The 144,179-nt window shown below is 36.6% G+C and overlaps 1 protein-coding gene across 4 annotated transcripts; it reads left to right on the top strand.

Moving 5' to 3' along the window:
* Positions 1 to 55,158: 55,158 nt before the first annotated feature.
* LOC131027345 (uncharacterized) lies at positions 55,159 to 110,959 on the top strand. 4 transcript variants are annotated; one of them, XM_057957376.2, is made up of 13 exons: positions 55,162 to 56,090; positions 58,449 to 58,706; positions 58,976 to 59,218; positions 59,538 to 59,741; positions 60,097 to 61,694; positions 89,843 to 89,916; positions 90,072 to 90,147; positions 90,242 to 90,373; positions 90,477 to 90,571; positions 109,357 to 109,517; positions 109,675 to 110,227; positions 110,301 to 110,481; positions 110,703 to 110,959. In XM_057957376.2, exons 1-11 carry the CDS (start codon positions 55,650 to 55,652, stop codon positions 109,927 to 109,929), a joined length of 3,537 nt encoding a protein of 1,178 aa, XP_057813359.2. In that variant the 5' UTR covers positions 55,162 to 55,649; the 3' UTR covers positions 109,930 to 110,227; positions 110,301 to 110,481; positions 110,703 to 110,959. The 4 variants fall into 4 exon arrangements, with proteins under 4 accessions (XP_057813360.2, XP_057813359.2, XP_057813356.2 ...); XM_057957373.2 differs by lacking the exon at positions 110,301 to 110,481; XM_057957374.2 differs by having other exon boundaries at positions 109,675 to 110,481.
* Positions 110,960 to 144,179: the final 33,220 nt, after the last annotated feature.

The following is a 144,179-nucleotide window of genomic DNA, read 5'->3' as shown; positions in this document are numbered from 1 at the left end:
GTGAAAAGTGTCATCGAAGACTTAGGACAATTTTCAATGTCTACAGTAACAACACTGGGATACTCAGAAAATGGAGTAGATGCTGGAAAGAAGATCACCATTAAGGCCTATGATGATGCAGAACAATCATCCAAAGGATGTGTCACTCTACCAATTAGGGTAGGACCCATGGTGAAGGATGTGGTTTTCCAAGTCCTAGATCTACCCCTTCCATATAACCTTCTTCTAGAGAGACCCTGGATACATGCAATGCAAGCAGTACCCTCCACCTATCATCAATGCATCAAGTTTTTGCATATGTAATGGAGTGGAAATAACAATTTTGAGTGATGCTAACCCATTTGCCTTTTACAACAATATAAGGCATCAACCAGATACTACTATGCCTAGTAACAGAGAAGCTACTTCCTCATCGTCCTATGTTAACCCTACTTATCTCACTAGTAATCCAATGCCTATACCAGATAATGCCAAACTGAAGATGAAGGTAAAATATGAAGGCCTACGAGAATATAACATTAGCCAACTTTTCTATGCTAGCCAACTACCTCTCTCCCCCGAATATATGGCAAACCTCAACCTTCACAACAGACTGCATGTTAGGCATGTACCATGCTTACTTTTTTTTCTTTGAAACGATGTGATAAACTGCATCGACTCAAAGAGGGGTAAATGTAGACACCCATTTTTGTCCACTAAATTAAATAGATATTTGATATTTATTTGACTATTTAACCATAATTTAACTATTGATTAAATAAATAAGACATATTTGTTTAAATAATTAATCTTATCCCCTCTCACATTTAAATGAATTAACATTTATTTAAATCTCATCTCTCACATTTAAATCCCATCTTATCAATGGAAGCCTATGTTGTAGTACCCTCCTCGATCAAACTCTTTTTGTATTTATGTTTGACTTCAGTTGACTGTTCAGTGGAGCATTATTGTATTTTGATTCAGATTTTATGCGATGATATTTTATGCTTTATCTGGATTTGTGGTGTATGCTTTCATGCAGTATCTTAGTGCTTATTATTAATGTTATTTTTATGGATCATTATCATGGACTGACACTTTTACCTTATATGTGCGATGCGTTATTTATGTGTTGTGTGTTTGCATGTATATGGGATGCGAGGGGATGATTTTCTTTCACTCACTTCGGTGAGACAGGGAACATCATGATTCTCCTTCATCGGTATGTGTGTCGTGTATGTTTATATATTTGTTTATATGCATGTGTGGTTCTTTGGTGCAGGACACTGCATGTACTAGTACTAGGTAGGTACAGGGTATCGACTCCACCCGGTTTCACAGGTATGAGTGTGCCTTATATGTCCGATGGGAGTGGAGGAGATAGTGGTTGGACCCTTACTTGACCCACAGTTACACTCGTGTGAATGTTGTCAATCGGTTGTCTTTCCCGTCTGGCCGGTATGGGAGTCATAGTGCTTTGGTTTGGTCATTTGTGAGTCGTCATTTGATCATTCTTCATTTTGCATGCTTTCTTTTATTTGAATGGTTATTTAATTGAGTGAATGATGCTATTTTTTATGCTTTCATAATTAGTTGATTATTATGCTCTTGAGATTATTGATTTAATTAAAATAATGATTTGCTAGAATTAAATGGTTAAATTGGCTTATTTTATTGTATAAAGTTGTATTAATATATTGTGAAAGGAAATAAATAATTGCCTAGCCATTTAAATTTTAAATGCTTATGTTGAAAGAAAGTATTGTGAAAATAGAAATAAAAATTAATAAAAGCTTTTTCCTTTTTACCTATCCATTGGACTTTTGTATTTTATTTGTTGGAAAAGAATTGTTTATGGATAAAGGTAAATCTGATTGTTTTTTACTTTTAAAAATAATTTTATCTGATTGGTGGAGAAAACTTTTAACCTAGAAAGTTTAGGTTGAAATTATTTTTCCCATATATTCCTGGGAGTTCATGGGAATGGGGAGGCATAATTTTGAAGAATAAATTTGGAAAATCATTCTAGAAGAGGAGCTGGAATTGGATTTGGTTTGCAAGAACTGGGATTCTTCCATCATTTTGCTTGCTAGTTTGCCTAAAGGTTGGATAATCTCTTCTTGTTTTGAAATTTAATTTTGAATATTTTAGTTGCTTCCTGTGTGTTGGAAAAATGCAAATCTCTTTGTAGATTCTTGGTGAATGATTGGAATGGAAGAAAGAGTGCCTGTCATTGATGATTTTGTGGAATTCTTATCAAATGGGTGTATGTTGAAAAAAAAATGACTCACCTTTCCATTTGTTGTTTGTTATTTGTTCATGCAAAATCAAATTCTTGAGTTATCTCTTCTATTTGGAATAGAAAGAAATAGATTTAAATTGGTGTGTGTTTTCTAGTTTCCATTTGCCCAAGATTTGGGGCTTATGATGGCAAAAATTGCTTATTTGCCTCTTGCAAGATGCAAGGAATTCTTCCTGTGTAATGGAAGTGGAGAAATTTATCATAATCCTTCTCCTGTCTCTTAAATTCCTCTATGTTTCCAAATCTTCATTTAATTGGGGCTCTTGTTAGCTATTAATTCACCATTTTCCTTATGGAAAATAATCCTCTCTTATTGTTTTGGATTTTTGCATTATGCTTGTGTTCCTATGAAAACGGTGAACAGGGGATGAATTGATTTCTTGTTAAAATGTTTTGATATTGCAAGGAAGTAGAAATTTAATTTATTTTAATTGTTTTACCTTACCCACGTGGCGTGCTAGCCCCACCACGTGGGACAGTAGTGTCTGGCTACCCGCAGGTAGCAGCATTACCGATCGACAGTATTGCTACACTACCGGTCGGTAGGGCTACTACGCGGTAGCAGCACTACCGGTCGGTAGGACTGCTACCGGTCAATAGCAGTACTACCGGTCGGTAGTGGATGCTACTAGCGGCAGTAGCACTACCGATCGGTAGCAGTACTATTGGCAGGTAGTGCCTGCTACTCCGCCAGCAGCACTACCACGGGTAGGCTTTGGCCCCCGCGTGCCTTTGTACCCTTTGCGGTACAACTTTTTATGTGTCGTTGATTTAATTTTATAAAACACAATAAATTTTTAAGTTGGTTTTAAAGTTAAATTTAAATGGTAATTTATAAAGTGATTTTTATCTTAATTTAATAAATTTATTTATTGAAATCAAGGCTTGAATATTAACTCCAAATTGGTAATTTTGGATGTATTTTGGAAATAGATTATATGTTTATATAATTCATATTGTTATTTGGTTGAAAAATTAATATGAATTGTATTCTATATTGGTGTATTGAATTTGGAAATTAAATAGATATGAATGTCGTATAAGGGTGTTTTATTTAATTTTCAATCAATGAAGTTGCAAGTGCTTATGATGTTGATTTTCTCAAAGATTGTCCGAGTGCGGACTTAGTGAAATTAACTTTCCTTGCAAAGAGTATTATTGTGGTTGTTTCTCATATGTGGTTCAGTCGTCCTGTTGTGGTGTATTTGGTACCTTTGACCAAGTGATATATGATGACCTCTTTGTCTTAACCATGTAGTGCCTTTGCCTTATGGTTGACCAAGAGTCAGTATGTCCTTGTTTTGACTACTTTTATTTGGATAGTGATGTTATGGTTGTCTGCTTCACCATAGGGTTCCTCGTGGAGTGACCATGTTTGTTTGGTGTCCTTTGAGAGAGTGGCTTTCGAGTGGGGGTCGCGTCCAAAGTGGATGGTAGGATAAACCATCAAAAGTCAGATAATAAGTGATAATCTAATAAATTGATTAGGAGTTGGGTAGTTTATAACATTATATAAGATATTGTACCTCGCGCGTGGTTGGGTGCTCATATAGGCTCAAGGTGTAGTGGGAAGGCTTGGAATGGAAAACCGACCATATTGTCTTCACGAAAGGTTGGTAGGGTCCGCATGAGACTTAGTTGGAGCCAAAGGTTCGGGAAAGGTTACCAGGATAACCCAGGATGGGGTTCGGGACCTATGGAAGCCGACCATGGTAACCATCATAAGCTATGCGATGACACTCTCTTCAGGGTCACTTGCGTTTTGTGATGTCGAGTCACTTGAGTATTATGATGTTGAGTCACCTGGAAACTTGTGGAGTCATATTGTACTGTCATGGAGTCGTATTGTTCTGTCAACCATGCCATGCTTTTTCTTGCTTGAGGGTCCTCTTCTAGCTTCTAGCACAGTGGGGTGATTTCTAGTTTGGGATCACATGGTCGGGTGGTAGTGCCACTTCCCATCGGATGTTCTTGTTTGTACCTTCATGCAAGGATTGGCTTCATAGGTGTTCTTGTGGTTCGTGGCTCATGCTCTATCTCATGTTTGGAGATTATTATTCTTTGGAGACCTATGTGGTCATTGTATCAATGAACTTAAGTTGTAACTTTATATGTATATTGAGAGCCATGTATTGGAGGATCAATGTAATCCTAGTTTGGATGTTGTTTATTAGCTTTCTTCACGATTTGTGTAAAAGCTTTATTGAAGAGTAATTATATTGTATCCTTTAAATCTTTCAATGGTGTAACTGTTATTGCATATGGCTTATTATGTTCTATGAGTTTTGATGGATTATTGGATTAATTGTAATTGTGGAATTTAGACTGTTAGTTTAATTCTTCATTAGTAACCCTTTAAGGAATACTGGTGTAAGTCTTCTGCTTGTGTTATTTTAGTGCTATCGTAGTAGTTAATGCACTTAATATGATTTATTCTTCTAAAAAAATATTATTTTTTTCACCCTTGGTGTGGGATTTCCTTTGGGGTTCCTGACGGGGCACTACATGTGTGGTTTCTTTCCAAGGGGTCAAGGTCTACAACATGGAGATCCTTTAGCTCCCATTTTGTTTGTCATTATGGTAGATGTCTCGAGTAGGAAGATCTCTGCTCTATCAACTTTGAGGTCTTGGGTAGGGATTAATGCTATCTGCTCCCTTCCCCCCTTCTCTCACCAACTTTTTGTAGATGACATGATGTTGTATAGACAATCTTTCTTAACCGAAGTATGAAAAAGGTTTTGGAGGACCATTGCAAAGTGTCAGGACAAGAGACAAATAAGGAGGAGTCTAGAATTTATTTCTTCAACACAAGGCAAACAATGTAGAGAATAATCACAAGGACATTTGGGTTCACATTTGATAAAATTTCTTCTACATACTTGGATGTTCCACTATTTTCAGGAGTAACAAAAAATAAGATTTGGTTTGATACAGTTGAAAATGGCAAAAAAATAGAATGTTGGAATGGTAGGTGGTTAACAATGGGTAGAAGGATAACAATGATCAAATTGATGTTGGCAACAATCCCTATCTATATGTTATCCATAGTAAAAATTATGAATCGCTCAATGTGAGATATTACAAACATTCATAAAAAATTCTTGTGGGACAGAACAAGGGACATCATAAAATCCTACTAGTTGCTTGGACATAGTCAAGTGTCCAAACAATAATAGAGGGATAGGTATCTAAGATGTCTTTACTCGAAATAGAGCCTTAGGGGCAAAACCGATCTGGTGGATGTATAAGGAACTCGATGCTTTATGGTGTCAAGTTTTATAAAAGAAATACTTGGATGAAGATTACCCCACCTGCATCCTAACAATTTGCTTAAATGTGTGGCATCCTCAAGCTTGCGTGAATTAGCAGTCAAGGATCCCCAAAAACTAAAGATAAGTTCTTTCTTTAGTCTAGTTGCAAATGCTTACTGAGTGGAGGGGGTGATCAAAGATAAGGATAAGATAGATATGGTGGTTGTAACGAGGAGTTAATTAAAAAATAATAACAGGGAGACATATGAGTACTTGATTGGAGAAAATGAGGATTTGTTTCCTCTTGAGCAATTGGAGAGAGCACAAGAGGTCATAGAAGCAATCAAGACTCTGCTCTTCACGCTTTGTGTTGATTAATGTAACTTTTTTTTCTCTGTTTTTAATGGAAGGTGTTGCCCCTCAGGTAGCAATTTGCTCAAATAAATAAATAAATAAATACAATCAAGAATGAAATTAAAATAACTAAAATTATTAGGAATAAGGTAAAGCTTATGGTTAGAACTATTTCAAATTTCAAAATAAATTAAAAATAGAATTAATAAAAAAATCATCAAAATATGATTCGTAGATATAATGCTATCCTAGGTTCCAAATTTTTCATGTTTCAAATTCATTCAATATTTTATTTGAGATCTTATTCCCAATATTAATGATAGGTTTTTGTTGCAATGTCACTTTATAATTCCTTGCTAACATATCATTAGTTCATTAGTATTTAACAATTATTGACACTAATGAAGATATTTGATTTCATATCTTATTCCCAATATTAATTAATAGGTTTTTGTTGTAATGCCACTCTACAATTCCTTACTAATATATCACTAATTCATTAACATTGAACAAGTATTAATTCTAATAAAGAGATTTAGTTGCACTCGTGCTTGCTACAAATCAAACTTGAAGCCAATGTCACTTAAAAAATTATAATCTTTCAATAATCTATTTGACTCAAACAATTGTGAACTCTATCTTTGATTTACTATGCCATAGCTCATAATTGATAAGAAAACAAATATTATTATTATAGACACCTATTTCCGTCCACTTAATTAAATAGAGATTTGGTATTTATTTGATTATTTAATCATTGTTCAAATATTAATATTTAATTAATTCACCCTAGCTATGTTCTGACTATTAAATAAATAAACAAAACATATTTGTTTAATTAATTCATCTTATCCTAAAAAAACCCTCTCTCACATTTAAATAAATTAATATTTATTTAAATCCCTTTATCCTCCCTTACATAAATTTAATTAAATAATTATTTTATTTTATTTAAATCCTCTCACCCACTTGTAAAAAATGCAAGTTGCACACCAACCCTCCCCTTAATCATTTCTAACTTCCCTTTAACCCTTGCACATTCCCCCAACCCTTGGGTTAAGCCTAAACCCATCAACTTAGAAATTAATTGCTTCCTTCATGTCTTCTCAAGCATTTAAGGCTTTGTCTATTTCCTTCCAAGTATGTCCTTTCCAACACTTGTCAACATGTGGTTGCTTGAGGAAGAGCACATGGATTGAGGATCTTGAAATATGTTGAACGCACCGGACGCTGAGAGGGAGGATGAATTAACATAAACTAAATTCTGAAATGCAATAGCATAATTAACCAATTAAATCCATTTATCCACAACATGAAGAATTAACAACAACACCATAAGCACTCACACAAGAACACCAAGATTTATACCTGGAAAACCCGAACAAGGAAAAACCATGGTGGGAATCAACCCACAAGATAATCCACTATATATGAAATGATTACAAAGATAGAGCTACCTGCTCTAGACTTGCTATCCAAGGCTTACTGCTCATGGAGAAAGATACAAAAGATACTTGCAAACCTAAAGCTAATTGCACTCAAGACAAGATACAAAATTATAATGTCAGAAAAAAGAATTGTTTGAATAGAGGCATCTTGAAATGCAGATTATAGTTACTATTAAAGCACAAAAATATTCTCTTACTGAAATATTTGAACTATCGGACCTTCCAGATCACTACATCTATATCCACTACAACAAAACAATTGACTAAATACCTTACATCACACACTTATTGATCTTTGTTGCTTTACCATTCTCATAGATCAAACTCACATGCATATTTCTATACCACTATCTCATACACAACCAGTTCACATCTTATTCACATCTCTCTCTCTCTTTCACACACACCTACTCAACAAATCATCATCATCATCATCATCATCATCATCATCATCATCATCATCATCATCATCATCATCATCATCATCATCATCATATATATATATATATATATATATATATAAAGAACACAAGAACATCCTTGCCAAGTCAGCCAAAAGAAGGATTGAAACATATACACTTTTTCAACCAAGATTTACATCCAAACAAAAAATAAAAACACAAAATATAAGTTGGACCAAGAACAACACCCAACGCATGGTAGTGGACCAAAAGAACACTTGTCAGAGAATCACCGAAACACATATACAATATATCCAATTTTGATAATGAGATCTAAAGCTTGCACCAGATATATCTCTGCTCAAAGAAAAGAGTTCAGACCAAAACAAATAATACCCAACCCATCCAAACCATGCTTTTAACAAAAATTATCATTAAGAACATGTTGACACTATCCCAGTGCAACTTACCAAAACATAGAACTACCAAACACTCTCTGGTCTAAGAACCATAACAACTCAACAACTTCTCAACACTGAACTCAATCCACACCAGATGTCCAGACTAGCTCATCAAACGAATTTATGCTCTCAACACCTTTCTCCACACTTTCAGCATCAATCAACAATCTCAAATAAGAGGAAAGTTTCAATTCAACATCGGCTCTCAACTCTGCAAACATTCTGATGAACTCATCTCTCTAAATTTTCCTCAAGGCTAACTGATTATGTAATTCACATACTTGGTCACTTTCTTTACCATAAACATCTATTAACACTTTATATTATTTTCCCATATCAACCAATTGAGACTCAATCTGATCAATTTCACCTTTAAATTTATGTGTGGCAGTTGACCATTTCAAGCAGTATTTGTATAATTTTTCAACTTCATCAATCGATTTCCTGAAATTCAACAAATTAAGAATTAACACATGATGAGCCTTCTTTCACTTAACAATCATCATTTTCAACACATTTTCTTTAGTAAATTCTTCATCAACATCTTCCTTAGCCATTCTCTCAACAAGAACTTCAACAAGTTCCTATGGAAGACAATCTACACTATTAGTCTCAACCAAATTGTTCTACACTAAATACTTTACAAAAGCCTTTTCAATTACATCCCACTCATACAACACATGATCATGATAAGAATCACCAACTCACTTCATACCACCAAGCATCTCAATCATCTCCAATACCTTTCCTTCTGTCAGTTTTTCATCATTAAACATTTCTTTGGAAACTTGCTACTCCTCTTCTTTCTACTCATTCTGAACTAACTCATGCTCTAGTTTTGTCTTTTCTTCCTCAACATTGTTGTTGTTAATAACCACTGACACAATTTCCTTCTTTTCTGAAACTTCTTTCTCCCTTATCTGAAATTTAGAACTAGAGGCAAACACATCTCTAGAATATCTTCTAGACTTCTCCATCGATACCAGAATTCAAGACCTTCCAACAATCTCATCCCTTGTGCCAGATCTCTCTACATTCGGATCTTTAGGCATCAACACAAGTTTCTCAGCCAACATCATACATTCATCTTCTGAAACCTCATAAGGTAACAAAGTTACCCAAGATACTCTTGAAATGACAACTTCTAAAAAGTAGTTATCTTTATTGACTAAAAACACAATGTCATTTCCATACTAGTCTAAAACCTTAGGAGGAATCTGATTCCTCAAAACTAGAACACTTCTAAGCTTCTCAAAGAAATTCTTGCACATATTTGAACAATCATCCAAACCATCTAAATATCCTTTAATCTGGGACCCAATGGTCATATCATTTCTAAAAGCAATATTTTCAACTCCATGCAATGCATGCAGAAAGTGGAAAATAAAGCAGACAATAAGAGAACCATACTTAAATAGATACATATCACACTTCATCTTCTCCAAATTATTGAATAGTTGTCATCGTAAAATATCACACAGATCATAATCAACATTCTCTTTAACCATCTTGTATGCCACATGAACACTGGTAGATGCACAAGAACCCTCTCTATTCTTGTAATTAAATTTGTATGAAATTCCCATTGTAGCATATATAATGTCCATATCTCTGATGATGTCAATTCTCAGTGCTCTTTCATTTCAAACAACATTGGTCAAATGATTTACCTCAACATTTTTAACGAACTTTAGCATGGCACTTCATCGGTTGCACATAATCTTGTCACGGCCTGCAATGCTTCTTTTGAAACTAAGTACGGTTTATCAAGCCATAAATACTCACCATGAATTCTGCTCAAAACAATTCTGACAATCTCTTCACCTTCAATCATCAAAAAGCTATTCCATTTATCCAAACCCTTGCGACCTAGGGCATCAAATTCATTCTTCAACCTCTGTGAATTGCATGAACCAGATTGCTCTTCCTGAAATCCCTAATCTTTTTATGATCATACTCTTCCAAATAAACATGAATATATCGACAAGCATCTTCCTAACAGATAACTTGATCATCAATTCTAATATAAAGCTCCAACAAGATCTATTTCCGATGGAATAAAAGGCTTCAATTCATACACAGGTCTAGGTTCATTGTTGATACTTACAATTTTCACCATAATGCCAAATTTTTGCTCTACAGATTTCTTTTTCACACTTCTACTTGAATTCTCTCCTTCCATTCTCCTTCGTTCCTCAATTCACAAGTGCATAGATGATCATAATCGCCAAAATAAATACTCATAAATTAGGTCTTCAAAAAGTTGATACACTGTTTGTCGAACCTCTAAAAAAAACTTCTAGACCACAAGATAAACTCTAAACCTCTGGAAAATTATCATACAAATCTACTATGTTGAAAAGAATCCTAGCATCAAATCAAGAGGGGTCAAAAAGATATTTTTATTGATGCTCCCCTCAGACCCTACTATCTATGTTAAATACTGGAAGAAGGAACTACATCCATAGTGGATGTTGAACCACCTTTAATACTTCCTTCAATCTTCTCTTCTAATTTCTTTACCCATATTGTCTTTCCTTTTTCTTTAAAGTCCACTCCATTCTCTAAACAAGCATTCCTTCCTTTACCAATTTTACAAAACCTTGCAATATGCCTAACATCATTACAATTATAACATACCAAACCAATCTGCATCATATTTCCAATCACATTTCTCTTGAAATTCTTATTCTTGCACTCAACAACTTTATGCCCATATATATTTCAAACATAACAATATCCATTGAAAGATCTGACAATTTTGTTCACCTTCATTCTGCTTCTACACTCACTAGTCTTGTGTCTAAACTTGTTGCAAAAAATGACAATTTCCATTAAAAGTGATTCGTTATCTAATTTCTACACTCACTTGCTTTGTGCCCTGCCTGATTGCATGAAAAACAATTTCCTTTAAAAGATAAATACCTAGAAGAAATAGGAGGAGGTCTCTGGTCCATCATGGACTTCCAAAAATTTTGATTAGGTGTGAAAGTCTTCTTATCCTCAGTAGCATTCTTTAATCCTTTATCATTTTCTTCATTGTCCTTTGAACATTCACCAATCTTTCCATAATTTTGAAATTGCAAAATGGGTTCTCGGATTTCTTTTCCACCTTTTAGACAACCCATTACCAATCTAATCTCTAGCATCTTTAAGTTCCCTTTTTAGATTTGACACTTCCTCTTCAAGTTTCAAGCATTCCTTTGACTTCTCATCAAGCTTTGTTTCATAATCATCAATATCTCTCTTTACTTTGTTAACTAAACCCTTTAAAAAACTAATCTTCTCAACAACCTTCTTATACTTGTCTCTGCAATCATCTAGATCAGCCAACACAACTCTTAGTTCTCCTTCCACATCGACAACTCCTTCAATATCATTCCATTTGCCTTGATCTAAAGCATCCATATCATTCAACTCTTCTTCAAACATAGTGTTCAAGACTTTAGAGTTAAGATTACTCAAGAGGAAGGTCACGCTCTGATACCAGTTGTTGAACACATCAGATACTGAGAGGGGGGATGAATCAACATAAACTAAATTCTAAAAATCAATAACATATTTAAGCACTTGAATCCATTTATCCACAACATGATGAATTAAACATTTTTCAACATCATAAGAACTCACATAGGAACACCAAGATTTATATGTGGAAAACCCGAACAAGGAAAAACCACAATGGGAGTCAACCCACAACATAATCCACTATATATGAAATGATTACAAAGATAGAGCTAATTGCTTTGGACTTGCTATCCAAGGCTAAATGCTCATGGAGCAAGATACAAAAGAGACTTGCAAACCTAAAGTTAACTGCACTCAGAGCAAGATACATAATTATAATATCAAAAAAATAATTGTTTGAATAGAGGCATCTCAGAATGCAGATTATAGTTACTGTTAAAGCATAAAAATCTACTCTTACTGAAGTATTCAAACTACCGGACCTTCTAGATCACTGCATCTATATCCACTGCAGCAAAACAATTGACCAATTACCTTGCATCACACCCTTACTACTCTTTGTTGCTTTACCATTCACATATCAGACTCACTCACATCATTCTACACCAATATCTCATACACAACCGATTCACATATTATTCACACACCTCTCTTCTTCACACACATATATTCAACAAATCATCGTATATATATCAAACCAAAACAAAAGAGCACCCTTGCCAAGTTATCCAAAATAAGGATTGAAACATATACACTTTTCCAACCAAGATATACAACCAGACCAAAAAAGAAAAACACAAAATATAAGCCAAACCAAGAATAACACCCAATGTGCGGTACTGGACCAAAATAACACTTCCCACATATTTGTCGTAACACATATACAATATATCCAATTTTAATAATGTGATCTAAAGTTTGCATCAAATATATCTCTGCCTAAAGAAAAGAGTTCAAACTAAAACAAATAATACCCAAACCATCCAAAACATGCTTCTAACAAAATTCATCATTAAATACATGCTGACACTATTTCAGTGCAACTTACCAAAACATAACTACCAAACACTATCCAGTCTAAGAACCATAATAGCTCAACAACTTCTCAACATTGAACTCAATCCGCACTAGATGTCCAAACTAGAACATATCTGGACCACTCAACCACTCTGTTTGACATCAATGACAATAAAGACACATATTTGCAATAGATTCCTCAAGCAATCCTAGCCCCTCTTAAGCCAATCAATCTCAATCCTCCATTTCCTCATTTTCTCTATAAATAGAACCCTTTCCTTCATTGTTAAAAAAACACATGCAAGAGTTATCAATATGCATTGTTATTTTGTTTAGAATTTGAATGTTTTGTGGGAAGGATTGGTGTCATGTTTTAGCTCTTCCACTAGTTGGAATTGCTATTTAACATCCAATACTTCATTCACATCTTCATTCAAGACTTCACTATCATCAACCATCTCCCAATCTCTCATTTGTCATCCTTGTGTTGGTGGTCAAGATGAGAGCAACATTCATAGTAGCAGGATCTCAGAGAGGAGGAGGACAAGGAAGTACAAATAGCATGGGAGCATCATGGGGAAGTATTATGTTTATTTAGTTGCTTATTTTCCTAACTAACTTCTTTGCTAATCTTCTTTGATATGTTATTGAAATGGTTTGGGTTTGTTTTTTCTATGGTTAGACTTGATTATTTAAATGAATTTACGATAGATTAACACCATGTCCATTTCCTTAGCATTAATTATTATAATGTTGATGTTACAAAGGAAAGCACTCACCAAATCTTTTTTTTTTATCCCTAAGTTAGGGATAAGGGAGTCACACCCCATATAATTAGAGAAACCAAAAAAGATAAAATGCACACCCTAAACAACAAGGGTGCCACAATGCAAGTACATTGCTCCTTACAACTTATTATCTCATGATAACTTGCAATCATAAATAGGTCTTGCACAAATGCCTTAACCTAGAGATCGAGGGCCTTAGAATTTTCCCACTCCTCCCAAACATTTTTCTTTTGTTGATGACCTTAATGTCATTTGATGCTTGGTTGAAAGAGTGCATTTTTTGCTCTTTACCTCTGTCCAACCTTGGTCTATTTGGGAAGCTTTGATACTATTAGCTTGTAGAGATATTTTATGCTCTTAGGAGTTATCCAAATTTGTTAACATTGTGATTGAGGAGGTAGAAAAAATACCCTCCTCAAGTTTGTAAGTGGAGCAGTCCCCATGAACAGAGGTCAAACAATTCAAAACTAAAGAGTCTAATGACAAAGTTTGTGATGAAGCCTTATTAATTTGAGAGTTGGGTGGAATCACATAGTGTTGAGAATCCACTTTGATCCACCAAGTGGGCTTACCACTTGCATCCAAATTATCTCACTCATGCGTTGTCATCTTTTAACATTAAGTAAAGTGGTTTGTACAAAAGCATCTTCTACATTGAAAAACCACTTTTTCATAATCAATAGGCTACAACAAGTATCGTTCTCCCACCATCAACAAAATCTTAGTAAGGATCCCTTTGGAAAGGTTAATTTCCATGTGTATTCGAGTACAAGCGGAACTTTGGTAGTTAAACAATTTTTTCAAACATTAATGAAATTTTCCTAAACCATTGCTAATAGCTTGTAAGCAATTTAATTCCCAAAACTAGATGGGAAAATAGGGTAACCGTACCCAGAAAAAAGTTGAGGAGAAGGTCTTAGTTCATGGATGAATGGAGGGATACTAGGGCTTCATGCACAAGAAGTCTCCTTGAAAAATCCAAGTGCTATTTGTAGACGCCTAAAATTGTCCTGTCTAATTAAATAAATATTTTTATTTATTTAATTATTTAAGCCTAATTCTTCTATCAATTAAATAAATCTTTATTTATTTAATTAATTCGTTTATCCTTTTCTAAGTCTTTCCTCATTTAAATAAATACTTTTAATTAATTAAATTATCCTCTTCCTAAATTAAATAAATACTTTTATTTATTTAATTGATCCCACTTCCTCTATTAATTAAATAAATATTTATTTATTTAATTAATTCATTAGCCTTTTCTACCCATGACACATGGCATTCATATCTTAATCCCTACACTATCTACCCTCTCATTATTTTCTTATTTTCTCTACCTACCCTCTAACCCTAGCCAACCATCTATCTTTTACACCTCTTAATCATATCCCTCCATTTCTAAAGTGTCTTCTATTTAAGAGGAAACTTCTCTCATTATCAATCCTCCTAGCACTCAACTACGCTTTCAAACTTTCATATGCGATCAGGAGTTTTCAATAAAAAATTCAGATTTTTTGGATCAATTTTGCATTTTCTATGATTTTTTTTATGATTTTTCATAAAAAATTAATTTTTGGAGCAAATTATAATTTTTTTTGGATTTTCTTACATTTCTGGAAATGTCTTGAAATTTTAAAGGTGGTATGTTTTTTATGATGCAAAAGATCTCGTGGAAAATAAGATCTTTGAATCTATCAAAAAACGTCTTGTCGAAGGCCCCTATTTCACAAAGTCTTTTGGATCTAAAAATTACCTAACTTGTGTGCTTGCAGGAGGGGTATTATTTCAAAACTACTAATAATCTTGGTGCAGGAACTTTGGCAAATATTTGATTTTAAAATTGCTTGCTTTGTCTTCTTAGTCTAGCAAACACTTCAATTGGTGCACTAAATTTGAACTAGTGTCTTTTGTGTCTTGAGCAATAAGCTATTTGTGTTTAATCTTTAGAGGGTCTACCTCCCCGTGTGGTCACTAGGACTATTAGTGAGGAGGGAACGACCCAAGTGGTAGTGAGGAAAACCCACCTCTTTCGAACCACTATAAATAACTGTATCCATGGTGAAAGCCATGGGTAATGTGTGTTGATTAGTTCATACCAACACTATGTCTCCCCATAAACCCGTTTGATCAAATTTATTTGATCAATAGTAGGGCGTAACTCCTACCGGTTGGGAGCCTTCTGTATTTACAGAGCTAAAAGTGTTGCATTTATGGCCACACGAGCGGATGCCCTTAATAGCACCTTTTTGTTTTAGAAAGCCAAAATCCTTCTAGTTGTTGGGCAGGAGGTCGGACCTCTGGAGCAACCCACACACATACGGTTCTTCATAGAGATACAAAGTTCACCACGAGGAATTTTCGTGGGGACTAGTGCTTGGCTACCCCGAAGAAGTGAGTGTCGAGGGTGGAGCTAGTGGGGTCAAGCACCTAAGTATTCACTTTGAATAACATAGCCTCGGGAGAAACCCCATGTGGGATCAACAACTATTGTCTTGGCCAACCATAAGAATTGTGCTTGTCTTCTTGTAAACATTCAAACATTCAAGACCAAACATCAAAACATTATGTCTTTTGTGTCTTCAAGTGTATGCAAAACATTTTTTACATCAAACAACACACTTTCTTTTGATTCATTTTGAGTCTAAAACACTTGCAAACATTGAGTCCTCTTGTCACGAAAAATAGTCAAAAATTCAGATTTGGTCACAACAAACAACTTCACAAATTGAGAAAATTGCACTCAGATTCTAGAAATGTGTCTATGTCTGACAGAAACACATCTTTGTCCTGTAACCGTGTCTGTGTATGATAGAAACGCGTTTGTATTATCATAGCAAATTGCATTCACTCAAATTCTTAGAACGACGTATGTGCAGTGTTTAGTCATGTTTGTGTTGGGTAACCACATTTGTGAAGTATACATGCATGTTTGTGTTTAGTATTAGGAAAATTTACAGTCCAGCAAACAAGAGCAATCAGTTTCAGAATTCTTGAGCTTCCTAGGTTATTTTCCAGGTTTTCATCTAGAATTCAACCTATTTCTAGGTCTCACAAAGTTCATCATTGCTTTACATCTTGCATTACATTCACATTTGTCTAAACTTGAGTCAAAGGTCACTTGCTTGTCCTCATCTTTCTTTGTCAACACAATACATACAACAACATTTTGCTAAGTGGTCCCTCATCAAGGTCTATCACCTTTGGGTCTCATTTGGTCTTACTTGGAGTCAAGGTCAACTTACCTTATCAAGAGACCTATCACCTCTTTGGAAGTCACACCTACTCTACTACATACATACTTGGTCTTTCACTTTGGATATTGCAAGTACACCTCAGATTCATTTACATTCCACCCAACTCTTGGTCTTCCATACTCTTTTCATTTTCATCTAGTCTCACACATCTTGGTCAAGCCCTAGTTCATGGTTGAAACCTATTCCAAAAAATCTAGGAGAGAAGCTAAAGAGGCTCAAGAGTCTACAAACATGAGTGGTTATGAGTATGACAATGATATCTTTTTCAATTATGATCATACCATATTACCTGACATGGACATCTATAGAAACATTCATAATGTTGAGAACCTAGATAAGACAAACAACAATGATGCCCAAAATGACAATGTTGACAACATTTCAATACATTCAGCAGAAGTGGAAGACTCTATCATGGATCCCCATTTTAATAGATTGGTTGAAGAGATCATGAGAAGAGATAGACAATATTTCTTACAAGTGATGGCACAAAGTGGAGCTAAGATACCTCGTGATTTTGACATGTCACAAATAGTGGAAAATCAACCTACTCAAGAAAGTCAACTCAACATGGATCAAAGGAGACCTAATAGTGGAGGTAATAGAGGACCACGTTTTGTGCCTGAGTCACCATCATCCTTGTTTCAAAAACCTGAGATCCCAAATACACATGGTCAAGCTTATGATACTCACAAAAGAACATCTCATGAACAACTACGTCTACACAAACCTTTATGGAAATCTTATGTAGATAAATACACTTAATTGCATACCAATGCTAAGAACCAACCTCAAAAGCAATTGGATATCCAAAGGCATGCTCAATATTTGAACACAAGAAAACCTCGTGTCAAATTTGGGGGTAATACACAAGAGAAAACTCATGATATGCCTTATGACCCTATATCAAGTGGTCCCCACACACATTATCATTCTAGACCTCCTCCATATGAGCATGTTTATGATCAATACCATCCATAAATGTAGTATTCTCCTCCTCCACCTGTTGGCTCAGGCATGGGATATGGTCCAAGAAGTCGGTCTCCACCCAAAAATTTTTTGGAACAATAGATAAAGGACTTACAAAAGAAGATGGAGGACATCAATACACCAAAACTAGCTTACACAATGAGAGATATATGTCCCTATCCATTTGATAGGAGCATTCCAATGCCTCATTTTCCTATACATTTTGTGAAACATAAGTTTGATAAATATAGAGGCAAAGGGGACCCTAAGGCACATATAAGATAGTTTTTCACCACTTGCATTGAGGTAGCAACAGAAGAAACATACTTGATGAGATTGTTTCCACAAAGCTTAGGTGAACAAGCTATGGAATGGTTCTCCCAACTTCCACCTAGAATTAAGTCATGAGGTGATCTAGTAGAAGCTTTCATACAACATTTCTCATATAACATTGAGACATACATATCATTTACCACTTTGTGCAACACCAAACAAAAAGATGGGGAGTCATTTTCATCATTCCTACAAAGATGGAGGAATTTAGCCAGCAGATGCTCTTGTGAAATTCCACAAAAACAAATGTTAGAGATGTTTACAAAAAATGTCAACAGAGAAATTGGTTATGACTTGAGGAAAGTTAGTTTGTCCACTTTCAAGGATGTCATTGAGAAAGGATTAGCAATAGAGAAGGCCTTAATTGAGCAAGGAATCATCAAGATATTCAAAGAAAATAAAGAGGATTTTAAAGGAAAGGACAAGCCACTATTTTGGAACAAGAACAAGAACACAGTAAATGATGGTGTTGTTGATGCTAACACAGTGAGACCAAAAATCATTCTTTCAGGATCAAGTTCTTCTACAAGCAACCAAATAAATAATCAAGCAACTTCAAAACCATGAAGGAAATACACCCCATTGGGAGAACCACTTGAGTCAGCTTTTAGGAAGCTAGTGGCAAACAAGATAATAACAATTCCAGACAATCCTCCATATGAGCCAAAAGTCAAACCAAATTGGTGGAATGATGATGAGTATTGCGAATATCACAAGAGCAAGAGACATAAAACAAGAAATTGCCATCACTTGAAGAACATTATACAAGATATTATTGATCGAAGGACATACATCTAATCAAGAACATGAGATATTTAAGGAACCATTCCCTAAACATGACAGGGGAAAAACCAAAGCCATAGATGAGAAAGCTAACTATACCAAAGTGTTCTATGATTATGATTCAACCGTTAATTACATTTCAATGGACAACTATGTTTCTACTATTATCATAAAGGACAAAACACCTGAAAGTTCTACCCAAAGAGCCAAAGTTGTCCTAAAAGGCATTGGACCTTCTTCTGAATCTACCTTCGAATGTAATGTCACAATTCATCGAGGTAAGGTCACCCTGCAAGGTGCTCCAGCTAAAACCACCATTTCCTCATCGGCCAAAACTGAGTACGACCTAGTAGAACAATTAGGGAAGACACCCGTGCTTATCTCAATCCTAGAACTGTTGCGTATCTCTCCTTCTCATAAAGCCATACTTGATAAAACTTTGAGAGAAACCTCTGTACCCACTAATCTGAATGTGGATCAGTTTCAAGCCATGGTGGGATATCTTTCCATTCCACATTCTCTTACACTCACCGAAGCTGTGAACGCCTCCGTAAGCCAACCGCATAATGCACCTTTACACATTGAAGCCTTCCTACACAAACACCAAATAAAACGAGTCCTGATAGATGGAGAACATGGTCTCAATATATGTACATTAAACACTCTTAAACAATTGGGATATTCTGAAAAGGTTGTGAATTCTACACATGCAATCACCATTAAGGCATATGATGATGAAGATCGCTCATCCAAAGGCAAAGTCACCTTACATCTCAAAGTAGGGCTAGTTACAAAGGATGTGGTTTGTCAAGTCCTTGATCTAGAGCTCACATACAACATATTGCTAGGATGCCCATGGATTCATGAGATGAGGGTAGTCACATCTAAATATCATCAATGTATCAAGTTCCCACACAATGGAGTTGAAGTGACTCAAAGCTGATCCAAACCCATTCATATATTGTAACAATCTATGACCTAGATCAGAAATAACAATCCCAGTCAATCAAGAGGTTGTTCCTTCATCAGCATATGTTGATCCAGAATCCTTGAAAGCTTCTACATCAAAACAAGTAGAGATCAAAGAAGAATTCAAGATTAAGGACATGGGATGTGGTGAGTATATCTTTCATGTTGATCAACTCCCACTATCTCCTAAGGTATTCTGTCAATAGGAACAATCTATAAATAATTTGCAAGGAATTGGGTGTGAACCACCTAGTGTTGTGGTTGCTAAGTCCGAATGTAAATCTCCTCTAGTGGTGCAAGAAACTCTTGATATTAATAGTCCTAAGAGTGGTTCCAACAAAGACTATATTGAGCGTATCGCCATCCCTCTTGAGAACTCACATAAATTTACCATTTCATTCACTCATTCCATTTCTATTCTACTCCTAGACTTGGATCAACAAGAATTAGAAAAGCCCTTACTCATTGGGGATGAAAAATCAAGCTTTGAAAAGAAAAATCTAAAAGTCAAAAATAAAGAAATCCTTTAGTCCAAATCAAAATCAAAAGCTATTGGACTCTACAAAAATCAAAGTCAAGAATAAAAATACTATGAAGAAAAAAGAGCAAGAGATGATCTCCCCTAATATTAAAATAACTGGGGGCAAAAGTTCTAAAATTTCGAGTCAAAAGAATACTTGTTGATCCTAAGTCTCCATCATGCCATGCTACTTTCACTTCTTTTCGCAATCATAAGACTTCATTCCTCATCCACTTGTTCCACACATCCATTCCCTTCCAGTGATACATCATGGACCTTTAATGGAGCTTCCTCGAGGGACTTTGTTATCAGGGATGCCCAAACTTCTTTCGATGACATGCATATGGGCCGGTGTAGTCCACACACTAGTAATTCTATCTCAGTTTCTTTATCAAGGAAGACAATCACTTGAGCTACCCATCATTCAGTCAAGGAACAATGTAGCTACAATAATAAGGTAAAGCCTCGTACATTTGAGGTGGGTGACTTAGTTCTCAAGGAGAATCCTAAAAATCGGCAAGACGGAGAGAAGAAGGGCAAGTTCGAACCAAATTGGTTGGGTCTTTATGTCATCACAATAGTCTATGGATCAGGTGCATATCAGCTTTTGACACCAAATAAAAAACCTTTGGAAGATCCTATCAACAACATTCACCTTTGCACGTTTTACACATAGCTCTTCGGAATATCCTAATATAAAAAATACAAAAAAAATCATAAAAAAAATTGAAAAATTGAAAAAATTGAAAAAAAGAAAAGTAAAGAGAAATAAATCCGTCCAACGGTGAAAACCACTTCATTGGCACCCTGGGCAAGTATCGTGGTGAAAACTAGGTTACCAGCGCCATGCGTAGAGACATTTCTCCTCCCTCCTTCAAGATTCAATCTCACCCCTTCACTTTGCACGCACTCACAACCTATCCATCCATAATAAACTTACTCATTCCCATCATGGCTTGTTATTGATCTACCTCAAATTGGTTAGCCATTCATAATAATCCCTCCTTTTCACCCTTTCCATCCATAAAAAATCAGCTCCTATCTGTGGCTAAGGAAAATCCTACGTCTAGTGATGGGGTGGAACTAAGAGCATCACAGATCCGCAATAAAGTTATGCCTTCTCCACAATAAAGTATCAGTTTCATGGATGTGGTCAATTTCAGATGAGATGTGAACAACAACAATGGGCTTCAACAAATCAACTCTTTCAACAGACTCAGACAACATTATGGTTCAATGTTATTTATCCTTTTGTGAACGACAACATTGTGACCACAATCAACTAGAATTATACAAGTGACAAGAGACACTAAAATTGAGGACTACATTGGATGTTGGTGTCGAGTCTTGGTTTTCTTTTGATTTTATCTTTTGGTGACATGTCTTTTAGCTTTTTCAGGATGTCTCTGACTAGAGATTTTATCTCCAAGATGTCTTTGACTAGAAAGGTGAGGATGGGGTATCGTCACCTATTTTTCTTTGTTGTCTATGAATTGTCTCTTAGTAATGCTATGACTTGTCCAAGGATATTAGGACGCTATGAGTCTAGTATGAACTGGGGCATTCTTTGTTTGCAACTGTCTGATCTCCATGCAAACGGGTACAATGACTTTCTGGGTCGAACATATATTTGGATTGTCATAACCTATTTGCCATAATAAAGCTCAATGATGATAAAGCACAATAAGTTCTTTCACTTCCATATATTCTATCTTCCATCCCCCTTTCTTGATTGACCTCCATCGTCCTTCTTGAGTCTGTGTAGCCCGCTATCACATGACTAAGTATAATGACATGCCAAAAATATCTGCATTTCATGTAGTATGCACCTGTATTACCACATATTAGCATTTCATACATATAGATATCATAATTGCATCATATCCTACACATAATACATGTTAGCATATTTTACATTTTCATCATGCATCTCATCTTTTGCATTATCATATTCATCTGCATTTCATACATCCACATTTTCATAACATATTAAAAACAGAAAAGAACAAAAATATATTGCATTTCATCATGTACATATTTGCATCCATATCATAAGCATCACATAGCTACACATGCATATAGCTACCACAGAGATGGATCATCTCATATATATATATATATATATATATATCAAAAATCATAAGTGTCATGATACAATGATGTCAAAATCACATGGCTACAAAATCACCCAAAGGTGTCTACATCATCATACAAACATGGTACAAAAAATGGATATATAGGGAGCCCTCTAAGACTATGATGAACTCCGTCCCTCGGAGCCAGCTGACCTCGATGGAGTCTAAGCTCTGGAAGTCCTTGCCCCAAGATCATCTCTCCTGCCCCCTCTATCTGGTGATGGTGGAGGACCCATGACCCCACCACTAGACGCCTGTTTCCTGTCTCTCCCTCCAGTGGTCATCATAGTCTGCAATGGTCTTTGTAAGCTCCTGGCCCACTGATCTGGTGGCAGCACTCCATAATACAGGTCTCTCCAGTAGGCTATCTCCTCCCCCGCCCATAGAACATAGGCGTATCCGACCCCTGTGTCCTCTGCTGCCTGCCTGCCTACCCTCAGTGCTACCTCAACCTCTGTGTAGTGCTAAATAGCTTGATCTCTCTCTCGCTCAGTGTCTCTCAACTATCTCCTGAGCCTAGCCCCATCCCTCTCTAGATCTTGAATCTCATCTACCTGTCCCTAGTAGATATCTCTCAAGGATAGTAGCTCATCCTCCTCCTCTCCTCCCTCCTCACCGTATCCCTGTGGCTGCTCTAGTGGTTGTCACTGTCCATGTCCTGCCCTCATCTCAAGTCCTGGATCCTGAAACACTCGTCTCAGTGCATCCATGTCTCCCTCTCGATCGTAAGGAACCAGCTCCCCAACGATCGGTATCCTCAGTATCCTGTACACATCCTCTAAGGTGACTGTCATCTCACCCATTGAAAAATGAAAAGTGCATGTCTTTGAGTGCCATCTCTCAGCTAATGCAGCCAAAAATCCCATGTTCACCTGAAACTCAGACATATACATAATGCATCGCAAGCCCATGACCTCCATTGCTTCTCTATCCTCAAATGTCATCTCTACTCGTAACCCCTGAGTCGAAGGGATCTCTCTCATGACTCTAGCATAGGTAGGTCCTCCTGCAGTCAAGCAACTCAACTATGTAAATCCTAGTGGTACTCCCTATTCATCACAAAGTGCTATTTTTTATCCTAGTGATTATATCTATCATATTGCACTCTATCCCAGTAGTACTCCTTGTTCATCACAAAGTGTTGCTTTTTTATCCTAGTGCTTATATTTATCATATGACACTCTATCCTAGTAGCATTCCTTGTTCATCACAAAGTGCTTCTTTTATCTTTTAGGACACCTACTTGAGTAGCTTATCCAATTGAAAATGTATAATCTATCACAAAATTGTCAATTTTAGCCAAATCCAATTGACAACATATGTTCTATCAAAGAACTATCAATTTCTATGGTACTCCCTGTTCATCACAAAGTGCCTTGCTTTATCCTATCCTAGGGCCTCTGCTTGAGTGTATCCTCTTGAGTAGTTTCCTAATTGGCAACGTATGTTCTATCACAAAATTGTCAATCCTAGCCCTATTTGTTATCCTAGTCTTCCCTAGAGGACCTATTTGAGTGTATCCTCTCAACAACTTATCCAATTGACAATGTATGTTTATCACATAACTGTCAATTCGACCTTGAAGACATAAACGCACATTCATGACACAAACACGCTTACATACTTCACAGGCATTTCTACATTTCATAGACGCACCTGAAACACACAGACGTGACTCTGTTCTGCACATACGTGCCTCTATTCTGCACATACGTGCCTGCCCTGCACAAATGTGCCTGCATTTCACAAACGTGCTCACATTTGACACAAATTCCTTTCAAACCATAGACACGTTTCAATTCTCCATAGATGTGCCTAACCAACCCATACGCGCCTGACACCAATGCAAACGCACCTTAACGTCTTTTGACCCGCTTGACAATTTATTAGACCTACCTAATATGCATTTATAGACCTACCTAATATGCATTTATTGACCTACCTAACATGCATTTAGGACAATAATTAATGCAACAAGATACAAGGAGGTTTTGTGGTACTCACTAGCTCTCCTGCATCTGCTGGCCTCTGATATCGACGAACGTGATCGAATCTATGCACCAATGCCATCACTGCTGACTGCTCTCTACTCTCTCTGCACTCTAATCTCTTAGGTGTGTGGATGACAATGAGGATGTTTTCCCTCGTAGTCTATCTTATAGACTACCCTAGCCCTCGTTTCCTGAGTCAATCTTCTTTATCTCGTTACTCTGTCACTCTATCCTATCTTGTTAGTCCTTTCTAGCCTTTCTTTCTTATCGAGAGATTGTTTGTGATCTTTTCAGACATTTTCATCCAATCTCTCGAAGGGGCATATCATTCCCATCTTGGGGCAACTTTGTATCATTTTATCTTATCTTCTTTGAAACAACGCGACAAGTTACATTGTCTCAAAGAGGGGCAAAATGTAGAGACCTAAAATTGTCTTGTCTAATTAAATAAATATTTTTATTTATTTAATTATTTAAGCCTAATTATTCTATTAATTAAATAAATATTTATTTATTTAATTAATTCATTTATCCTTTTCTGAGCCTTTCCTCATTTAAATAAATACTTTTATTTATTTAAATTATCCTCTTCCTAAATTAAATAAATACTTTTATTTATTTAATTGATCCCACTTCCTCTATTAATTAAATAAATATTTATTTATTTAATTAATTCATTAGCCTTTTCTACCCATGACACATGTCATTCATATCTTAATTCCTACACTACCTACCCTCTCATTATTTTCTTATTTTCTCTACCTACCCTCTAATCCTGGCCGACCATCTATCTTTTACACCTCTTAATCTTATCTCTCCATTTCTAAAGTGTGTTCTATATAAGAGGAAACTTCTCTCATTATCAATCCTCCTAGCACTCAACTACGCTTTCAAACCTTCATATGCGATCAAGCCTACTTGCAACCACATTTCTGTTCTTTGTTGAGCTCTTGTGCACACATAAAATTCGAGAGCAAATATATCAAGCAAGATCAATGGAGATAGGAAGAATGAAGATTCAAACTCTATTGGATATGTGATGGTATAATCTTTGTGATTTTGTTGATTTACATTGTCTTGGGAAATCTTCATATGTTATGGTGGATCTTTGTTGTTGCTAGGCTAGGGTTTTTGTGGATGAATCTATTTAGTCTTTCAATATTGTTATTGTAGACGTATAAAAATGACCACATTCCTAAATGAATATTTAATGTTCATTTTATTCTCATTCCTATATTTAGTTAAATCTAATTTAATTAAATCATCCACATTCTTCTATTTAATTAAATAAATTATCCAATTTATTTATTTAAATTCACTTAAATCTTTTATGTCATTTAATTGAATAAATCATTTTATTTAATTAAATCCATTCTCTCTACTTTTTAATTAAATTAACATTTAATTAAATAGTTTACCCCAATTAAATAAATCTAATTTATTTAATTTCCCAACCTGCAACCAAATTGAAATAAATAATTTTATTAAATTCTATTTTCCCCACCCACTTGCATTTTCCTACATCTCCCACTTGCCTCCTAACACTCTTCCTAATTTCTTCTAGAATCCATCTAATCCTAATCAATTAGCCTAAACCCATCCATTATCCCCTTTCCCTAAATTTGAGGAGGTCTCTTCTCAAATTTGGAGTAAAGTCTTCAAAAGGCATTAAAGCCTTTATGCCTTCAACAAACTAACTTGTTGAATACCCCCAAATTTGGAAGGACTCTTACAAATTTGTCCCCAGTCTTCAAACCATTAATGGTTAACTAACCCTTTGTGGCATGATTAGAGACTTTTTTCCTAACTCAACCCTCATCTAACCCAGAGGTCTCATCAAGCATTCATTGCTTTGACCATGGTTATCCCTTTAACCCTTGCACAAGAGTTTACCCTTTGGGTAAAAGCTTTATCCAATGGATAACCTTAACCTAACCTTAACCCTTACCTTCTAAGGTAACCATGAGGTCTTCTCAAGCATTTAATGCTTCTTACCTCTCCCCTCAAGCAGTCTCATGTTGACAATTGTCACCATTTCATTGGTGAAAATTGTAAACATGTATTGATAACTTTCAATCCTGACCCTTTATTAACTCCTCCAATCTTGACCATCCATTGCCCTATTTTCCCTATAAATAGAGCTCTCATTCCTCCATTTTAGGGGATCCAAGCTTTTAGTGTCTCATTTATGCTCAATTTTATCAATACATCTAGCCTCTCTTTATAATAGGAATTAATCTAATAAGCATTTTAGAGTATTTCTGTTATCATTAGTTTAAATCATTAACTAGTATATCATGTTAGGATAGCATTGTTACTAACCTTGTCATCTTATCATCTAGTTTAACTCATTTGTAGAATCATGCATAAATAGGATGCATTCATGTTAAAATCAATCTAAAGCATCCCTCGTTCTTGCATTCGTCATCCCTAAGTCACTTTGCTCAGTGATCTGAGAGCAAATGCATTGGCTTGAGGGACCTTGTGAGATAGAGAACCATGGAACCTACCTTTGGAAGTTGAGTCATTTGTCATGACTCCATAACTTGCACCAAGAAGTCATGTGGGTGTGTGGACAAGCCCCTTGGAACATCATTTTTCACATTTTGAGTTTCATCGACCCGCTTTTCCCACATACATTTCTAGCGCCCACCGTGGGGTTCAACCCCATTAATCAAATTGGTTTTTGAATTTAACCACTTTTGCAGGTATGTGGGAAACAAGAATCGACACATGGGGAACATCCCTTAGCGCATCTGGTTAATATTCCAACACATCTGGTTCAATGTTTGGCGCGTGGGACTCACTTCCTAGTGCCTACAAACCATCACTTAACGCATAGACTTTTTAACATTTTTCCTATAGGTCTCAGTGCGGGAACTTAATAGAGCAGCGCTTTCGGAAAACATTTCAGTGCATTGGGTCTGTCCAATAGCGCATCTCGGTTATCCTGTAGTGCGTACAGTCTTTTTTGTAGCACGTCACAGACAGAGAACCAAAAAAAAAAAATTAATCTGTAACCAAAATAAAAAATTAGACTTGTGGAAGTCCACGAAACCATCCTCTTGCTAACTAATTGACTAGTTTTATGCAGGTTACTAACAATTTGTTTGCAGGTTTGGGGTCTATTCTATGTAGGCTTAAAGTAGTTTAAATTTTACTAACTTTTTCTAAGTTAGTTAAGATTCAAATTCCTTTCATTTCTTGTTTAAATAAAATTGAACTCACACCTTATTTTGGGCAACTAAAAAGAACAACAAAGAAATCTTTCTTGCTTTCTTAGGAGAAAATTTTTCATTTTTGGGCTCTAAAAAAAACCATCAAATTTCATTTCTACAAAGGGCTTTAAAAATAACTTCACCATCCTTTGGTGCATAAAATGATCCACTTCAAATTTTTGCAAAGTAAAAGAATCACACGTCCAAATTCATTCACAATTAAAGAGGGAAGATCTTCCCTTTTTGATTGATTTCTTCTGTTGACCAAACATCGAAGTTGCTTTGTTGACCAAGCTCTTTTCCTAGATCAAAAAAATCATTGCTTTGAAGGGATAAAATAAACACCATGTTTTGTGGAGCGACATCTCCATATAGATTTTACCAAATCATTGCAATAAAAGTTAAAAAGAACACTTGTTTGCTTGCTACGAAAGTAGAAGGAATATGCTCTCCCCTTAACTAGGTGATAAAAAAAACCAGACCACTCTTACGCTTTCAGTGTTTATTGCATTAAATCCTTTAGCAGGCCTACCTTCTCGAGGAGTTGAAAAACTCTTAAAGCCATTCTTTGGCTGGTGTGAAGGGAACGAGCTAAGTGGGAAACGACTTTGACACCAAGTATTCCAACCCACTATAGTAGTGGAAAGTGACGAAAGTCCTTTTCAACGGTTGTTGCACAACGATTAGCCTTCCCTAAGTATCCTTGAGATACATAAAGCCTTTGTTTTAAAGGTTGGAAATCCTCTTGAGGGAGTTTATCACTGACGGCCGAACGAGAAGCCTGATTACGAACTTTAGCATAGAAACTTTGAGCCAAGTCAGTATCCAAACATTTATAATATCATAGTGCAAGGGTGGGGAAGAATTCGCCCGCAAGATCGCTCACCATGTATCTCCCAAGATAACTACTCAATTGTGAAGCAATTCACTTTGGGTTAATTTCTAGCAAAAGACAAAAAAAATGGGTGCCCCCTAGAGGGGACAAGGCTATTTGAGCTAACAGAGTATCGAGACTAGTGGGCTATGATATTACTTATGACCCTTGAATAAAGAGTCTGACTGAATTGTATGTTGTTGTATCTAAACCTGTTAAAACATTGGGGATTTGAACACATCCTTGCAGAACATACACTCATTGTTTAGATTAAGCAAAAATGGTTGCTTCTTTTGTGTTGTGCTTTCATTTATTACTTCAGAAAATCATCCATCATCATTGAAAACAAAGTTCCAAAAATTGCAGAAAAACAACCAAATCAAACTATCAGGGCAGTTTAGCATGTAAGAGCAACTTCTTAGCGCATGGAGACCATCCTTTAGCGCACTCAAGCTTCACTTTAGCACATTCATTCTGAACTTTAGCGCTTCTTCAAAATCCAACACTAGCAGTTTAAAATTGGCGCTTTTTGAAAACATTCTGGCGTGCTGAAGCAACAGCTTAGCGCGTGGGGATCAAGAATTAGCGCGTTGAGACCAATAGTTAGCGCATTGGCAGCCCATATTAGTGCATAACCTTTTAGACCAAGACAAATTCAAAACAAACCAGTTAGTGCGTCACAGAGGGCAGCTTATCGCGTGGAGTCTGTTCTCTAGCGCGTTGAGGAAATTCAATAGCGCATTGCATCTCTGTCTTAGCGCATAGCAAAAACTGAGAAAATAGGGGGCAAAACAGAGGCTATTTTTGAAAAATCTAAAAACAATTTAGGAAGCTTTCTTTCCTCAGCTTGAACTTCATCAAACAAAGAATCAAAACAAAGTATCGAAAACTGTTCCCAAAGCAAGTTCTTCGTTAAACAAAGTTGTCAAAATTTAAAAACTAGTCGCAAGATAAAACACATCTCTCCTATCAAAATCAGGAAACATCATCACAAATATCAACAGGTCCTTCCATCAAATAGATTTCTATCCAAAAACACACTTGTTTTAAAACTCCAAGTTGTCAAATAGAGTTTCCATATTGGGAAAGCTCTTATTCCATATCATTTGACACGTTTTGTCATGAGGGGGCATCTAAAATTTCATTTAATAGGGTAAAACTTGAGTTTCCAAACAAGATAACTAAATCCAAAACAAATCAAAGGACAACATTGATTGCTTGTGCATGACTAATCCTCATATTCTGAGAAGAAAGAGTATTTATCATAACACCAAGTTGAGGAAACAACAACCCAGTTCTCTGAAACTTGCCAAACAGAATAATTTTTTATACATCAATCGCCAACTCTTCAAATCTCATCGAACATTCATTCATCATATTCGCTTGTATCTTCAAGACAAAACAAACGAATTTGACAAAGAACCATTGAGGAGTAGAGCATTCTATCAAAAATCAACATTCAGTCAACGCCTAAATCAAGGAGGAAAGATCCATCCGACCTTATTCCCCAAAGTGTGCATCACTTACAATATACCGTGGTCTGAACCACACACCCTTGAGCAAAACATCGAAGAGGAGTTCGTTCCTTTTGTCACAGAAAGTTTCTACTAGATGCCTGTTGTTACTCGCTCTCAACGAAACAAACAAAGTGAAATGCAACAAGAGTCCAACATGGATCGAAGATTATCAAATCCGTTCAAGTGTCCAAATCTAGAAGACATGGAAATTTCTGAGGAACTCCTCCAAGAGTGCCAAGAAAGCACTTCATTTCAAAAACTTGTGGAAAGACTCATGGAAAATGACAAAGAAAAATATCTACACATGCTCACAAGCCAAGGAATTAAACTCCCTGATGACTTTGACATTGACATATTTAGAACAAGATCTCGACATTATGACTATCAAGAATGACAAAGAGAGGAGGAAGCACGCGACCCTGAACAAAACATACTTGAGCAAAATCTACCAGAATAGAATTTGCCCAAGCAAAACATCCCTGAATAAAATATACCCTACCACACACCATTTCAGCTTAGAAATAATGCAAGGGAAGAACTCTTCCCTCGGCAGGCAAATTCACCTTTGATTGCTCTCACTCAGCAAATGCAAATGTTGCAGAGACAGATGCAAGACATGCAACAAGGGACAACAGTATGGTACTCCTTGACTGAAATTTGTCCTTATCCTTTTGACAGACAGTTAAACATGGTACCTTTTCCCCCAAACTCGGATATTCTCAAATTTGACAAATATGATGGGAAAAGTGATCCTTGTGATCATGTTCGAGAATTTTGTAACATGAGTCTTGAATTTTCCCATGATGACACCTATTTGATGAGGTTATTCCCAAGAAGCTTGGGAGGACAAACAATGGAATGGTTATCCAAAATAACACCTCCTGTCAGATCATTCGATGAATTAGTCAACAAGTTCATAACTCAATATTCCTACAACATTCAACATGCTATCACTATGCTAGATGTCTGTAATACCAAACAGAAAAACAATGAAACATTCATGGTATTCCTTCAATGTTGGCGACGTATGGTTTCGAGATATCCTTGAGATGTGCCTGAAAAGGAAAAGATGGAAATTTTCATCGACAACTTGAATAGTGAGATGAGTTACATACTCAAACTTCAATGCATACCATATTTTGCCAAATTGATCGAAAATGGCATCCAAGTAGAGGAAGCATGTGTCAAGAAAGGTTCATTGAAATTATTCAAAGAAGGAACAAGTTCATCCAACTACAACAACCCAAACAACAACTTAGACAAATCCAGATTCTGGACTAGAAACAAAAACACTGGAAATGAAGGAGGAAACGAATCAAATGATGCAAAATCCAAGCAACTAGTGCTAGCGTTATCAGGTAATCCTCAAGCTACAAAGAATCCAAAAGGTGCTAACCAAGGCACTACCACTTATGCACCAAATACCAATCAAGATCATCTCAACGCAAACAACGCCAACAATACCCAAAGCAATAACACCAATCGAGGACCTAATACAAACTCACGAGGTAACACCAACAACTTTCCAAAACGCATTTACACACCACTAGGGCAATCATTGGAGTCAACATTCATAGAACTCTTGGCAAACAAAATTATCTCCTTACTAGCAATCAACAACTTTGAACCACAAATCAAACCACCCTGGTGGAATGACTCACACTTTTGTGATTTTCATCGCAACAAAGGTCATCAAACAAATGATTGCATGAGACTGAAAAACATTGTTCAAGACATGATTGATAGAGGCGATTTAACAGTCGATGGTCTCAAGACAAATGGTGACCATGGAGCCTTTAAAAATCCTCTTCCAAACTACAACAAGGATGGAGCTTCAACCTCAAATGATATACATGGAGCTCGTATCAATCACATATACAATAACACCACCAATCATATATCAGTCGAGGACACTCAAGTAAACGTCATCACAATCAAAGATAAACGTGAACATGAATCCGTTAATGTAACAACCAGAGCTCAAAAATATGTCTTGAAGGGGCATACATCAACAACAAACACCATACCCAAAATTCAATATGATCTAGTTAGTCAACTGCGCAAAACTCCTGCTCAAATATCTATACTGGAGTTGCTAAAACTTTTGCCAAAACATAAGGACATCTTAGAACAAGCACTATTGGAAACAAATGTACCTCAAGATCTGGATGCTGACAAATTCCAAGCCATGGTGGCTCATATGACAAGACCTCATAACCTTACCTTTTCTGAGCATGATAATATCTCATTGAGCCATCCACACAATACTCCACTCCACATTGAAGTCTTGGTCTACAAGCATCGAGTCAAAAGAGTATTAATAGATGGAGGAGCTAGACTCAATATTTGTACCTTGAAACTTATCTGTGCATTAGGCTTCTCTGAGGAATCTATTGATCCACACAAAAAGATCACTATCAAAGCATATGGTGATGAAGAAAGATCATCCAAAGGAACAGTAATGTTACCAATTCAAGTAGGACCAATACAAAAGGACACTATGTGCCAAGTCTTAGACATAGACCTCGCATGTAATATCTTATTGGGTCGACCTTGGATACATAAAATGCAAGGAGTACCTTCTACTTATCACCAGTGTGTTAAGTTCCCCTACATTGGGCAGGAAATTTCTATATCAGCAGATCATAACCCATTTCAACATTGCAATGCTATGGGGGCAGCCCAAGACAGCTTGGTTCCACATAATAGAGAAAAACAAAGTTCCTCAGCACCAACTATTCAGCAAGAAAAGTCTAAATCGCTATCTATGGATTTCAAGCAGAATATGAAAATCAAAGAGCAAGGCATGGGAGAATACTCTTTGGAACCTTTGTGTTTAGCCAACTTACCAGCATCGCCTAAATCTCATGGATTACCTACAACATCAATACATCCAGCAACACAACCCATCACCAAGTTTGATGGAAAATTTATCCAACTAGGCACTCTAGCACATGAATTAGAGGAAAAAGTCATCCTTAGTTGGCTATACAAGGATGAGGAAGAAGACAGGGCAGCTACTATGGAGGTAGCTATACCAACACACCTGTATGGAAAAGGCTATTTAATCATGCAACAAATGGGATACAATGGCAAAGGATCTATCGACAAGCATCAAGAAGGCATCACAAAACCATTAGATCCTCCTTCACAATTCAATAAAGACAAAACAAGATTGGGCTATGAATACACTCTACCACCCAGGAAGACACCAAGCAAATACCAAAAACCTCAGTGAAAGGCAAAGAAGAAATACAAGGAGGATTCCTGGTAGGAGGCACTATTTGAGTCAGCAAAGACAATACATAAAGAACGAGAATATCAAGAAAGAAAGCAACATCAAGGGAAGCCCATCAATCAAAAGAAGGAAGCATCTACTGCAGAAGTACATCATGTTCAAGAACCAGTGTCCGACAAAGAGGAATCACCTCCTAATAACATCATTCCTCCTCGAGGAGAGACAGTATATGAACAAATGCAAAGAGTGGAAGCAGGATCTAACATAGAATCAAAGAAAAGTATTAGACTTGTATCAATCATCAAAGACTTGTTTTCACCCTACAACATACCCGTCCACAACACTGCCAAAATTTGGGATAATACCTGTGAGACTGATTCAAATGACTATGAATGGGGTAGTTGTTCTAATGTTACTGAAGATATTGTTGCAAATGACAGTCATGCACCCATCTCTCAAGAAGAACATGACACAGAACCTAGACTCCTTGAATTTGGTCCACAGAATATCTATGACGCCAAAAAAAATGAGCAGCGACATTACGAGCAAGTCTACACAAAAGATGATAGCATCGAAGACCTCAACAAAATCCTTAACTTATTTAATATCCCAGCCAACCACGATGATACCTTCATCCTGACACTTACAACATTTGAACTTGATCCACCTAATGACTCCTTACCACTTATCTTTCCTGACCTCGTAGACTGGGACGAACCTGAAAATCATAACATACCAATTTTCGCAAATGACGAATCCATTATCCATTACTTGTACTGTTAACCCAAAAATAGACTCTACCAGTGAACAAAGTAATGACGTCTACAATCAAGGGAGTGCCAAGTCTCTCCATCGCAAAAATGAACAAAATAAAAGAGCTGCTGTTGAAAACCAGTCAATGGTAGCAATAGATCACAAAAAAGTAAAAATAAAGGATGCATCTGAGGGTGAAAACCTTTTTAAGGCACCTAAAGATGGGAGACTTGCCACTCTTCCTGAACATTATCAGGAACGATCACCCATATTGATTGAGCCCGCTCAATCAATCAACATTGGTACAACAGAAGCAACCAAAAATATACACCTTGCAGAATCTTTGACAGAGGAAGAAAAATCAGAGTTTATCCAATTTTTCAAAGAAAAGCAAATCAACTTTGTTTGGTCATATGTAGATATGCCCAGGATTGATCCATAGTTAATCATGCATCACTTGTCCATTACTCCAGGAGCTAAGCCAATGAAGCAAAAACTGAGAAAGATGAATCCACATGTAGCATTCATGGTCAAAGTTGAGTTGAAGAAACTATTAGACATCGGATTTATTCGACCTATCGACTATGCTGAATGGATTTCCAACATCGTATCGGTATCTAAACCAAATGGTAGCATCAGGATTTGCATCGATTTTAGAGATGTCAACAAAGCCTGTCCAAAGGATGACTTTTCTTTGCCCAGTATCGACATAATTGTAGACCTCACAGTAGGCCATGCAATGCTATCACTAATGGACAGTTTTTCGGGCTATAATCAAATCAAGATAGCCCCAGAGGATCAAGATAGAACAACATTCACCTGTCCTTGGGGAACGCATTGTTGGAATGTCATGCCTTTTGGCTTAAAGAATGTTGGGGCAACTTATCAACAAGCAATGACAACAATCTTTCATGACATGATGCATACCTTCATGGAGGACTATGTGGATGATCTACTAGCTAAATCATTTACCTGGGCAGAACATCTAAGCATCTTAGAAAAGATTTTTGACAGATTGGAGAAATTCCAAGTTAGGCTCAACCCTAAGAAGTGTGTCTTCGGGGTAACATTAGGCAAATTACTAGGCTACATCGTTTCAACAAAGGGCATTGAAGTGGATCCAACAAAGGTACAAGCCATAATGGAGATGCCACCACCAAAGAACTTCAGCCCGCTCAGATCTCTACAAGGACGACTCCAGTCAATCAGGCGATTCATCGCTCAACTAGCAAATAAAAATCTACCATTCAACCATTTGCTACATAAAAATGTACCATTCAGATGGGAAGCCAAATGTGCAGAATCATTCTATCAAATCAAACAATATCTAATGAACCCACCAGTTCTAGTACCACCAATACCAGGGAAGCCACTCATTCTCTACATTTCAACAATAGATATATCACTGGGGACATTATTAGCATAAGAAGATCAACAAGGCAAGGAACGAGCTATCTATTACATCAACATGACATTAAATGGATATGAACTCAACTATACATTCATTGAGAAGGCTTGTCTAACAATGGTATTTGCCTCTCAAAAGTTCCAACATTACATGCTATCTCACACAATTAAGCTAGTTGCAAAAATTGATCCTCTCAAATATTTGCTCAGCAAAGCAGCTCTTACAAGCAGATTGGCTAAATGGATCATGATTCTTAGTGAATTTGATATCTACTACACAGAGCAACGAGCTATCAAGGGACAAGCAATTGCAGATCAACTAGCTGAAGCACCGCTACCGGGAAAACAACCAATGGAGATCAAATTTTTGGATAGGGATGTTTTTACTATTTCCACCAAACAATGGACCCTATACTTTGATGGATCCTATACTCAACATGGCTCAGGGGCTGGCATTCTATTCATCACTCCTGACGGGCACACCATACCAAGATCTTATAGGCTCATGTTTCCATACACAAATAACATTGTTGAATATGAGGCACTGGTTATAGGCATCAAAATGGTCGTGGAATGGAGAATCATATAATTAAAAGTCTACAGAGATTCACAATTAGTCATCAATCAGATCAACAATGACTATTAGACAAAGGACGACAAGATGCTACCATACAAACAAATGGTGGATGATTTCAAACAATATGTTGTACACATCACCTTCAAGCAAATACCAAGGTTGGACAATAAAGTAGCCGATGCAATAGCTACTATCGTTTCACTATTGCAAATTCCAGAGCAACAGAGTCATTATGAGTTTCTAGTAGAACAACTGTTCTCCCCAGCCTATGACCATTCTGATTCCCATGTTATCTATGCCTTGACCGGTTCTGACTCTCCGTTATACGGACCGATATACGACTATCTTAAAAGAAATATCCTACCCATTGACCTATCCCGAGACCAAAAATGCAACTTTATCCGGCAAGCCACCCGTTATACTCTCACTGCTGATACTTTGTACTGTCAAGGTCTAGATGGTACTCTTCTTCGTTGCCTTGATCGTAATGAATTTGACTCCGCTTTATAAGAGCTTCATGAAGGTATCTGTGGCACACATTCAAGTGGTCCCACTCTTGCTAAAAAACTTCTGAGAATGGGATATTACTGGCCAACGATGGAAAAAGATTTTGCAAAGAAGTGTCCTAAATGCCAAATCCATGGCAATCTTATACATGCACCAGCACGGGAACTGCAGCCATTCACAACATCTTGGCCCTTTTACTAGTGGGGACTAGACTTAGTCGGGAAAATTCATCCTTCATCTTCAAATGGACACAAGTTCATCATAACTACAACAAAATATTTTACCAAATGGATTGAAGCAGTCTCCATGACCACGGTGATTGGGAAACAAATTGCCTCTTTTATCCTTAATTATCTAATCTGCCAATATGGCATTCCAAGTTCCATCATCACAGATAATGGACGACCTTTCAAGAACCAAGATGTGCGAGAACTATGTGAAAAATTCAAAATCCAACATCGTTTCTCTACACCTTACTACCCACAGGGGAATGGTCAAGCCAAAGCATCTGACAAAATAATATTGAAAATCCTAAAGAAAACAGTGAATGATGCAGGCAAATATTGGCACGTACAACTCAATCCAGCACTTTGGGCATACAGAACTAGCATCCGCACACCTACAGGAGCTACACCATATTCATTGGTATATGGATTAGAAGCAATTTTACCCCCTGGAGGTAAAAATTTCATCTCTCAGAGTCTCTTTGAAAGGCTTCATTCCAGATGAAGAGTATCACGTCAATCGACTGCAAGAGCTAGAACTTCTAGATGAAAGACGCCAACATGCCTACACTCACCTCAAAGCATATCAAAAATGCATGTGCAGAAGCTACAACCACAAGGTCATTAACAAAAAATTTTAAATTGGTGATCTAGTACTCAAGGAAAATCCTAGAAATCAGCAAGATCGAGAAAAGAAAGGGAAATTTGAACCTAACTGGTTAGGTCCCTATGTCATCATATCAGCCTATGGATCAGGTGCTTATTAGCTAACAACTTCAAAAGGAGATGTGCTCGACAAACCAACTAACAACATCCATCTAAAGAAATACTACAATTGAGAAGTCTAATGCATGGAAAATATAAAAATAAAAATAAAAAAATCAAGAAAAAGCAAATAAAAAGGTACAATAAAAGCAACTGGTGAAAACATGGCAACATGCGCTATTGCGAGAGGACATCTCCTCTATCTATCTTTACTAACAAGTCGTTATATCCACAGTTAAGCACTATCAGCCATCGCCCACCATTTTATCACATTATCCAGGGCAAACTTAGCGTAGTCACTATCCTGGTTTATCCACATATCCTTTCACCGCATCCCACCATGGCTTGGTATTCACTGTACATATCCACATTAAGAGGAAAACTCAGCTAGGGGCAGCATTCATCAAAACTTGCAATACATTCAAAACATCAAAACTTGCAGTACGTTCAGAACATCAAAACTTGCAGTACATTCAGAACATCAAAAACTTGCAGCAAACTCAGAGCATCATATCCAACAAACAAATAAACAATCACAAAAACAAACATTGATCATTTAAAAGGATTCACAAAACATGGTGGGTGATTTTCTGAAGTATCAAATGTTTGCATCTTGCATAAAGTTTTGACTATTTTGCGCTTGAACTTTTTGAACTATTGGCTCCTCTACATATTCTCAACGATGCATTAAGCTAGAGAAAGTCATGGGGACTCCAATATTTTTTTTTAGTTTTCTATCTGTGAGGTGATCACTTGTACTGTGCAAATACTTGTCTCGAGGCGTGATTCACAACATATCACTGAAGACATGATTCCACTTCGCGCATACAAATGGTTTAATCTTGTCTGTTTATACACAATCCGCACTCAGGTCGTCCTGGTTCAATTATACCTTGACGCTTGTGCTATCTTGCAAAATCAAAAATCATGTAAATTTGTCTCGGGTCATTATGGTTCAATTATACCATTATGCTTGTATAAATTTTCAACATATCCCAGCAAATCAATGCTTAATGATGATACCTACAAAGAAAGCAAAAACATGTGATTATACAGAGATGACAAACAGAAGAATGAGGATGTTCAATTAGGTGCATATCATATCATACATCTCATTTTCAAGATACATTTCATAGCATAGCATATCATACATCTCATTTTCAAGATACATCTCACATCATACCATATCATACATCTCATTTTCAAGATACATCTCACAACATATCACATCATACATCTCATTTTCAAGATACATCTCACAACATATCATATCATACATCTCATTTTCAAGATATATCTCACAACATATCATATCATACATCTCATTTTCAACATACATCTCACAACATATCATATCATACATCTCATGTTTAAGATACATCTCATAGCATCATACACTAACACATCATATTCATCACATTTCAAATCACATACATCTAAGCATTGCATCATCATCATAGAAACATCAAAATCATATAGAAAGCATCATCCATAACACATCACATAAGGATCAAGGAAAATGGTGTCATATATATCTCAAAAATGATCAATGTACAAAATATGTCATGTCTGTGCCTATACAACAAAATGATCAAAATACAATGGAGACAACGTCTCTTAGGTATGAGTATCTCCTGAGGGTGACGGTCTCGCAGCTGATGTCCCAGCACCTGGATCTCCAGGTGGATCTTGTCTAGTAGGCCCTGTCACGCCTCTGCTCTCTATCCTTGAACCAGTCTCTCTGGATCGGCTGGATCTCAAAGCTGTAAAACTCGGCACTCGCCGCTCCCTAGGCACCGCATCCTCGTAATGCCTCCGGTAATACTCCGCCTCCTTGGCTATCAAAGCCACCTCTCTCAGGGTATCTCTCATCGAGCCACCCACCGCAGCTCTCTCTAAAGCCTTTGCTCGAGCCTCAGAACGACCCAACCGCTCTAGATCTGTATCCCACTCAATAGTCAGCTGTGTAATCTACCGTTGATGCGCCAGTAGCTATGTCTGCAGGTGCTGCACTGATAATTGCAACGACCTAATTTGCACATCCTCCCAGTGCGTCAGAATCTGCATCTGGATGGGTACCTTTGAAGTGGTACCCCCTGTCCCTCTCCCTGTCCTCGGTGCTGGTGGGGGTAACACATCAGACCTCCTCCTATGAGCCGACTGTCTAAACTCATCAGTCCCTCCCATCACTGCTATCACCTCTCTTACCTGCTCCTCTCCCCCAGCTCTAATAGCTAAACCTCCTCTCCCTCTATCCACCACAACTCACCGCACTGCTCTCTCCACCCGAATCCCTCTATCACCACCATCACCACCCCTATCTCGTCTCCTCCCCTGATCTCCACCCCTATCTCCTCTCCTCCCTCTATCCCCTCGTCGACCTCGACCACCTCCTCTACCATCTCCACCATCATCAGCTCCACCATCCCCACCTCCCTCGTCCAACTCCTCTCCATCCTCTCCCTGTCTCCCTAGCCTCTCGGGCTGGTCATCCTCATCATCGTCAAACGTGGGAATCATCTCCGCTAGATCTGATATCCTAGCCACAACATGTACTGCAAACAGTGTGGCGAACTCCTTTGTCATCCCTGCGTCCACTACCCCATAGGCGTAGTTCCATATCTGGTCGACAAAGTGAAATAACTCCTCGACCGCCGCACGCGCTATCAATAGTGGGTCCCCACTCTGGTATATCCTATCTCTGACAAGCATATAAGCATGCTCCCTATGGAACTCCCTACTGACGACCATACTGCCATAACACTCGGCTATGCAGAAGTCTCTCAATAACAAAGGGCGTCTGACCTATCAAAAATTGGGACATGTAGACATAGGGCATCTCCATCCCATCCTCTGCCCATACCTTGCACTCCATGTACGATCTCCAAACGATCGTATCAATATCATCTAAAACTCTCCTCCAATGCTCTAGTTTGCCCAGCTTATGCTGGACAACTATCCCTCGATATCCGTATGCATAAGCACACCCAACATGCCTATCTTTGTCCACAAGTGACCTGGCTACAGGAATATGCTCCCACGCCCATACCTGTAGCAGTGTCACTCCAGCGGATAGACTATTGTACCCCAAGTAAACCACTTGATGTAGATCCCTGTATAAGTGGGCCAACATAGCCGACCCCATGCAAATCGGCGACCCTATGTCACCATGTCCTCCAGGACCAACCCCCATCCTACTACCAGTCCCTTCGACCTACGGTCGAGACATAAGAAATCACTTATGAATCTTGCCAGCACTAATGGTAGAGGAGCGTAATCCAAATCAATGAACTCCTACCAAGGGATCTCATATCCGCAAATCGTATCATCCTGTAGAATCCTATGAAGTGCCTTTGTCCCACCCTCCTCTATCTTCTCATATGGTAACAATGCACCTACCATAGGAATCCGCAGAATTTGGTAGCAATCTTCGAGTGTCACTGTGATCTTGCCTGTCGGCAAATGGAAGGTGTTGGTGTCACTATGCCACCTCTTGGCCAACACTGTCAATAAACCTCGGTTAATGATAAACTGGGGCATCTCTAACAAAGAGGATAGGCCACACCTCTCAATGATATCCCTGTCAGCCTGTGTCAATTGTGGTATCAATGACCATGGTCTTAGAAATTTCTCTCGCGACTGAACAACCCCAATGCGCTCCTGTCACAAACAAAACAAGTCCAATATCAGTTCCCTCATCAAATCAATTCATATCCAAATCAACTTCATATCAACTTGAAACATTGAAAATCTAATCAAGTTCCACATCATATCAAATCCATTTCCATATCAACTCATATCAACTTGTAAAACAACTCAAGTTCCACAATCATATCAACTTGTAAAACAACTCAAGTTTCACATCATATCAACTTGTAAAACAACTCAAGTTTCACATTCATATCAACTTGTAACACAACTCAAGTTCTATAATCATATCAGCTTGTAAAACAACTCAAGTTCCACATATATATCAACTTGAAACGAAGCATATCAAATCAAGTTCATATCAAAACATCCATATCAAAAACCACATATCGGAACTCATATTGGACAACTTATCAAAACAATGACAACCGACACGCAGACTGAAATTCATACCCATCCCGACAAAACTGGCAAAAACCTACCTATTTTTCTTCATCCAAAAAATCTACTTTACCCAAATTTTTCCGCTCATGCGCTAAACAATCTTATCTATGTGCTAGCCTAAACCTATGCGCTACCCTATCCTATCAACGTGCCATCTAAACTACCCTCTGCGCTACTTATATGCTATGCGCTATCCTACTTGGTCCCTACGCTGCGAACCTAACCCTATGCGCTAGGTCATGCCTACGCGCTATCCTACTCTACCCGTGTGAGCCCCTGCTAACCCTATGCGGTAGGTCTTTCCTACACGCTAATCTTTTTCCTCCACGCACTACCCTATGCCCTCGATGCGCTAACCTAGTTCTATGCGCTACCCTAACCCAACCCTGCGCTATCCTATTCTACCCGGACGCTACCCTACTTATTTAAACACTACGCGCTACACAACTTATCGTATGCGCTACGGTTTTTATCCAATGCGCTAAACCGTTTAACTCGCGTGGAAAAATTCAAAAACATGCCTAAAAACTATATAACAAAAATAAAAAAGGGGTAAAAAAGGATGACTTACCGGTGGTCCATACGTGGTGGGCCTTTGATACCTCCGAACACGCTCGAATCGATGAGAAGCAAAATGAATCAGCATTTTGTCTTCTTCTCCAAGTGTCACTCTCTCCAAAGTCAACAAGCACAAATGAGACAAAATAAATTACTTTTTACCTTTTTATAGGGTAAATGAAAATTAGGGTTGTGTGGACGAACACGTAAACTGATCGTGGTCTCATTTCTAACTCTCGCAAACATTCTTATCGGGAGATGAATCAACTTATTGCATTCAACATAGACAAAAATTTAAAATACAATCAAATTTTTTATTCATCTCCCAAGGGGGCATTATCAACATCATTTATCAAATTTGGGGCATCGGTTATCAAATCTGGGGCATGACATGAACATCTCGACACGACATCACACTGATAATAACCAAATCATGACGATACATCATTTTCTTTGAATCAACATTTGCACACACGTCACTTCAAAGAGGGGCAAAATGTAGACGTATAAAAATGACCATATTCCTAAATGAATATTTAATATTCATTTTATTCTCATTCCTCTATAAATAGTTAAATCTAATTTAATTAAATCATCCACATTCTTCTATTTAATTAAATAAATTATCCAATTTATTTATTTAAATTCACTTAAGTCCTTTATGTCATTTAATTGAATAAATCATTTTATTTAATTAAATCCATTCTCTCTACTTTTTAATTAAATTAACATTTAATTAAATAGTTTACCCCAATTAAATAAATCTAATTTATTTTATTTCCGAGCTTGCAACCAATTTGAAATAAATTAATTTTATTAAATTATATTTTCCCCACTCACTTGCATTTTTCTACATCTCCCACTTGCCTCATAACCCTCTTCCTAAATTCTTCTAGAATCCATCTAATCCTAATCAATTAGCCTAAACCCATCCATTATCCCCTGTCCCTAAATTTGAGGAGGTCACTTCTCAAATTTGGAGTAAAGTCTTCAAAAGGCATTAAAACCTTTATGCCTTCAACAAGCTAACTTGTTGAATACCCCCAAATTTGGAAGGACTCTTACAAATTTGTCCCCAAAGTCTTCAAACCATTAATGGTTAACTAACCCTTTGTGGCATGGTTAGACACTTTTTGCCTAACTCAACCCTCATCTAACCCAGAGGTCTCATCAAGCATTCATTGCTTTGACCATGGTTATCCCTTTAACCCTTGCACAATAGTTTACCCTTTGGGTAAAAGCTTTATCCAATGGATAACCTTAACCTAACCTTAACCCTTACCTTCTAAGATAACCATGAGGTCTTCTCAAGCATTTAATGCTTCTTACCTCTCCTGTCAAGCAGTCTTATGTTGACAATTGTCACCATTTCATTGGTAAAAAATGTAAACATGGATTGATAACTTTCAATCCTGACCCTTGATTAACTCCTCCAATCTTGACCATCCATTGCCCTATTTTCCCTATAAATAGAGCTCTCATTCCTCCATTTTAGGGGATCCAAGCTTTTAGTATCTCATTTATGCTCAATTTTATCAATACATCTAGCCTCTCTTTATAATAGGAATTAATCTAATAAGCATTTTAGAGTATTTCTATTATCATTAGTTTAAATCATTAACTAGTATATCATGTTAGGACAGCATTATTACTAACCTTGTCATCTTATCATCTAGTTTAACTCATTTGTAGAATCATGCATAAATAGGATGCATTCATGTTAATATCAATCTAAAGCACCCCTCATTCTTGCATTCGTCATCCCTAAGTCAACTTGCTCAGTGATCTAAGAGCAAAGGCATTGGCTTGAGGGACCTTGTGAGATAGAGAACCATGGAACCTACCTTGGGAAGTTGAGTCATTCTTCATGACTCCATAACTTGCACCAAGAAGTCATGTGGGTGTGTGGACAAGCCCCTTGGAACATCATTTTTCACATTTTGAGTTTCATCGACCCGCTTTTCCCGCATACAATTATTATCCACTTTTCACCATAAACACTATTTTCTAGCACACAAACCTTGTTTGCAAAAGACTCAAATTCCAAAATGAAAATCCCCTTGGTGCAAGGAAAAATATAGAATCCTTCTTCCATAAAATATTTTCAATTTGTTAAAATCACTTGGCTTTGGCCACAATTTGGTAAATCTATAAATTAGAGCTTGGTTTTATAAAAATTCCTCCATGACATAGACCAAATCATCTAGATGAATTTCTGGAACAAAGTTTGAATGACTAACTGAGATAATAGTACCATGCCGATCAGGGACACTGCAACTGATGAAAGATTTCATTGGAGGGTCAAAGAGAGACACTATAGACAACTGCCCTTGAGTAGATCTCCTCTTACTAGTACGTCTATCCTACCAAGTTTGAGGGCGTAGGCTAGAGTTATGGTGTTGTGAGTGGAGTGCTAGAGAAGTTTTGCAAATCCTACCATTACATATAGCTTCCATGAAAGAGGGATGTCAATTAATGTGTGGAGAAAAAGCCCCACCTCCGATGGTTGATCTAGCAAACCTTCCATCATCATGGGAGGACACACTTGAAGCGAAGAAGTTGTCCTTCATAGCTTGGGCATGAGGGAAAGGAGCAAAAGTCATGCGATCTACATTACACATATTATTTTTAGATCTTAAAAAGTACTTGCCAAATTTTAATTAATTATTAATAAATTAATTTTATACCATTTACAAGATATAATTTATTTATTTTTTTAATAATTAAATTTTATAAAGTTAACATTGAAAATTTTAACTTTATAAATTATAAAAATGATTTTTCTTCAATGCGATTGACTAAAATCATTTGAGTGCTATAAGACTCTGAATTTTTAGGAATGATATATTTTTTATTTTTTTGAGATTTCTTTATATTTTAAAAAATACATGTTTTTTATTTTTTTCAATTTTATATTTATCAAAATATAGTTAATAAAATCAAGTAGATATTTTATAAGGATTTAGATTCACACTATTAAAATAATAAAATATAATATAAATGAAAGTACATTATTAAATTATCATAAAAGAGATAATCTTCTTTATTTTATAGAGCTGAAAGATCCCTAATGGATCCCCTTGCTGATCTACTATAATTTTTAAAATAATAAACTATATTTTCCTGTGATTTTTGCTGATGGTCTTACAAAATAGAGAGAAGTTGCAGAATGTTTGGTTTCCTTTTGTATTTTTTTGAATATATAAGCAAGTAATGAATAAAGAACAACAAATAAGGAAGGAAACTGAAACAAGTACGAACATTCAATTAAATCAGAATTGATACAGATCGTACTAGGCAGATTTCTGATTTATAATATCCAGATTATTCCCTATGCACTGGGGATGTGCTTACATCCAATAATAGCGCCAATTGAAGGGTAGATGATGAACACAAACCAAGAACACCAACTATGGCTGAATGAAAGTCTTCACCACTTATAGCGTATAATGTACCTGCTGTAATGGTGGCATCAAGCTAAAACAATCATGCCCCAGCTGGGAAATTCAACCACCCTGCTGAAACCCTCACCAAGCAATCTGAATCTCCACAAGGAATAGCGCATACACTCTGACCAATAATTCCAATGCCAAAAGAATCCACTGCCAATCAATAGCTGAGGGCTACGTCCTAGCCAGTACCAATCATGGGGTTTGCGTCCCAGATTGAAGAATTGCTCTACCAGAGCAATATCGTACCAAACAAGTTTTCAATATGTAAAAGATATTGAGAAATTAGGTTTCCTTCTCCTTATATCTCTTTCCTTCCAAATCGAACCCTAAAGATATATGAAAAGTGCGCTTCAATATAAAGTCATATTTCCCAATATTGGGCGACCAAGTATAGAGAAAACACCACTTTTTCAATATAAAATAACTCCAAGCGCCAAAAGGACCCTGGCAAGTGAAAATCATTTAGAAAAGTTCAAGACCTTTCCAACGAGCTATAACACATGGGCATACAAATCCAGATGAAGCCAAAAACACCTTATTACTCTGAAATGGCTATAGACATATCCTTATTTAAAATATTAAAATGTTAACTTAGGAAATATTTAAATATATTAAAAATATAACCCAAATAGCTACAAAAAGCTTGAAACACACCAAAAGCCTGAAACTGAACCTGTCACCTGTTTGTGACTGATGTTGGAAATCATGGATCAACTGGCAGTCTCATCCCTAAAATCTAGGGATGCTCCTAGAAACTAGGAAACACACCCAAATCTCCTTAAATGAAACCAAGGAATGGTCTTATGGATCCCCAACCTTGGACGCTGTCACAACCTCCTAAAAGTAGGAATTGCCTCCTAAAATGTAGGAACTGCCTCCTAAAATCAAGGACTGCTCCAAACTGGTCTACTACTGCCAAAAACACCAAATCCAAATATCCTAATTGAGTCTCTATCCACCATTGCTAGCCTACAAGTCTCCGTAATAGGCTAACTCATAGGTCTCTGCTAGACAGAGCTAAAGAGGGGACATGATAGTCCTCCCCTCTCAGAGATGCTTGCCCACAAGCAACTGCAAAGCTGGATGCTGCAAAATAGCCTCTCCCTCCCAAGTGGTGTCCTCTATGGGAGACCCCTCCAACGAATTGAGTACTATCGAATCACCCTACTCCTCAGTCGACGTTCCCTCTCTTCCAAGATCTCCTTAGGAACCAACGTCAGCTTACCTTCCTCATCCAAGGGAGGTAGATCGGGAGATGCTACAATATGTTGCCCCAGTGCCATTTTCAGACAGGACACATGGAACACATTATGAATCCGACTACCAGGTAGTAACTCAATCTCATAGGCAACCTCTCCAATGCACATGAGAATCCTATATGGCCCGTAAAAATGAGGCTTGAGCTTCTCAGCTCCACCCCTTTTAAGGGTGCTTTGCCAGTAAGGCTGCAGACGTAGGAAAACCATATCATCCACCTCAAATACCCTCTTAGTCCTATGCCGATCAGCATAGACCTTATGTTGATTTTGTGCCTGCTGCAAATTCTCCCTGAGAGATCTCATGATATCCTAGTTCTCCTGTAACCAATCCTATGCCAAAGGAGCCCTGCTGTCACCTACAACCAGATCAACAAAAGATAATGCATCGTAACCATAGCAGCCTCTGAAAGGAGTCATAGCAATAGACATATGGTGTGTAGTATTATAACAATACTCGCCCAAATACAACTAACATACCCATGCCTTCTGTTGTCCTGCCACATAGCTGCGCAAATACCCCTCAACCCACTTATTAACAATCTCAGTCTGCCCATATGTCTGTGGGTGGTAGCTGGTACTAGGTGTCAATTTCGTACCGGCGAGCCTGAAAAGTTCTTACTAGAAAGAACTCATGAACCTGCTATCCCTGTCACTCACTATGGTCTTGGGGAGGCCATGGAGTCTAAACATCTCTCTGAAAAATAGCTCAACTACCTGAGATGTTGTGAAATCAACTGCAATAGGAAAGAAGTGGGCATATTTAGTTAACCTATCCACTATGACGTAGATACAATCTTTCCCCTGAACCCGAGGAAGACCTGTAATGAAATCCATAGAGATCGTTGTCCACTTCTGTTCTGGTATAGGTAAGGGCTGCAACAAACCAGCAGGAAAAGTATGCTCAGACTTATTCTGTTGGCACGTCATACACTCATGGACATGATGTAGAACATCATCTTTGAGACCCTTCCAAGAGAATCTCTCCCAAACCACCCTGTAATTCTTACCATACCCTGCGGTAGGAGTATCATGGTAAGCATGTAGAATCTATTCCTTCAACTGAGAACCCAGAACAAGATATACCCTGCATTTGTAGTAAATGACATCATCCACCACACTGTACCTATCATCCAATACCAATCCATCCATGATCTCACAAGCATGCTGATTTTTGGAGTACTCAACTAAAAGTTGAGCCTTCCAATCCGTTGAAATCTCACTCAATAAGCATAGGGCAGCAAGTGATGGTTTCCTAGAAAGTGCATCAATAATAGTATTATTCTTTCCCTTAATGAATTCGATGTCAAAATCATAGGCCTAGATCTTGCTTACCCATTTTTGTTGACGATCATTGAGCTCTGTCTGATCAAGGAAATACTTCAAACTGTTGTGGTCTGTTCTTACCACGAATTTGCTGCCAACAAGATATTGTCTGAACTTGGCTAATGCATGCATAATAGCCAACATTTCCTTATCATATGTAGAATACAACCTCTCATTATCACGGAAATTCCTACTCTCGTAAGCAATGGGATGTCTGTTCTGCATCAACACCGCTCCAATGCCCACACCTGAAGCATCACACTCAAGCACAAATGGCTGTGAGAAGTTAGGGAGTGCCAAAACTGGACAAGTGCTCATAACCTCCTTGAGTCTGTCAAAGACCCCCTGTGCCTGTTTTGTCCATCTGAAAGCTCCTCTCTTTTTGAGGTCTATCAGGGGTGTTGCCAATTGAGAGAAGCCCCTCACAAATCTCCTGTAGTAAGCACATAGAACAAGGAATCCACGTAACTCATTAATGTTTCGAGGGCAGGGCTAATCACGAATCGCCTGAATTTTCTCCTCATGCACCTTCACCCCATCAACACTAATCACATGACCCAGATATAAGACCTGTCTAAGTCCAAACTCACATTTGGACAACTTAGAAAATAGAGACCGACTCTCCATGATGCTAAGTACCTCCTAAACATGTCTGAGATGGTCCTCCCAAGTACGACTGTAAATCAAGATATCGTCAAAGAACACTAGAACCGACTTCCTCAACTGCTTGTTGAAGACATGGTTCATACAAGACTAGAAAGTGGCTGGCACATTGGTAAGGCCAAAAGGCATCACCAGAAACTCATAGTGCCCATAGTGACAACAGAAAGCAGTCTTGTGTACATCCTCTACTCGTACACAATTCTGGTGATAGCCTGAACGAAGATCAATCTTAGAGAAGTAGATAGCTCCATGAAGCTCATCCAACAACTCATCAATGCATGGGATAGGATATTTGTTCTTTATTGTCTTCTTGTTCAATGCTCGGTAATCAATACACATTCGCAGAGTCCCATCCTTCTTCTTAACAAGAACCACAGAAGAAGCAAAGGGGCTAGAGCTAGGGCGAATGAAGCCCATGTCCAACAACTCACGAATAGTCTTCTTGATCTCATCCTTGTATGCTCTAGGATGACGATACAGAGTGGTAATCACTGGCTTAGTTCCATCCTCCATCTCTATCCCATGCCCAAACCCTCTATCTGGAAGTACACCAGGAGGTATGTCACCAAAGACTTTGCCATGTTGGTTCATCACCGACTGAATATCAACATGAAATGCCCTGCCATCCTGAGGTGTAGGTGTTTTGGACTTCACCAAACAACGTGTAGCCCAAATCACATCATCATGTCTAATAATAGTCTCCATCTTGCGAGAAGACACCTCTTTAGGTCCACTATCTAAAGCTGCCCTCAAAATTATCTTCTTCCCACCATACATGAACTCTAACTGCATACGACTGTGATCAATAATATACCTCCCAATACCCTGTAACCACTGCATGCCCAAAACCACATCATAGTCCTCCAGAGGTAGAATATAAAAGTCATTTGTCAAGGTATAATCCCCCATTTGAATGCTAAGTTATGGAATCCTCCTAGTACAGCCTAAAATTGCACCATCCCCAACCTTCACTCCAAAACCATCAAATACCTCAGACTGTAACCCACGCCGCTCAACCAACTTCTGATCAATGAAGTTGTGAGTGGCCCTTGTATCTACCAAGCTCATGACTCATTGCCCCTATAATGTACCTTTCAATCGAAAGCATGAAATCTGGGATAACTTGAAAGGGTAGCCATAGTCACTTTCGCTGTCGCCAAGGGTTCAGGAATGTCTATCTCCAACTGCGACTGTTCCTGCATAGTCTCCTCTGGGCTATCCTTAGTATCAGTGTCTAGTATCTCCTCATCCCCAAACTTTGATGTTACCTCAATCAAGTGAACCTTGCCCTTACCCATGCAATGATGTCCAGGTTCCCAGGGCTCTTTGCAGGAAAAACATAGTTTCTTCCTCATCAATTCATTCCGTGTCTCTTGGTCCATCCTAGGAGGTCTAGCTAACTGTCCATCTCTAAACTGTGAGGTGTTGGCCTTTTGTGGAGGCCGCGAGTCTCTAAAAGGTTTCTTATTTGTCTGATGAGAAGTAGGAGTAGTATCCAACCTCAATGTCACATCTATGGCGTCCTTAAGGGTGGCTGGATTGAAGGTGCGTACCATTCCCTTAAGCCTGTCCTGCAGTCCCTTAATGGATAACATAACACTGTGCCTCTGGGGCATGTCAGGCACCATAACTGCAATACGCTGGAATTCATTGACATAAGCTTCTGCATGCCCAGTCTGTCTCAGATGTGCCAACTCCCTATAATAGAGCTCTATGTCCTTACAATCAAATCAAGAAATTAGGCACTCAGTCAACTCTGCATAGGAGTGGATCATGGCGTGGTCCTGGGTGACCAATCCATGGTGCCACCAGTCATAGGCAACCCCCTCTAAATGTAGGACCAAAAACTGAATGGCCTCACATTCTAACATGGGTCTCAGTGATAGATATATCTAGCTTGTGCACCCACGCTCGTGCACTCGTACCACTAGTCCCATCAAATGTAGCCAATGTGATCTTCCCAGTAGCTCTACTGAGGTCATATTTCTACTGCTGAGGCCTATAGCCCCGATCTCCTCTGAACCTGGTGGTATCTCTACGCTGTGCACAATATTGAGGAAAAGGAAAAGCATCCCTAACCTCTAGGGGTAGGGCTCTCCACTCGGTTGTAGCCACCTTGACTAAATCATGAAATTCCACCTCTGGTGGCTCTACTTATATCGACTGCTCACTTGGTATAAACCGAGGAAGTAATGGTCTATCCCTAACTAGTGTATGATGTCTCTCACGCCCAGGGGAATGATGAGAGCTCCCAGCTGATGTATGAGATCCATGACTATGCTGGCTTCCAGCCACAGACACTGATCTACTCCGTCTGCCTCTGTGTCTATCCACTTCCAACTGCTCCAGGGTAACTTGTATTCTGTCTAAGGTCTGAACAATCCTGGGCTGGGTAGTGATGAGGGTCCTCATCAACTCTCTCTCTTGTTTGTCTTCCTCAACCTGATTTACTCCGGCGCCCACTTGTTCATCTGCCATAATAGGTTCTTGTTCTCTTCCACACTCATGCTCGTACTGAGCTCTTCTACAGGTATAATATCTGTATATGTCAGTCCTTCCCGGATGCATAGAAAAAAGAAAGCTTAACCCCACAAGCTGACAGACAAATAACTCTGATACCACTGAAAGATCCCTAATGGATCCCCTTGCTGATCTGCTGTAATTTTTAAAATAATAAACTATATTTTCCTGTGATTTTTGCTGACGGTCTTACAAAATAGAGAGAAGTTGCAGAATGTTTGGTTTATTTTTGTATTTTTTTGAATATATAAGCAAGTGATGAATAAAGAACAACAAATAAGGAAGGAAACTGAAACAAGTACAAACATTCAATTAAATCAGGATTGATACAGATCGTACTAGGTAGATTTTTGATTTATAATATCCAGATCATTCCCTATGCACTGGGGATGTACTTACATCCAATAATGACGCTAATTGAAGGGTAGATGATGAACACAAACCAAGAACACCAACTATAGTTGAATGAAAGTCTTCACCACTTCCAGCGTATAGTGTACCTGCTGTAATGGTGGCATCAAGCTGAAACAATCACGCCCCAGCTGGGAAATTCAACCACCTTGCTGAAACCCTCACCAAGCAATATGAATCTCCACAAGGAATAGCACATACACTTTGACCAATAATGCTAATGCCAAAAGAATCCACTACTAATCAATAGCTGAGGGCTACGTCCCAGCTAGTACCAATCATGGGGTTTGCGTCCCAGATTGAAGAATTGCTCTATCAGAGCAATATCGTACCAAACAAGTTTTCAATATGTAAAAGATAATGAGAAATTAGGTTTCCTTCTCCTTATATCTCTTTCCTTCCAAATCGAACCCTAAAGATATATGAAAAGTGCGCTATAATATAAAGTCATATTTCCCAATATTGGGCGCCCAAGTATAGAGAAAACACCACTTTTTCAATATAAAATAACTCCAAGTGTCAAAAGGACCCTAGCAAGTGAAAATCATTTAGAAAATTTCAAGACCTTTCCAACGAGCTATAACACATGGGCATACGAATCCAGATGAAGCCAAAAACCCCTTATTACTCCGAAATGGCTATAGACATAGCCCTATTTAAAATATTAAAATGCTAACTTAGGAAATATTTAAATATATTAAAAATATAACCCAAATAGCTACAGAAAGCTCGAAACACACCAAAATCCTGAAACTGAACCTGTCACCTGTCTGTGACTGATGTTAGAAATCATGGATCAACTAGCATTCTCATCCTTAAAATCTAGGGATGCTCCTAGAAACTAGGAAATACACCCAAATCTCCTGTAACTGAAACCAAGGAATGGTCTCATGGAACCCCAACCCCAGACGCTATCACAACCTCCTAAAAGTAGGAACTGCCTCCTAAAATGTAGGAACTGCCTCCTAAAGTCAAGGAACTGCTCCAAACTAGTCTACTACTGCCAAAAACACCAAATCCAAACACTAAATATCCTGACTGAGTCTCTATCCACCATTGCTAGCCTACAAGACTCCATAATAGGCTAACTCACAGGTCTTTGCTAGACAGAGCTAAAGAGGGGACATGACAGTCTTGCTAATGTATTTCAAAATATTATCAATCTTGATATATGAAAAAGTGATACAAGAGCATCAAGTGCACGAGCAATCAACATCAATCAAAAAAATCAAGTTTAGTTTTCTCTTTTTGTGAAATTTAATTACAAGCATTACCATTTTTCTCTTTTTGTGAAATTTATTAACTTTAAAACATAAATAAATGCATATAAATAAAAATTAAATTAAAATAACTACAAGCATTATAATTGTAGCCTATACAAGTAGTTGGCTTAGATTGTGGTTTTGTGTAATGTCCCTTGTCTAATAGAATATCAAATTTGAAATAAATTGTTTTAACGATTTTTTATTTTGAATTTAAGAGTTAACATGAACATACAAGAGTTAACATGAACATACAATTTAGGAAACTAAAAGATCACTATTCACATTGAAATTTAAAAAGAACATAATTTATTAAAAATAAATGTAACGATTAAATCTATATCAAGGAAATACATCATAGTTATTGCCATGATCTACTACAAACAGCATATTACATTAACTACAAACTTCATACAAATCTATGAGCCAAACTTATGCCAAATCTCATAACTAGCTTACCAGTTTTCAAGGAAACTTTTCAAACTTCACAATATAGTCTTATTTGACACATGTCTGCAAAATACAATAGAATTACACCAAACACATTGCCTCTAAAATGACATGAACTTCTACAACACTTACAAAGTCAATATCGAAGAGATCCTTAACAAATCAGCACAAAGATAACCTCTGAATGAAATGATTCTATAGTAATATTTGACTCCTGTCTTAGATCACCCGATAATCCTTAACTCCAATCTTAGATCACCTAGTAATCCTTCGAATCCTGTCCTTAGATCATTTGACAACTTTCAAACTATCGTTTTATAGTTTCCTTCTCCATTGGTGTTTTAGCCACAATTAAAATAAGCGAAAGTTCAAACTTCCGTTCTATAGTTTCCTTCTCCATTGGTTTATTAGCCACAATTAAAATAAGCCAAAGCTCAAACTGAAAATCAATTTTTGAAAGAATTGCAAATGCCCAAAATTTTCAATATATATGAAATTTGAATTCAAAATCAAATTGGGTGCTAAAATCTAACAAATTGAAATTGAGGAAGCTTGCATGAAAAGGAAATGATCATTTTAGGCAACTTTCATAAGAATCCATTTCAAAACCACTACTTTCCAAAATTCCCTAAGGAAACTTTTCAAAAAACCACCCACTACTAGCCAACTTGCCAAAGTCAACAAGTTGTTTATAAAAATCCAAGCCCAAAATGAGAAGTTATTGGTTTAACATTGTTTGTTGTGAGAAATGTGAATTTGCAACAAAAAACAAATATTAAATTAATATTATTTTCCAAACATATGATCCTAATTTACTATTTTGGGATAGTTGGGCTTACTATTTTTAGATATTTTTGAAAAAGGGACATGACATTTTGCTCCTTATTAGTTTTTAGTTCAACTCCGAGGCTAAGACTTGCTCGCATCGTGGTTTGTAGGTGATTGCACGACACACCCTCTGATACCATGTGGGTTGGGGGATACTCAAGGGGACCTTGTGCTTATCACAAGCTCTGCCCAATTGAGCCAGACCTCCAACCCTAGAAAATACTTTATTTAACTAGAAATGTATTAATAATCTAATTAAAATAAATATTTAAAAAATAAAAAGAAACAAAATATAAAAAATATAAAATTACTATTAACTATCAATTATATTTTTAAATATAAAGAAATTATATTTTAAAATGTGTCATACATTCAATTTCCAATAATTTGTTGATCTCAAACTATTTTCTAGCTTATCTTTAGATTGGTGTCATAACTTATCTTGTCAACTACACAACAAATACTTTCATTACAATCTTACAAATAAGTACTTGTCACAATGTCCCTATACATATATATGACTTTCAAGAATCTATTATCTCAAACTATTATTTTCTTTACTTCTAAATTGGTATTCCACAACTAATTTATCAACTAATCAACAAATACTATTATCAATAATCAAGTTAAAAACATATATGCTTAGATAAATTTATTTAAAAAATATTGACAATATAATTTAAAAACACCTAAAATTACATAATATCCTTCCAAAAAATTCATTAAAAATATTTTATCTAAAAAAGTAAGTTTGTGGAGTGTTTATCAAATTTAAGAAAAACTTTTGAGTATATTTCTTTTTTAAGTCCATTATGGCGAAAAACATATTTTTACTGTAAAGCACACGTATTCAGAACAGATCCCTCCACACTGAAGTTTTTTAAATCTGGATGATTAACCGCAAAAAATGATCTGCTTACAGCGCGATTTCCCAATATAATATGGAAAATCCACGAATTCCCCGCGGCGACACGCAGGCAAGGAAGCCTCCAAAGGAGGAGTTTTTCACCCTTACGTGTCATTTTCCTCTCTTACTTTTCTTCCTATCATCTTCCCAATCATAGCCCGTCAACACTTGAAAACAAAATCCCCGACTCTGCAACTGCTCACGATTATTCTTCTTCACCGCCGCAGGGATTTAATGCAACAACCCATCTCAATCCCATTTCTCACAACACATGGCGTGAAACAAAGCAAACCCCAGACAATTATTCTTCTTCTTCGGTGTATTGGGAGAAAATGTGGTCTTGGTGAAACATTGGATCTAAAAATCAAGCATCTGTGAATTTAATGGACGAAGCAGAGGCAGAAGCAGATGAAGAGTAATGGCGATCGTGACAGGCGATCGGTATGTGGAGCTGCTGGTGAAATTCGTGGAGAAGAACGCGGGGTCATTGCTGGATGGGAGTGTGGTATTGAAGTTGAATCCGGTGGGGTTGCATTATGTGCAGTCTAGGCTGGAGGCGCTGCAGGAGCTCGAGAGGCTGCGGACGGGAGCGCCTGTCGATTACCTGCGCGCGTACATTGCGGATTTGGGGGACCACAGAGCGCTGGAGCAGCTCCGCCGTGTGCTGCTACTCTTGACGTCTCTCAAAGTGGTCTCTGTTTTGCCCCATCCCTGTAGAGATCCCACACCGCTCCCGCTCTTGCTCTTTGCCCGCTTGAGGTTTTTGGAGCTCCGGGGATGCGACCTCTCCACCTCTGCCGCCAGAGGCCTCTTGGACCTGCGACACACTTTGGAGAAACTCATTTGCCACAATTCCACGGTGAGTTCATCCAATTGCAATTCAATGGTTTCTCCTTTCTTTCATCTGAGGGTTAATCAGTTATGGATGCATCAACACCGTTTTCAGTGCTCTGCAACCTTGCTTGCTGATATTCTTCTATAGCAATTGGAACAATTCACAACTTCATTTATCCACGTTCAACGCTAAACAGACCTCTTGACAGGTTTTCCTGGTTTTCGGCCGCCGTATTGCTGGTTGGGGATTTGAAACTAGGTTGTGCACTTACATATATGCTTCTTTTTTAATGCTTCTACAAGTCCTCTTACTTCACCATAACCCGCATACAGATATGCTCCATTTTTTAATGCTTATACAACTTTACTGAGGGTAGTTGTGCACCCTATTTTTGTACTTCTCTATTTTTGCACTTCTCAAAATCTTCCGTGGAAATTTTAAATCACTCCCAATATTTCCCAACGTTTTACAGCAGCTTACTTGGCAAATCCTGCTCATAACTAAGATTTCATAGCCACATCAGCATGCTTTTTGTCAAGGTGTCTAAAACAGCCCCAAAATAGGTGAGACCAATAGTCGTGCAAAAGTTTGCACCAATACTTGTGCAGCTGATGTGGCATCACGTAATTGGTTGCTTTTTACAACTAGGAGTACATTTCATTCAGTTATTGGTAGTCATCATGGCAATAACAACTTTGAAGTCACAACTATTGGTGTAATGTCAAAAAAATTGGACACTAAATCAACAAGTATGGATATTAAATCAACAACTTCTATCACAACCATTAAAACGCCCTTATCTCATATTTCAATGCTTTACAGCCTTTTTCAGTATTATGGTGTGGGGATTTGAATTTAGGTCACATGCTTACGGATATGCTCATTTCTAAATCAATGCTTAACAACTTCACCTTTTCGAATTTCAATAAGTTGCAATCTTTTTGATATTTACTCCTGGTTGTTGAACCTTATCGTGGTGCGGAGATTTGAACTTAGGTCACACTTACGTATGTGCCCCATTTTTAATGCTTCACAGCTACACTAGTTCGTATTTTAATACCTTGCAACTTTATTGACATGTTCTCCATGTTGTGTGGCCCCTTATTGCAATGTGCAGATTGAACCTAGGTCACATGCATATGGATGCACACTGTTTTCAGTGCCCCATAACTCCATGTATTCATATTCAGAACTCTATCACGTATCTGACATGTTCTTCAAATTTTGGGCCATTTTGTTGCATTATGGGGATTTGAACCTAGGGTTTACACTAATTACCTCACTTTCAATGGTCCACAACTACACTAGTTCATATCTTAAAACTGCACACTTGGGCTGCTCTTTTGGGTGAACCATATACCGTTACTTTGCAACTCTTTGGGCCTTTACAATTCAAGGAGTTATGACTATGCAGTACTTTAATAAATCAAAATTGCACTTGCCAAGATTCTACAGTAAGATATTTCTTACAAGCTTCATTATAATTTAATCGTGATGCAATTCATTGATTGTTGATTTTTCTCAGGCTTCTGTTTTGAGACTGTATTGGAGTCACATGCTTACAGGTGTACTCCATTTTCAATAAGCCGCAACTCATGTTGCCCATGTTTTAATGTTCTACAACTTCTGTAAAATTTTCTAGTGATAAGGGCCACCCTACTGCAGTAGTGGCATTTAAACCTATCCAACTTGATGAATACTGATGTAGCTATGTTTCTATTTTAAAAAATTTATGAATGATCCCTTTACCATGACATCACAAGATTCACAACCCTTCGGTACTGATCAATTTAATGAATGATGACTCCAATATTTTACTTTTTCAAAATTAGCTATTCAAGCTCTTTACCGTTACTCCATGACTCACTGGACCTTCTCAATTTTAAGATTTATTACCATACAGTGTTATGACACAAATTGGCACATTTTTGGAGAATTTTAAAAGCTTTCATTTGCCAACTACTTTATTTTTCCGAGAATATTTGGTATAAAATTCTACACATGGTCATTAGATCATCAGATCTTATGAATATTGTTATTGTAAATTTCTTGTTGGCACCAGGATTTTTTAATTGGCTGCTTTTTACCAACTGTTTATTTTTCCACAAAATTTTTAAACATTTAGATTGTCAATTATTAAATTTTCTGTAATTTTTTTGTCAAGTTCTATACGAACTGTAGACGATGTTATTGCACTTGACAAAATTTATGAATAGTGGTATTGATTTCTATGTTTATCTTCAGTATTGACCTGTAATACATAGACTTTGTGATTTCTGAAATATAAAGAATTCAACATTCTAGACTTGCAATTCCATGGACAGCCGGTTATGCTTACTAGTGTTGATTTTGATTTATTTAATTATTTATTTCTGTTTACAGGATGCCCTCAGGCATATTTTTGCAGGAAGGATTGTGGATATACAGGATTGCCCTGTATGGACTCGATTGTCCTTTGTGTCTTGTGCTGGGAACACCATGGTTCTCATGGACGAATCTTTGCAATTGCTTCCTGTGGTTGAAACTCTGGATTTGAGTCGAAACCGCTTTGCCAAAATTGCCAACCTACGGAAATGCACAAAATTGAAGCATTTAGATCTGGGTTTCAACCATATCCGCACAATTTCATCATTGAATGAGGTGGGTTGGATGATTATTACTTTTTCTGTTTAGGTTTGTGCAAATTTGTCTATTTTCCCTCATTCAGAACATATCCTTGGAGATAAAGGCATTTGGAGACTTCCAGCAGCTCTAATTCTATGCTCTATTCATCTTCTTCGTTGGTTTAAGTATGTTGAGAGGTGCCAAAATTAGGGAAAGTTGTAGTAAGGGAAACATATTGCTTTTTTTGGCTTGCATTTATATTTTAATACTTTTGTTCTTCACTCCCATTGTTTTGGTTGAAGCAGGTTACTTTTGGGATCAGTAAGCTTATTCTTAGAAATAATGCATTGACAACCTTGCGTGGGATTGAAAATTTAATCACTCTAGAAGGACTTGATCTATCGTTTAACATGATATCCAATTTTGCGGAGATTGAGTTGCTTGCAAGTCTTCCTTCCTTGGAAAGCCTCTGGCTGGAAGGTAATCCCATAAGTTTTGTTCGACTTTATCGGCAACAAGTTTTCAGCTTCTTTCCTAATCCACGTAAAGTAAGTTAACACACTCCATTTTCTTTAATGTTGCATCTTTTAAGATTAATCATCACATTTTAGTGAGCATGATCTCTTCCTCTGCCTACCAAAACTTCTTGACATTCCTCCTTGCTTTCTTGGACTCAATCCTTTGTTGTTTAAAAGTTCCATTCTCCCAATGCTAAATATGGAGAGCCATTTCAGCTTAGCATTTTTCATCTTTTGCAATGCATGGTTAAAAAATAATTATGAATACATATTCAAGTGTGTCATGCATCAACTGAATAACACCAGGATTACTTGAGAGGTGTAACTTGCTGTTTGGTCGCTACCCTAGTTGATATTAGATGAAAAAGCGATCAGTGGGAGGGAGGCCTGGACAGCAAAGATTATTGTGGCAAGAAGACAGAAGCAACGAACTGGTCATGGGTTCTATGCACCTGCAAAATGTGAAATTCAGTCAGATGACAGTAGCAAGCTGAGAAATTCTTTCAAGTCATGTGAAACCAGTAGGTCTGCTAGTCTCCAACATAAGGCTAAGGTAAGTTTATGCAGAATACACACATCTTTCTCCTAATTGCAATTATTGTGGTTGTGTTAAGCAACAATGATTATGTGGTGATGCCACAGCAATGACAATTTGAGTGCTGTATAACTGATATTGTTCATTTAAGGTTTTACTATCCACTCTTAATTTATTCATGTGTCCTTTCCATTCAAAACTTCGCCATATTATTTTTATTTTCCTAGTCTGTATATTATTTTCAATACAAGTAATATGCACTTTCATCTTCAAAAGAACATACTTATTGTGAATTTTCTGTATGTGGCATCTTATGACATTTTTCTTTTATGTGCTGATCTTTCATTTACTCTTCAACTTTTACCTCCTGTAGACAAAATTATCTCGGCTGGCTTGGATTGAGGATTCAGAAAACAAGAGCTATATGCTTTCAGAAGGTGTTGAACAGGATGAATCTTGTCCATCTACTTGTGATAGTGAAAGCCAGAGATGGGACAGAATTGATATCGGTGAGAATATTAGGACAAGTGCCCTGGAATTGATGAGTAGGATAGAATTTCTCAAGAGAGAGAAATCAACCACATGTTTTCAGGAAATGACAAACTTGTTGGACCAGACTAACGATGACATGGAAGATCACCTTTGGGGTGTTAATTATAATTCTAGGAATGAAGAGGCTTGTATGGAAAGTAGAAATCTGTCAAATAGAGAGGATGATTGTTTTAAAGAAAATTCAGTGGGCATCAAAGAGCCAACAGATCATGGTGAGCGAGATTTTCATGATGCCAAGTCACTAGAGATGCTAGATGAAACAAACAATGGTGACAAAATGGTGAATAAAGTAGAAGCAAATTCCATTGTGGAAAACTATTCTCCAAAGGGAAAAACTTTGTTAGAGTCCTTGTCAAATAATGGAACTTTGTTGCCTGCTTGTCCACAGTCAGAAATCAGAGAATCGAAAGTCTCACAGGAAGTATTGAATGGTCTTGCATACGACTCAGTGGGAAAGTTGACAAGAGGAAATTTAATCTCATCTCTACATGGTAATATAACAGATGAGGAAATTAGTTTGGATAAAAGCTTGGACTCACTAAAGGCTATAGATGAAATAATGGAATCCCGTTCCTCTTCTTATTGTCACAGTTCCCCCCCTCACTACAAGAAAGACATACTCCATCGTCGGCAGAACTTGGAGGAAGAATTTATGCAGCTTTCTCTTGAATCATATTCTCTGGCTTCATCATCAGACAGTGAGACAAGTCAAGATGAATTATATCTATCTGATTCCTCATGTTCTATTGATTGTCAACCTACTTCTCCATTAAATATAGAAAGAGACATTACAGACATTGAGTTTGATACAGTGTGTGATGATATCAAAGAGGAAAGTGACAGAAGTCATCAGAGTACATTGGTCAAGGATCAAGCCTTCCTTGCTAATGGCCACCCACAGTCAAATGCAGTGGAAAATTCAAAAATGTATCATGCCATACCATCACATACAGATGACATTTTGGTAGATGCAGGGGTTGGAGGGCTTCCTCAGTCCTCTGCTGAAGTTATGTCACAGATGATGGAGAAAAAAAACATAAGAAAGAAGAAAAGAAGGGTGGTTCTTTTACATGCAGGCATGGCTTTGGATGGAAAGTGTGAGCAAACTGGCAATTCCTCTAGCTTTTCTTCAGGCAGCATCAGAAATGGTATGAGACTATCAGTTTCCAAGGAGGATGGAATTGTTAATTCAGAAGGAAACAAACTGCATGTGGCAAACTCTTCATATAAAGTGAAGGATCTATGTACAAATTGTGCTGAAACTTCAGATTGCAACAGCAATACAGTAGATGTGATGTCATACGATTCCCTAGAGTTGTACTTTCATCACAAAGTTGCAGATTCTCGGGTATCAGAGAGATGCATATATTATGTCTCTTGCAATTGTGTCCGTCTGTGGGAAGATGATCCCAGTGAGAGGTAATCTATTCATGCTGGTTTATTTTTGTATTTGACTTCTCGATATAACCCTATCAGCACCAGTTAAAGGGCCAGATGTTAACTTGTAGTTATTTGTTTTCTCTTTGATATAGGGAGTACATAAAGCATTTATCCAACTATTAGTCTATTACTCCTTACTGGTAGCTTCTTGGACTAATGAGATGCTAGAGCAAACTTTGAATGCGGACTGAGTTTTTTTTTGTTTTGTTAGTGAATCCCTAGGCAGTGAAATATTTTTTTGATAAGTTTCCAGTTTTATGGTCCTACATGTTTGTCTTATTGTTTCAATTATTAGTTTGTATCTTGAACTTCCTGATTTAATAAAGTATTCTAAAAAACATATTATTCATTCCCTTTGGGTCACTTCATTATTTCATCATGGCTACCAGATAGTTTCTCGTATATAGTTATCTCTTTTCTATGTTTATGCTTTTTCAGTATGGATTGCAGGTCCATATTTTTGGTAGAAATTGTAGAGTACTGCCTGTACAGATGCTGCCCCAACTTTGTACCATCTTTTTAGTTTAATGTTTATATCTCAGAAAACCTCTCCCTCTATGCCATCATCTCATTTTAGTTGAATGGTAGGCTGGATACACTTCTTTGTTGTGTGTTCTTTCACACACCAAATTGTCTGCTATTGATGATTGCTTAAAGTTCTAATAATTTTTACATACGGTCTTTCATTTTCATATCCTTCTGTCAGTTGTATTCATCCAAAACAAGATGCTAGAGAAGAGACATACTGACAATATATAATCAGGAGCACAAGAATGTTCAACTCTTATCATATGGCTCACAGAGGGGTGTGCTATATCTGTGGGTATCTGCAAAAACAAGATGCTAGAGAAGAGACATACTGACAATATATAATCAGGAGCACAAGAATGTTCAACTCTTATCATATGGCTCACAGAGGGGTGTGCTATATCTGTGGGTATCTGCATGCAACGTTTGGGAACATGAATAATGATTTTGCTGCTTTGGAAAGCATAAACTAGAAAAATTTACCCGAAGACATGTGATACATAATAATTGCAAATATTGGGACATGTCTCTGAGCTGAATATGGTCTCACTCACAAGTATATATTTATCAAGACATGAATTTATATGCACAGAAACGCCTTTGAAGATAAAAGCTTTAATCTAACATATTTGTGAGAAAGCTTCACACCGGCATGTAACCCATATCACATAGAAATATAGGTAGAAATAATTAATGAATAAATTTGTTTGAAAGACACTCTTGGTCTGGTAAGATAGTTGGAACTTGTCACAATCAAATTGTGTATTGTCAGTAGAGCAATGATCTTATGTGGTTTTACATCATCCATGATAATAAAGTTATTTTCCTTGGTAAACAATAATCGTGAAAAGCATTTCTTCTTTCTATGGGTTACCAATCTTGTTGTGTTGACACACAACTGTGATTTTTTTATTTATTATTTTAAAACATAATTTAAAAAGCATAGAAATTTCAAAACAGAGGCCTCATAAAACTTTCAACATGTGGCCGTGCATTATTCTGTCCAGATTAATAGTAACTGTTCACTTATTTAGCTTGATAGGAACAGTATGCCGTTTCTCCTATGTCCATTTATGAGAAAATTTCTGAATTTATGTGTTTTGACTTATTTGAGGGTAGTGGTGTATATTCCTTGTAAGCGGTCATTGTTGAAAGCCTTCCTTTTACACATTACTGATCTCGTGGTGCTGAAATCTAAGTAGTGCTTTCTTGCAGACATATGGTTTTCAGAGTCCATAGTATTGTTGTGCATAGTTTCTGGTTTTGACCGCGTGAGTTTTTTTCCTCAATGTTTCAGATTACACTCCATGATCCTTCATCAGAAGCGAGTAAGATTAGAAGATATAAATGAAAATGCATGGAGTATTAAAAAACTTCTAATAATTTTCAACATACCACCACAGATTATTCTATAAAGGTATAAGAGAAGGTTACATTGAGATTATGTCCAAGCCAGGTGCTGATCTGGTGTATGAGACCTCCATTTGGAATCCCACAAGGGGATTTCTGCCATTTAACTTACATACTATTGAGATTTTGTACACCTAGCATTCAACCATGACCAAGCTCTGGAGCAAACACCGAGTTCCATGTGCAGTAAACACATTAATTGTAACTAGTTACTTGTTTAGCTTCTTAGGAACAATGTGCCCTCTCGCATTTGGTTTTCCAGTGTTCCTTTAATAGGATCTGCCATGACTCTAAATATGAACAAAGACTTTTGATTCTCATTTGTTTGTATGTTTATTATTCACATTGCATGGTTTCTTCTCCTTTTGCAAGACTGTAATGAAGTCTACATAAAAGGACATTTTCAATGATATTGGATTTCCCAGATACTAGTGCCTTTTAAATTGTCCACTCCTTTTGATGTTGTTCATTTCAATTCTTTATGGAGAATTGCTTGTGCTGATATATGCGATCAATGGCTTTACAATTAGTAGCAATGTTTGTGGCTAGTTAATGTCCATCTGAAACAAATTTCTCCAGTTATGCATTAAATACACTGCCAAACTCCTTAATTGTTTTCAATTCTTATAGATGCTCTACTAACATGTAATTAGGATTCCATTTTTTTTGGTCAAGATTATATTTTTACATACTTTCAGTGTTGGTTGAAAATTTTGTACACCTAGGGGATGTGCAAAATTGTGGTTTCAGCCACAGTGTGTGAGTATGATACTCTCCTAATTTAGGGAAGGCTCCCCCTATCTACAAACTAAACTAATATAATATGGGTGAGACAACAATCTTTCTTCTTCTTTCAAGAAAAACTATACTCTTTTCTCTTCACAGAAAAGCAATAGCAATTGGAAATAAATAACATACACTGCCAAACTCCTTAATTGTTTTCAATTCTTATAGATGCTCTACTAACATGTAATTAGGATTCCATTTTTTTTGGTCAAGATTATATTTTTACATACTTTCAGTGTTGGTTGAAAATTTTGTACACCTAGGGGATGTGCAAAATTGTGGTTTCAACCACAGTGTGTGAGTATGATACTCTCCTAATTTAGGGAAGGCTCCCCCTATCTACAAACTAAACTAATCTAATATGGGTGAGACAACAATCTTTCTTCTTCTTTCAAGAAAAACTATACTCTTTTCTCTTCACAGAAAAGCAATAGCAATTGGAAATAAATAACAACAAATACAAAAATGAGACTTTTTTGTAGGATTTTTAGAACATAAAGGGAAGCAAAGTTTCCATGAAAACTCAAAGACCTCCATCACTTCCCCGGGACAGGAAAACAAAAAGAAAGCTCAAAGTTTTCAACTATCTATTCTCCTATCAACCTTTTATCAACCTTTTTAGATGATTTTCTGGTAACCAAGCACAGTATGTAGCAGCTCAAAGTCTAACCACATGATGCACCTCTTATGCACAAACATAGAAAATAAAAGTAGCACAAAGTCTGCAAGTTACCCCTTTGCTTGAGCATCCTACAATAGTTTTAGATGTGACAAGCTAAGTCACCAGGTTCGACCGAATTTGAACCTTGAAGTTCGAAATTCGGCGAACTTGAAAAACTATGCAAAAAATCGATTAAATTCGAAAAAAAATTAGGGTTTGTTAAAGTGTTTTTTATTTTTTTGGGTTTGCGTTTTAGGGTTTTCTCGCGGATTTTATAAAAGGGCGGCCGCAGGAGTTGCAATCACACCCACGCGAGTTGCTAACGGAGCCCACTCTGCCCGACCGCCACGCGAGTTGCCAAAGGAGCCTTGTCTGCTCGGTCGCCACCACCAGTCCGCGACGCCATCAGCTCGTGTCGCCACCAGTCCGTGACGCCACCTGCAGTCTGCGACGCCACCTGCAGTCTGCGACGCCACCTGCAGTCCGCGACGCCACCGGCAAGCATCGACACGTCCGCGACTAGTCCGCGACCTGCACAGGTAGGCTGCCATTTTTTTTAAGTTTATTTATTTTTTTTTTGTTTATAATGTTAATGTTTAAAAATTTATGATTTTATATTAATAATATATTTTTATATTTTTTAAATTTTTTAAATTTTTTTTAGGTTTAATATTTTTATAAACAATTTAATAATGTTTATTATAAATTTTATTATTATTTATTTAATAATGTTGTTTATTTAATATTTTTTTAGGTTTATTATTTATTTATAATGTTTATAATATTGTTTATTAAATGTTTATGAATTTATAATGTTGTTTATTTAATATTTTTTTAGGTTTATTATTATTATTTAATAATGTTGTTTATTTAATATTTTTTTAGGTTAATTAATAGTTTATACTTTATAATGTTTATTTATAAATTTATAATGTTTATTTTTTATAATGTTGTTTAATATTATTATTATATAATTTATAATTTTATATTAATGGTTTTTTATTATATTGTTTAATATTATATATTTTTATTATATATTTTTAAAAGGTTGAAATAAAAGTAGTGTGTTTTTTAATTTTTCTTTCCAAACATGCAGATTTTCATTTAATGGCTCCTCCCAAATCAACTTCTGAGGCATGGAAGCATGTGACCCAAAATGGAACTCACATCAAATGTAACATATGTCAGGCAAATATTATTGGAACTTTAACAAGGCTTAGGGACCACTTCCTTGCTAATACAGGGGGTCCAGGTGGAGGTGTTCAAGCATGCATAGGTGCGACTCCAGAACTTAAAGCTATTCTAGAGAAAGAGTTGGCTGCTTCAACGGTAGGCAAAATGAAGAAGGCACAAAAGAAACAGAGAATTGAAGGAGATATATCTAGATTCACATCTGCCATGTCTTCCTCTTCTGTGCAATCCGAAGCGGCGAGTGTACCAAAACAGAGTGGAACACTGAACAACTTTTGGAAACTAGTAGAGAAACAACAGGTGGATGATGCAGTTGCTGATTTGTTTTACACAAGTGCTATTCCATTCAATGTTGCGAGAAATCCTCATTTCTGTAATGTAGTTCAGAAAATTGCAGAGTTTGGCAAAGGGTACACACCCCCAGGTTCAGAGGCTATCAAGACAACTCTTTTGCAGAGGTCAAAAGATAGAGTGACTGAAAAATTAGCTGATGTCAAAGCCACTTGGAAGGAAACAGGTTGCACTATATTGAGTGATGGATGGTCAGATATGTGTCAAAGGCCATTGATTAATGTTTTGGTGTCTTGTCCTGAAGGTGTTGTGTTTTTGAAAGTCATTGACACCATGAACCACAAAAAAACTTTAGAGTATATTTTTCAAATATTAGAGGAAGCCATTCTTGAAGTAGGGATGGAAAATGTGGTTCAAGTGGTAACTGATAGTGCAGCAAATTGTGTGGGAGCTGGGAGGCTGATTGTAGAGAAGTACCCACAGATATATTGGAGCCCATGTGCAGCCCATTGTCTCGATTTGTTGCTTCATGACTTGGCTAAATTCCCATGGGTAAATGAAGCTATTCATAGAGGGAGAGCAATTGCAAATTTCATACGGAATCATCGTCTCACATTGAGTATTTATAGGCAGCATGCATCAAAGGAATTGTTGAGGCCTTGTGAAACAAGATTTGCTTCATATTATATCACTTTGAAAAGAGTGGTTGAAGAAAAAGCAGCTTTGAGGTCTGTTATATGTTCCAATCAGTGGGAAAGTTCAGTGCTTTCTAAAGGCCCCAAGGGGAAGAACATAGAGCAAATCATCCTAAACAGCAATTTCTGGGAAAGTGCAGCAAAAGTCTTGCTTGTATGTGAACCAATTGTTGACGTGCTTCGTATGGTTGATGGTGACACTTCTTGCCTTGGCATGCTTTATGAAAGCATGGACCAGTGTAAGGAATCTATTCAAAAAGCACTAAATAATGAAGAAGCAGAATATATGCAGATATGGGAGACAGTTGATTGCAGATGGAAAATGATGCACACACCTTTACATGCAGCAACTTGCTTTTTGGAGCCTAAGTTGTTTTCTATTGATAGAGGGGGTGCTAATGAAATCATGGCAGGGCTTTACCAAGCCATTAGCAGGTATGTACCAAATCCAGAAATTGCAGCACTAATCAGAGATCAAAGTTGGCAATACAAGAGAGGAGAAGGGATGTTTGGAGGGGCAGAAGCCAAATATGACTTGCCACGTATGTTTGGATATAGATGGTGGATCTCTTATGGATCATCAGCTCCTGAACTGCAAGAGTTTGCTATTCGAATTTTGAGTCAGGGAGCAAGTTCATCAGCTTGTGAGAGGAACTGGAGTTGCTTTGACCACATCGATTCCAAAAAGAGGAACAAATTGCTGACTGGAAAGTTGGGAGATCTTGTCTATGTTCGCAGCAATTTGAAATTGTTGATGAACAAATCAGCAACAAACACTTCTTTACAACAAACTCTTGAAGGCATAGCAATGCCAGATGCAGATGAGCCTGACTTTGCAGATGATGAACTGAGTAGTGATATAGATGATGATGATTTGGCATCCCAGCCAAGTGCTCTTGATGACTTAGAGTTATTTTAAAGTTCTAAAGTTTTTGACTGTTATTGTACCTTTTTGACAAAAGAACATCTTTGCAATAGTGAAAGCATATGTTTCCTACGGTTTATATTTTATAAATGTGTCATCTTTTTGTAATGATTTCAAATCTATTTATCAATGTTAAACTATTTACGCAAATTTATAGATATATTACATATATTTATTAAATTTTTTTTAAAAAATTACATATGGCGAATTTAATTCGAATTTTGTACATTTTGAATTTTTTCCGCATCGAACTTCATTCGAATTTCAAAGCTGTCGAACTTCGAATTCGAATTCGAACCTGGTGACTTAGGTGACAAGTAGCTCAAAGTCTGCAGTATCAAATCTTAAAACCAATCTAAAATTCCAAACACAATAAGTAGCTCAAAGTCTGCAAGATTGAGCTTGAATCCCTCTTGTATAACACCTCAAAACTCATAATCAATTAGTAGAAAATGTCGTCACATAACACCTTGAATCAACACAAAGTTTGAAAGCAATTTGCCTCTTTTAATTGACTGCAATCTGACTTACAACTAAGCTCAAAGTCTTAGAGTGTATATACAAACTGACAGAGTTTTGTTGCATTGCCAAAAGATATCAATTACAATAGAACCCCTCAAGTATTTATAGGAGAGGATCCTTGAGAAAAAGGTGGGAGGATCCTAACTAACTTGAGAAATTCTCTCAACCACCATGACTTATTCCAACTATAGTCCTAATTGAACTCAACTTGTAGTTGCCTTACATGTAATTACATTTTTACAAAAGTGCAAGTGAAAGTGACATTTGCAATTACAAATTTGACATTACATGTAATTTGTCAAAACAAAATTACAAATGCATGATTGAGATTATTTTATGTGTCCGAAGACATGACTCTAACTACATCATCCTTTGTTTGTGATGATCTTCATGCTGCTACAAGATGTTAGAACTTGAAGTATTCTAGATCGGTGAAGACATCTTGAATCGGAACAAGAACTTGCACCCTTGATAGTCTTTATGTCTTTCACCAACGAACTTCAATCTTATTTTCTTGCTTGGGGTAGTACCATTTATTCAGGAGGGAAAGGGCTGCCTCCCTCTTTTCATGTCATGACCATCTCTATCTTGAAAGCATTTTATAATTTGCATCCATGAATTGTTGCTGTATCTCTTCTTTCTATCATCCTCCAATCTTGAAATCTGCTTGCAAAATAAGGCCCATGCCTTAATTCATTGATTTGGTAGGTCGTGTGTGCAAACCGGATTGACAAGGGAAGGGATAAATTGATGCCAAATTGGGCTCATAAGTGAATTTCGGGTTTTGGAAACTGCATTACATGTGTGGAAAAACAAGAGCATTAACTTGCAATTATGGAGGATAAGCATGCACCTTCATATGTGTAATGGGAAACACAAGTTTGCACTTGTAATTGGACCTTTAAGACTCATTTTCAAGTGTTTTTGAGTGCATTTTGGACCAATTTCGGGTTTTGGATGGCTGACTGCAAGTGAAGACACAACTGCAATCGGGTTTTAAAATTTCGATTGCAAGTAGACTTTAAGTGGGAAAAATGAATGAAGGTGAAATGAATGGATGAAATGGGATTTTGACATGAGGGGAATATGGAAAGAATGATACCAACCGGTAATGGCAAACTTGGAAAATGGGAAAAACTCTTATTTGCAATCAGATTTGTAAAACCCGAAATCAAATGAATGGGAAAAATCTGAAAGAGGGGAAAATCATGCAAATTTACAAATTGCATTCAAAGAACTTATCCATTTGGGAAGATCGCATAGAAACCCGAATCCTTGCTTGGTCAAAGGCCCTAGACCAAAACAAATGAGCTTGGGAAGAATTGAAATGCTCCATAAATAGACATGCTGAAAACACTTGGCAGCCAAAAACGGATTTTGATTCAACCTTCTTCAAAAACGACATCCAAAGAGGAAGAAAATCAGGTCAATACGCCTAGCAAACCACGTATGGAAGCAAGGAAACCAAAAACGCCTCCATTAATGTTGTAAATATGGATTGATAGGGTTCCAAAAACGTGGCAAAAAGGGCCACGACTTGCTGTTTCAAAATGCCTAAGAAAGGGCAAAAACGTGACAAGAAAATCACCAAAAATGGAAGCAAAAACTCCCACGCCTCTTTCCCTCAACACTTGGCACTATCAAATCCAGATTCAAAGCAAAAGAAATGGATTCAAATTCGAACTTCTTGGGAAAAACTCAGGTCGGGTTCTTGGAGAGAAGGAACAAGTTTAAAATGCTTGCAAAAGACATGTAATCGGGTTTTAAAAACCCTTTTACAAGTTTTAATTGTTTCACTTTTTCAAATCCTAAGGCAAATTCGGGTTTTAGGGAAGAAATGACAAAAAGAAAGAGCAAAACAACTTGTAATAGGGAAATAAAATCCCCATTACAAGTTAAAAAAAAAACACAACTTAAAAGAAATAAAAACTTAAAAACTTGTAATAGGGAAATAAAATTCCCATTACAAGTAAAAATAAAACATAAAAGACTTAAAAAACTCAAAAAGACTTATAATAGGGAAATAAAATCCCTATTACAACTAAAAGCAACAAAAAAAAAACATGTAATAGGGAAATAAAATCCCTATTACAACTTAAAATCACTTAAATAGGAACTTTTAAAAGAAATTACAAGTTCTTTTTAAACTTATAATTTTAAATTCACTTGCAATTTGTCCAAAAAGTTTTTACAATGACTTAAAAGACATAAAAAGCAAGGGGGAAATAAAAAGTAAGTTACAAGTTTTAAATAAAGTGCACTTGTAATTGTTTTAAAATTTCCCTACAACACTAAAACAAGAGAAAAATAAAACTTGCAATCAAAGGAAAATTTCCCACCCGCAGTCAGGAAAAAAACCCGAATTTGAAGGAAAGACATAGCAAATGAACTCGAAACGCAATGAAATTTGAAACGTGGATCAAGGATGGACCGAAGATCAGCCCAGTTTAACCAGAAGCGAAAATTTTGCCTCGGGAAGCATGCCTTAAGAGTAAAATCTTCAACTTGTAGTGACTGCTCTGAAACCCGAAATTGCACAAAAGGCTAAGAAAAAGAAGACCAAAACTCACCAAAATTTGGACAATGATGGCAAAGACACCCCCTAATGACTTGACACTAACAAATGTGAGTTTTGCACCTTGTAAAATGTGCCTTGGAGACAAAAATGACACATTTTGAGCAAATATTTTGTAAGGATTGTCACATTTTTGAAAATTCGAAAATGAGGACAGCATTCAGATCCCTTTTTCATCATCAGACAATCAAGCTTTTGGTGTTCAATCCAACCATCTTCACCATAATGAAACTGAATAACATCACCAAGAGAAATACAGACAGTCCCATCATACTTAACCATGATATCCTCTATAGCCCTGATAAGATGCTTCTGTATGTGCCTTGTTTGTGCAGTTTTTACAGCAGTATCAATCAAACCTTCATGGTCTCCTATTGCATGAAAGAAGAACTCTTGTGGAGTTAGACCTTGCAAATAAGAATTCTCCACAAAACCACAACTTTGAGGATCACTATAATCCTTTGTGAAATGTGACAGTGTTTGACCATCAAATCCAAATAGACTACTCTTTCCTTCTACATTTTGCTACCCCACACAGGTAGCCATCTGTCATATTTTAATAAAACCTTCTTTTGATTCAACTATAACTAATGCTTTCAAACCATTCCTTATATCAATGCTGTTTTGAGCAAAAGTTCATGCATCACCACAAGCCATGTTCAATATGTGATACATTTTGTTTTCAAATGACTCTTATCATTGTATGTCCAGGTTTAGCTTCTAATGTTTTGGTCTGAGCTTTTTCAATCAGTCTTTGGACATCATACTTTGCTTTTGATATTGTTTGAGCAACATCAGGGCCGTAGATTACATGAGTGAGACTTCTAGAAGATGCTCCCAAGGTTTTCTTGCAAGGAGTTCCTAAAAGAACTTCTTTCTCAATGCGTACACATGTATCCCTTGGTGTATTAAATCTGGATTCAGACTCTGAATGCCATGAAAAGTATCTTAGAAGATTAATATGCTTGGGGAGCTATTCCAAAGTGGCCTTTTCTTAATAATTACTGGTGAAGGTATTTTTCCATTAAAATCCTTCCAGCACAATAAGACCCAAAACATCCTTCTCTATAAATGTAGCCTTTTGTGTTATCTTTCGGCAATCCCAAACATGTCTTGGATAATTCCCTTAATTGGCTTGTTGGCCAGAGGAGGGACAACACATTTGGTACCATGATTAGTTCTATTACTGATGCTCTTGTTTCATAGGGTTGTGGTACCTGCATGTTCATCTCATCTTCATCAAAATGAGCATTTTAAAATGATGTAATTGATAGTTTCAATTGAAATGTTGATATGGTATAACTTTTATCCTATGCGCTATGACAGACATCTTACAAAGCCTAGGTTGCTGATTAAAAATAAAATAATTGCCATTAATCAATTTCTTTCCACCTTGTAACCATGATGGTCAAAACTTTTTTTTTTAATTTAACGAAGTTCAGTTCTCTTCCCATCATCTTTGATAATACATTTGGCCTCTGCTTTCCCAGGAGGGTAAGATTCGTGTTCAACAAGCTCTTCTGATCTATCTATGTTATATGGAGTCACAATTTTACGAAATGTCATTTTCAATGCAATACTCCAAGGCACGCCTAGTTCATCAATGTTGAGATTTGGATCAGTAGTAATGGCTATACGTGCAGAAAAGTCCACTCATTTAACCATAAATTCACTTTGATGTGACCCTCCTTGGCTTTCAGCCTTTTCTCAAGCTGTTTCTCTGCTAATTTTTTATCAGAAGAATTGTCATTTGCTCCTCCATTTTTATATGCCTTTCAAATTTTGTCATAGGTTTCTTTAGAGATTCTTTATGTGTCTTAGCATGTTTCTTATCTTTAGTTTTCAATTTGGATTTATTTTTAGTCTTATGTTTAGGTTGCTTATCTTTTAAAATTGGACTTTCTTTCACTAGTGACATCTAAAGAATCTTTTGCAGCAGTAATTCCGTTATTTGCTTGTGACCCTCCTTGGCTTTCAGCCTTTTCCCAAGCTGTTTCTTTGCTAATTTTTTATCAGCAGAATTGTCATTTGCACCTCCATTTTTATATGCCTTTCAAATTTTGTCATAGGTTTCTTTAGAGATTCTTTATGTGTCTTAGCATGTTTCTTATCTTTAGTTTTCAATTTGGATTTATTTTTAGTCTCATGTCTAGGTTGCTTATCTCTTAAAATTGGAATTACTTTCACTAGCGACATCTAAAGAATCTTTTGCAGCAGAAATTCCGTCATTTGCTTGTGCTTGAATTTGGTTTCTCTTACATCTATTTCACATCAACAGTAGCTGTAGATGCAGAACTCTCTTCACTGTGTGCAACATTACACATCAGTACTGGATTCTCCTTAATATCATCTCCTTCTCTACGTGTATCATGACTAACATCATTTAATGTCTCCTCAGACTCTAAAATTTGAGTTTCCTTGCTGTCTAGTGGCTCTTGACTCTCAAGTGAACTATTGTCAAGTTCAAAGTTATCACGCCAAAGTCTAATTTCTATTATTGTCCACTTCCGATTATCTAATTGCTGAGATCCCAATATTAGTTGTTGTGCTGCAAGAACTCTCACTGAGGTCATCTAGATTTTTGTGTTTATTGCTGCCCACTAATTTTTGTTAATTTTGTGACCTAGTTCAGTAATCAGATTTCTAGCATTTAATTATTTGCTAACATTAAGTAAACCATAATCAAGTAAATGCAAGAATGAAAACAAGAGAGCAAGAGACCAACACAAATACCCTGGGAAAACCTCCAAGGAGGAAAAACCCAGCACTAAAGACCCACAAGTCAGATTATGCATTCAATCTTAATCGCATCAATACAATACTTAGCTTGACTCTTCAGATCTGCTCCCTTTTAGCATATCAGATCTGCCCTTCTAATTACACCAAGTCTGCATCAAGGAATACCAAATGCCTTCTATCTTCTTGAACAAATTCACACAATTCTCTTCTATATTTCGCACCTTTAGTTGCAGAGCAATTTCGCTGATTGCATGAGAAAATGAATGAGTGATTTGAGTTTGCATTTGAACTTTATTTTTATGAGCTTTTAACCCATATAATTCCAAGTCGGCCTTAATGCATTTTGGCGCCAATTTGATTTATTGTGGCGTGGTAGATATTTAGTGTGGCGTGGAGATATGGGGCTGGTCCTGTTTTAGGGGCACATTACCCTCTTAGGATAGGTCCCAGTCCTATATGGGTTCGGATGTTGCCTTAAGGCAATCTGAACCCTCTTTCCTAGTTATAAACAACACTCCCTCTTAACTAGGAAGAAGAGAATACATAATCTGAACCTTTAGAGTTCCATCTAGCACAAGCATAGAATGGATCTAGCACACAAGCATAGAATTACATCTTCCACCTAGCAAACGAGCATAGGATGGTTCTAGCACACAAGCATAGAAAGTGTAATACACAAGTGGGTCTTTACATAATTACAATTTTCCATCTAGCACACAAGCATAGATTGGATACTTTTCATTCTTGCACACAAGCAAGGAATGATCAAAACGCTGCAGATAGAGTCACTGAGATTGAAACTCCCTCTCAACCAGGGTTTCATTTTCCACAATACCAAGTCTGTCTCTGAAGTATTCGAACTTCACTCTGGATAAGGGTTTGGTAAGAATATTTGCAACCTGTTCATCTGTGCTAATATACTTTAGCTGAATGGTGCCTCTTTGCACCATATCCCGAATGAAGTGATAGTGCGTTTCCACATGTTTGGACCGGTCATGGAACACAAGATTTACTTACATCTTTATACAACTTTGATTATCACAATGAATGGTGGTAGGACCACTAGATTGACCAAATAATCCAATCGGAAGTTTGCGAAGCCACACTGCTTCTCTAGATGCAACAGATGCTGCAATGTACTCAGCTTCTGCAGTGCTTAATGCTACTGAAGATTGCTTCCTACATGCCCAAGAGATTACTGCAGAGCCCAAATTGAAACAGATACCCGAAGTACTTTTCTGGTCCTTGACACTTCCTGCCCAATCTGAATTTGAATAGCCTTCCAAGAAGATTGAGGTATTAAGTGAATACTTCAACCCATAACCAATAGTGCCACACAGGTATCTTAGAATGTGTTTGCCAGCAACCAAGTGAATACTTCAAGGATCCAATCAACTGCGTGTACTCAGATGGATTTGCAAAATCAGAGTTAGCTGCAGAAACACTTAACTTCTTTAAGTTAGATTCCATAGGAGTAGACATGGGTTTACAGTCCATCATTCTAAATCTTTTCAGAATATCAATAGTGTACTTTCCTTGACTTAGAAAAATTTCATTTGGCTTTTGCCATACTTCTAACCCTAGGAAGTAATGCATTAGACCTAAATCGTTCATTTCAAATTCTGAGGCTAATTCTTTCTTACATCTTATGATTAATTTATTTTCACCAGTGAGAAATAAATCATCCACATACAAAACCAGAATGAGCATATCATCATTATATATCTTCAAGTAAATGTTAGCATCAACATCATTCTTACGAAATCCTAAGCTTAGTAAGTACTTATCAATTCTTTCATACCAAGCACGAGGGGCCTGTTTGAGCCCATATAAGGCCTTCTTCAACCTGCAAACATGAGAATCTCTTTTATGGATTACATAACCTTCTGGTTGCTCAATATAGACTTCTTCCTCAAGGCTATCTTAACATCCATTTGATGCAACTCCCAACCTTTGGCTGCAGCAATAGCTATAATAGATCTAATAGAAGTATATCTAGCAACAAGAGCAAAAGTTTCTTCATAATCTATTCCTTTCTTTTGAAAAAAACCATGGGCTACAAATCTAGCTTTATATTTTTCAATACTACCATCAACATTATGCTTAATTTTAAACAACCATTTAGAAGAAACAACAGACTTACCTTTGGGTCTGGGTACAATGTCCCAGACATCATTCTTGATGATAGACCCATACTCTTCATCCATGGCTGATTTCCAAGCATGATGGGACATAGCTTCTTCGACATTGTGAGGTTCAGACTCAATGATATTACACATTACAGAAATGTAGTTGGTGTGATTTTGGAGTCTGTTGCTATCTCTAAAGGTTCCTCTGGGAGCAGCAAATCCTTCAGCATCTTGAATAGTGTTTCTAACCCAAAGTGGCCTCTTCTTGCAAACCACAATTTCCTTAGGTATATCTGTAGAGTCCATGGGTTCTGCTGGGTCATCCTGAACTTCCTGATCCAGGAGGTCAGTGGACTCCTTCTGTATCTCAGGGTTAGCATCAACTTTTGAATCTTGATTTTCAATCACCATGTCATTATTATCAGATAATGAACCTTTAGATCTTTTGAAAGCAATATCTTCTTCAAAAGTTACATCTCTACTTAACTCAACATACCTTTGACCTGAAATGTAGATCCTGAAGGCTTTGGAAGATTCACTGTATCCCACTAAATTGCCTTTCTTTCCAGAGGGATCCAACTTGGTTCGTTTTTCTTTAGGCACATGAACATACACAGGGCTCCCGAATATCCTTAGGTGGCTGATGTCAGGTTTGATTCCTTTAAAGGCTTCTTCAGGGGTTACATTCTTTAGAGCATGATGAGGACATCTATTTTGAATGTAAACTGCTGTTTTGGATGCCTCCGCCCATAGGAAAGGTTGCAGGTCTTGATCATGAATCATGGCTCTTGCAGCTTCAACAATGGCCCTGTTCTTTCTTTCAGCAACTCCATTTTGCTGAGGATTGTAGGGAACACAGAATTCCCTCTTAATTCCTGCCTTAATACAGAAATCATAAAAACTACCTGAGGTGTACTCACCTCCATTGTTAGACCTTAAACATTTAATTCCATTTCCAGTAGTATTTTCAACCAAGGCTTTGAATTCTTTAAATTTGTTTAGGACTTCTTCAGACTCTTTAGATTTAAGAAAGTAAATCCATGTTTTCCTAGAGAAATCATCTATGAAGATAACATAATAAGGGAAACCGCTAGGAGATGCTACAAACATGGGGCCACATAAATCTGAATGAATAAGTTCGAACTTTTCTTTAGCCCTACTATCACTTTTATGAAAAGGGTTCTTCACATTCTTACCCATTGCACAACCTTTACAAGCATCATCATGAGATAAACTAAGTTTAGGCATACCTTTTAACCATTTTACCGAGAGTGGGAAGAGCTTGAAAGTGTAGATGTCCAAGTCTTCTATGCCATAGCTCGCATGATTCAGGGGCTCTCATGGATGAGAGCTTGAATTGAGTTAGCTGCAAGCTTATATAAACTATCACATCTATTTCCAATAACACGAGCAGTTTTGAAATTAGATTTCTTAGACCAAGCAAGTACTTTCCCTTCAGAAAATGCTATTTGCAAACCCTTATCTTCTAAGTCAGAAATGGAAATAAGATTTCTTTTAATACTAGGTACAAAAAGGATATCACAGAGTTGTAAGGAAATACCATAATTTAGTTTTAAAGAGGTAGTACCTGAACCTTTTACCGAGTATCGAGCATCATCACCGATTACCACATGAAGGTTGGTATCCTTTTCTATCAGATCTGAAAGATGCTCACGAAAACCTGAGATGTGTCTGGAGGCACCACTGTCAATTATCCAAGTATCACTGTCCATAGGAACATTGCTTGATAGAGCAGAGATAAGAAGATAGTCCTCATTTTGTTTAGCAACTTCATTTAAATTGACTTCCCTTTCCTTGGGATCATTCTGACAATCTTTGGCATAGTGACCATACTTATCACATCTGAAGCAACAAATGTGGGAGGAATCTCTTGACTTCTTCCTTGGATCATAGGAGGAGGATCTAAAATCTTTGCTTCTCTTTTCTTTCTTCCAATGTCCACCTTTCCTATATTTAGCTAAGAGAACATGATTATCATCTTTGTGAGAGTTCTTGAGTTTTCCTCTTACCTCAATTCGAGATTCCTCTTCAATGCAATCAGATTGAAGACGCTCAAAGTTGGGACGATCAGCTCTTCCACCAATGCTACGAGTGAATGGTTCCCATTCATCAGGTAGACCATTTAATGCAATCATGACAAGATCTTTATCCGAAATTTGGCAATCAAGAGTACTTAGCTTGTCCTTTAGTTCATTGATCTTCATGAAGTAGGCCATGATTGAGTCTTCTTCTTTCATTTTGATGTGAAGAAGCTGCTGAGGTTGTTGACTTCATACATCCCTTCCAAGTGTTTGATCATTTCCCTGGCAGACGCAAATTTTGATATGACAGTGACAAGATGATTCTTGATAGATTCAATTATGATTTTCCTAGCCTTGAGGGAGTCTTTCTTGAACTGCTTCAGTTCTTCAGCATCTTCAGGAGGGGACAACCTTCCTTCTTCTACGAATTTAAGCAGTTCATTCTCTTCAAGGATCAGTAGAATACGACTTTCCAAGCAGCAAAATCAAGGGCTCCATCAAGTCTATCTTCAGCCCTCAAACCTGACATTTTAATTTGAAAACAAACAACAACTAAATGCAACAAATGATTTACTAAAATCTGAAGTTAGTAACACCTTAGCTCTGATACCATGTTAATTTTGTGACCTAGTTCAGTAATCAGATTTCTAGCATTTAATTATTTGCTAACATTAAGTAAACCATAATCAAGTAAATGCAAGAATGAAAACAAGAGAGCAAGAGACCAACACAAATACCCTGGGAAAACCTCCAAGGAGGAAAAACCCAGCACTAAAGACCCACAGGTTAGATTATGTATTCAATCTTAATTGCATCAATACAATACTTAGCTTGACTCTTCAGATCTGCTCCCTTTTAGCATATCAGATCTGCCCTTCTAATTACACCAAGTCTGCATCAAGGAATACCAAATGCCTTCTATTTTCTTGAACAAATTCGCACAATCCTCTTCTATATTTTGCACCTTTAGTTGCAGAGCAATTTCGCTGATTGCATGAGAAAATGAATGAGTGATTTGAGTTTGCATTTGAACTTTATTTTTATGAGCTTTTAACCCATATAATTCCAAGTCGGCCTTAATGCATTTTGGCGCCAATTTGATTTATTGTGGTGTGGTAGATATTTAGTGTGGCGTGGAGATATGGGGCTGGTCCTGTTTTAGGGGCACATTACCCTTTTAGGATAGGTCCCAGTCCTATATGGGTTCGGATGTTGCCTTAAGGCAATCCGAACCCTCTTTCCTAGTTATAAACAACATTCTGCCACTCATCATATTCATGAAATTTTTGAAAGACATTGCCTTTTGGATCTCTGTAGGAAGATTTCTATAGTCTGCATAACCGGCATCGATATCTTCCTATATTGGATTTTGCAATTCTACCTCAGGATCTTCTTTTCTATTAATGAAAGTGGGCTGGAGAGGTCTGCCAACATACCCAACAACTATTCTCTGTGTGTGATTGTTTTGATTATTGTAATTGGCTCTTGAAGTGCTTGCCTCACTATTCTCCCTTCTGGAAGCATTCATATCATTGCATTATGTGAAGCATTTAACCCAACATGTCTATCTTTGTAATGATCTTTTTTCTTTATCAACATCCATCTCCTATTATTAATAATTCCAATTGAGAACAAGCCTCTTAGTTTTGCCTGTGACTCTTCTCAAATAATTCATGTTAGCTCCAAATGAAATTATATTGTCTTCGGTATGATATCTGCCCATATCAGACTGATCTGCAAGAAGTATAGGGTCTGGTTCTCTTTAATCATATGCCCATGCTACAAAGTATCAGTAATGACACTTATCCAGCATCACTATCGAATAGCAGATTGGTTCTGAAGTATGTACACATTATAGAGGATTTAACTACTTCAAGAAATGAGAATCGTGTTTGCCTTTTGCTGTTTTGTATGGTAATATTTGAATCAAGATATAAAGATGACTGAATAGAGAGGATGGAATAATGTTGGTTTTGAAGCTATAAGTTCTAGAATCATCAATAATCTAGGAAGTAGCAGTAATGTTGATTTTATGTGTAATCACAAAGGGTCAAACATAATATCTGCATAATCATCAACTGTTAAATTGACAAACATATGTTCCTGCAAAAGACTATTCATTTTCTAATGGATATACTGAGGTTTTGTTATTTGACTACATAAGGAGGAAACCTTACAGGCTAGCAAGGTCCAGCTCTCATACCATTGTAATATCCTGGATGGAATATTTTATAAGATTTGATCAATTTTAAATTCCTTCAATATTTTACAAGGGTTGGCTAATTGTTAAGAAGATCCTTGTAATTTATAAATAAGAGAAATTAATCACAGCGGCATCATACATTGATTGTCCAGTTTTGCCACGAAATATTTAGCCTCTTTGAATTCAATAGGAATCACTATAATATGTAGCAATTAAAGCATAAGATGAATAGAGACCCTTTTTGAAATAAATCGGCATGCTCTCCAATATGAAATGTGAGTTGCTGAACATATATTGCTGAGTAATATTGATTAGCAAACCTTGTTTCAGTTAGGCACTTCTTTAATTTAGTTTATAAAATCTGCCATGGATCCTCACTTCACCCTGACTGATGTAAATCACAAACTGGTATGGGATTGCTGAATTCCAAACAGATGTATAATACTATACAGATGAAGATAATTAGTCCAGCCAATTAAATTGTCTCACACTCAAAATCAGTTTGGTTCATAAATGGCACTGTATTTAACAGACCCTCTTTGATAGCAACTATGTCTGTAAAGGAGTGGCAGATTTCTGCCCTTTGGGATTTGCAGTGCACTTTGAATATTTTGGTGCAATATTAGCTGCTCCAACTATGTAATAATACAATAAGAATAAAATATAATTGGCTCAATACAAACAGCTTGAGTCAGGAGTTTTTCATCCACTAATCTAGTGATGTAAATTAGGAGGTTTTCGTCTTTCAATTCCAGACCATGAGGGATTTCCTTCTCAGGTTAATTGAACTGAAGTTCCATGCTCCATAAGGAGTAAAAATCCGATAATATAATTTTTAATGTGTATGTCTCTTCTTCTTGCTTGGCCTCTCTTAAATAGATTTTTTCCCCCAAAGTTGTTACTGTTTGAATTTCCTTCACAACCCATATTTTGAGAGGAATTATTATTTAAAATAAACCTTCATATTTCAATTTTATAACTATATTATAGTTTAATTTTTATTTTACTTGAGGCTCTCCTTTTTATAATTATTGTCATAATCTTTTATTATTGGCATTATGTGTTTATCTTGGTTTAAATTGAAAGAGCGGACATTACAATAACTCTAGCTCACAGCTCGGTGGACATATAAAGTTATGAAGACACTCTGAGTGGTGAATTGCTAGGCTTATTGGTGCCTTATGATGGTCCCGTTGATCTTCTTGTTTGGCAGAACTCCTAAGTTGTTTCAGCATGAACAGCACCACATTGTTTGTTGTTTTTTTATGCTGGATCTTTGACTTAAATCTGCAAGATTGGGAACTCCATGGCTTAAAATCATTGTTTGCCATCTGTGGCAGACCAAATTATTGCTCTTTTTGGTAATCTAATTAAATGTTGTTTCAGTTGGTCACTTCCAAAGTATGTGGTTTTGTTCCTTGTAGCTGTATTGTCATCTATATACAAGGTTGACCATTGTGACAAATGGTTTCATCTATGGTCTATACTACCTTACTTGGTTAGTTTCACATATTTTAAAGGGTTTCTTATACATTAATTCTTAGTATTACTATTAACACATCATAGGTGGTGGGCTGGAGTCAGAAGTCTATGCTACATCTGGAATAGATCAAAAGGATTGAATGACTTTGAGGAATCAAATAAACAAAAGCATGCTTAACAAGCTTTTGTTGATTGGCTTCTAGCTTTCATTTTACAAACATGGTTAGAACCAGCATATTTTGAAAGGATTATTTACTAAAAAGGTAAATTACACCAAATCTTAAGCTTAACCTAGAGTGAGTGGTGGGCTGGGATTGGAAAAACAGAAGGAATGAATGAGTTTAAAAAGTCAGGGGAACAAAGGGATGCTCATCAAGCTTTTGTTGATTGACTTCTAGCTTTCCATGATATAACATGAAGCAAAAGGGATTAAAAGATGAACTCTAATGTCATAATCAATCAAGAGGCTAAATATGACCAGATAGACTCGTGTTAAAATTTAAAAGGTTAAAAACAATTTGAGTGGATGACCCTAATACTTAAAGTATTTAGGGTACTGCAGACCCAAATGCAGGCTTTCATTTTGTCATAGGCGGAATCAGGCTGCATAGCAATCAAAGTGCTTGACAATGACAAAAGGCCATGGAACACAAATTTAGAGAGTTAACAAACAATTCATCTATATAGGTAACATTGTGGTAATCACCCTTAAAAGTTTACCCAAGTCCTACGCGCATTTTATCGAAACTCTCAACATCACTTCTACTGGTGTTGATCTAAAGTTCACAGATCTCTGCACACTTCTGCTTCAGCAAGATCGGTGGACACAGTAGTTTGGTAGCAGTTCTAGCTCCACCTCCACAGAACAAGCGTTTGCTGCTAATTCTTTTCACAAGGAAAAGGGCAAGCCTCATTCTTAGCAGTCTTCTCAGCAGAAACCCTCTGCTCCTGCATCAGAAGGCTCCAAGAAAAAGAACATTCAATGCAACTACTGCCACAAGTATGGTCACATGAAGGTTGAATGTTGGAAGCGCTTAGCTGCCCAAGCTAAGCAATCTAGTTCGCAGCCCAAAGCGAACAGTGCAGAGCACATTGAGCAGACATAATCTGCCTTTTACGCCTTCATGGCTAAAAGACCTGCAGATCATGTCAAATCGTCTGCCTGGTATATTGATTCAGGTGCCTCTTGTCATTTCACCCACCGTCGAGACTGGTTCACTGACTACCAGCCTTATTCAAATTCTGTTATATTTGGTGGCGGGGAAGAATACACGGTTGTCAGCAAAGGCAACATTCAGATTCAGTTTGCTGGGAGGAATCTCATTTTCCTTGATGTCTTCCACGTTTAGGGATGGAGCTCAATCTACTCTTAGTCAGTCAGATGCTGCGACACTCTCCACGGTTGGATGTCACCTTCAGTTCACATCAGTGCACCATCACTGATTAGGAGACTCAGTCAGTTGTTGCAGTTGGTCTTGAGGGTCATGGTCTTTTCAGACTTGCAGATTCCGGGGTTTCTCAAGACCTCGCTATGGCTGCTAGGCAGTCTTCTCTCAGTACACTTTGGCATCAACGATATGGGCACTTAAATGTGCGCTATCTTGCTCAGCTTGCTCAGGACGTGCTTGTCCTCGGATTGCTAGAGATTCAGACTTAGCAGCTTGGAGTTTGTGATGCATGCCAGGTTGGGAAGCAACATCGCACACCCTTCAAAAGTGGCGATTCATGGCGGGCTTTTCAGGTACTTCATCTTGTTCATGTTGATATCTGCAGCCCTATGGCTACTCCTTCTGTTCTTGGGTCCAGGTATTTTCTGTTGTTTGTTGATGATTTCAGTAGAAAAATGTGGGTCTATTTTCTTGCAAAGAAATCAGAAACATTTACTGTATTTCAGAAGTTTAAACCTCTAGTTGAAAAAGAGTCTGGGAAATCTATTATTGCTCTTAGATCAGATAATGGGGGGGAATTTTGTTCTAGTGAATTCTCTAGCTTCTGTGATATTCATGGCATTAAGTTCCAGTTAACCACACCCCACACACCCCAACAGAACAGTGTAGTTGAACATCGGAACATAACAATCACTGAGATGGCTAGATCCATGCTCAACCACAGACATGTTCCGAAGCTTTTTTGGGCAGAAGCAGTTAACACTCCAGTCTACCTTTTGAACCGGTCACCCACTGTGGCGGTCGAAGGCAAGACTTTGGAAGAGGCCTGGTCAGGTCACAAGCCCAAAATCAGTCATCTGAAGGTTTTCGGCTCCCTTGCTTATGTTTGGATCCCTGATGCTTCACGCACCAAGTTGGATGCCAAGAGCCAGAAACTTATGCTTACTGGATACAGTAGTCTTCACAAAGCCTACCGCTTGATTGACATCGAGACATCTCGTCTCCTGTATAGTCGTGATGAGTCTTTGATGAGCAGCGAGGACCCTTCATGCCTGTCTCTCCTATTCCTGATTTAGCAGAGCAGCCTATGAAGGCTCATGATTTGAGAGTTAGACTTCCATTAGGTCCACTTGATGGGAGGGCTCCTGCAGCTCCAGTAGCTCTAGTTATCCCGGTGATTCCTGTACATACACCTCCGGCTTCTCCTGCAGGATCAACCAGATTTGCAGATGCTTCACCTGATTTTGATCCGGATTCTTCTGATGAGGAACCTGATCATAGAGCATCTCCTGATGCTAATGTTGGTTCTTCTCCTCTCCGGCCTAAATGGTGGGCCAAGACACTTGCTGATCTTCGGGATGATGAACTCATCGATGGGAGAACTGCTCGGAAAAAGAGCAAACCTATAGGGATAGTTAATTTTGCTCTCATGGCCAACATTCACAGTGTGTTTGAACCTCAGACATACTCCGAGGCCAAAGGTATTCTAGAGTGGGAACAGGCTATGCAATCTGAACACCAAAGCCTGTTGAAGAATCACACCTGGGAACTTTCTGATCTTCCACCAGGGAAGAAACCCATTGGTTGCAAATGGGTCTGCAAAATCAAATACAAGTCTGATGGTACTTTGGATAAGTACAAAGCTCGCTTAGTTGCAAAGGGCTTTTCTCAGCGTTAGGGCATTGATTATGAGGAGACCTTTGCTCCTACAGCCAAGATGAGCAACTATCAGATTAGTCTTAGCCATGGCAGCACAATTTGGCTGGAAGGTCCATCAGATGGACGTCAAGAGTGCTTTCCTGAATGGTGACCTACAAGAAGAGGTCTACATGATGCAACCTCCAGGTTTCAAGGTTGCAGGTAAAGAACACCAGGTTCTCAGACTGATGCAAGCTCTCTATGGTTTGAAGCAGGCCCCTAGGGCATGGTACATGAAAATTGATAAGTACCTCAGTGATCAAAGCTTCAAGAGGAGTTCTTCAGACTCAAACTTGTACATCAAAACTACTGACAGTGATATCATCCTTCTGGTCATTTATGTGGATGATTTGATCATCACTGGCAGTTCGACATCTTTGATTCAGGGAATCAAACAGAGTTTATGCTAGTCTTTTGACATGACTGACCTTGGGCTCATGCATTATTGCCTAGGTGTTGAGGTTTGGCAGCAGCCTTCTGGTATATTCATTTCTCAGTCTAAATATGCTAGGGCTCTTTTAGACAAGTTTCGTATGGAGGATTGCAAGACTGCATCTACACCTATGGAGAAAGGTCTGAAGTTATCAACCCAGTCTAATTCTCCTCCCATTGATGATACTACATACAGGCAACCAGTAGGTAGTCTCATCTACCTCTCTGCTACTAGATGTGATATCAGCTTCGTAGTCAGCTACGTTTCACGCTTTATGACAGCTCCCAAGGCTGATCATTGGATAGCCGCAAAGCGTGTGCTTTGTTATGTGAAGGGCACTACTGATTATGGAATTCTCTACTCTCGGAGTTCTAATCCTAGACTCCGTGGATTCACAGATTCAGATTGGGCCAGCTCTGTCGACGATAAAAAGTCAACTTCTGGATATGTGTTTAGTTTGGGATCCGGTGCTGTCACATGGACCAGTAAGAAGCAGCATGCTATTTCTCTCTCCTCTACAAAGGCCGAATATAGAGGGGCAGTTAAGGCAGGTTGTGAAGCTGTCTGGCTTCGTCGGATGCTTGGGGATATGTAGATGTCACCACTAGGACCGACCACCTTGTTTGTTGATAACGATGGCGTTATCAAGTTAGCATGGAATCCAGTCTTTCATGAATGAACCAAGCATGTAGATGTTCATTGTCATTACATACGACAGTTGGTGGAAGACAGGATCATAGACTTGCAGTATGTTCCTACAGCGGATCAGACTGCAGACATTTTCACCAAGCCACTTGGGCTAGAGATGGATGTAGGGTGTCATCATGATGGTTTTCAAATTTGCATCGATGTTGAGAAGTGCAAGACCAACACAATTAGGACTTCTCAACAACAAATGTCTGATCAATTTTTCTTCAATAAGTGTAATCATACAATGCTTGACAGGGGCCTAGCCCACCTTTGAATGACAAGGATGAGCCCACTCCACTCCTAGCCCTAGTATCCAATGCTAAATTAAACAGTCCAACTTGGCCCTACAAGTCAAGGCATGGAAAATGAGGTCAAAAAATTGACACTAGTGTAATGCCCCCCTTTGGGATGCTCTTTAAAACAATAAATCATAGCACAATACATAATTCACCACTTGGGTGCATGTGACCCAACCAAAAGGAGAATGAAATAGGTGACAATACTTTTAATTCACATAATGTTGTCCTTTACTATTCATTGATATCATTCATTTCTTTTCAATGTAGTTTAGGAAAGAAATAAATCACTCCAAAACCATATTACAATTCATCCATTAACACATGCTAAATTACCATTTTACACCTAACGGTCATAGCACAAAAAATAAGGCATGACATCACATCAATAATCGTACAAATTGCACCCATAATCAAGGAATGACACACAAGGTTTATGGTAATTAATGACCAATAACAAACAAGGGAATGGTGACAACCACCAACATTGAGTAACGAGTGTGGTGACCCAACAACACACGCAAGACAATCACATGAAATATTAGGCGTAACGATCCAAGGAACAATAGGAGTAGGCTAGACAGGATGTAGAGTGTCATCATAATGGTTTCCAAATTTGCATCGATGTTGAGAAGTGCACATCAACACAACTAGGACTTCTCAACAACAAATATTTGATCAATTTTTTCTCAATAAGTTTTATGCCCATATATATACCCAAGTTGATCAAATCATGAATTCTGAGAAAACTTTGCAATTCTGCTGAATTCAAGCATCCTGTCCTTAACTCAACAGTGACAATACCAAGGACCTCATCTCTAGCTTGCCAAAGGGCATGAAAAGACCCCATCTTTCCAACCCTTAGCCCTCCCTGTGAGCCTGGACCCCATCTGATTTGCAAATACTATGTAGAATTTAAAATTGATAACTTGGTATATTTTCAATTCAATCCTTGAATAATACTTGAGTGCCTTTATGAATGATTCTTGAATGAATTTCTGAAGTTATATATTGTTTAATGACTAGTTGTTTTTAATATGAAGTTCTAAATTCATATGCTGAATTGCTTGATTTGATTTTCTTGGACGATTCATCACCTTTCACAAGAATCAAGTCATCTTCATTCATTGCTGCCTTTGAAAATAATAATTCATTTTCAAATTGGTTGATTGCTTCCTTCATTACCAAATGATGATCATCCATGGATCTCCTTCTCAAATGAAATGATCTCCTTTTTATATCTTATGTTTGAGGGGTTCACAACTCTTCATTTCATGCCTTTTGACCATTCATTAAACTTAATTAAATTTTAATTATATATTATATTTTATTTTTATAATTTTTTATATTTTAATTTATTATTAAATCCTATGGGGACATTGCAGATAGGAAATCATATTTCCAACAGAAGACATTTCATTTTGCAAAATAAAAATGTTTTCACTTGCCCTAATATCCAAAATTCATATGTATGAATGGCAATGGCAGTTGGAAGGGGACTCATGTACCCACATTTATAATAAGTCAAGCATCTCTACATGCATTTTGAGATTTATTGAAAGTTTATAATAATGTGAAATGTTGTAAACGAGAGAGAAGGTTGAAAGTTTATTCAGGTCAGATTTTGGTGGTACCCAGTCACACATCCCAGGTAGTTCTGTGATGTTCTCTTAAACTAATAAGTAAAAAAGAAAGAAAAGACTCACCATTTTGGAAGCTTCAATTTTTAAAAATTAGCAATTTCAAAAGCAAAAATACCCACTAGTCCAAAAAGGCAAGGGGAATCCTCTTTTCCAATAACATAAATTTTCCCAATAAGTTTTCATTGTTCAAGGGTTTGTGAGTAATTTTATGTTTCCCCAAAAATTTGAATATAAACCCATATCAAAATTCTGACACTACTCTTTTGTTCTAAATCCACCTAACATCATAAATATGCAATCACATTATTTCTATCAAATTTTTGCAAGGGTTTTGGATACTATTAGGTAGGATGAGAAGGTTAAGTGAATTCATGTCATTCTCCTCCGCATCCTTCTTTTGATCAAGCACTTGTATATATATCTTGCACAACAATAGACATTTTAGGTGAAACAACATATAATGACCAATAAGGACATTTAATCTAACAAGGCAAAATATGTGGAAGCAGCAAAATTTCTTGAAAATGCTAACACAGGTTTGCATAGTTATTTTTTTTATTTGCTTTTAGTGTTTAACGGGTTTCTTATTAGTTTAAGAGAACATCACAGAACTACCTGGGATGTGTGACTGGGTACTGCCGAAATCTGTACCTGAATAGATGTATAGAGGTAACCCTTAGAAATACTTTCTATTTTTATATTGTTAATTGTTTACAAAACTTCTTGTTGTATGAGCATCAACATGAGACCATTGCAAGTTCTTGCTAGGACAACCATGAGACTAATACAAGCTCCTTTCAAGAAACCACACTAGCAAACACCTATGGAAGTTGCTAGGACAACCATGAGACTAATACAAGCTCCTTTCAAGCAACAACACTAGCAAACACCTATGGAAGACCAAGAGGCATAATTTAGAAATTGATTTATTTAGAAACCGCTTTCACACTAGAAGCCAACTATGGAAGACCAAGAGTCACAACTTAGATGTCCTTTTGGGATTTGAACTTCGGTCTTTACGATGAGAGCTTAATGCTTTATTTAACTAATTAAGCTCAACCCCCCAGACTAGGATACTCTCTATTGCAAAGTAGACTTAAAAGTTAATTATCCCTGAGGTGGGTTCTTGATATATAGACTGCCTACCCAAACTTAAAATGTATAATTTAATATGATACGACTGCAGAAGATTCTGTCCTGTGAACATTTGATCTTTATGGTATATATATTTCAATCTGAGCGTAATCTGAATAATTAGCTGGGTTGAAAGTAAATTATGAAGCTCACGATTGGCAATTTATGTCATTGCACCAAGAGAAACACATATTAATTTCTAATTTCCATCCTGACTAGCATTTTATGACAGAAATTTTGACCATTATATAAAATACCTCAAGGGAGAATCTTGAACAATAAAAGGATAAAAAATTAACGATGTGTAGAACAAAAATGTAAATGCATGTTATAGATGGTGTGAGCAAGAGAAAAGTGGCTTCCAATGATCTGCTTTCATATAAGAAATTTTGTCTGTAAAAATTTCCTGTAGCTGTGAGAATATCTTATGCTTTTCAAGGTTTTCTTATCAACCACAGAGGACTTTCCTTGTGAATTTTGGGTTTGGAGAGTAACACGTTTTTGGATAAAATGCATTTGTTGCAGATTGTAGTATACTTTTTATTTCAATTTATTTCTGTTGGAATTTTGTTTAATATGTTGGGTCAAAGATAATATGGATGAGCAAGTACTTTGGATATGGAGGGATTACTTTCTATTTCTGATCTTAATTACCTCTAATTGCAGACAAGTTGCAGTGTTGTTGAGTAGTGAAAGCAAACTGTATATAGTACTAACATCATCAAGTTTAAGTCAGCCAGGTAAGGTTTTTGGTTTGATATGTTAAGTATCAACTAATGTTCTGGTCTGTTAACCATTTATTGTTGGATTTCTGTGTTGGAATCTGGTATTAGAAGTTGTTGTATTGAATGATATCTATTTGTTTGATTGACATTTACAATGAATAAAATTACAGGCTTGCAAGTGTTGGGAAGCCATGGGCTCCACGATATTAGTAATATTCTTGTTGGAGTTGGTTTGCAGGCTCTAAGGTAGTGCACTCACCCTGATTATTATGGAACCTTTCTTTCCAGTAGATTTTCATTTGTTTCAGCTTATTGCTTAATTGTAGTGTGGGTGGAACAGGGTTAATGTTGGCTGTGCGGCATCTTACCTGTTTCTAACACGAAATATAGTGAAGTCAAGAGAGTTACTTGACATGCTTGGAAATTGCCATCTGAGCACAAGTGTTGAAATTTCCAAATTTCCTTTGCAAAGGTTAGCTATTTTGCAGTTTCCTATCTTCAGCCATTATCTAGTCTTTATAAAACGTTATGTTACATTTGTGTTTCTTAGTATGTGTTTGGAAATTGTGATACAGTTGGGAGCACATGCAAATTGAACTTTTTGAAAAATTTGCTCTTGGAGGTGTCAGATTGAATATAATATTGTATACCATGCTGCTTTTTGAAAAAGGTGAATCTTCTAACTAAGTTTAAATTATTTGATAGCTACAATTAAGCAGGTGAAATTATGCATATTTGGCAGTCACAATGTATGGTACCTTGGAAGCAACATTGTATGCCTTTAGAGTGACGTTTTATTCATCTTGTCAAGAAATGTCTGATGCTACAGTATCAATCAAGAATGTTCTCAAAGCTGCTTTGTTAGGTAGAACTATGTATGGAAATGTAATTGATGTAAGAAGTTTTGAAGTGTTAATATTGTTTGTATGGTTAGCTTGTATACCAAGCCGTTTTTGTTTAGTAGTTGCAAGATTGATCTGAACTGCAGGAATTTTTGGGGAGGGACAACAGTCTCAATTGCTGGAACTTGTGTTATAGAGAGACGAATATGTATATTGAAACTGATTATTCTATTGTACATGAGAAAAGTGCATAATGTCATGGCTTGCTATGCACACACCAAAAGGTGCTGTGGTACCCTTTTTCTCTGTTGTTGGATACTCCTTGAGGTTATGAATCATGATTGAACTTACTGAATCCATGATGTAATGATCCTAGGTTTCCAATTAAAGAATCAATCAGATCTGATAGAATGGATTAAAACTTATGTCTGCAAACAATACTGAATGATCCAATAGCAGAATAAACTAACACTTTAATTCTCCACAACACAAGACATATTAAAAAACTCCACACTGAATTAAATAATAAGCAGCAGTTGATTGTTTCAATTAGTTGAAATAGGAACATGTATGTCAGAAAAATTGCTTTTAACAGAATTTACATTGACGGGATATGCTTCTCTGACCTGATATAGTTAACTCCCCTATGATTCTGGGCAAGCTTTATGCTCTACACAGACCCAGCAGCCAATATTTGAGGCATTGAACCCTCAAACTATTGCTTTTCTGACTGCTCTAACCGTAATACACCTTCCAGGATCATACTTAGGTCTGTATTTGCATGAAAACTCCAATGACTGCCACAGAAACTTAAGATCTGGGTTGTTTAGCAGGGTGTAGCAGCTCACTGTTGGTACTAAGTGCCCAGATTCACCGCTTTAATGGATGGGCAGACAGTTGGCACACCTTCCTATTATCTGGTTTAGACTGGGCTTCAATAAGAAGAATCACCTAGGGTTCTGATGTAACCTCAGTGAGGGTTCAGTGGCAGCAGCAGGCAGGTTGAATAACTGATTTCTGCCCTTATGCTATGTATGTTGCTCAGAACCACGCCTGCTGTGGTCCCAGCACCTGAAAATGAGACGGCAAGCTGCTATTTGGTCGTGTGCGTTGATCAGCCCTTGTCCCTTCAGCCTGGCAGGTGCAGCATTGATAAATCTCCAGTTGTCCAAGCCTGTAACAAACTTTCAGAATGAGCAGATTTGCAATGTTGAATGCAGAAATGAATTGTGGATGGTTAGGGTTTTCGTCCCAACCTTCTTTCATGCAACAGGAGTTTCGTTCTGCCAGTGAAAAAATAGAAAGTCATCCAAAAATCTCAGCATGCCTTATTCAGTGAACCCAAATTGCCCTTATACCTGCTCACGCTAGGATGCACAAACATGTTGGTCAAGTTTGGAGAAATAAGTTGGCTCATATTGGGTGCCAGCTTGAAAATTTTAAATGTTTATTTTATTTATTTGTTTTTAAATTGTTTATTTTATTATTGTATATTTTAAATGTATATATTAGATGATGGGGTGTTTAAAAACATCTTTTTATTAATTGCTGGCCATTCCAGCTAATTTAGGCACATGACAGGTGAGTTGGCTGCATTTGTGCTGCCATGCTGTATATTAATATCTTTAATCTGGGGGTTGATGACTTGGATATTGTGTCAAAAAATCTATAAGGAGGATACATGTATAGATGAACTGGTTACTCTTCCATGTGTGTCCCTCTGCCTTTTGAAAGTTACAGACATGTCCCAAGAGATGCTGTGGGTGCCCTTTGCTCTAATATTGGATAAGCCTCGAGGGTTATAATTGAACTTGTACTGAATGGGCGAGTTAGTTTTGTGTGTGATGCCATGCTGTATATTGATAGCTCTTACCTGGGGTTGATGAATTTGGGTTTTATGTCAGAAAAACTAAGCTCCTCTTTTTTCTGTCAATAATTAATTATGGAGGATCATGTAGAGATGAACTAGCTTCTGTTCCATGTTTGACCCTCGCCTTTTGGAATTTACAGATGAGTGATATTACAATATATTGGTTGGCTCACATCTCCTAAATTAGAGCTCTGATTTTAAGCAATCAGATTTTCCACATTCCAACTATTTTAAGACTTAAAAGTGCATGTAGTATTCAATATATGAGTCATTCCTTCAACAATCCATTTCCTGTATGCACTTGTTTATTCAGTGACCACTCTCTCATGAGCTTGAATGGTCCACTCAGTACTCATTTAATCAGGTCACCCATCATAGTGCTTATCTTGTTACAAACTAGATATGGAACAGATGAAAACAAAAAACAGCTACAAAAGAATGAAAATTTGAAAGAGAATCTGTTGAATTATTTGTTTGTTTGAAAGAAATTTAGAAAATTTGATTGTGATTTAAATTCTCAGACTATACTTAAAAGTGGTTTTTTTGTCAGAGGAGGTGTAGGTGCCAACTCAAGTCCAATTGAAGAGCAGTACGGGCACTGCATTTGGTCGCAAATAATCCTCTAGGAATTTTCTCAATAGTCTTGTAATCCTGATAGAACCTTCCCTTTTGAGGCATTTGGGCCTTTTATAGCTCATTTTCCCTTGTGACCTTTGCCATCTGTGGTCAACTTTTATGGTGTTGCTCACTGTATAACTGTTGGCTACATAATTGATGTTGAAATGATTTTTTATGCAAAATGTCTTTATAACTGCTGGTTGCATAATTGACTTGTAGTCAAAGTTGCACGGACATGGAGACAGATACAAATATGGATACGGTATTGGATATGGATACGGCCATTTTTTAAGACCCCCAATATGGATACGGCTGGATATGTCATTCATAAAAAACACATACTCATATATTTAACACAATTTTCTAAGTTATTAGAGGAGATTTTCATTTCTTCAAAAGCAATACAAACACATTATTTCTACATAAATAATTATAAGTCAATTTAACATTTTACAATATGCATGTGAGATTTTGCCAAGATCAAGAGCTCAATGAAATGTACAAAATAGAGACATAATATGGGACAAGAATAAACTGTATTCTCATCAATAGAAAATGATCAATAATAATGATTCAATAGTTACATACAATGTAGATGAGCTTGCTTATATAGGCAAGGCTAGGGATATGTGAGCACACAAACATGACATGTGGCTCAATAATTAACAAGGGTAGGTAGGAAATAGGTGTGGGTAGGTAGGAGAAATAATATAATAGTCCACATGAGGTGGATCACCCACTGAATGTGGAGTGTAACAACAAAATCAACACCATAAAAGGTGGAATTTCTCCTACACACATTATCCCAATGTGGCACAAACACCCAAGTGTCTCATACCCAAACTACTATGAAATGCATTATCCTAAGTAAACTTAAGTAAGTGTAATAATATCCAAAATGAATAATTATTTACACCAACACCCCCCCTTAAGTGCAACTTAGGGGAATGCACTTAAGTCTACAATGCAACTAAGCAATGCAAGATGGGTCCCGGCTACGAGGCCATGTTAGGTACCCATGTACAAATGCAAATGCATGAAAACCAATGCAATGAAATCTCTCACAAAGTGGGGAAAGAGAGAAAAACCCAATGGGAAAAAACCCTCCCCCAAAAGAGAGATGAAAAACATACAAGAGAACTCTCATAGGAGAATGTGAAGGACAAAACCCCATGTGAGGAAAAAGTCCCTCCCATATGAGAGAAGAAGAGAAGCTAGAAAGCCCCCCCTCAATGTGGAATCTGCACCAATGATAGAAGCTCGATGTATGAAGAAACTGCTCCACGAACGTCGAACAACATTCCTCCCCTTAGGAAGAAACAAAACCAAAGGTGTATCCATGAAGTCTCCCCAATCATGAAGGGAAGATGTATGAAGAAAACTCATGATGAAAGGAATCTTTGAAAACTGCTCAAGTGTCCCCATGTCGATGCTGAAAGATACCCCCTCCAAAGGTGGCAAATTGTGCCACACTGCTGAAAAAGGCACTCCAAGATCTAGTGGAGATGGATGTGGAACATGTCCCAAAGACTCACATGTCTCCTCAAAACATAAAGAGACCTCCTCCAACTGCTGTACATAAGTATCCACAATCATGTCAACCTCGAAAGAATGATCATGTAGAGAATGAACAAGAGGGTCAGAGTGTGCCCTCGCAACAATCGAAGAAGGATCACCTTCATCAAAGAGAAGATGAATGTCATCAATGATGTCTCCCAAATCTGCAATGTAGGATTCCATAAATAAACTTGCAATATCTGTCAAGTAATCATCCCATGAATCTGAAGCTGGAAGACAATGAATATCCTGCTGCACTAAATCACATGAAGGCAAAACTGTCGCACTATCCGCATCATCAGATGCAATAGGTGATGTGATATCAATATGAGGAGATGAAATACAAGGCTCAAGAATGGGGTCACATGTGAGAATCCCCATGTTCAAGTGTCCAAAGTTCTCAAAATCTGAACCATCACAATAAGTGTGATCATCATGTGTAGAATCATCAAATGTGAAGTCATCATCATCAACAAAATCTGAAAAGGAGTATAACCGAGATGCATGATCAACCACCCCGGTTGCAATGATAGCTCTAGTCTCCATGTCTCTAATGAAAACTGAGTCAGGTGTGAACTCCACAACTCTCTTAGTTGCGCCATGTGTGATTTGATAGATAGAAAGGAGATTGTTTGTCAAGTGGGGTACACACAACACATCATTGAAGGAGTTATCCCCAATGTCAATAGATCCTTTCCCAATCACATCCATGTATGTATGATTGCCCATCAAAATCTGTGGCATGGTGCAAGGCTCAAATGTAGAGAACATAGACTGTGAAGATGCCATATGATGAGAAGCCCCTAAATCTAGAAGCCATCTCTCTGAATCATGACTGATAGTAGCACATAGAGCTTTTCCTTTTCTTGTTCCAAAAGAGTGAGTCTTTCCACTTGTAGAAGCCATGAATGCTTGCCCTTTTCCTTTTGAATGTGAGGAAGTGGAAGTTGATGAATCATCCTTCTTGTAGACTTTAGGCAAATCAATGTTATGCTTTTTGATGATATGTGTGAGCTCATCAATCTTCTTAGAATGGCAATGATGTTCCTCATGACCAATCTTTTTACAATAAGCACAAGTAGGTCTCTCCCTCTTTGGTGAATTATCTCTCTTGGAAGAGGATGAATCTCCTTGTTGTGGAGAAGATGGTGCTTTTTCTTTAGGCTTTGATTGCCATTTCTTCTTGTTTGAGTTGTCCTTTCCTTGATTTCCTTTTTTCCCTTGATTTGCCACTAATGCTTGAGACTTAGAAGCCTTAAGAATGCCCATGCTTATCAACTTAGTTTGTTCCATCATCAACATTTCATTGAAAGCATCAAATGTAGGCATTTTGTAGCTTGAACCCATTGTCATCCTATGGGTTTGGAAACTAGAAACAAATGCTGCATATTCTTGTGGAAGCTTGCCTATCAAGTTGAATATCAATTGAGTATCTTTCTTATCAATGCCACAATCTTTGAGTTGTGCCCTCAACTCATTTGCCTTAGTGACATAATCTTGTATAGTATCAAAGTTCTTGGGATCTAACATGGTGAGATCACTATCAATTTGATATCCTCTAATCTCATCAACTTGACCATACAAGTCTTGAAACTTTTGCCAAGCATCCTTGATTAGAGTACACTTCTCAATATGAAAAATGAGATCCTTTGATACATACTTTCTTAAGGTACCAATTGCCATGATATTTTTAGGGAGCCAATCCAAGTGACCAACTGGATCAACCTTAGGATCAGCAGGAGCAACAATAGTTCCATCAATGTAATGAGTGAGTCCTTTTTCCATAAGTTTACTCCATGCATCAATTTTCCAAGTAGCATAATTATGTGGAGTTAAGAGAGGAAACTTAGAAGAACCCATAGCAGCAAAAAGGAAGGAACACAAGAGCACAAAAGCACAAGAGACACCCCCCCAAATTCACTCAATCAAAGTACCCCCCCAAACGTGATGATTTTGGCACTTTATACTTAGTGCGATTACAATGAGCCACTTGCAAAACAAGGCAAAGTGGACTTATGATGCAAATTTTACAACTTCTCAAATGAGATACAAGAGACTTCAATCAATAGTGCAATGAATCTAACTGAGATTCAAGCAAATATACAAGTACCAAGAGAGCCAAAAATGGCCAAAATCTGAAAGTACAATTTCTACTTACAATTGCATCAATCTGATAGCATCATGTGAAAGTAGATGAAAAAATACGCACTTTCAAAACAAATGGCACCTAAAAAGGAGGTCGTATGACCCCAAACGAAGCCTCTGAATTTGCAAAAACTGGGATTACTCAGGTACAGTCACCGAAAACTGCATTTTCTGAAAAAATAGTGCATCAAAATCAAAAAATTTCTTCACCATTGCGGAGAGCACGAAATTCTAGCCCATTTCAAAAAAAATTGCTCGAAAAAAGGAGCAAAAATGAGCAAGTTATGGTCATTTGAAGTTGAATTGCAAAATCAAAAATGCAAATGAGAGGGGCCTGCCAAATTTTTGAAAAATGCTGACGTGGCGCTGACGTTAGCAAGTCACTATGTTAAATTTGATGGCCGTATGACCGTCACAAAACTTCGCCCCTGCTGACTGGGCGGGCATCCGCACTGTACGGACTGCTGACGTGGCAGATGGCTGTGCAAGTGACTGTGTGGTCCGTACCGTACGGATTTGCTGACTGGGCACTGTACAGTGCGTACGGAAAAGCTGACTGGGCAGCTCTGCGTGGCAGATGACTGTGTGTACAGGCAGTTGACTGTGTAAGGTTTGTACCCGCGGGCCAGTGGCCGCCTGCCACGTGGCGGACGCGGGATTCGCCGGGTTAGGTTGACCGGCGGAGGGAGCTGTCAGCGGGCCCGGGCGCTGCCGGAGGCGGTAGAGACCGGCGCGGCAGTAGGTGGAAGCGATTGGAGAGGGGACGCAGTCTGGACGGCGGCGGCGGGCTCCGGAGGGAACACGGCCGGAGCGTGTAGAATGCTGCGGCGGCGGGACGTGGGCGGTGGGCAGGAGGAGTGACCGGCCAACGGAGTCTGCTGTGGAGGCGGTGGGAGGCGCCGGGAGGTTCCTCCGGGGGCGGCACGGTAGCAGTGATTGCACGGCGGGCGCTGCGGCTTCGGCGGAGTTCGGGGTTCCCGATGGGTGGTGCGGGAAACAACGCAGCGACGGGTACAACGAGACCTGCAACTTGCAACACGCAGGTACGGGGGGGTCTGCGGACCCCCAAAAACTGCTTTATGATTTTTTTTTTTTTTTTTTTCTCGAAATTTTTTTAATTTTTTTGATTTTTGATTTTTTCAATTTTTTGATTTTTTTGACGAATTTTTTTTTTATTTTTCAATTTCGGAAAATATAAATTTTTTTCGAAATTCACACAATAATAATAAAATTGGTGAAATTTTTTTTTCTCACCAAAATAGGCCGACTTTATAACCAAAATTGATGGAAACGGCCACTTGAACGCAATGACGAGGTCGGATCTGGTCTAGGACGCCTCCAAAAGATGCTGCTCCTCAGATCTGCCTCTTGACGTCGCAATAATGCCTCTTCAAGACGAATCAATGAAGCCCCAATGGCTCTGATACCATGTGAGATTTTGCCAAGATCAAGAGCTCAATGAAATGTACAAAATAGAGACATAATATGGGACAAGAATAAACTGTATTCTCATCAATAGAAAATGATCAATAATAATGATTCAATAGTTACATACAACGTAGATGAGCTTGCTTATATAGGCAAGGCTAGGGATATGTGAGCACACAAACATGACATGTGGCTCAATAATTAACAAGGGTAGGTAGGAAATAGGTGTGGGTAGGTAGGAGAAATAATATAATAGTCCACATGATCTCTGTCGGCATAACCGATTTAAGTAATGAGTAATTGATTCATTCCTATTTTAATTGATTTGTTCACTCCTGCAGAGATATTCCTGCACTACCGTAAGATATTGATGCTGTACAAAATATCCCTTTGTTCCTTAAGGAACTAACATTTCTAGCTCAAGTATACACAACCATGGTACCTAGCTTGCTAGAGACAACAAGATGGTGAAGAGTTGGGGCCACTCCTGAAGTTCAAATATTTTTAACATTGAACTTCATTGTCTACTAATTCAACAAAAATCTTATCTTCACACAAAAATACCATTTATGAAGTCCATTGGGTGATTTACTTTCCATGCTTTTTATTTTGTCTTTTGCACTTATACATGGGGAATTTCACCTATGTTGTTATGCCTGTATGTTTAAGGCATGCAAACTAAACATTTCTGTGATGACCCCAAACACTGTGGGCCCCCATTCATTTTTCATGTGGTTTCCTGTGTTTGAGCCCTGTTTTTGGAAAATCATCAAATTTTTGAGCATTTTGTGATAGCTAGCTATCTCACAATTCGTTTGGGGATGTCAAACTATCCTTGGGATGGATTGGGAGGAAACTAGGTGTCCTTTGGATGTTTTAGGAATGGTTCAATGATTCTGATGTGATTGATACCTTCACAAGAAAAGACATATAAAGAGGAAAAAATGTGGTGGGGATTAGCTAAGGTCCCTCCCCTTCTCAGCACACCCACACTCAAAGTGTTGGTGAAAGGAGGAGGTAAACTGGTAGTGCCTCCGAATTATCATGCCATAGGAATTGTGATAATCCTTCTGAACAAAGTGGGATTAAATGACCAAGTTGTATACAACAAAAGTGGCTCCTATTCCAACCCCTTATCATTTTTCCAGTAGGGGTGCTTCTATGGTTGCTAAGGTTAATGTGGAGAAGGGAGACGAGTCCTGCAAAGCTAAAAAGAAGGCCAAATGAAAACACCCGAGGAGGCTGATGGTGCAACTGGAAGTTTTTTCTTTGGCCGATGGTATCCAATTTCATGTTGTTTGGTTTCTTAGTTATAAAGATGATTAAAATAAGGCTTGTGCTGCAGGTACCTCATATGTGCCTATAAGTGAAATACAATGTAGATCTTTATTTCACGGTAAGTTATCAAGGCTAATTTGGTGCTGGAGGACCTGAAGGAGACATGGGTAAGGACATGATGCTTAACTATCATTTATGGGTGGAGAACTAAGATGCATTGACGACCCATCACCTCATGGAGGTTTTATATCCCACAAGATCTTTTTTCCTTGGAGCCATGTTGGTTCTAGAAAGAGTAAAGATGTAGATTTCCAATTTCAGATTTTTAAGGATACCGCAGAGGAGGTTGGGTTTACCAATGTTGTGCACATTGTAGTTCATATGTGTAGATTAACAGAATGGTTGGTTCAAGATGCCTAGAAACATTTATCCTTTTGACCCAGTGACAGGTTCCTGAATTTAAAAGTGCAGTAATTGAGTGAAAGTTGAAACAGGTGTTATCGGATGCTAGAGATATGCAGATGCTTATCTATAACAACACCACCTCATTGGCACTGTTGAGAGATATTTGTTGGAAGGAATTCCTTGAATATGTAGACATGAGATATACCAAGGTTGCAAGAGCCAGTGCAGATTAAGACCATACTTTATGATTAGAATTGATGGGTGTAATTGTTGGAAAATAAGGTGATTAGAATTGATGGGTGTCACTCGGTGCTTATGGATAGCTATTTGTGATATCACAGTTGTTTGATATCTTGACATGACCTCTCCTAACATTTGGGAAGATATACGAGACATTTGACAATATTCTTTGGTGAGATGAAATGAGAAAGTATTTTAATTCGCAAATTCATGCAACATTATCAACAATTTATTGTCACTATCAATCCATTGCATTCCGTTTTTATGAGACCCTTTTCAAGTGGTTTTCTGCTTTGGGGAGAATTTTATGGAACTGCTGTATGTTTTTGATAATATGATTCTCAAATTTTTATGTTGATGAAAATATAAAAATGTTTTTGATTTTCCTTAAGATTTAATATGGTTCAAACCTGTACATGATGTCCAGGCAACTTCACAAATGTTTTTTTATTTCATAGAAATTGAGACATCTCAACTTTTTCTGGCTCAAGATATCCGAAGCAAAGGGCTCTAGAACTCCAAAAATAGGGAATGGGAATTGCCGCCCAACCTGATACAATCTTAATTTACTTGAAGAATGCCAACTAGAAACAAAGTATCAGAAACCAATTCAGTTTGAGGTGAAAAAGTTCTTCACATAAAACTTATGTTCCATGGCATTTCCGGGACATGGACAGGCTGATGGCAGGGGACACATTTTGGGGATGGCAGCCTGAGGGCCATTTCTGTGTGTGGCAGGGGGATGGCAATATATATGAATTTTTTAAAATATATTAATTTATATAGAGAGATAGATAGATACTCAAATTTCTACAAGTATAATATCTACCTTTGGTTTATAGCTTATACTTGTATAACAGCAATAACAGTAGCATAACAGTAGAGATAGAGTGGAGATCTCAAATTTTATCATGACAGCAGTATATAACAGCGATAAAATTTAATCATGATAGCAGTATGCCAGTAGTATTTCAGCAGTTTAATCATGACAATAATATAACAGCAATATATTATATAACAACAATATTTGATTGTTTAAATTTTAAAGTTTTAGAAATTAAAATTAAAATTAAAAGTTTGAATTCAAGTCTCAAACAATGAAACTTCAAAATACAACTACGCCTCGTTTGGTCTATCAATATCAAAAAACTGTGTACCCTCTGGTTGAAGTTGTGGTTCGTCCAATGGAATCCCAACCAATTCTGGGATCTCCTCCTTGTCAATCTGCCTAACATGCTTCAGGATCAACATCCCAACATGCTCTATGGAGTCCACCGATACTTAGTAGTCTATGGATCCTGAAGTCTCATGGCATTGTGAACTGCAACTAGCTTTTCTGTTTATTTAGGGTTCTCCTGATCCTCTTAATTAAGTGTGTTACATGGAAAGTTGTCTCCACCCCTCAAATCCCCATTCTTGCAAGTGTAAACACGGAACAATGATATCAAATATTATAATGGTCTCCAACAAGGACACAACCTCTAGTACAATAAATTATAAATGTTAAAAAATAGAATGTATCTTTTGCATATTAGGGCGAATAAGGGGAGTGTGAGGGTTTATGGGACCCCACGCTCCTTTAGAATCCAATAAATATTTTCCAGAGTCTCTTTTTAAAAAAAAATCGTTTAAATATATGTTATCTATAGGGGACATGTGGCAGTCCTTGAGATAGTTGAGGGACATTTGAGACGTCCCCAAATACCTTGGGGATGTCGACGTGTTCCCTTTTAAGTTTCCTACCATCCTTGTTTGAAGGGACACGTTCCAAGGTATTTCCTAGTTTTTAAGATTAGGGGAGGGCGAGGGGGGTGACAACGAGGGGACATTCCCTAATGTCTCATTGTTCCAAGAATGCTTTAGGGGATAGGGATGGGTGTTTGAGGGGTGGGGATGAGTACCTGTGTAACACAACATAAAACAAATAATTGGAAGGGAAATTGAAGCTTTGTATTTTTTTTTAGTATTTTCAAATAGCCCACAAATATAGTTGAAATGAGCATCTGAGCCAACTGATACTAATATTTAACTCCTTTCAAACAATACAATACCTAGCTCCTTAAGAACAACAACTTGGAAATTACTACTAGAAGCCAAATAATGGAAGATCAAGGATCACCTTTTAGAATTTGACCTTACATGTCACTTTGGGTATTTATACTTGTGCCTCCACAATGAGAACCCAACACTTTAAACTCTTAATCTCAACCCTTTGGACTAGCTTTGAATTTTAATAACTCTATTGCTCTCAATAGTCTCAGCCCACTTCAAATTTATTATAATTGAAGCCTCCATATTGTTAATGTCAAACCTAGAGGAGTTGTAGGCCAAATCTTTAGACTTAGTATTGTCTCTCATTGCTTCGGCTATTGGTTTGGGATTGGTGGTTTTTTATTTCTTTTGTTGAGTTCTATGGATGGGACACGCTATATATCTAGCCGCTTTAGAAATATATAACAAATAATTAATATAAATACAAATATTGAAAAGAAATAAAATATTTCTTACATAAGTATCTAGGGTATATGAATGAAACAAAGCACTAATAAATAAATTACCCTAGATAAAAGAGTTGGATTATAATGAAAATAGTAGTGTTCGACAATGTAAGAATGTCTAGTTTACCACTAACACATGCAACACATTGTTCACCTTGGCCTAATTATTGCAAGCGGTGAGCTCATTTTGTGTAATGTCCCCTCCCTAAGCATTAGCTATTTCTAGAGATTCCCTATGACTCTGGTTCCCGTGGGCTAACATAACACGGTGATTAGGGAACCCTTTTGAGGGTGTTCTATGGCTCTTCAGTTGACCTTTTTGGTGCGTATTTCAGTATTTTTTTGGTTCAATGTCCAAGTTTGTTTGTGGTATGCCTTCTTGAGATCATTTAAGGCTCTTCGATGCACACTATTTTTAGTAAGTCACTTGGATGTTTGGATCATACTTGCTATTTATATAGCTATATCTAGAAAGTTAGCAGGATTAGTATCATGAATTGTTATTGGCATTTATTAGAGTTTAATGATTTAATTTAATTTATTAAAGTCTTATCAAGCATTGACTTTAATATTATTAATTATATTAAATGACTTTATGAGAAGGGGTTAAAAGAGTAAGTATATTAATCTCATAAATTGATTAATTAAAAGACATAAAAGGGCACCTACCATGGAGATTTAAAACATCAAAAAGCAATTAATTTAAAATGATTAAAAAGCCAAGTTGGACGTGGGCTTTGGGGGAGATATAAAAAGCTGAAGCAAGGGTTTGCTGGTTTGTGAAAGCCATTGCTTTTTGAGGACGAAATCCCTCAAAGAGAATAGTGTTTGCAAGTGTGAAAGATCACCAAAGAGCAATCAATTTGATAATCTCAATCATAGGTTATAATTGTGCTTCATTGGATTCAATACATCAAAGTTTGATCAGATTTTTAAGAGATAGAAAGAGAGCAGATTGAAGGGTTTAAATTGCAGGTTGGAGGCATTGGTGGTTCACCATTGCTAGCTGTACCGTCTGCAAATCATGCCGTACCTTTCCTAAGGCCAATGTGGGGTTTGGGAATGCTTTTTTAAATTAGATTCAGATTCTAATCAGGCCGTACCAGTCTTGATCAGCAGCTGTCCATCTCTAATCAGCTAATTAATCTTTCTAATTGGACATTTGGGGTGTCGTGTTGCCTGGCAACCCCTTTGCGTTTGGACTGGGGTATGTTCAGTATTTTAATTTGATGCAAATAATAATTGTGGGTGTTGTGAGTTATTTATCATTTTGTTTTAGAAGTTGTTTAATTTCATTTTCCAGCATTCATTTTCATTATATGCAAGAATATCAAAAAAATATCAGAGCAGATTTTTCTTGCCCGCCTGTGAACAGGGTGTTTGATGAGTGATAAAGAGTATCAGACTTACACTAGGGAACAATAACATATTCAGTGGCAGCCACCACAGGTTCCATAAGGTGATTCTATCTCAGAGATTTTGGGTTTACATAGAAGTTCTTTTAGTGATAGTGATAGTATTACATGCCAGATGGCAGAAAAAGGACAAAGGACGAGCTGGTTCTCTTAGTTCGAATACCAGAGCAGAGAGGAGGTTCGACAATATGATGGACATGATGTCGCAACTATTGTCTAAGTTTAATCAGATTATGACTTCACATATAGGTCATACAGGTGAGACGAGTGAGTTCAATAGGGGTGATGACCAACATACTATGGAGAGTAGGACAACCACTACAGGTTTAGTGTCCAAACACCTACAACCGACTTTTGCTCATAGGGAGGCTCCATAGTTTCAGGTGCATGAACTGTCGGTTTCTATGGTTGAGGAGATTAGATTACACTATACGGAGTATATGACCCTACAACCTAAAATCAGAGATATGTTGTCTATAGAGCAGTTCATGAACCAGAAGAGGCACGAAACGGGTGTATCCGATAGGATAGTGACTAGGGCGCCTCAGGGGATGAGAGACTTCCAACAGGCGATAAGTAAGATAATTTTGGAACACTTTGATGGTAGTGGTAAATGTACAACATGTGCCTGGGTACAAAAGCTTGACAATTACCTCTCCTTGAGACCTCTGCTAGAGGATGAGGTGATTAAATTTGCTACCTTGCGTTTGAATGGTTTGGTACATGAGTGGTGGTACCATGGCTCGGTGACGTTTGGTCACAATTTGATTACCACTTATGATGAGTTCACTTATAAACTCATTGAATGATTTGACAGTAAGGACCCAGAGTTGTATTTTTGATAGCTTGCACAGTTGACCTTGGATGGCACCTTGGATGCTCACAAAAAGGCGACTAGTGGTGTTATTTAGTGAGGAACTCATGGAGCTCTTACGAGGATGGCTTAAGGCATTTGAACCTCCTACTTTTCAAGAGGCTATGAGGAAAGCTAGAAGTATGGAACTTGCTGCCCCTAGGAGTAAGTCACCATCTAAGTCTTTCTCTCACAAGAAGGACAAGAAATACGACCATAGGGAAAAAGAACAGCCAAAGAAAAGCACTATAAAACTGGATGATGAGACTCTTAATGACCTAAGGAAGATGAAACTATATTTCAAATGCAAGGGCCCATGGGACCCAAATCGTAAATGCCCTATGAAAGGAAAAGCCAACCAAATGAAGTACTTCACTGTTGAAGAATCAGGATTAGAAAAATTAGACCAGCAATTTGATTCTGAAGAAAGTGAAACAGGAAGTGCCTCAGAAGAGTCCAGGAAAGAATAGGAATTTAATAGGCCCATGGAAAAACTCTCTAGTATCCAAGAAGAGGGTGCATTCAGTATTCATGGACTCTGAGGTGGACAGCAAGTGTTCACATTGTTGGATATAGGTGCTACTCATAATTTCATCAATGAAGGACTTGTTGCCAAAAGAGGGCTCAAACCAGAAGAGTTCAAAGGACTCAAAGTGAGTTGCAGATGGTTTTATTCTCGTTTGCACAAGAAGGATTCTCAACCTAATCATTCAACTGAGTGATTGTGAGTTTCAGGCAGATTATTATGTGGTTAGTCTAGGAGAGATGGATGTAGTTTTGGGCATGAAATGGCTTTGTGCTAGCAGTGAGTTTTACTTTAACTTGCGAACCATGGGGATGAAGTTTGAGGTAAACAAGAGGAAACATGTGCTTAGAGCTATGTCGAATGGTGGATTGTGTATGGTCTTAGTCAAAAGGATAGAGCAAATCACTCGGCATAATCAATGAGAGTGGACAGCAAAACGTATGGTTATGTCCATGACAACCAATCAGTGGAAACAAGAAGAAGTTGATAATCTTCTCATGGTAATATAGTTTGCAGCCATGAAGTAGAGGACATAACAGAAAATATTCTTAATGAATCAACATCTAATGATGAAGGATTAAAACTTGAAAGAGATGTTATTAAGAGAGCTGACGTGGATAGGCATCATATGAAAAAACCAATGGTTATTAATGAAAACTTCACTTCCAGTCATGTGACAACAATTATGATGGATGATACGCTTGACTTTTAATTGCAAATATCTCGTGAATCAGCACTTGTCGATGGTCAACTTCACATGGAAGGAGGGGTACTTGAGGGTATTGGTTACTCTACACTATGGAATAAAACAAATTCTAATTTTTTGAGTTACAACAGCAGCTACTTATCTTCTTGCAATCATGAGGTGATAGTCCTAAAGCATGAAGATGTAAGTGATACCGAGTCTCCTAATGATGACTCAAGCTTCAAGAGTTATACATGATGCTTTTGATATAGATCCACTCCACTAGAGGTCTGATTTTGTACATCATACCATGGAGGGTGTTAAGAATACACTTGATATGTGTGATGGATGGATACAAAGAGCTAGGAAGGCAAAGTTGCTGGCTGCCCAAGCAAAACAACGCTTTAAAGGAATCGAGGAATGCTGCAATCATATAGATCAAACAAGATAACAAAGAGAAGCCTATCTTTGGTCACTATTTCTTCCAAGGGAAGAAGACACGGAGATGGAGCATACAAGGGATGAGCCTCTTGAGATGAGGAAGCAAGAAGAGCATGCAGATGTGTGTAAACAAGAAAAGAGGTATGATTCAGAAAATTCTGTTTGGATATCTGGTTTGTTTCATGAGGTTCAGGAGCTTCCTCTTTTAAAGAACCCATTGAAGGCTCAAATCATAGAGAACACACTTGATGTATCAGCCACTAGTGTTATACCAGCACAAAGAGAAGGAGGCATAAATCTCAGATTTGGTTGGGCCTTTGGTCATTTGTGAAGAGCTTGAGGAATTGACTTGTGATGTGATACAATCCTATTATGTTGATGACTCTTTGATAGGGTATTAGGTTGCCCTACTTTCAGGATTTAAGGAATCTGTATTTGATTGGCATGGGCTTAGGAAAATAAAGTTTCAGTTGATCTATGATCCCAAGCATGGGGATATTTTTATGATACTTGGCTTCGAATTGCAAATGTTTGTGTTTCAACTGGACTGTGGTGCATTTAATGCGTGTAAGCAGTTTGGGCATGATGAGTTTATGATCATGATCAGAGTGGATTAGCATCAGCGTGGTGGTTTCTTTCTGAGGAAACTTGGGATCCTGGGAACATTCTTGGTTGCATCAAATTATCTTGGACTGGGATATGTTCAGTATTTTAATTTGATGCAAATAATAATTGTGGGTTTGGTGATGTCATTTATCTTCCATTATATGCAAAAATATAAAAAAATCAGAAAAAACAAATAAAAAAAAAACAAATATCTAGATCAGGGTGGGATATTTCATTTTGATTTAAGTAGAGGCTGGAATTTGAAGAGTTGTCAGAATATTCACATATGTACAAGGGTTGACTATTTGAACAAATATTTGGTTAGGCTCCTAGAGGCTTAGAGATTGTTAGGGTTTTCCCATAGTTGGAGATAGAGCAGGTGCAGAGGAATTACATTGATGTGTTTTTAGGTTCCAATGAACCTTGTTTAGAGATGTAATGAATCTAGGGGTCCCCTAAAAAATATTGTGTGTATCTGGGACGTTTTCTAATTTTTTGCAAAATAGCAGATGGGGTGGGGGATCTTTCCTAAAAGTTCTTGCATCCCCAAAATTTTCCCTTTGTGGGATAGGGTCATATTTGGTAGGGGATGCATCCTCAAGTGGGATAGGTTTTTGCAAGTCCTTAAATTGTACACAAACTTTGTTCTATCTTGTAGTTGTGGAATGGATCCCCGCATTTGCAGATTTGACCCTGCTGTGTTCAGGCCTTTTTACTTGCAAAATAAGTTTCACTCACACCTGTAACCTGCAATAAGATACTTGATTGTGTCGAGGAACACTGTAGCAGTTTGCTATGCAAGGATCTTCACCTTGGTTAAATCTTGTTGCTCGATTCAAAGATTTTGTTAAATGATTAAACTTTTAAAGATAGCAAGCAACTGTAAATAACAGTGAGGCAATTGTGATGGTGAGTGGTGCTTTGAAACGTGATACTTGAAGAAAAAGTAATAGGGTGATGCAAAGACCTAGAGTTTTGAATTTGTCAGAGGCAATGCAATAGGGACAGTTGGTGTAGAGTGCTGTCATGACAAGGGCAAGAATGATTTTAAATGACAATGCTTGTAATGAGTGATTCCAAATGAGGGTAGTTTTGGATCTAAAGTGACAGTTGATTCTTAAAAATGATAGTTGATTGTGTATTTGAGTAATGTCCTTTTATACATGTCATAGGAAAACGTATTTGGAAGTCTTGGAGGAGTCAACAATTAGTTGGAAAGGTTCAGTTTGGGCCCAAGACAAAAGCTGGATTTTGAAAATTCGTGTCAATCTTGCAGCTGCAGAATTGCCCTGGGTTAAATCTGCACCTGCAATTTTGAACTTAATAGAGCAACAGTAAATTTAGGATCTGAGAATTGTCTCAGCAGGGACTAAATTCTATTCCTGATGGGAAATCTGAGTGTGAGCTCTTTGGGGAACCAAACTATTCCAAATCATGTGCTTGGGCAATGTACTTAGGACACTTCTGCTAAATTGTGCGAAACAAAGGGCAAGATTCAAGAGTGTGCAGTATGCATTTCCACCCTTGCAAATATGAATTTATAACAGAAACACACATTTAGTCGTGAGGCATTTTGTTAGCCATAAAGTCACATAAAGGCCTATGCATGCAGTACATTGTTGATTTTCAAACAAGAACACGTGACTGTGGATGTAAACTGGATAACAGTTCTCAAGAGGTACATCACATTCAACAATTTTGGATAAATGTCTAATCCTCACATGCCTCTGGCTGTTCAAGAAAGCATGCATTCTTTCAAAGATGTAAATATTTCTTTCTATTCTTCTTGAGAGTTCGCACATTATTTTGGGTGCACTTTTCTTAAAAAGCAAAGCAATTTGGGTGCATTATTTTGTTGAGAATGTTGAAAATCAAATTTACATCTACGGTAAAAATTTAGTGTTAAAAATTAGTCGGATGAACTTTTTTGTTCTGCTTTAGATATGAAATATAGGTGCTCACTATTTTTTTCATCTCGATATTATATTGTTTAATTTTCTTATTTTAGTTATAAGCAAACTTTTTGGTCCCTGTTGGGAGATGTACAGGTACTGCATGGTTTGCAAGGTCACTCATCTTGACTGCAGACTATATATTCTTGTGTGTTGAAGATTTGGTGCAGTTTGGATCTATCTCAGAGGAGGCTGTAATTTCCGAGCCTTATTTTGTTCTTGAAGCATGGTCTTCTGTATGCAACATCGTAGAATTGGTGAGGATGATTTGCCTCAAATGGAAGCTTTATTTACTGTTAATTGTAATTTTTAGTAATTAGTATTGCAACCCATTTTTTATTGGATAGGAGAAATATCTGATTGGCTCCATAATTAGTTATCTCTTGGTATGGCATGATTTTCTGTGCTCCACAGGTCATTGAGTCTAAGCAATGTCAATCCGTAACATTAGTGTTTAGCAACATCATCTGTGGGAAATTCCAACTTGTCACAGAGAACAGAGTTTTCTTATCCAATGACAGTACTGAAGCATATAAAGATGAGTTAGGCTGCATTGTCTGGAAGCTGAAGGGATTTACAGAAGACACATTGCTGAAGTTTATCACCTTGCTGAGGGCTGTTTATATGGAAGCTACAATGCATCCTTTAACTGTAAAAAGTATTGTGTAACTCTTATGGCTGTATAGCTGGGGTTTGGATATTTATCATCATTTCTCTGTCATAATGGGCTTTGATTTCGCCCTGTTGTGATTGCTGCCTGTTTCTTGTTTGTACCTGTCACATATATAGAGTCGGCAGTAAGCCAATTGTTTGAACTGCCGGAAGAGTTGTATGATTTGGTTTGTTGAAGTATCCCTTTGATGCGAGAGCTTCACCAATGTAATTTTACGGAATGGAATTTGTACATATCCATCAACGATTGTTTTACAAAGTCAGTGATGCCAGGGTTTGGTCTGCCTGTATTGAGGTGTGTTATTTTTTCATGTTTACTTAAAAAGTTTCTGGCAGATTCTTTTGGGTTAATCAGACTCTGCTGGCAGGATTTTTTGTCGTTTTATCAGTCAACAAGCAGTTTGATGCCGAAATCTATTTTGTTAGAAACGTAATTTTTCTACATGCTCGAAGAAGTTTGTTTCTGAAGATTACTAAGATTTAACTTCTCATCGGCAATGTTCTTTGGAAATAAGTGCATACGTTTGATACCTTGGTATCCTTGCAGAGGTGGGAAATTATTTAATTAGATTATACTTGCTATAATGGCTGTTGAATGAATTGTGGTGTTACCCTTCATCCAAGGCATTTGCTTTTAACATGGTCATGGACATCAATATATATTTTTTAAATTCCATTATATAACCGGATTCTGGATTCACAATCTCCGTTAGATTATAGCAAAGGCTTTTGAAATTCGGTACATACTAATGAATCATATTTTTTGGCAGGTAGGAAAGTCCAGTTCTTTTCCATAAAGATCAATTTCTGATGGATTTCTGCTGCCAAACATTCGGAGCCTAGGAAATCTTGCTAAATGTCTATGGCCTGGCTGTTGCCAGCCTTATTATCATAGTAACCAGGGATATCCATAACAATAATTTACAAGTCAAGCATTTGTATTGTCTCTTCATGTACTTACTGTATCATAGCTGCTGGAGGTTTTCTAGGTTACATATTAACAAATCAAGGGAAATTTTCTGTTGCATCCCTAGTTGTTAGTGGTGTAAACTTGTATGGCTATAGATATTTCTTCTAGTTATATTACGTTCCTTTGTTCTTTCATATCATGTAGTTATAAATATTAAGAAAACAGAATAGGATAGACGGACTTTAATTAAGGATTAGTCTGATTCGTGTGAGGGTTCTTTATTCTTCAATATTTGATTAGTATTTTGCTTTACCCTTGTAGACATTAAATGCAATCAATTCTGTTTGAATAATGAAACATAAATTTTTGCTTTATCTTCATAGCAAATTGAAAGACACCAGAGTAACAAACCCATGGGTTTATTAATTGGATATTTGTAGGCTATATTAATTTCTAATGAAGTTTTCAGATCCAATCACTGTTCTTTATATTTCAGACTATAAAACAGGGCACAGCTGGCCGTGCTTAAGAAACACAAATATTAAAAATTAAAACAATTGGACTCTAAATAAAGGGCTTCACAATTAATTTTTAACATATGAATTCTACTGAAGACCGGGGCAAAGTGTTTACTTAACAACTTTGTCGTTGCTCTTCTTTTTCCTTTCTTTCTTTTTAAATTAAATTGGTGTATTTACTGCCAAAATCTTGTTTACCTATAAAGTTTATGTGTTTTTGGTATTTTTAAGTTTGGATTGTTCATGCTGCCTTCGGGCTGTTTGTATCTAGGGTCAACATCCTTGTTTTGATGCTTTGATTATAAAAAACGTATGCTTTTTCAGTACCATCTATCATTATGAAGTGATTTTTTTAATTGATCTTGGTACTACATATAGTTCAATAACCATAACATGGTCTATTTCTCAAGAAAAAATGATGTATCATGTTTAAAAGGTGTGGCAATAGACATAAAGATCGTATGTCGTATCACCTACATTGTTGCTTCCATCAGATTTTTCTGTGATGGATGAAACTGTTAGGGAGCAAACATTTTCTTTGCCAATGGTTCTTTATGGATTAGATTGGTGAGTTTATTTGTATCAACGTTTTGGATCATACTCTATGATCCATCATCAGGATAGTAGAGAGCTATGAGAGACAAAAGATGTTAAGTTGCATACTAAGAATGGTTTAAATAAGGTTAAGGAGGGGACAAAGAAATAGGTAAAAAGGAAAATTAAAAATGAAGAGGGATAAAATAAAAGATCGAACAACAAAAGCAAAAAAAAAAGAATAAAGAGATTAAAAATAGATATGATAGAAATTTAATACAAATATTAAATTTGAATTGAGATTGACATGAGAATTGACACAAAATAGATTTATTGAAAGAGATAAAAAACAACTTGAAATCCATATGCAATAGAAAAGTCTCCAATCGAATCGGTTCACTTACCAACGTACTACTAATTTGTGCTAAATGGCCCTTGACCAAAACATAAAAGATAAAAATTCAGTTGAAATTGCAACTAGCTTAGGAAACAGTACACAAACGTATGATTGATTTCCGCAAGAAATGGAATCAGATATATGGTAAAAGATTGAAAGGTATAGATGATACAAATCTAAAAATAAGAGTGATGGAAACATAGTAAGCAATTTGGTGCTAAAGAGTCCAACTCCTCAACCCTTGTTGCTATTCCAACCTCTGTATTTGAGCGTAAATATGCACATTCTTGGGCATAGTAGATACTATATTTATTTTGTACAATAAAAATTTAAAGTTATATGAAAACTAATTTGGTGCTAAAGAGTACAACTCCTTAACACTCGTTGCGTAAATATGCACATTCTTGGGCATAGTAGATACTATATTTATTTTGTACAATAAAAATTTAAAGTTATATGAAAACTAATTTGGTGCTAAAGAGTACAACTCCTTAACACTTGTTGGCATTCCAACCTCTGAACTTGAGCATAAACATGCACATTCTTGGGCATAGTAGATACTAGATTTGTTTTGTAGAATAAAAAGTAAAGTTATATGAAAATTATAGGTCACATATATGCATAAAATGAAAACATAGACATGTCAAGAAAGTTGATTGAGGAACAATATTACAAGAAAGTTGATTGAGGAACAATATTACATAGAAATATCTTCCAATACAATTTGATACCTAAATTGAATGTGACCTAGTTGCATGTGATTTGTTATCTTCACATAACAGGCTTATGGAAGAGCTTTTGAATTTTTCAAAGTGGGTGTCCTCACAAATGCTGGAATGTAGTACAAGGATCCACAAAACAAATTGAAACCTTTCCCCTTTAGGTATAGATTTTACTACAATGTACATGTGTATGAATTTGTGCAAGTATTAATGATTTCAAGAATCTAATAATAATAATATTAATAATTGTGTCGACTTGAATTTCATCCTCAGAATGTTACCTGCAACAAGTTAGTTTCACAAAACACAAATGGAAATGCTATAGGAAATTCAAACTCAACCAATGAAACTACATTAAATATATATGAAATAAAAATACTATTATTACCTTCATGGTTTATGTCTCATTGTGTCCTAACTCCACTGTTCCTGGTTGCAGATGGTGTGCTCTTAGACAATGCACTGATAGCTTCCAAGATGACATATGAAGAATGGACTGATAACTGGCAGTTAACTGATGCTATGATATGCAATACTACATGATTTTGCCAAAATGATTATGCTAAATGATAATTGCTATTTTGCTTCAAGATTAAAACTCATGGATGCATAAGTTTTACAAATGATTTGCTTGAAAATGTACTTGAAGTCTAACTCTCTCTCAACTGAAACTCTTGATTTTATAGACCTTGAGAGGATAAGATGATGTGGCTCATATCAATGGTCATGATCAGATCTGCAGATTTGGATGACTGTGAGCAAAGGTGAAGGTTGAAAGAAAGGGGGAAGAAGAAGACAGGTGTCACTCATCTCACCTTGACTGGGTTGTTGATTGAGGGAATCTAGAGATGTTTGGAGAAGATTTAGGCATGATAGGACAAATGGACTCAAGTCCTTCCTAAGATGTAGGGAGTGTTTTAGAGAATATAGGAAATGGTTATGAAATATGTGTACGTACAGAATATTCATTAAGTTTGGAGGTTGGAGATAAATGATGAATTAATACTTAAGAAGTATTAATTTCCTTAGCCACATGTTTGATGAGTTGGCAAAGAGAAGATGAAGTGGAGATGGAAGGTGAGTTGGAAAAGGGATTTAAATAATTTAAGAAATTATTTAGTATTTGAGACTATAGGATAGGAGAATAACCATTAAATATTAGATATTTAATTGTTTGGAGGAGATAGTTAAATATTAGATATTTAATTGACTTGATTAAAAGGATAATTAAATATTAGATATTTAATTAATTAGAAGAATATGATAGATGAATTAATTAATAAAATATTAATTAATAGAAAGACACGAAAATGAATTAAATAAATTGATCTTTTCAAATTAACTATTTAATAGAAGAATAATCATTAAATAAATATAATTTATTTAATCACTCATAGCCATTTTTATGTGTATACATTTTGCCCCTCTTTGAAATGATGTCGAGACAACATTGTTTCAAAGATTAAATCAAGTTTCGATAATTCGCCTGATGAAGATGAAAATCCTGATTGTGTGCCCCCTCAGGAGATTAATCGTGAAATTGTTGAAAACTTTGGTTTGAACGATTGATCTCATGATAATTGATAAAAAGAGTTCCATCAATTAAATTCTTTTGTAAAAAACAAAATAAATTGCCCCATTGAATAACATTAATTACTCTTCAAATAGTAAATATAAAATTAACCAAGACTAATTTTAATTTCATTGTTATCCTTGTCAACTTTGTGAAGAATTTTATTTTGGTGAGGTGGCGAAATGGTGATTCCTATGAGTGTTCGACGATATCAACGACCTCCCGAGTATGGGTATCAGGTATGTACCTTATCCCGAACTTTGTTTTCAACTTGTCGTGCAACTTTTCATGTTTTTGGGCGCGTTTTTGAATTTTTTGAATTTTTTGAATTTTTTTTTTTTTTTCGATATTAGGTTAGCGCTTTTGCATTTTGATTTAGCGCATATGCATAGATTAACGCTTATGCTCTTTTTGGTAGCGCATATGCCAAGGATGATAGTGCTTTTGCATAGGATAACGCTTTTGAATTGTTTGTTTGTGCTTTTGCAGCTAAAGTTAGCGCTTTTGCTTTGTTTTGCGCATATGTTCTTAGTGTTAGCGCATATGCTAAGGATGATAACGCTTTTGCATAGGATAGCGCTTTTGCTCAATAGGATAGCGCATTTGCTCAAAATTGATGTTTTTGATAAGTGCAAAAGCTAAAAATCACTTTGATGATTAGATTTAACGTGTTTGATGCGCATGTATGATGAATAGGGACTTGATTGATTAATTGCTTGATTGATTGATTGGATTGGATTGATTTGATTGATTTGATTGCTTGATTGATTGATTTGATTGATTTGATTGATTGATTGATTTGATTGCTTGATTTAGTTTCTATGCAAGAGCTTAGCAGAGTTTTGATTGAACTCAGTGATTGATAGAAAACCATGATTGATAGGTTTTAAAAATGTTTTGATAGCTTAATTTGCTTCAATTTGATTTGATAGATAGATAGAGTAGGTTGCTTCAGTTTGATTTGATAGATAGATAGTTGATGATTGATTGAATTCTCTTGATAAATAGGAGAAACTTGATGTTCTCCAGTGTTGGGAGAAATTACCGGCAGTACGCCATTTAGTGCCAGAGCTGACGTAGGTTGAGGTTAGACATATAGATGCTTGTGGTTTACGCCATCTATTGTATATGCCTGAGATTACGCATAATAGATGATTGTTGACGACGTTAGCCGAGAGATGACATAGTGAGCATAACACTTTTCACTTGCCCACGGGTGAGACTAGTGTGACGCTCGAGGATGTGTATAGGATTCTGCACATCCCAGTGACTAGCAAGTTAGTGCAATATGATTTTCAAGATCGTGTTGGAATAGAGGCTTGCAAAGCTGTTTTTGCTGATGAGAGCATCTCTAGAGGAGAGATTCGATGGGAGGATATGGTTATGTATTACGAGACTCTCCCTGTGATTCTTGCTAGTTTGATTGGAGGATTTATTTGTCCTGATAGGCGATTGCGAGGTTTTGCTGTTGGATGGGGTGAGATTCTCCTAAGTATGATGCAACATCGTACTCGATATGCTTGGGGTGTTTGTATGTTGGCACATTTATATCATGATCTTCATCAGGTGGTGTATGATGAGAGTGCTAGTTTGTCTACAGGATGCACTTTATTGTAGATATGCTTATAATGTAACTGACCATGAATGCTTATAATGCAGATGAATAATTAGCTAATCTAAAATCATCTAACTAAAAATTGTACTGCCATTCTTCATATGCTATCTTGTAACAGTGCTTGATTTCATCATTGAGCTTTAAAATGTTGTAAGAAAATACAAGCAACTTGACATAATGATTCAAGATGACCTGAGTATTCCTTACATGGATTTTGATATAGCAAGTTAATACAAGCAACTTGATATAATGGATCAAGTTGACCTGAGTATTGCTTGCAGAACAGACAAGGATTATCTCCTTTTATTGCATGACTTGGAACGTCCTCCTTGATCTTTTACCGATCATATCTTGAGATAAGTACATACTTTAGTAAGAGATAAACCACAGACAACAATCAAAGAAAATAATCATGCCCCATCATAGCTTCTCTAGTCATGGACATCCTTGAGTTGCATAGAGTACATGATTAGCAATAAAATCAAGATATAAACACTGAATCTTGCATGTCATTCACATTTTCTTATGGTCATTAACTGATATAATCATCTTGATGAATGATCTTTAATAATCCCATATTACTTGCTGGTTGATTCTTCATTTTCTGAGTGTCATGATTCAGTTGTTGATGAAATGCCTTGATTTTTGTTGCTTTGTTGCTCGTTATTTGTTTCAAAATCCTAGGTGTTTTTGGTTTTTCTAAGTTTTCTGAATGTTTTGGATTTTCAAAGATTCAAAAGATCACCTTAGCAAAAGGAATTAAAATTTTGCCCCTAGTGGAAACAAAAATTATTATGAATGTATGAATTGATCAAGATCCAAACCATGGCGGGATACAAATACATATATGATTGATTTTGATAAAATCTAAGACAGTGACTACGACAAGTATGTCAAAGATTGATAACTGTTGGTAAGTTGCATATTTCTTGCTAAATGGTTCAGAGCAATGGATGCGAAAGATGGAATGGATAAGCTAAGATATATGGAAGTGATAGATGCAATAGGATGGAGTGGATAGGTGTGCAAAGCGATCTCATAGATGGAGGAACTTACTTTTTAGATAGCATCTGTTTACTAGGTTTTTACCATCTAAATTTATTGCATTTTTTTTGTTTTATACTTTTTAGGGATTTTATATCCTTTTTGTTGATTTTTTCGGGACTTTATATGCTTTTTGTTGATTTTTTTCAAGACTTTATATGCTTTTTGTTGATTTTTTTTCAAGACTTTATATGCTTTTTGTTGATTATAAGCATAAAATTTCTTGAGATGGATAGAATTGATAGGTTCATCAAACCAATCACCTTCAGGGGTAGATAACTTGTATGCTCCTGATCCATATGCTGCTACTATGACAAAAGGTCCTAGCCAATTTGGTTCAAATTTTCTCTTCTTTTCTCGATCTTGTCGATTTATTGGATTCTCCTTTAGAACTATATCTCCAATCTGAAAAATGCGCAGCTTGACTATGTGGTTATAGCTTCTTGCCATTCTTTGTTGATATACTTTCAAACGATCTGTTGCATTTTGGCGATGTTCTTGAATCAGTTGTAGTTCCTGGAGTCGAGAGACTCGTTCTTCTTCTTTTGGTATACGACCTTGTAAGGATACTCGTAGAGAAGGTATCTCTACTTCTATAGGTAATATGGCTTCTGATCCATAGACCAAACAATATGGAGTTGCCCCTGTTGGAGTGCGGATGCTAGTTCGATATGCCCAAAGAGCAGGATTTAGCTGAATGTGCCAGTCTTTTCCAGCTTCATTGACTGTTTTCTTCAAGATTTTCAAGATAGTTTTGTTTGATGCCTCAACTTGACCATTTCCCTGTAGATAATATGGAGTAGAAAACCTATGTTGGATATGAAATTGTTCACATAGCTCCTTCACATCTTGATTTTTGAATGGTCTTCCATTATCAGTGATAATGGTCATAGGAACTCCATAGTGACATATTATATAATTCAAAATAAATGATGATATTTGTTTTCTTGTCACTGTTGTTAAAGACACCGCTTCAATCCATTTAGTAAAATATTTAGTAGCTATCAGAATAAACTTATGTCCATTAGAAGATGAGGGATTTATCTTTCCTACCAAATCAAGGCCCCATTGTGAAAATGGCCATGATCCCGTCATAGGATATAACTCTTGTGCTGGTGCATGAATGAGATTACCATGGATCTGACATTGTTTGCATTTTCTAGCATATGTGAATGAATCTATCTCCATAGTAGGCCAAAAGTAACCCATACGAAGAAGTTTCTTAGCCAATGTTAAACCACTTGAGTGTGTGCCACAAATACCTGCATGAATGTCATTAAGAACTTTCTCAGATTCTTCTTGACCAAGACATCTCAACAAAGTACCATCTAGACCACACCTATATAGGATATCAACAATAATAGTATTGCGAGAGGACTGCCAGATAAAATTCCTTCTCTGATTGCGAGATAAGTCAAGAGGAAGGATATGTTCTTTTAAATATTGATAAGTTTGACCGTATGAGGATTAACTGGTTCCTGATATATGGAAAATTCGATAGGTATGCTGGGATTGAATGGTAGGGGTTAAGATATCTTCCATGAGAAATTCGTAACGTTGTTGATTCTCCTTATTTTGCAAGAGAGATGCTTTATTCTCATTTCTTGGAATATGGGTGAATGATATTTTTTTAAAGTGTTCTTTAAACTCATCCACCAGTTGTTTGTATGACATAAGCTTATCATCCTTTGTTTGATATTCATCATTTATTTGGTTGATGATAAGTTGTGAATCACCATAGACATGTAGTTCTTTGACATTCCATTCAATGGCCATTTTAAGCCCAATAGCCAATGCTTCATACTCTACAGTATTATTAGTGCATAGAAACCACAGTCGATATGATTTGGGAATTGTGTGTCCTTGAGGTGTGATGAAAAAGATTCCTACGCCTGATCCATATTGTGTATAAGAACCATCAAAGTACAATTCCCAAAAGTTTGTACTTACTGTCAAGCTATTTGCATCAGGAAATTCAATGTGCAAAGGCATGTCATTTTGTAAAGGTGCATCGACCAATTGATTAACGATAACTTGTCCCTTGATAGCTTTCCGGTCAACATACTCTATATCAAATTCATTCAGTATCATAACCCATTTGGCTAGTCTCCCTGTCAATGTTGACTTGCTCAACAAATATTTGAGAGGATTTATTTTTGCTATTAGTTTCATAGAATGAATCAACATATAATGTCACAGCTTCTGAGTTGCAAATACAACCGCTAGACATGTCTTTTCTATTGAGGAATAATTTAATTCATAGCCAACAAGTGTTCTACTGATATAATAAACTGCTCTTTCTTTTCCTTCATCATCATGTTGAGCTAGGAGAGCTCCTAATGATACATTTGTTGCTAAGATATAGAGCAACAATGGTTTCCCTTTGGTTGGTGATACTAGTACTGGAGGACTCATAAGATATTTTTTTATTTGCAAAAATGCTTCTTCATATTTTAGATCCCATTTGAATGTAATATTTTTATGTAGAAGATGGGTGAATGGAAGACATCTATCTGCTAACTGAGAAACAAATCTCTTGATTGATTGCAATCTTCCTTGTAAAGATCGCAATTGACTTATTTTCCTAGGTGATTCCATCTCCATGATAGATTTGACTTTTTCAGGATCTACTTCAATTCCACGAGCTGATATAATGTACCCAAGGAGTTTTCCAGAGGTTACCCCAAATGCACATTTCTTTGGATTTAATCTCAATTGATATCTTTCCATCCTGTCAAAAATCTTGCTTAAAATGTTCAAATGTTCTTGTCTTGTATGAGATTTTGCAAGTATGTCATCGACATAATCTTCCATAAATGTATGCATCATATCATGGAAAATTATCGTCATAGCCCTTTGATAAGTCGCTCCTGCATTCTTAAGCCCAAATGACATAACATTCCAGCAATATGTTCCCCATGCACAGGTGAAAGCTGTCTTTTCTTGATCTTCAGGTGCGATTCTTATTTGATTATATCCTCAAAAGCCACCCATTAATGAAAACATCTCATGCCCTGCTGACAAGTCCACTATGATATCAATGTTTGGTAGCGGGAAATCATCTTTTGGACATGCTTTATTCAGATCTCTGAAATCTGTACAGACCCTTATGCTTTTATCTGGTTTTGATACTGGTACAATACTTGAAACCCATTCTGGATAAGCAACAGGTCTTATAAAACCCACTTCTAATAGTTTCTTCAGCTCGGTTTTTACAAGAAGAGCAATGTGCGGATGCATCTTTCTTAGCTTCTGCTTAACTGGTTTTGCTTTTAAATCCATATTAAGATGATGCATGATAAGATCATGATTAAGTCCTGGCATATCTACATAGGACCAAGCAAAATTTATTTGTCTTTTCTTAAAGAATTCCATGTATTCTTTCCTCTCTTTTTCTGATAATAAGGCAGCGTAATGAAGTATTTTAGGATCCTTTGATGTACCAATGTTTACTGCTTCTGTTGGTTCTATCAGGTTAGCAAATCTCTCTTGAAAATATGTAGGAATAATGTCAAGCTTTCCATCTTCTGGCGCCTCAAAGAGGTTTTCACCATCAGATGCGTCCTTTTTTCCCTTTTGATTGATCTAGTGTTGCCATGAAATGGTTTTCAATAATAGGTCTCTTTCATTGTTTTATTTCGCTTTTGTGACTAGAAAGTTTGGCATTCTCCTGACTACGAGAAACATTACTTGATTCTGCAATGGAAGATATCTTAGGTGGGATGGGTTCAACAACGTTAAGGTACATGACTAAGTCATGATCATTGGAAAAGACATTTAGTTCGGGGTTGTCTAAATTATCCCAATCAATTAGTTCATGATGAAGAAGGGGTAAACCATAATCACTGTCATCATTAGGTGTTTCAACGTTCATGACATAATGATCATAACTTGGCATAGAATAGGTACTGTCATAGATTAAGTGTTTTTGAGAATTGTCTTTCTCAAGCGTCTCCGAATTAGTTCTAACAAAATCAATATTAGCATTTTGTAGTTCACACTCAAGTGGTTCTTCAACTGACGTTTGTCCCTTAAATGAATGGATTATATCGACACACACATCTTTAATACTGCAAATTCCTTCTTGATTGACCTCATTTGCATTTTGGAGTTGACATACTTGTGTACATGATAAAGAGGATTCTTTTGCTAGATTTTGTCTCCTTTCAAACTCAACTTCTTCTGGACTAATAGTCAATCCAACTTGACTATCTCTTAATTCTTCTATGGTTCAGCCACATCTGGATACATCTTGTTCCTCTTTTAATGAAAATCTTGTATTTCCATTTGCTTTATCTATCCTTGTTTGTACTTCTTGTGGCATTACTTCTTTGTCTTTGTCATTCCCTTTCCTTTTTGCATACGCCTCTTTTCTTTGAATTCTGAGTTTTTCTTTCTAACTCCATCTTTTGTTTTGTAATAGGCAAGTCTTCTTTTGTGATAGCTTCTTGGTCTTCATTGTGTTCTTTACTTGATGTAGTAGATAAGACATCTGGACCCCATTCATACTCATTTGAATTTGTCTTTGAATCCCGATCTAGGATTACTCCACTATATCATATTGGAATGTTGCATGGTGCAAAAAGTTCTCTGATTTCTGCCATCTCTATTTTTACTGCTTCTGGAATATCTTGTTCAGATTTTGCATTTGTTTGTATTTTCTGAACTTGTTGACAAGATTTTCCTTTACCTTTGATGGTAATCTCCTCTTCTTTCTTTTCATGTTCTTCTTGCTTCTTTTGTTTATTGGTTACTATTTTGGCCGCTTGATGTAGCTTTTCTTGCCAATTTTCTTCTTTAGAAACTGATTTCTTTCTCCACTTTTGTTGTTGATGATTATGTTGTTTTTGATTGGATTTTAGATATCCAAGCCCAGATTTATCTTCTTTGGATTGCGAGTGCGGACAAATAGGTTCTGAAATACCTTGATGTTGCTTACCAATTGGTATTTTTCCTTTATATCCCATTTTTTGCATGATTTCATAACCTTTGCCATATTGCTTTATGGGAATATTGACTTCTGCTGCTATTGCTATAGTTTTATCTTCATCCTTGTACAACCAACCAAGAATGTCTTTGTCTTCATTTTCTTCTTCAAGAGTTCCAACACTAACAAATGTCCCTTTAAACATATGTTTTGATCTTTTTGATGTCTTTGATTGAATATCTATAGGCTTTCTATATGACTTAGGGGAAAGTGGAAAATTATGCAAAGAATATTTTCCCGTTCCTTCATCATTTAATTTGATCTTTTCCTCAAAAGTTTCGCATAGCTTTGCTTGAATTTCTTTGGTAGGATATACTGATCCTCTGTTATGTGGAACTCTTGTATCTTGTGTTGGCTTCAAATTATTCCAATATTGACTAGAATCTGCAATTATAGTGATCTCTTGTCCTTCATGAGGAAATTTCACACATTGATGATATGTAGAAGGAACTGCTTGCATCTTGTGAATCCATGGTCATCCTAGAAGAATGTTGTAAGAGGTTCAAATCTAAAACCCGACACAATGTATCCCTTTCCACAAGTCTTATTTTTATTGGTATCACAATAGTTCCTTTAGAAGAACGTTCTGCTTCATCATAAGTCTTGATGGTTATTTTCTTTTTCGGGTCTACTACATTTTTTGAATATCCCAAAGCTATTATCAAACTTAATGCACAAATGTTTAAGCTAGCTCCTCCATCTATGAGTACACGTTTAACACGAGTTTTATTAATGGATATTTCAACATGTAAGGGAGCATTGTGAGGATGTTGTAAGGATGCGTCATCATTTTCAGAAAGTGATAAGCAATGAGGAGCTATAAGGTGCCCTACCATGTTTTGGAACTGATCTACATCCAAATCTTTTGAAACTGTTGTTTCCACTAAAGCTTTCTCCAAATTTTCCTTATGCATAGGTGAAACCTTGAGAAGTTCTAGAATTGATATTTGAGCGGGTATTCTTTGTAATTGTTCTACTAAATTGTATTGTTGTGAAGTGAATGTTGGGTTTTTTGCTATACCTGGAAAGGTAACCTTTGCTTTACTTCTCGTAATAACATTGATTGGCTCTGAAGATGGATTATCTTTAACAATGATTACATTTACCACATCATCATATGTATAAGTGTAATTCACTTTGGCTTTTCCTTTGTCATCTTTTAATTGGGATGGTTCACCTTTGTCATAATTCGGAAGTGGAGTTTTGAAAGATAGGTGTGATTCATTTGTCTTATGGCTATCCACTGTGATGGTTCCATTATCGATTAGATCTTAGATAAGGTGTTTCAATCTTTGACAATCATTTGTTAGGTGTCCTTTATTCGGATGGTAATTGCAAAAATGATTGTCATTCCACCAATTTGGCTTGACTGGTGGTTCACAACTTCTTGCTTCTGGTAAAACAATCAATTTGTTGGCAAGCAGAGTTTTTAAAGCTGATTCCAAAGGTTCTCCAATGTTTGTGAATTTTCTCCGAGGATTGGAGAAAAAGGATTTGGCTTTATTGTTTTCTGGATTGTTATTGCTTGGGATTTGACTTGATAGATTAAAAATTGGTTGTTGTTTTGTAGTACTATTATCATCATTTCCTTCATTGCTGACATTCCTATTCTTTGACCAGAACTTGGGTTTGTCATTGTTGTTGTTGTTGTATGAATTATTGTAAAGTTTTAGCTCTCCTTTCTTTACCATTGCATTCTCTATTTTCAGACCATTCTCGATCATTTTGGCAAAAGAGGGAGGACATTACATTCTTAGTCGATAACTCATTTCACTGATAAGATTATCAATGAATATGTCCATCTTTTCTTGATCAGGTACATCTCGGGGATACCTATTAAACATGCATTTCCATCGTTGTAAGAAGATCATAAAAGATTCACCATTCTTTTGTTTAACATTGCAGAGATCCAACATTGTTATCTCATTCCTTATATTGTAGGTGTATTGTGAAATAAATCTATTCACAAGTTCTTCAAAAGATTTGATTCTGGATGATAATCTTGAAAACCACTCCATTGATTGCCCATTTAAAATCCTAGGAAAAAGACGCATAAGGTAAGTTTCATCATGAGAAAATTCCATGATCATAGTACAAAACTCTCTAATGTTATCCCGAGGATCAAATTTTTCATCTTATTTGTCATATTTAGGAATCTCGCAATGTTGCGGAAATGGTATCATGTTCAAATTTTTATCGAAAGGATATGGGCATATATGTTCTAATGAATACTTCTAAGAGCTTGTTCCATTTTGCATGTCTTGTATCTATTGTTGTAGAGTTTGCATTTGTTGAGTAAGGTTTGATAATGGATTATTCACATAGTTTCTTCTTGTTTCTTCATGAGTTTTTTTATCACTACGCTCTTTTCTTGTGTCATCCCTTTCTTTCCTTGTTTCTTCATGACTTTCTTTGTTCACATCTTTGTTATTTGGATCATTTGTGTTTTGGGTGTTACTTGCCTCCACATCTTGTTTCGAGCTTTCTATGTTAAAGTCTTGTCGTAGTTTAGCTCCGGATTTTGCCAACATCAAAAGATATTTCTTTTTTTGCTTTGTCAACAATTTTTCCATTAGCCTATCAAATTTGAAATCTTGCTCGAGGTCTCTAATGGTGCTATTGACTGCTTCTTCGTCAACAATGGTAAACCCAAAAGTTTGAAATACAAGATTATCTTCTTCCTCCATTTGTTTTTGTTTTCTAAGTTGTTCGTATTGAGCTCTAGTCCAAACTGGCATGTGATTATTTCAAAGTTGTTGAAATTTCCAAAGGACAAAGTCAATAGGTGATTATTGGTTTAGGAAGATATGCTTTGTTGATTTTACCGCTATTGTTTGTTCATTGTGATAAAGCGTCTCTTTGTTGAAAAGCATGTCTTTGCAAAATTTCATCGTCAAACTCTGTACCGTAGCCACGTAAGTAGTGATGAAAAACGGTGTAGGAATGTACTATATTTTAATAAGATCTTGCGGTTGATCTACAAGAATCTTATTCTTTTCTGAGTAGCTTTATAACTGGGTTTTCTTTTCTTAAGGTGATACTTAAAAGTCATATAAGCATTTGACAATTTACAAGTTTGTTTGATTCCATTGTTGGTGCAATTCTGATTTTGATATAACCTAGGTTCAAAGTAGGAAAGATATATCCAAGATTATGAACCTAATATAGATTGATCAAGATTCGTGATAGAGGATTTGATTATCCTGATGAGAGACTTGACAATGATGTTGATTTTTTTGCACTTAAGATGTTTGAATCAATAGCTTGTTGAATGTTGATGTTTATAGAACTTCCTGGGAATAACCAGTGGGATTAGTGACCTAGTTGTTTGAGCTAGTTTGACAATATGTGATGGTTTAGAGACAAACCTACTTCAAGAACTATTTTGATACTGACATTTTGACACTTTGGTTTTGATCTGGTGTTTCAAGTGTTGGAGAACTTTCATATTACCCTTTTGATCAAACTTTTTCAGCAATTTGTTGGATTTTGCTCACTCGTAGATGATAATTTTCTTCAATTTTTGACCATTTGGAACATGTAACAAACATAGAAGACATAATGTCTAATAAACAAAATGCACAAGCAAGTACAAATCTTATGGCAGACCGAGACAATAGTTTTTGAATTTCACATAGGGTTTCCCCCGAGGCTACGCTATTCAAAGCAGATATTTAGATGCTTGACCCCACTGACTCCACCCTCGACACTCACTTCTTCAGGGCAGCCAAGCACCAGTTTCCATGAAAAATCCCCATGACAAACTTTATATCTTTACTAGGAACTGTATGTGTGTGAGCCGCTTCAGAGGTCCGACCTCCTGCGCCAACAACTAGAAGGATTTTGGCAACTAGTACAAGTGGTTTTTAGTAAAGGCTTCCGGTCATGTGGCCATACATGTGACACTTTTAGCTCTGTAAATACAGAAGGTTCCCAACCTATAGAGGTTACACTCCATAGGGTTTATGGGGAAACTTAGTGTCGGTATGAACTTATCAACACATGTTGTTTGGGACTTTCGTCACAAACACGCTTTATTTATAGTGGATTGGAAGGACTCGGTATTAGCCCGTTTCCACTTTAGGTCATTCCGCTCTCACTGGCCCCCTCAAGACAGCTCGGGAAGGCAGACCCTCTAAAGGATTTAATTGCTTGAAAGTAAAGAAAGCATAAAAGACTGGGTTTGGCTTTTTGGCCACCCAATTAAGGGGAGAGAATATACCTACTACTTTCGAGACACGAAATATAAGTGTTCTTTTTAACTTTTTCAAAGCAATTGTTGGTTAAGTCCTATTTGGAGATGTTGCTCCAACAAGCATGGTGTTTATTTTAGCCTTTTTAAAAGTCTATGTGCAACTATTTTAGAGAAGTTACTAGAAATGCAAGTTGCATGTTGTCAATTTATCCTCTTAGTTAGACTAAATTAACAAGACATGAAATTTTACTTCCCAAAACAAGGCCTTTAATTAACTAGATGAGGAAATGCATAAAATTTGCCTTAAACACCATCCTGCACATGCATGTTAGTAGTTTAAAAAATTTAATTTCTTGGACATTCGGGCTTGCAAGAAAATTTTGTTAGTTGGAAACAAAAGCACTATTCTAACATATGTGCTATCTTTCTCCTCAAATGCGCTAACCTAGACTACAAAAGCGCTGCTCTGTGGATACAAAAGCGTGATTTCCTTAATAAATGCGCTAATCTAGAGGACAAAAGCACTAACATAGAAGACAAAAGCGCTAACCGACAATGCAAATGTGCAGTTTTTCAGACAAAAGCGCTAATCTGCATGGCAAATGTGCTAACCTGTGATGCAAATGCACTAACCTGTGATACAAATGTGCTAACTTATCGAGCAAAAGCGTTGTCAGAATTCACACATGCATGAATCTGCATTACGAATGCGTTAATTTTACTTTTTATGAGATTTTTAAAGGTATATGCAAGGTCCATGAGACCCACGGTGGGCGCCAAAATGTGTTGACTTGAATTTCATCCTCAGAATGTTACCTGCAACAAGTTAGTTTCATAAAATACAAATGGAAATGCTACATGAAATCCAAACTCAACCAATGAAACTACATGAAATATATATGAAATAAAAATACTATTATTACGTTCATGGTTTATGTCTCATTGTGTCCTAACTCCACTGTTCTTGGTTGCAGATGGCGTGCTCTCAGACAATGCACTGATAGCTTCCAAGATGGCATATGAAGAATGGACTGATAATTGGTAGTTAATTGATGCTATGATATGCAATACTACATGATTTTGCTAAAATGATTATGCTAAATGATAATTGTTATTTTGCTTCAAGATTAAAACTCACAGATGCATAAGTTTTACAAATGATTTGCTTGAAAATGCACTTGAAGTCTAACTCTCTCTCAACTGAAGCTCTTGATTTTATAGACCTTAAGAGGATAAGATGATGTGGCTCAGATCAACGGTCATGATCAGATCTGCAAATTTGGATGGCTGTGAGTAATGGTGAAGGTTGAGAGAAAGGGGGAAGGAGAAGACAAGTGTCACTCATCTCACCTTGATTGGGTTGCTGATTGAGGGAATCCATGGATGGTTGGAGAAGATTTAGGCATGGTAGGACAAGTGGACTCAAGTCCTTCCTAAGATGTAGGGAGTGTTGGAGATAATATAGGAAACGGTTATGAAATATGTGTACGTACATAATATTCATTAAGTTTGGAGGTTGGAGTTAAATGATGAATTAATATTTAAGAAATATTAATTTCCTTAGCCACATGTTTGATGAGTTGGCAAAGGGAAGATGAAGTGGAGATGGAAGGTGAGTTGGAAAAGGGATTTAAATAATTTAAGAAATTATTTAATATTTGAGACTATAGGATAGGAGAATAACCATTAAATATTAGATATTTAATTGACTTGGTTAAAAGGATAATTAAATATTAGATATTTAATTAATTAGAAGAATAGGATAGATTAATTAATTAATAAAATATTAATTAATAGAAAGACACGAAAATGAATTAAATAAATTAATCTTTTCAAATTAACTATTTAATAGAAGAATAATCATTAAATAAATATAAAATATTTATTTAATCACTCATAGCCATTTTTATGTGTATACAATAATATTTCATTTTATCGTGAGATCATATTTAATATTAATCAAAAATATGTTTTTAAAAAAAGCATGTCAAACTTTGTTGGGCCTTTGGGGATGGCTAACCCTCCTCGGGATGGTCAAGGGATGCCTGGACGTCCCTTGGGAATCTCGAGGACAACTAGCGGTCCTTTAATGTTTCGAAATGTCCTCTGTAGGAAACAAGGGTATGAGTGCAGGGGTGCATCTTCGTGGAGCTTTGAAAGCTCCAAAATGTTTTTTCTCCCTACTCTTGAATGATAATTGATTCACAAAGTAGTTTCTTGTGACGTGGTGAGTTACAATTAATTGGGAAAAGCCCTTATGGAGAATTCAATGTTATGTAAATTTTTATAAGGGTTTGGAGGACTTTTGGAGCTTGGTTAGAAATGATAAAATTATGAAAAATAACATGCAACTAGAAGGTAATGTTGCCTTTGGACCTCGTTGGGGCTATTGCCTTGAGATCAATGTGGGGCATTATCTCTTGATCTCGTAGGGGATGTCAAATGGAAAAACAATGTCTTTTATACATACATATACGATATCATCCATAAGGCATTTTATTGTAATATTTATAATATATAAGTACATTGACAATGAAAGCATTACAATTTGACATTTCTTAATTTTCGTGTTTTCTCATGTGAAGTTTCAATTCAATGCCAATGTTATGTAATAAGATTGTATGATGTATATGATGAATATCTTATCCTTGTTAATATATGAGTATTTGAAATATCTATATTGAAAAAAAAATCCTATTTTTTAAATTGTTGTCCTTTAGAAAAGGACTTCCCAAAAAACTCTCTAAAAAATGTGTCCACCCATCCCATCATGTTTCATGCCCAACTTGAAAGCTCAGTACAATATGTATTTCAGATCTTACTGAGTTATTCTTTTATTCTTATTAATTTTTGGAAAATATTGGAGAAGAGTTTTGATATTATAGTTGGTCAACAAATGTATGTCCCCTTTACAACTCTTTTATGTTCCAACGACTTTTTTTTACATTTCCTATGCAAATTTCTGGGGGCCATAACTTTTGATCTGGTTAGTTGATTAGGCCTATTTTTTAAAATTGAAGAGATTGAATAAATCTATGCATAAGGCACCCCCGTAGGAGGAGATAAACAACCAAGAATATTGATTTTGACCAAATACCAAATCTAGAGCCCATTAATTTTTTAATTTTATATTTAGAAATTGCAATTTTTAATAATCTTAATGTTAGGATCAGGGTTGAGATACCTTTACCAACATCATCACACTTGTCAAACACATTGCAATATTAAATGGTGTATCAACACCATTATCTAATTTCTATGGGTTTAGAGGTCCATAGATTTATATCACCACCTAATTTGTTTCGTGTTCACTAGCTTTGTCAGTGCATCTCCAACATTATTCAAAGTGTCATATTTATCCAATATCACTCTTGCATCCTTTACCATATCCCCCCAAAATATTATTGAACATCAATATGTTTCATCTTTGTACAAAACGTTGGGTTCTTTGTTATACATATGGCACACTCAAATTGTTACAATGGACCATAATGGCTCCTCCTACCTCTTGCCCAACATTTGAACACGATCTCTAAAGCTATGTGGCTTCCTTACAAGTATAAGTATGTACTATGTACTTTACTTCTACTATTAATATTTTTATCATAATTTAAATCCTCAAATCCATGAATACAAAATAAATATGTCTCCTATAGGACAACCATGATAGTATAAGAAATTATCAGAGGTACCCAACAAATACTTGAAGACCCTCTCCACATCATTTGAATGTACTCATATAGGATTATCCATAAGTAGGCTAAGTACTCCCACTTCTTAGGTAGTGTCTAGTCTTATATAGACCATAGTATACATCAAACTCCTAACTATCATTTTAAACCTCTTCAAGATTGAATTCAAATACTTATTTTGGTCTAACAAAAGTTTTTATTCTTCACTCCATCTCTTCTAAGATCCATTCCTAAGATGCATGTGGCTAAAACCAAGTCCATCTGAATTGCTTTCAAAATGGGACTTTAAATCACAAATCAAACCTTTCCACTGCCAAAAAATATATCATCAATATATAACATGAATGAGAATATAATCATTGTCCATATTATAGTGGATGCAATTATCTAATTGGGATGCCAAAATTCCCAATGAAACACAAAATAATCAATATTTTGAAATCACATCTTAGTTTGCTTAAAAGCAGACAAAGTTTTTTTTTAATTGGGTGAACTCACAATACTGGTTCCCACTTTTTGACCAACTTTGACACTTAGATGAACATTTTGCAAAAAATCTTCACTTTCCGACACCTATAACTTTTAAACCATTAATAATTTGAAGATGATGTAAACTAGTGATTTGTAACATCTTTTTTGTAGATTCTAAATATATTTTTTTTCAATTTTTTTTGAATAAAATTTTATTGATTTTTCCATCTACCTCAAAAGTAGTTTTTAACAACAAACAACATTTTTTAAGAGTGATGAGCATCCTGAAATGTATAATTTTTTTTCTATAAATGATAAAAACTTATCTCTTTTAAATTTTGGTTTGTAACATCAATACCTAGGGCATACAGTTGGTTTGATAGTGATATGTTGAATATTTTTTATTTTATTAAGTTTTGAAGTCCGACTAATTATAATTTAGATATAAGTGCATGTTTGAACACATAACTTGTTCTATATATATATCAAAATCCACTTTTATTTTTTTGTTAGAAAGAAGACATCAATACCCAGTGTAGAGATATTTTTTAGAATTTTTTAGAATTATTTTACTATTTTTCCCAATGCATTGAACAAAGGCGTTCATGTTCGGTGAAAAACCTACATTCATAAAAAATAAAATAAAAATATATTAATGAAATTAAATATACTAAAAATTATACTATTTGGAAAGCTTATAATAAGGACTAAATCCTTAAGAAAACAAAACTTCTAAATGAATTCGTTTGACCCCTCAAAAGCTTATGTAAAATTGGTTTTTTATCAGCATTTGATACATGCAAAGGAGACTCCATTGCAAGTATGATTTATAAGTAGAGAGGTTCTATCCAAGAAATTTTGATCTAAGAGCCTTTGATATAACTCTCTTCAATTAATTACTTCAAATGGGACGTCTTAAAGCTTAAATCATTATATTTTCTAAAAAATGTATGATTTCAGCAAAAATCAGGATGTACCAAAAAGTGGGAACCAGCTTTGTGAGTTCACCCAATTTATAAAATAGATGTTCTTTACCTTTCCCAATATTGCGCTCTAACTATGTCATATAAACCTTTTCTTCCAAATTACCATGAAGGAATTCTCTCTTCACATCCATCTACTCAATCAAGCAATAGTGATATAAACTCCTAATTGATGATTATAATGATATTTATATCATCTTTTTTTGTTGAGAAGAAAATATCACTATAATCTAATCCTTCAAGTTGGGAACAACCCTCCATAATCAATCTTTCTTTGTACTTCTCTACACATCAATTAAACCCTAATTTTTAGCATCTATTTGCATCCAATAGCCTTTCATCCATTAGAAAAAGGTATTAGGAACTATCTGTTACTTTTCTTCTAAGAAGCAATCTCTTCACCATGCTCACCTTCTATGGGTCCACATCATTTATATCCTTAGCCTCCTTTAGAGCCTTAGGCTCATTATGTTAGCAACCAAAGCAAAAATACATCTCCGATTGGAGGGAGTATAAATTTTTATTGTTGTCTTTGCCAAGTGGACATCATCAATGACTAAGTTGGAGGTTCTAGATTCAAATTCTATAAATATAACACATACTATACAAAAAATTCTTTGAATTCAATTGGGAATGCATGCAACGATAACTAGTGTGACAAACATGCGATATTGTGAGAGGTTTATGCCATACTTGTCAAGAGGTTTATGCCTCCAAACATCATAAATCTATTTATTTAAAAATGATATTTATACATTTACATAGGATATCAATAGTCACTACATCCTTAGTAATTCAAAATTAACAACTATTTGTGGAAAAATAACCAACAAAACAAGAATTGAAAAAAAAAAACATGTTTATTATGGTTCCCCAACATGGTGAGGTCATAACTACTAGCTTGTTGGGTGAATTTTGGACTTCTTTATACTCTTAGAAAGATCTCCAAGAAGCCTAGTTTTAGTTCCTTGGAAAGTATGCCTTTAGCAATCGATTCCAAAGGATTGATGTCAATCTCAAAGCTAAATTTTTCTCCGAAGGCATTAAAAAATATGATTTAACTAAAACATTAAAAATATAAACAAATTGGATGTTTTGTATTTTCCATCGTTAACTATGTAAACACCACCCAAGTGCTCCAGATTTTTTGCTGCATTAAAATATCTCTCAACCATAAATTCCCAAAGCTTATATCTCTCAACAATTCATATCTTTATTCTCCAACTTTGAACACTTCTCCCTAGGGACATGTGTATATTCCTAACAACCAAAGACTCTAAGATGTTTTAGGGAGGCATTTTCATTAAACACACCAAGTCATATGTGCATTACTAATAGCTGATGTAGGAGACTTGTTAACTAGGTAATTAGCTATCAAAATCATTTTTATCCAAAATATTTATTCTAGGTTGGGCACACTAAGCATAATCTTAGCCTTCTCCATCAATGTTCTATTCATTCTCTATGCAACTCCATTCTAAGGGGTGTATGGAGTTGTCTTATGTCTTTCTATCTAATATTCTTTACAAAATCTATCAACATCTAATGAGAAAAACACAACATCATTACTAGTCCTCAAAATATTAATAGTTCCACTAGTTTGGTTCTTTACAAGAGCCTTAAGTTATTTAAAATGATTGAAGAATTTAAATTTACTTCTAGGGAAATATAACCATGTCCTACAATAATCATCAATGGAAGAAACATAATATATATATTTGGAAATTGAAAGAACATTAACATGATCAAATACATTTGATGGGTTAAATCCAACACCCTAGAAGATTTATGAGAACTAGAGTAAAATTGAATGTGGTTTTGTTTTCCATGTACGCAATGCATAGAAATAAAATTCAACATTACAATCATTTAACCCCTCAACAAGGTTTTTTTAAAAGTTCCTTGATCCCTTCTCACCTATGCGACCCATCCTTTATGACGTAACATATATTTTTTTGTTGGCAATTTATTCTCCAAAACATTACCATTAAAAGTAAACACAACACACCTCTTTATTGTTGGTTGCAATGGTGAATATATTTTTTTATAGATCTCTTCACTACATGAATTAAGAACTATTAGTCTAAATTGTGCATTCAACTAGCTAAAATATAGCACCAATCCAAACACCTTTAACAATACCCATAGCTCCTATAATCATATTACATCCTCCACTCAAGAAAACAATCTGTACACTTACATCATTCAATTTACTTATAGAAAGTAGGTATTGTGCCAAACTAGAGATATGTAGTACACCATTTATCCTTTTCACTTGTGCATTGGAAAAATAAAAAATCAAGACTCTACTACAACCAAAAATCTTCAAATGAGAATCATCTCTAAGGCATACCTTTCCACCATTTTTTTTATATATTTTATAAACCAATCTCAATGAAAGGTTATGTGGAAAGAGACATCATATTATGTCAATCACACATCTTCCAATACATGAGTAGCCAAGAAAGTGAAAAAAGAATCTCCTTCATCCTAGGAGTCTATCTCAAAGTCATCGTTAGAATCTACATTTTTATACTATTCTTCTCCTCCTTATAGTCTCTTCTTAGATGTCCAAATTTTCTGTAGTTCCAATTTTTAACATTGCACTTACTATGAGATTTGGATCTAGATTTATCTTATTGCTTATCCTTCTTGCTTTTTTAATTGGATCTTCCACAAAATTCTAGTTCATCCTTAACAATATTAAAACTATTCCTTCTAATTTCTTTATAAAGAAATAATACACCCATTTAATCCATCTTGAGCTTGGTGGTAGTGCTCCCAGTAGCATGAATTTGGCAAAGATCATACACAAATTTATACACCAATCCTCCATTTTTATTGTCATAAATTGCAACTAGACAACTACCATATTCAAGGTATTGAAATGTTCGACCATAGACCCATCATCTACCATCCTGAGAGAATACAACTTCTTACAAAAGCTTATTCTTTGACGATCTAAGTTGATAAATTTCTCCATACTTCTTCTAAATGTCCACCACATGGTAGTCACATTAAAAAACACTAAATTGACCAAACTAAGTCTAATAAGAGCCTTTACTTTTCTATCCATTATGTATACCCCTTACCTTTACTTTTCTAAAACCTACTTATTAAATAAATAAAGATTCCCTTCTATTTTTTATTTTTTAAATATTTAAATAAAATGGCAATTCTATCATAATTAAAATAAATAACATTTAATAAAATATTACTAATATTAAATAACTTCTCTAAATAAAATGTGTTATGAAATATCGTTCAATAAAATACATAGATTTTAATATTATTAATAAATCTATAATTTAATCACAATAAATATTTTCATAAAAGAAATATAAAAAATATCTTCTGAATAAAAGATGTAATTTTTCTTTATGTTAGTAATAAAATGATAATTTAGTCAAATATAATATCTTCTCATTTTCGACTAAATAAATAATATTGGGAAATAAAACAATACTTATGCCAATATGGATATAGAAAACAAAGTACTAACTTTCATAGCTTATTTAATGCGCTAAGAAACATTTAAAATCTTAAATGCACTTCATGTCTACATGGTGTGTGTAGGTTTTCCCCCTCATACCACTTATAACCAAAAGGCTAGGTTGCCTCTACCTCAACCATGATCTTGCCTTTGACAAGCCCGTACACATTCACACTCACTTTTCTTATTAGTATCTTGGATCAATATTATAATATTAATAAAAATCTCACATTTATTGCATCATTTCCATAATTTAATCAATAGAAACATCATAACATGCTTAACTAACATAATAAATTAAACACTACAAGTTGGAATATGACATCCTTCCCCACTTGGAAGAGACATTGTCCCGGTATCTTGTTACATAAAAGAAACATTTAGGCAAAACAACATAAGTGTTCCTACTATCTAAAACATAATGTTTTGATATGCAACCAGAAACAACTTTCAAACAAAGTTTGTAGACAAGTGTGGAAAGGAGCGATCTATCTCATTGACATCCTCCCATGTGACACTATACATAGAATATTGGTCCCATTGTACCTTGTATTGAGTAACATCTCTACTATGCAACCTAATGTTGCGTTTGTCAAGGATGCAGATGGGCTCCACTAGAACCACCCTCGAATCTTGCACCTGCAAAGCACACCAATCAAGTATCTGAGTTGCATCTGGATGATAAAGTTTAAGTAGAGAAACATGAAAAACATCATGAAGTCGAGTAAGAGCTAGTGGTAAGGCAAGTCTATAAGCATCTAGATTAATTGCTTCCAAAACATTAAAGGGTCCCGCATATCTTGGTGCTAATTTAGATGAGTTCCCAAAAGAGAGAACTTTTATGAGGTTTTACTCTCAAAAAGACCTTATCTCCTACTACAAATTGCCGAAAGGATCTATGCTTTTCTCCATAACTCTTTTGTCTATCCACTGCTTCTTTAAGTCTTCCCTTGATCAACTTTATTTGATCTTCCACCTCTTTGAACATATCTGGCCCAATCACAATTTGATGCAGGAGCATCCCAAGTTATTGGTTTTCGACAAGTTATCCGCTATTAGTTTCCAAGAGAGTTTTCTGGTACCAGGTGCCTGGACCTATTTGCATTTGTAATCTACCGGATCCCTTCCGTAGATTGCGGATCTTTGAGCATTGATTTCGATGTTCCTTGGTGTGTGGCTGACCTTCTCTTTGATCTACATTTCATCCTTTGGATTTTTCAGAGGAATTTCTTTGGCGAAGGCCGATCTTGTTGTTTTACATGTTAGGTCTTGTTCTTTGGCATTTGATCCTTTTTTTGGGGCCGACCAGATCCCCTTGGATCGTATAAATCATTGTAAATGAGCATTAGAATACAAGAGAAGTTAAGATATAGAACATAGAAGATAGATCTTAAGATTTGAGGTCTCGGTTGTGACCTGTTCTATAATTAAGCATGTTTTAGCAGGCCAGTGAGCCGATTTCTGTAACCCGGTTATTACTGGTTGATTGTAAATAGTTTTCATGATATAATTCATTCAGTTATGCATTGCCTCCATCATATCCTTGTGTTTCCATTGTGTTTACTCTTGATGACCGGTTCATATTGATCTCTTTAAGGTCCCTCCTAACCAGTGACTTCCTAAGTGGTATCAAAGCGAGCTTTCATTCTAGAGATTGCGTTGTCCTGAGGAATTTTGTTGTAGGGTGGAAAACTGTGGATCTGACTTGCAACTGCAGAGGATTGGCATGGAGATGGCGCAGAGAGGAAATAGGAATGGTGGAGTGCATGGGAATGCAGACCCTACCGTGATGAAAATATTGCGAGGAATTGCAGCCCGGTTGGAAGCCGTTGAGATAACCCAAAGAAGAGGCCGACATATTGAAGATGTGAGTGAAGGTGAAGCCCCAGTAGAACAAGTAAACCTACCAGCGATTGATCCAGATGAAGCGAGGTTTTTGAGGGTTTTGAGTAGGGTGAATACTAAACCTCATTTTACCCCACCAGAATATGATGGAAAGTTGGATTTAGATGAAGTGATGGATTGGATCTTGGAGATGGAGAAATATTTTGATTTTGAGAACATTGCAGAGGAAAAAAAGGTGAAATAAGTCTGTACCCGGTTGAAGGGTCATGCATCTCTTTGGTGGGAGCATTTGTAGGTTGATAGACAGAGAATAGGTAAAGAGAAGATCAAGACATGGGATCAAATGGTTGCTAAGTTGAAATCAAAATTTATGCCAACTGATTATCAAGTGAATCTGTTCCAAAAGTTGCAAAATTTGAGGCAGAAGGAATCTATTGTGAAGGAGTACACCGAAGCATTTTACAAGTTGAATATCAGATCCAGACATGTTGATGATGAAGTTGAAAAAGTTGTAAGATATTTGAATGGATTGCAGATGTCTATATAAGATGAACTCACTTTGATGAAATTACAGAGTGTTGAAGAAGCTTCCCAGTATGCCTTGAAAGCAAAAGAAAAGCTAAAAAAAAGACATGACCAGAGACACAGAGGTAGAGGTGGAAGGTATTTTCCAGAGGAAGATTTCAAGGAGGAAGAGGATATACCGAAGGTAGAGGAACCTACACGGATCAGAACAAGGATAAGGAAGTGAGAAAAGAAGGTAATTCATAATGGAAGGATGATATAAATTTCTATCGGAGGAGAGAATTGAATGGCTATCGGAATGAGTATTTTTTAAAAGATGACAAAAGACAAGACAAGAGAGTGTTTAGAGGAACTTGCTATAAGTATGGAGGAGAAGGACATTGTGCTTTCAAATGTAAGAAGATAGAGAATACCAAAAGAACAACAGTGGTAAAAGAAATTCCCACCGGATCAACTAATAAATTGGAAGATGAAGAATTGTTGATGATGAGGAGAGCTTTGTGTCATATCGGAGGAGATGAAGAACCCTTACAGAGGAAGAATTTGTTCAAGACCAGATGTAAGGTATCTGGTATGTGCTGTAAAGTTGTTATTGATAGTTGTAGTTCGGATAATCTTGTTTCAGAAGAGATGGTGAATAAGTTGAATTTGGAAAGATTGAAACACCCTAATCCTTATCAGATAGCATGGATTCAGGATGAACAAAAGTTGTTTGTAAGTGAGCAATGTTTGGTGAAATTAAAAATTGGGAATTATCATGATGAAGTCTTTTGTGAAATTATGCCTATGGATATTTGTCACCTTTTGTTGGGTATACCTTGGCAGTTTGATAGACAAACAATACATGATGGGAGAAAGAATACATACACTATTGTGGCCAATGGGATGAAGCAAACCTTGCTGCCCTTGGAGGAGCCTATGAAGAGTGAAGTTTGTATGAATGCTAGAATCTGTTTGGTGGATGGAAGGAAATTCTCGGATGGAATGAGACATGAGAATCTGTGTTTTGCCTTAGTTCCTAAGAAGATTGAGAGCCCAAAGCATGAAGAAGAATAATTGGAAGAGATAAAAGAGTTGCTGACAGAGTATGAAGACATCTTTAAGATAATGTGCCTGATGGATTACTGCCTATGAGAAGTATTGGTCATTGCAAGGACCTGATTCCAGGAGCTAGTTTGCCTAACAAAGCTGCACACTGGATGCCACCGATAGAGAATGAAGAGTTGAATAGACAAGTGCAGGAGCTGTTGAAGAAAGGTTTGATCAGAGAAAGTCTGAGTCCTTGTGAAATACCAACAGTATTAGCACCTAAGAAGAATGAAGAATGGAGGATGTGTACCGATTCTAGAGCAATAAACAAGATCACAGTGAAATACCAGTTTCCCTTGCCTAGGATGGATGACATAATGAACTGTTTGAGTGGAGCCAAATACTTTACAAACATAGACTTGAAGAGTGGATATCATCAAATCAGAATCAGAGAAGGAGATGAGTGGAAGACAACATTCAAGACAAATGAAGGACTGTATGAGTGGTTGGTGATGCCTTTTGGATTAACTAATGCACCAAGTACTTTAATGAGGTTGATGAATGAGGTATTGAAGAAATTATTGGTTAAGTTTGTTATTGTATATTTGGACGACATTCTGATTTTCAGTAAGACAAAAGAGGAGCATTTGTTGCATTTAAGACAAGTTTTGCAGAGGTTGAGAGAAGAAAAGTTGCTAATAAACCTTATGAAGTTTACTTTCATGAAGGAAGAGTTAGTCTATTTGGGATTTGTGATATCTGAGGGTGGTTTGAAGATGGATACTGAGAAAGTAAAAGCAATTGTTGAATGGCCTACACCGGAAAGCATTGGAGAGTTAAGATCAATTCATGGATTGGCTAGTTTCTACAAGAAGTTTATCAGAAATTTCAGTTCAGTTTGTTTTAGAAAATTGGAGGAATTGATTATATGTTGCATTGATGTTTTTTCATTGATGGCAACACCGACTGTTTTGGTTGTTTACCGATTTCCGGTAGTTTCCGGTAGAGCGGCTGGATTATGATATCGATCCGGTATGCTTTGGAATACTTTGGTTTGTGGAATTGGTTTGGATCTGTCATTCATGCTATTTATATGTGTATCACGATTAGTTGGTTTGATATTTGATGACTTAGGAGCTATCATTTGTTCTAGTAAGCTTTTTGGTCACCGGTAAGGGTTTTACCGACAGAGCTTTTGTTGAAGATCTTTTGATGCACTTGATAAGTGGTGTTGGTACGGCTTCTAGATGGATTTCGGGATGTTGTTGGTTATCTTGTTCATGTTCTTGTTGATCGATGGTGTTGGATTTGGGTCCGGACCTAATGCTATCTTATTCTGCTAGGTTATGGACCGGTTTATGTAACGTGTTGGTGGATGATCCCAATGTGTTTTCGGTTGGATCTATTGATTGGATTATGTTGTCTCAGTCTTAGGGTGACTTGGTTGATCATTGGATTGCGAGTTTATTTTAGGAATTTATTGTATTATCTTTTAGGTGGCTGACCTAATTTTTAGGTCCTAGGTTGGTATAAATATGATGTAATATCTCTTTGTAGATCATGGGCATACTCATGGGTTTTTGGGATATAGGATTATCTGTGTGCGAATAAGGTTGTAATCATATGGAGAGGTTTTGGTCGATCATAGGTGATCAAATTGTGTTGGTGAAAGAGGTTTAAGACCTCAGGTACTGAGCTTACTAGAAATGTATTCAGACATAGGAGATGCTATTCTTGTAGTTCACTCTTCTTTCCAAATTATAGTATGGATTTATTTTGTAGTCAGTGAGACTCCTTTTGTGATGGTCAGTGCGCTCTAGGCTATTGGATTTCTTGCATGTGCAGGCCCCTCTTTTTGTAATCACATACTTATTGCAGAAGTATTATCTGACTGTGGGTAGGCTTCCCACCATGGTTTTTCCCTTTACCGAGTTTTCCACGTACAAATATTGGTGTTATCTTTTGTGGATGGTTGGTGAATGTTATGTGGATTATATTTACGCTTAAATGTTATATCTGCTATTCTGATAATAAGGTTTTAATGCTTAAAGTTCTATAATTTGTTAATAACTGATTCACCCTCGCTCTCAGTTGTTCACCGGTTATCTGACTTGTCTAACAATTTCTATTAGAGCCTGTTCCTCTCTGCAGAAGCTTAACCACTTGAGGAAGATCCTATGGCATGTAATAGTTCAAGTTCATCAAGTTCATCTGCAACTATTTTTCGGAAAGAAATTCCTAGGCTTGATGGAACAAGTTACAGAGTATGGAAGATTCATATGGAGACTCATCTGAGATGTCTTGGTAAGGATATATACCTCATAATACGACATCTGGAAATCCTCCTTTGGCAAGCTTGGATAAGGATATTGAAAATGATTGTAGAGCTAGAGAAGCCCTTTTGTGTGCACTTTTTGATCAACAAGTTAGGGGACTAACCGACAAATCAACCACAAAGATATATGGGATAAATTGGAGACTCCGAATGAAGGTGACCCTACTGTTAAAATTGATAAAATTGATGGTTACCGGGTGAGATATGAGAACCTAGAGATGGAAGAAGATGAAAGGATTACTGCTTTTATGGAGAGAGTTAATGAAATTATTCTGGGAATTTAGTGCTGTGGTGGATCTCTGAGCAAAGATGAAATAGTTTCTAAAGTATTGAGAGATTTGCCACCGACTTATAAGATGAAGGATACTGCAATTAATGAGTTGAGAATAATGGAAAACACCTCTGTTAATAGGGATACCTTGGTTGGGAAGTTATCTGCTTTTGAGCTTGAGGAATTTGGTCCTTCTAGAGTTGCAAAATCTGAACCTGCTTTTCATGCATCTACATCATCTACGTGATTGGAAAACCTTATATGCTAAGGAACTGGAGGAAATGAAGAAAGAAGATGAAGAGTTTGAGCAACTTGAAGCCCTATTTTTTAGAAGAGTACCTAAAGGTTCGACAAGAAGTAAGTATGAAGGAAAATCACCTTTTAAATGTTTTGCATGTAATAAGATAGGTCATTTTGCATCTAGATGTCCTGAAAGGAATTCAATATTTGAGGAAAGAGCTAGGAGATATTTTAGGCCTAACCATGATTATCAGAACAAGCATAAGTACAAGAGGAACAAAGACAAATCATGTTACTATGCAGATGAGAGAGGTGTGACTGATTCTGATGATGAACTGACACAAGATTCAGCTAGTGGATCCGGCAATGGAAAGGAATGGGTATTCTTGGCTATCAAGGAAGATGATCCGGTACCTGAAGAAAAGGACCTTGCTGCTAAAGTTGAAGAAAAGGATGAATGGGTGATAGACAATGGATGTTCACTTCATATGACTGGAGATAAAAGGAATTTTCTCTCTCTGCAAGAATTTGATGGTAGTTTGGTTAGATTTGGAGATGACAAAGCATGCATGATCAAGGGAAGAGGAACTATATCATTGGATGGTAAGAATGATACTGATAATTTTTATTATGTTGAAGGTTTAAGGCATAATATTTTGAGTGTAGGACAATTGGTGGATAAGGGATTTCAGTTACAGTTCAAGGATGGAAAACACAAGATTATCAACAGATCTAGATTGGAGATTGCAATCGGTATTCATACTAAAGGTAACATCTTTAATTTGAACTCCAGTGAGAAGACATGTTTGATTTCATAAATTGATGATAGTTGGCTAGGGCATAAGAGGTTGTGTCATGTGAATTTTGATTGCGTTGTAAAGATTAGTTCTACTAAGGCAGTTAGAGATATACCTAAGATTTTGAAGCCCTATAATTCGGTATGTAAGGAATGTCAAATGGGAAAGCAAGTCAGAACTTCTTTTAAGAGTATACAAGACAAATCTAATGATGTTCTTGATCTTATTCATACTAATTTGTGTGGTCCTGCTAGAATCAAAAGTTTTCAAGGTGATAGATATTTGATGCTAATCATTGATGACTATTCTAGAATGATGTGGGTTACTTTTCTAAGGGAGAAATATGAAGCATTCGAAAAGTTTAAAACCTTTAAAGCTAAAGTTTAGACAGAGACAAGATTGAAGATTAAATGCTTAAGGTTTGATCAGGGTGGAGACTTCACATCCGATGAACTTAATAGTTATTGTGAAAAGACTGGGATAAGGGGATAATTATCTACACTCCGGACACCTCAGTAGAATGGAGTTGTAGAAAGGAAGAATAGAACTATCTTGGATGCGACCAAAAATATGATGATGGAAGCTAATCTACCTCATATCTACTGGAGAAAATCTGTGAGCACGATGGCATACACATTCAATAGAGTTTATATCAAAGGAGACATTGGTAAGACACCTTATGAGTTATGGTTTGGTCATACACCTATAGTTAAGTATTTCAGAATATTTGGTAGTAAATGCGATATCAAAAGAGATGATTCCATTGGAAAGTTTGATCCTAGATGTGATGAAGGGATATTTCTTGGTTATTCTAATGAAAGCAAAGCATATAGATGTTATAACAAAAGATTGCAGAGAATTGTGGAGAGCCCTAATGTCAAGGTGGAAGAGTTGAACAAAAGTCAAATCAAAACTTATGAGAGAGAACCAATAGTGGAAATGATTATAACTGAACCGGTAGAACCTACACCAAAACAAAATGTTGAACCAGTTACTCCGACAGTATCATAAAATTCAATAGTAACTGAAGATCAGATCAGAGGAATAGAAAATCATAAGACTCCTAAGTATGTTAGGTTAAATCATTCAGAAGATCATATCATTGGAGACAAGAACAAAGGAGTGATGACACGAAGAAGGTTGGCAGCTGATGAGTCATGTTTAATTTCTCAAATTGAATCGGCATTAGTAATTGAAGCATGTAAAGATGAATTTTGGATAAAAGCTATGTAAGAGGAATTAGATCAGATAGAAAAGAATAATACATGGACTTTAGTTCCCTGGCCTAAAAATAAGAATGTTATTGGGACTAAATGAGATTTTAGGAATAAATTCAATGAAGATGGACAAATTGTGAGGAATAAGACTAGATTGGTTTGTAAAGGATATTCTTAGAAGGAAGGAATTGATTATGATGAGACTTTTGCTCCGGTAGCTAGGATTGAAGCTATGCGATTATTTCTTGCTTGTGCTGCCCATAAGAACTACAAGGTTTCTTAGATGGATGTTAAGTGTGCATTTATGAATGAAGATCTTGAAGAGGAAGTTTACATTGAGCATCCTGATGGATTTTCACTTTCAAATGACAAAAAACATGGTTTGTAGGTTAAGGAAATCTTTATATGGATTGAAACAAGCCCCTAGAGCTTGGTATGCAAGATTGGATAAATATATTTTGAAGCTTGGTTTCACTAAAGGTAATACTGACGACAATTTATATTATAAGATCACTAATGATGACATATTGATTGTTGAAGTCTTTGTTGATGATATCATTTTTGGAGGTGAGGATAAGTTATGTATGAAATTCTCTGATAATATGCAAAATGAATTTGAGATGTCTATAATTGGGAGATGAAATTTTTCTTAGGTTTGCAGATTACTCAGATTGATAAAGGTATTTCAATCTATCAAACTAAGTATGCTAGGGAGTTGTTGAAGAAATTTGGTATGGAAAATTCTAAACCGGTTGGTACTCCTATGGTTACAAGTGAGAAATTGACTAAGATAGATGCATCAACACTGACAAATCCTACAAGTTACAAATCTATGATTGGAGGTTTGTTATATC

This window comes from Cryptomeria japonica, chromosome 3, assembly GCF_030272615.1.
Source record: "Cryptomeria japonica chromosome 3, Sugi_1.0, whole genome shotgun sequence".
Lineage (NCBI taxonomy): Eukaryota > Viridiplantae > Streptophyta > Pinopsida > Cupressales > Cupressaceae > Cryptomeria > Cryptomeria japonica.
This window is presented reverse-complemented; position numbering and strand designations above follow the sequence as displayed.

Coding starts and splice junctions, on each gene's coding strand:
- LOC131027345 (XM_057957373.2), top strand. CDS start 55,650: ATGGCGATCGTGACAGGCGATCGGTATGTGGAGCTGCTGGTGAAATTC. Junction 61,695..89,842: donor GAAGATGATCCCAGTGAGAG/GTAATCTATTCA, acceptor CTCTAATTGCAG/ACAAGTTGCAGTGTTGTTGA. Junction 90,374..90,476: donor TCCAAATTTCCTTTGCAAAG/GTTAGCTATTTT, acceptor ATTGTGATACAG/TTGGGAGCACATGCAAATTG.